Source organism: Syngnathus scovelli, chromosome 19, assembly GCF_024217435.2.
Source record: "Syngnathus scovelli strain Florida chromosome 19, RoL_Ssco_1.2, whole genome shotgun sequence".
Lineage (NCBI taxonomy): Eukaryota > Metazoa > Chordata > Actinopteri > Syngnathiformes > Syngnathidae > Syngnathus > Syngnathus scovelli.
In genome coordinates this window covers 8,705,368-8,843,905 of record NC_090865.1, presented here as the reverse complement: position 1 = coordinate 8,843,905, position 138,538 = coordinate 8,705,368, and the positions used below count along the sequence as shown (strand labels likewise).

Genomic DNA, 138,538 nt, shown 5'->3' with positions numbered 1-138,538 from the left:
GTAGGTGCTTCCATCAATTTGCTGGTAACGTTTGTTTACCAAACTTCAAATTCTTCTAATAACAGCGGTCTCGTTTTTATATCGTAAATCCTGCAACTTATCCTATTTTTGAGCTACATTTTATCTATAGTTCCAATTTAATCGGACAGTATGTTGTCTTCAGTATCATTATTGAAAATCAACTCATCGAGGTCTGCGTTCCACATCAAGCCCTGATCTGTATGTCTTGACCTCTCACATGTTATTGTCATGCTTGCTCAAAAATGTGACTTAGAGTATGGTGCTGTGAATTCTCAATCTCCCCAATGAAATTGGATCCCACCTCGTAGTTCTTATCGTTCTCATGTTCCTGTTAGCCTGCAATTGTCCAAATCAAAAATGTTTTCTTTTAACTGTCTTTCTTTTGAACCTCTAAATCTCTCGTGTTGCTAACCTATCTTCACCAGAACAAAAAAAATTACCACAGTATAACACCAAATGTATTCGAAAATTCATTGTCATAAAGTGTTGTATTATTACTATCTTCCACTATCTGTCCTACTCACTCCCTCCTTTTGAGGCTTGGCAATGCCCATGCCTCACACCTTGACAAACTTTTTGGGAGAATGCGTTCTTTACTACTTACGATTCCATCATCATTTAATTTGACTTTCTGTCCAAAACGCTTCTCAATTTCCCAGTTCACACATCTTCTGCATGTGTTACTGGTTCTCCAGTTTTTTTTCTAGTTAATTATCAATCCAAAAGCTACGTGTTTCTTTCTAACATTCAACCTGCTCAAAATCACTCTTTCATCAAAGTCGCTCTACTAATTTTCCATAGTAGTCGCCAACAACTTCAACCATTCAACCTTTCATTCAGGCAATCATTCATCAATGCTCATCATATGTATCTCACACAGTCTCCAAAAAGGATTCTTCCTATAACATTGGTCCCGATTCAACCAAGCTCACCACACAACATTCAGATATCATTTTCAACTCAGGTTTCCTGGTAGAACAATCCACCAATTCAAAAAAACTTAACTAAAACAAACAATTGGCAAATTAATCTGAATTTTTTCTTTGTTTTTAAATTTGAAGAACTCAATCTCTCAGATTTAGCTTGCATTTAGAATTTTGTATAATCTTATAACACAACCAATCAATTATTCCTATTAAATGTAGCATTGCAAAATCTTAAATTCACAATTTAGCTTCTTCCAATTCCTGAAAGCATGTTCTGTCGTTTTTTTGTTTTTGTTTTTGTTTTTTCCTTCGAATTTCTCATGTGGGCTCGACACTTAACATGCACTAGTGTGGATTAGTTTCTGCTCGCAAACAGATTTCTCTCTTTTTCCTCTCATTTTTATCTTTCAAATTGTTTCTGTTCTGCGGTGTAAATTGAATAGACCACAGTCTAGCAAGTTTTTTTATACTAAAACTTTAGCCAATGTTCATCATTTTAACATATACGCACACACATGCACAGCTCTCGCATGCAAAAGGTAGTTCCCAGCAACAATGATTCGTCACAGGCTGGCCATTTCCTGTGGTCGATCATGAGCTGGTCCCTCCCATGCACACGAGGACAGCACATTCTAATTTTATTTATTTATCTTCTAGAAGCAAGTTGCATTCCTTTACCACTTGATTTGCATATTTTAACTTCAGTGTAACACAATTTGAGCTCTAGTCATTTGTAATTTGGGCATGCAAACAGCATTGTCATACTTCTTGGATGGACAGGACTTCTAATAATCTAAAAAAAAAATTCTAATAATCTGACAATGACATGTTTTGCTGTCATATGGGCATCTATTCTTTCTTTCTCTGTATGAGCATAAGCAGTCAAAGAGGAGGAAGCTTGTCATGCTAAAAATTTGGCTTTTCCTCTGCTCCTTCCTCCGCCCTTTGATTGGTATTGTTTTGCAAAACGACACTCTCGTGCAAAGTGTCCTCGTCTCCCACAGTTCCAACAGTCGTCTGAATCTGATGAGGGTTTTGATTTGAATGGTGGCTTGCGACGTTGTTGGTATCTAACTCTTCCTCTGCCCCTTTGGGAACTTTGGTAGAAGATCGTTGTATCTTCATCTAGATCATTATCATCATCTAGATGAAATACATCAGAACTTTTGCCTTTCTCAATCCCTTTATCAGCGTCTCTGGGCCACTGCATGTTTTTTGTAAACCAAGCAGTGTCCGCTTCCACCAAGTGTTTCCTCGCCCAATTGCCTAAGTCAGGGGGGAAACCAGTGAGGAGCGCAATTTTAAGATGTTGCTGATAAGCACTCTCATCTGCATCATTGAATGGGATGCCACTATGTACCCAGAATTCTTTTTCAAATCTCAATTGAATGGCGGCCTCATCACTTTTCAACTTTCTATCTTTTGTCTTTTGGATTTGTTCTCTTCTTTCTTGTGAAGCTTTCAACCACACTGTAGCACTTCTACCACTTCAGCATGTATTGCATACAATTAAGAAATCTACTTGCCATGAACTTCTCATCTCAAAGAAGAGCAGAGCAAGAGATTTACCGTTCTTATTTCCCATCTTAATTTCAGTAGTTTAAGGTTTTACAATTTTTTTCAATTTTTTTTTTCTTTGAGGATCCTCAATGCAGGTTTAAATTGACCTTTCAACAGATTACTAGCCTGCTTTATTGCCGTGGATCAACGCTAGAACTGCTTTTTAGTCAATTTATCCTACCAGTCACACACTCAATTACACAAACTCCAGCGCTTTTTTTTTTCAGGCCTATCCAGGGATGGGTGTAAAACCCTCCCAAACAGCTTTGGAAAAACGGACAAAAGAAAAAATCTACGCCCTCCTTCAATTAAGAAAAAGAAGCTCTGTTTTTCTTAGCCCGTTTCTTCCACTGGGACTTGCACCCAAGCTATTCTTTGGCTTGGAAAAACATACAAAGAAAAATCTACGCCCTTCTTTGATTAACAAAAAAGAAGCTCTGTGTTTCTTAGCACATTCCTTCCACTGGGACTCTAACCCAAGCCAGATCCCTCAGCTCGGAAAAACAGACAAAGAAGAGTCTACACACTTCTTCGATGAACGAAAAAGAAGCTCTGCCTTTCTTAGCCTGTTTCTTCCACTGGGACTTGAACCCAAGCTGGCTCCCGTGCACCTCTACGTGTTACGCGTTTAACAACACAACACAACACAACACAACACAACTTCAGGCCTTTAACTTACTTGTCCCCTGGTTCGTTGCACTGCCGGGTCCCGTCAATCCACCTCTGTCAGACGAAGGCAGACCTAAGATGCTGGCCCAGCGAAGAATTTCCTTCCCAGGTCTTTCTCCTCCAGGTCCTCTTAATGGACGCTGGCTTGTCGACAATGCAGCACGTCCTCCTTCGTCAGCCAGATAGCGGGTATGAGGGATCCGGGTCATGGCACCAAAATGTTAGAGATTTGCTCACTCCAACTTATTTTGCAAGAACCACACGGGAGACAAGCAAGTCCTTTTAGACACCTGCAGGTGGAGAGTTCACTCGCTCAAGGAATGAAAATCTGAAAGTCTCCTTCCTGCAAGGGCATATTTATTAGGAGGAACAGAGTGGGGGTGAGAGTGGACAGGTTTGGTCGACCCCCGGCCTCTGGTAAGATCAGAGCAGGGGGTGTTTTACGATGTTGTGGGAAACAGAACAACTTTGATTGCTTCCTCTGCAGCTGGTCACTCAAGCAGAGGAAGCAACCACTTTATTTTACTGCGTTGTGAGAGCAAGACAAGATTGGTTAATCATTATAGTCTACATTCCAACATAATCCTATGATAAAGATAACCTGGAAAACCCTAACACCAAGTTCCACACAAGCCTAAATATCTATACAACAACCCTTCCTAAACACAAAGCTGAAATTATTAATTTTGTGTTCCGCTTTCACTCCACAACATTGCTGAACTGGGAGAGAGAAAAAGGTTCCCCCTACCTTTTGTGCTGATCAGACTGCAATATTGTTGAGCAAGAGCGGAGAAGGAAGAATCCTTTCCTGGAGCATGCACTCTTCCCTCTGAAGAAATCACGTCGGATGGTCACCATTTGTTGGATTTTGTCCACAATTTAGGGAGCGCGCTGTTAGGGTTTTCCAGGTTATCTTGATCCTATGATTATGTTGGAATGTAACCTGTAATAATTAAACTCGCCTGTCCTGTCTTAACAAAAGTAGAACAAAGTGCTAAGATCTTTTGAACTGATTGACCAGCTGCAGAGGAAGCAATCAAAGTTGTTCTGTTTCCCACAACATCGTAAAACACCCCCTGCTCTGATCTTACCAGAGGCCGGGGGTTCACCAAACCTGTCCACTCTCACCCCCACTCTGTTCCTCCTAATAAATACGCCCTTGCAGGAAGGAGACTTTTCAGACTTCATTCGATAATCGCTGTTCAGACAGCGACGAATGGACTCTCCACCTGCAGGTGTCTAAAAGAACTTGCTTGTCTCCTGTTTGGTTCTTGCAAAATAAGTTGGAGTGAGCAAATCTCTAACATTTTGGTGCCGAAACCCGGGATCCTCATACCCACCATCTGACCGGCGAAGGAGGACGTGCTGCATTGTCGACAAGCCAGCGTCCATTTGGAGGACCTGGAAAAGAAAGTCCTGGGAAGAGAATTCTTCGCTGGGCCAGCATCTTAGGTCTGCCTTCATCTGACAGAGGTGGATTGACGGGATCCGGCGGTGCAACGAACCAGGGGACAAGTAAGTTAAAGCGCTAAAGATACGGCTTTGGTTTGTCCGAGCTATGAGATTCGGCTTTGGTTTGTCCGAGCTATGAGATTCGGCTTTGGTTTGTCCGAGCTATGAGATTCGGCTTTGGTTTGTCCGAGCTATGAGATTCGGCTTTGGTTTGTCCGAGCTATGAGATTCGGCTTTGGTTTATCCGAGCTATGAGATACGGCTTTGGTTTGTCCGAGCCATGAGGCTTAAAAAAAGCGCTGGAGTTAGTGTGATTGAGTGTGTGACTGGTAGGATAAATTGACTAAGAAGCAGTTCTAGCGTTGATCCATGGCAATAAAACAGGCTAGTAATTTGTTGAAAGGTCAATTTAAACCTGCATTGAGGATCCTCAAAGAAAAAAAAATTGAAAAAAAAAATTGTAAAACCTTAAACTACTAAAATTAAGATGGGAAATAAGAACGGTAAATCTCTTGCTCTGCTCTTCTTTAAAACGAGAAGTTCATGGCAAGTAGATTTCTTAATTGTATGCAATACATACTGAAGTGGAAGAAAATGTATGGAGTACAAGGAAATTTGAAATGTGGAAGAAGTGGTAGAAGTGCTAGAGTGTGGTTGAAAGCTTCACAAGAAAGAAGAGAACAAATCCAAAAGACAAAAGATAGAAAGTTGAAAAGTGATGAGGCCGCCATTCAATTGAGATTTGAAAAAGAATTCTGGGTACATAGTGGCATCCCATTCAATGATACAGCTGAGAGTGCTTATCAACAACAGCTTAAAAATGCGCTCTTAACTACTTTCCGCCCTGAAATAGGCAACTGGGTGAGGAAACATTTGGTGGAAGTGGATGTTGCAAGTGTGACAACAACTATGCAATGGGCCAGACATGCTGAAAAAGTGAGCAAAAAAGGCAAAAGTTCTGATGTATTTCATCTAGATAATGATGATGATGAACTAGATGAAGATACAACAGTCTTCTTCCAAGGGTCCCAGCTAGGCAGAGGGAGAGGTAGAGGCCAACAAGGTCGCAGGCCGCCATATAATTCAAAACCCCCACGAGATTCTGACAACTGTTGGAACTGTGGGAGACGAGGACACTTCGCACGAGAGTGTCGTTTTGCAAAACAATATCAATCAAAGGGTGGAGGAAGGAGCAGAGGAAAAGCCAAATTTTTAGCATGACAAGCTTCCTCCTCTTTGACCGCTTATGCTCATACAGAGAAAGAAAGAATAGATGCCCATATGACAGCAAAACATGTCATTGTCAGATTATTAGAATTTTTTTTTTTAGATTATTAGAAGTCCTGTCCATCCAAGAAGTATGACAATGCTGTTTGCATGCCCAAATTACAAATGACTAGAGCTCAAATTGTGTTACACTGAAGTTAAAATATGCAAATCAAGTGGTAAAGGAATGCAACTTGCTTCTAGAAGATAAATAAATAAAATTAGAATGTGCTGTCCTCGTGTGCATGGGAGGGACCAGCTCATGATCGACCACAGGAAATGGCCAGCCTGTGACGAATCATTGTTGCTGGGAACTACCTTTTGCATGCGAGAGCTGTGCATGTGTGTGCGTATATGTTAAAATGATGAACATTGGCTAAAGTTTTAGTATAAAAAAAAATTTGCTAGACTGTGGTCTATCCAATTTGCACCGCAGAACAGAAATGATTTTGAAAGATAAAAATGAGAGGAAAAAGAGAGAAATCTGTTTGCAAGCAGAAACTAATCCACACTAGTGCATGTTAAGTGTCGAGCCCACATGAGAAATTCGAAGAAAAAAAAAATGACAGAACATGCTTTCAGGAATTGGAAGAAGCTAAATTGTGAATTTAAGATTTTGCAATGCTACATTTAATAGGAATAATTGATTGGTTGTGTTATAAGATTATACAAAATTCTAAATGCAAGCTAAATCTGAGAGATTGAGTTCTTCAAATTTAAAAACAAAGAAAAAAAATTCAGATTAATTTGCCAGTTGTTTGTTTTAGTTAACTTTTTTTTAAATTGGTGGATTGTTCTACCAGGAAACCTGAGTTGAAAATGATATATGAATGTTGTGTGGTAAGCTTGGATGAATTGGGACCAATGTGATAGAAAGACTCCTTTTTGGAGACTGCGTGTGAGATGCAAATGAACATCGATGAATAATAGCCTGAATGAAAAGAAATTACAGGTTGAATGGTTGAAGTTGTTGGCGACTACTATGGAAAATTAGTAGAGCGACTTTGATGAAAGAATGATTTTGAGCAGGTTGAATGTTAGAAAGAAACACGTAGCTTTTGGATTGATAATTAACTAGAAAAAAAAAACAAAAAAAAACTGGAGAACCAGTAACACATGTAGAAGATGTGTGAACTGAGAAATTGAGAAGCGTTTTGGAAAGAAAGTCAAATTAAATGATGATGGAATCGTATGTAGTAAAGAACGCATTCTCCTAAAAAGTTTGTCAAGGTGTGAGGCATGGGCGTTGCCAAGCCTCAAAAGGAGGGAGTGAGTAGGACAGATAGTGGAAGATAGTAATAATACAACACTTTATGACAATGAATTTTCGAATACATTTGGTGTTATATTGTGGTAAATTTTTTGTTCTTGTGTAGATAGGTTAGCAACACGAGAGATTTAGAGGTTCAAAAGAAAGACAGTTAAAAGAAAACATTTTTGATTTGGACAATTGCAGGCTAACAGGAACATGAGAACGATAAGAACTACGAGGTGGGATCCAATTTCATTGGGGAGATTGAGAATTCACAGCACCATACTCTAAGTCACATTTTTGAGCAAGCATGACAATAACATGTGAGAGGTCAAGACATACAGATCAGGACTTGATGTGGAAAGCAGACCTCGATGAGTTGATTTTCAATAATGATACTGAAGACAACATACTGTCCGATTAAATTGGAACTATAGATAAAATGTAGCTCAAAAATAGGATGAGTTGCAGGATTTACGATATAAAAACGAGACCGCTGTTATTAGAAGAATTTGAAGTTTGGTAAACAAACATTACCAGCAAATTGATGGAAGCAGCTACATTTGGAGATAGTCTTACAAGTTAGATGTCCCAGCCTGTCATTCTCAGTGTCAGGGCCCCTGAAACCCAATCCGAGTCTTCGCCTGCAGCCGTGAACAACTACAAAATGGTGCCTGGCTCTGAAGCACCTTTGACCTTTGGCGAAGGACAAGAAAAGACTGCTGTTGTGCTTGGAGGAGGACAAGTACACTCCGGAGGACAGACAACATCCTCGGGGGACGAGAAAAAACAGTGAAAAGCGGAGGAACTCACAATGATGAAAATTGACTCATTTGAACAATGGACTCATTCAAGAGTGATGGATGGGGTCGCTCTGAAGCAACAGCCAAAGAACACCAACGTGAGAGGGTGAAGTGCGGCAAAAAGAAATGGACTTGGAGTGTCCGACAACCAAATCGCACTCCTTGGCGTTACCAAATTTGGTGGAGCTTGGTTCAAAGTGGAAGGGAGGTTCATTGTGCGCTGAGTTTGACAGAATTGAGGAGATTTGATAAATAAATAAATAAGAATTTGAAAAATACGTAGGGGTACAGATTATAATCAGAGATTGAATGGATTTGGATAAAACAAATAGGCTAAAACGGTAGGAAACAAGAGCAAGATCTTATATTTTGGCTCATCAAGCTTAAGACGTAGAGGTCGAGTTATATAAATTTTAGAACAGGACATTTGGCAGTCAGGAGGAAGCTAGGTTGCTCGATGTACCTACTCAATACAATAGTAAGTTTTTTTTATACCACAGTGGAGGTTGGATGGTCAGAAAGTTAGGTACGTTCAATTTTTAACATTCACACAATCATGCATAGGAGTCACAAGGCAACAGTTAACAAGACAATGACTGCAATAGGGGCCACCTACGACTGCACCGACATGGAAAAGTAGAAGTGAGAGAGCAGAGTATGGGATTATATGCTAAAACGTCTGCTATACAGTTACCAATAGGAGATTCTATCAAGAGAAGCTACATGAGAGATGGATTAGAATCTCTTTGTCTGCGTGTGTGCGTGCAGATGTGTGTGTGTGTGTGTGTGTGTGTGTTCACACCCTGTGTGGGTGCGAGCGTGTGAGGAGAAAGAAGGCATGGATAAGACAATCTCTTTTACACCAGGAGGCAATAAATGGGAACGCCCCTGTCATAAATAGTCTTTGGTTAAAGGGAATCATTAGGAAGTGTTCAAACTCTTCCCGCAAACACTCCTATTTGCCAGTTAAATGGGCACTACAATTGACTACGAGAGTTGCAAACAACAGATGAAGAGCAGTCCTTGGCAGATTATATGATCAGGACGCTCAAACTGTGTCAAAGACAAATTTACTGCCGCTTGATCTTTCCTCCTCACAGGTCGACAACCCCATCAATCCAGGAGACTGGGTCTACATCGAGGTCATCAAAGGAAGGAACTGGGCTAGCCACGACGGGAGGGACCATTTCAAGTCTTGCTGACTACACATGTTGCATCCAAGGTTGCAGGACCCACAAATGCATTAACGACGACTGCTCTCCAGGAGGAAACTGAATGGGAGCTTTGGACATCACCGCTGTGTGCCAGGATGAGAGAGCCGTTTTCAAGGTGTAAGGGCTCTACTACCAACATGGCTGCACCATCGGACGGGACCTACTTCATTCAGAAGTTCAGAGGCACTGCCTCACCTGCATCCTATGAGTGCACGTGCCTGTTCAGTACGGATCATGGTTTTGTGGTCACAAGAGTTGTCCGATGCTGCCTGCCAACTGGACACGAGTGTGTGCGCCGGTGTGTGTGACAGACCTCACCTACAGACTAGAACATCATCAGCTGACGAAAACACGGGCACATATACAACTTCTTAGACGTGACAGTTGTGATAATGATAATGAGACGTGGATTGCGTAGATGCTGTTCTGTTGAGCATGTATTACGGAAACTTGTTGATTTGACCATCGAAAATGCTTCACAAGTGATGGATACAATGATGTACTGTTTCTGTGTTTTTCTTTTTATTTTTTATTGATAGCATTCTGGTCGCCTGTGGCAACGGGGCCGTGTAAGAATTTTCCTGCTAATAACATCTGGCCAGCAGGTTTTTCGCTTACACAATAAGTTTGATCTGGGGTGTTGAGGTAATGCCTCAATTTCACTGGAAAGTGTTGCTATCATTGTTTGTTGTTTTTATTTTTACTATTCTTCTTTCTTCATTATACATATATATATGTTTTTCTTTCTTACTTGTCTTTGTTGTTTGGGGTGACAATCATATGATAAAACAGGAGGGAGATGTTAGGGTTTTCCAGGTTATCTTGATCCTATGATTATGTTGGAATGTAACCTGTAATAATTAAACTCGCCTGTCCTGTCTTAACAAAAGTAGTAGAACAAAGTGCTAAGATCTTTTGAACTGATTGACCAGCTGCAGAGGAAGCAATCAAAGTTGTTCTGTTTCCCACAACATCGTAAAACACCCCCTGCTCTGATCTTACCAGAGGCCGGGGGTTCACCAAACCTGTCCACTCTCACCCCCACTCTGTTCCTCCTAATAAATACGCCCTTGTAGGAAGGAGACTTTTCAGACTTCATTCGATAATCGCTGTTCAGACAGCGAAGATTGGACTCTCCACCTGCAGGTGTCTAAAAGAACTTGCTTGTCTCCTGTTTGGTTCTTGCAAAATAAGTTGGAGTGAGCAAATCTCTAACACGCGCTATCTCAAAAGCCATTGCCAATCACCTGTTATCCAGTTTACTCACTGCGTGCTTGTTTGATTTCTTCAGATTTAGGAAAATGCTGAGACACTGAAGCAGAAATTAGACTTACACAGGTTGGTTGAGTTCAATCACAATTCTTGTTCAGAAAGCTCTGTTTTCAGGAAAGTACAATACAGCGCTGGGCCTTTCAAGAGCGGAAAGTCTCCATTCAGAAAAGGCAATGTTCAAGGTTCTTTGGTCAGCTTATATTCAGTTGCACACGCCAGTGTGGGCCGAGTTTGATGGGTGATGAGTCTTTGGGGCGGGGCAAGTTCGCAGGAGAGTCTGATTCCATGGGAGTGGGTGCTGGTTCCGTGAGAGCTGGTTCCGTGGGGTTGGGTGCTGATTATGGGCAATTCGATGTGTGGGGGCTGTTGTTTTCCTTTCCATCTTTCAGCCTTGACGATCATCTTTGGCTGGGCTGTCTCCCTCTGGCACCTGCTGGTTTTATCTCCAAGTGACCTTCCTGTAAACATTCTCCTCCATTCTTGCACATACACTGTTCCACCTCATCCATTCATCATTCTTTCAATTTTGTCATTTTATACGGAATTATGTGAGCTTTTGGCTGTGACATCATCTACGTATTTATTAATGTTCCCTGACTATGCAAAGTTTGTACTCACCACTTACCATGTTTTTGTTTGTTTGTTCTTTTAATCTCCATGTACTTGCTTACGTCATCATATTCTTAGTTTAATCATGCTTTCAACCATATCTTTTCTTTGTTAGGCAAAATATTTCCCTCTGTCCAGAACGTTCACTAGTAATCGAAAACTGGCGTCTAAGCATTAGTCAAAACATAAGATAGAATCAAGTACTGAACATTTTTAGACGACTTTGGCAGTGTCCGTGATTTAAAAAATCATTAGGCATGCATTAAGCAGTTCCTTAAGGGTCATTAAGCTATTTAGGCAATATATCAAAAAACATTTGTTATTTCAAAGTGCTTAGAAATATATATCAGATCATAGTTATAAAAACCTTTCTCATTACCACATCAAAAATGTCTAGTTATGTCTTCTTTATTGATTTGGTGTGTAGGTATAATTATATGCTTAAAATGTGTTTTATTTATTTAATATGTGAATGTACTTGTCTGCTTATGTACTTTATTCAATGAGGTTTGAGCATATCTGTTTTTGTAGCTTGGCAGGACTTTTTGTATTTCGACCCCATTCCTTCAGCGTCTTTGCTCGTGTTTAAATTCAGCTTCCGGTAATTGACACAAAGTCCCTGTTTTTCTTCCTTACCACAGCTATTGGCGAGGAAAACAGTGATTCGGACTCGCAGATTATTCCTGTTTCCGTCAGCTCTTGCAAATGCTGACGTACTGCATCGATGTCTTGTGGTCGTATTGGTCGGGGTCTGTGTTTGAAAGGAGTTTCATCACTTAGTTTGATTTGGTGCTTGACTTTGTCAACCGAAATCTGTGTCATGTAGTGCAAATACTTCTGGCATAGCACTCAGCTTCTGTATGATTCGCTCCTTCCATTCAGCAGAAATTGGAGAATCAGAAAAATTTAGATTTAGCTCTGTGGACTTCAAGTTGGATTTCTGCTTGGTTTGCATCACTTCTTGCACACCATGCATTTCTGCAATGACACTTTTTTGCAGGAATACTTATGTCATGTTCACTTTCATTCCTTAGGACAACTGCAAGCTTTTGTGAGCGGTTTTCAGGAAGGGTAAGTAAACAATTGGTGACTACGACACCACCAGGCAAGGAGATGAGGAAGGTGACTCGACCACTATCCACTTACCTGGCGTTTCAGTGTTCACATGGACTACTCCCTCCAAAACTCGACTTTGACCAGCAGGAAGTAATTCAGGTTCTTTTCCCGACAGTGTGACAAGACCAAGACTGCTGTCATCTTTCATTTTGTGTCTCTGTTGTAACACGCTCAAGACCACTCTGTAACCATGTAGGAGGACACGGAGATCTGTATCAGTCAAGGGAAGGCTTTCAAAAAGAGGGTCAAGCGTGTTAGTGCCAATCAGGAGAGAAGACTGGACACTAGAGCGTGTGTCTGGAACAATTAGTGCAAGGGAGGACACAGTGAGTTCAGTTCCAAAACAGTATTTTGGAAAAGTGATAAACACCAATGTAGCCTGAATATGGAACAATTTCACCATTTGCGGCTTCGATTTCCAACAGATCTTGTATTGGATGGATTGTCAGGTGTGAGAAATAGCTTTTGTAGAAAGACTGGGATACTGTGGTTACTTGCGATCCGGTATCAAGAAGACAATGGCAAGCTTGTCCGTTGATTTGTACTTGAGCAGTGTATTTAGCTCCAATCAGACCTTTGGGAATTTTCACAGTGGCGAAGCTGTTGTGGAAGAATTGTCTTTTGGCTTTTCGTGAATGTTCAGTGGGACTAGTTTCCGTTTCAGCACTCATTTGTCCCGCCATGAGTGCTACTTTCAGTTTAAAGGTTGGGTCTGGTTGTTTTGCTTATCCCAAAGTGACTGTTTCTCTCTCAACTGTTTCTTTTTTTTAGCAACTAATTGGATTTGGCTCAATAGTACATGTCGAGATGGTGACCATCTTCACCGCACTGGAAGCAGTACCAAGGCTTTGGTCTTTTACTTGCAGCTTGAGGTGGCAAGGGAGCTTGTTCGGGTACTTTGTGTTCAGGGTTTGTCTTAGTATCAGCTGACGGTTAAGTCTTTTCTTGCTTCTTTGTGGCTTTAGCTTAGTGATGTGGCTCTGGAGTTCAGCGATTTGTGCTCTTAATTCTTTGAAGATGTCATTTTGTGGAATTTCCGTTGGTTGTCCTTTTTGAGGTTTCAGTCGTGTCAGTTTAGTTTGTAGTTCAGCTATCTGGGTTTGCATTTCAGCAAGGTCAGTTTGCATTGGAGGATCTGAGATGTTCGCGCTAGCAGCAATAGACTGTGCTGTTACTGTTGGTCTGGTTGCACCAAAAAGTTGTTTCATATGGTTGTCTTCTTCTACTCTCAACTGTAGAAGGTATTTTACCTGAAAACTGTCTGAGGCGGAAAGAATAATTTATCTGTGAGACAGAAGCTTCACTTCGCACTATGTGTTCCACAACAACTTTTTGAACCTCTGGATGAGTTAAAAAGCGTGCTGGTATGTGAGATGGTTGATCACTTTGTGGTTGGTTAACTGTTACAGGAGAACTGAAGCTTATATTCGGATTAATTGGTTTCATAGTTTCATCTTGAGATTGGTCAGTGACTTCTGGTGGTCTTTCAACAGTGGTTGTTGGCTCATTTTGGTTCTCTGAGACGGAACTCATATCTTCGGGTGTTTCTGGGTTGCTTACAATTGACTGAGCACATTTGGAAAAGTGTTCATGCAAAACATCTTCGAAAGATTTGCCACTTATTTTGGCAATTTTCTGCAGTTCACTGAAAAAGCTGTGGGTGGCGCTGTTCATAACAGTTGATAGGTACTCAGTTGACAGAGCTCTGATGTTCAAGTGTATGGGGCAGTAAAGGTTCAAGTGCGGTCAAGGCAGCGCTGCTCTCATATTCCACAATGACATTTTTGTGGTAGGAAGACTGGGGTTCATCTCTTTGAATTGTTCTAGCAATCCGCCCGCACCTACTCAGGAAGTCAGTTAATTCTTCATCAACATCAGTGTCAGTGATCCCACTAACTATAACTGAGTTTGGGGTTCTAATATTTTCTTTATCAATGACCTCCGTTTTTTTCCGGCTTGGTCTATTTTAAGGTCTGGGTCAGGTAATAATATTTGAATTAACCACCACTCCTGGCTGGCTCGCCACTTCTGTAACACCTTTTTGTTTTTGACAGTGCTTACAGTAATTTAGATAATGGACCAGTTCTGAGTTCGACTATATTTGTAGTGGTGATAGAATAAGTAAAATAAATGACCACAGACCAAGGTTTGAATTGAACTGCCGGCTTATTTTAGTAGGGAAAATAGTTGACATACAATTTACAAACAATAGAAATACAATTTACATTTAAACTCAACATTACTTGAAGAAAATAATTTCCCTTTCAGTTAAACTTTTCAGTTTAAGGAATTTTAGTTTCAACCCGGGTTGTTTTATTAATTCTAAGGTTCAGTCTGTTTAGTTACCTCACTTTGTGTTGTTTGAATAACATTCAGTACAGGTAAGTAATTCGAAAGTAATAGTAAATCTAATTTGAGTTCAGTTAAAGCCACTTTTAAATTCCCACCATTTCACTGATTTTGTTCAAACCAATCAATATTTCAATAACACCCTTACAGCATCATCACATACGTATATAGTTCACAAAAATAAAAGTGACAAAATGTACAAAACTCAAAACAATTCAGCAAAAGACTGAAAAACTTTCAATATCCAAATGTCTCTATATCCCTTCAGTTGGCTTCTCCTGATTTTCCTGAATAGACAGTCAATCCTTTCCGAATCCACTTCGGTGTAGCACAGGAAAAAAATAGATAGATACGACCAGGTTCGATGAACAACGTCCAGCGAGTGCTCTCCGCTTCTGCGTTTGAGACAATTCAAAGGCCTCTTTGGTGGCTCGCCATCTTGCGACTCGCACAAGAAAATCAGCTTCGTTATTAATTCAGATGTTTCTGAACCAACTCTCGTGAATCAAGTCCCGTTCCGCACTTAGTGCATTACCAAGGTGAAAAGAAAGTTTAAAAACAGGAAAATAAGTCCATCAAATACAAAAAAAACTTTATATAATCTTATTTCACACTCTCTCTTCCCTTTAGTTTAACGTACTTACTCCCGTATTTCGCACACCTTCGTCGTCATCCCGAAAAAGAACGGCGGGAAAAGAAAAAAATAGTTTGCATTTTAGGTCACATGGGTCTTTTCATTACGTCATCATGTCTCCTTCAAAATAAAAATGCATGTTCACACTTTTATCGTTTTAACAAATACAAAACATTAATAAAATAATGAATTTGTATTGTTTTAATAATTTAAATTCTTTTAATCTGTGTTGGTCTGTTTAGAAGATTATTTTTATTAACAGGCTCTTATTTTACAAGGCTATGTTAACCTGGGTTACAGAAGCCTTTTCCAATGGCAACTAGCAGACCTCACTTTCTTGACACGTGTGCATTCAGCACTTTTTTACGCACTGAAGCTAGCAGCTAGCAGCTAGCAACTAGCTCATTTAAAGCCCAAGTATCACGGTAATAAATTCTACTGTTTTACGTTTTAATAATTTAGTTGTGGTCCACATAAAGTTGAACAGTCATGCTTTTGTCTGAATTCCTCGTTTTGATACCATCACAGGTCCCTATTTTCTACTTGAGAGCAAGCTGTTTTGGTGCGGTCTCTTTAAATGCAAATGAGATACTTCACACCACACCCTTTTGGCCGCAAGATCTACGCCTCCCTTTCCGGTCGACATTTGTAGTTTTTTTTAGACGAGGTAGTGTTTACTTTTTAAACGAGGTAGCGTTTACTTGCGCCGCAAATGTGTGTGTGTGTGTGTGTGTGTGTGTGTGTGCGTGTGTGTGTGTGTGTGTGTGTGTGTGTGTGTGTGTGTGTGTGTGTGTGTGTGTGTGTGTGTGTGTGTGTGTGTGTGTGTGCGCGTGTGTGCGTGCGCGTGTGTACGTGCGTGTGCGCGTGCGTGTTTGTGCGTGTCGTGTCCGCCGTCTGTGCCCATGTGTACTGGGAGGCCAAAAAGCTCTGGGTGCTGTATCCGTGTTCTGATTGAACAGTTATGTTTATGTAAAATAATCAGAGGATTTGCACACATATGAACATGAAAAAGTATGAGTTTGTCTTGTTGGATTTTGTCCACAATTTAGGGAGCGCGTTATCTGCGCCTCACAGCAAAAGCCATTGCCAATCACCTGTTATCCAATTTACTCACTGCGTGCTCGTTTGATTTCTTCAGATTTAGGAAAATGCTAAGACACTGAAGCAGAAATTAGACTTACACAGGTTGGTAGAGTTCAATCACAATTCTTGTTCAAAAAGCTCTGTTTTCAGGAAAGTACAATTCAGCGCTGGGCCCTTCAAGAGCGGAAAGTCTCCATTCAGAAAAGGCAACGTTCAAGGTTCTTTGGTTAGCTTATATCAGTTGCACATGCCAGTGTGGGCCGAGTTTGATGGGTGATGAGTCTTTGGGGTGGGGCAAGTTTGCCATGGGAGTGGGTGCTGGTTATGGGCGATTCGGTATGTGTGGGGGCTGTTGTCTTCCATCCCGTCTTTCGGCCTTGGCGATCATCTTTGGCCGAGTCCTCGGCTGGCTCCCTCTGGCACCTGCTGGTTTTATCTCCACGTGACCTTCCTGTGAACATTCTTCTCCAATCTTGGACATACACTGTCGTACCTCATTCTTTCAATTTTGTCATTTTGTACGAAATTATGTTAGCTTTTTGCTGTGACATCATTAATCTATTGCTGTTCTTTTGATACTTCATGTCTTTGCTTATTCTTAGTTTAATCATGCTTCCAACCATATCTTTTCTTTGTTAGGCAAAATATTTCCCTCTGTGCAGAGAGCGTTCAGTAGTAATCAAAAACTGGCGTCTAGCATTAGTCAAAACATAAGATACAATCAAGTACTGAACGGTCAAGACGACTCTGGCCGTGTCCATGATTTAGAGAAAAACATCAGGCATGCATTACACAGTTCCTTAAGGGTCATTAAGCTATTTAGGCAATATATCCAAAAACATTTGTTATTTCAAAGTGCTCAGAAATACATATCAGATCATAAAGTTTATAAAAACCTTTCTCATTACCACTTATCAAAAATGTGTAGTTATGTCTTCTTTATTGATTTGGTGTGTAGGTATAATTATATGCTTAAAATGTTTCTTTTATTGATTTAATATGTGAATATACTTGTCTGCTTATGTACTTTATTCAATGAGGTTTGAGCACATCTGTTTTTGTAGCTAGGCAGGACGTTTTGTATTTTGACCCCATTCCTTCAGTCTAACTTAACAAAATATGTACACGTTGCTGTTTCTCCCACTTTACTACGAAGTAGGGTGGGCTGGCCAGTCTCCACTGAGTGTTTACGAGCAATGCCAAAACGAAAATGCACGTTCACAGAAGAGTTGAATAAAAAAATTCCATGCTTTCGCCAGAGTTGTGATCCTTATGAAGCTGAGTGCTTGACATGCAAGGTAGGCACTTATGTGTCTGTGGCAAGTAAAGGTGCCAACGCACCCCGCAAGAGGAGGACTGAAGAGAAGCCCTTTTTTTTTCTTCAAATGCACCGATGGCCATATTTCTTTTGTCTTTTTTTACTTAGTGTACTACTATAAAACTAAAAGATGTCGATGTACACATATGTTTTTGTTAGTGTAAATATATTTTTGTCATTGTATTTATGTTGTTTTGTGTTATTCGGGCCAATAAATGGAATTGCTATACCATGTCATTTGTGTCATAACATGACACAAATGCCCCCCAAAGAAAAAAAAAAATGACCGCGCCCCCTCCAAAAAATGACCACGTCCCCCTCCAAAAAAAAAAAGGTGTCCTCTTTTTCAGAAACCCAAATCTGGTCACTCTAGAGAAGCTAACGAATGCATTGAACATATTAGTGTTCTCCAAGAATTAGGGTGACCAGATTTGGGTTTCTGAAAAAGAGGACACCTTTTTTTGGGGGGGTGTCATATTTTTGGGAGGGGGGGGTCATTCTTTTGTTTTGTTTTTTGCGGGGGTGTGGGGTCTGTATAGCAATTGCATTTATTGGCCCGAATAACACAAAACAACATACCGTAATTTCCGGACTATAAGCCGCACCGGACTATAAGGCGCACCAGCTAACATTCAGGGATATTTTAGTTTTTTTCTTACATAAGCCGCACTGGACTATAAGCCGCACGTGCACATGAGTTTTTTACAAAGAAAGCCAGTACACAGAAAGCCGTAAAAATCCATAAATACGCCGCGCCGCCATTTAAGCCTCAGGGTTCAAAGTAACCTTCTGAATAAAATGGATTAAAAGTTCACATTCATTACAACTTGTTTTTGGTGAGCAAAATGTCAGAAGAATTGAATTTAAATGCTGATTGATTGGGTTTTAATACAATGCAGATGCTCCAAACAGCGCCACTGCTTTGTGTAATCTCTGAGTCACATGGCAGAGTATGAAAAAGGGTTTAGAGCCCTTTGACGCAGGTCACCTAGCGTGCATTCCTACTAAAGCTCATAATAGTCACAAGCAACACAGCCAGAATAAGCAGCAGCCATAGTAGTGTTTCAAAATAGTATTTTTGTTGTTGTTTTGTTCTTCAAGATACCGCACAACAGTGGTCGACCGCCTTTTTGCGAGTGTATAAAAGTGATCAAGTCATCACAAAAATCACGAAAAAAATCGTATATAAGCCGCACCTGACTATAAGCCGCAGGGTTCAAAATTTTGGAAAAAAGTCGCGGCTTATAGTCCGGAAATTACGGTATATACAGTAACAAAAACATATTCACACTAACTAGTTTTATAGTGGTACACTAAGTAAAAAAAGATATAGAAATACGGCCATCGGTGCACCATTTGAAGAAGAAAAAAGGACTCCTCTTCAGTTCTCTTGCGGGATGCGTTGGCACCTTTATTTGCCACAGACACTAAAGTGCCTGCCTTTCATGTCAAGCACTCAGCTTCATAATGAGCAAATGAGCAAAAATTAGGGGAAATGTTTTATTTTCTTTCATAAATAAGCCGCACCGTACTAAAAGCCGCATGTGCACGCGAGTTATTTACAAAGAAAGACGGTACACAGAGAGCCTTTGTAAAGTTTTAATAACATACCTTAACATTTCTTTCCAAACACTGCCTGTGACGTGGTAGTAATACCGCAGCAACACGGAAGTAACACAGCACTAATAGGGCTGGATACAAAAACAAACATACCAGTAAAAGTCACTGAGACGCAGCGGTAACAAAGCAGCAACACAGTAGCACAGCACTAACAGGGCTGGTTAATAAAATATACCAGCAAAAGTCACTGAGAGCCGTCTTCATCTTCCTCCTGTGCACTGAAACCATTGAAGTCTTCCTCCTCAGTGTCCGATTGGAATAGCGTCAGATATACTTCGCCACACACTTTCTCAGTCTCTCTTTCGTTGTCGCTTTTATGCATTTCTTCTAGCATTTTTCATGATGAGGGTCTGTTCATGTTAATCAAGATGACCGTTCCAATTGCTCATTCGAGACCGCCGATTACCGGCGCTGACGATCATGCAATAGCGCTATCAAATTTTAAAAGTGTGTCCCTTGAAAGGCTTACGCAATTGATTAGTGCGGCTTAACAAACAACATGTTTACTCGACCCGCTTCTATTTAAAGAATTATTTCAAATTTTAGGACTGTCCATCTTAAATATAATTAATATGTCTGTCTCCTCTGGTATAGTGCCAACAGACTTTAAAACCGCTATCATTAAACAGCTACTTGAGCGACCAAATCTCGACCCGGACTGTCTTAGTAATTATAGGCCTGTTTCAAATCGCCTATTCATAGCAAAACTTCTTGAAAAAGTAGTAGCAGCTTATTGATTACATGGTCGCCAATAATCGATTTGAATCTTTTCGGTCTGGTTTTAGAGCTAATCATTCCACCGAGACAGCACTTGCTAAAGTGACTAATGATCTCCTCATAGCTATGGATTCTAACACTTCATCGGTATTATTATTACTCGATCTTAGTGCTGCCTTCGACACTGTAGACTTCGATATTTTATTAGAGCGCCTTAAAAGCTGTGTTGGTATTTCAGGGTCAGCACAACGCTGGTTCTGTTCCTATTTATCAGACAGGACTCACCGAGTAGTCCATGGTAATGTGACCTCTGAGCTCTATAACGTTACGTGTGGTGTCCCGCAGGGATCGGTACTTGGACCAATTTTATTTAATATTTATATGATTCCGCTTGGGGACATAATACGTAAAAATAACATTAGTTTTCAATGTTATGCGGATGACACTCAATTATATATGCCGTTATCGATGAAAAATCCGCGGGACTGTTGTAATCTTGAGCCGTGCCTTGCGGAGATCACGCACTGGATGTCACTCAATTTCCTCCGTCTGAGATGTTAATTGTTCCAGCGCGTTCTCACCACTTATTTAAGGAAACCACTGTAACTATGGATAACTGTACTATCACATATTAAGAACATAACTAGAATTGCATTTTTTCACCTCCGTAATATTGCTAAGATTCATCCGATTCTCTCGACCAGTGATGCGGAAACCTCAGTCAAACCTCGGTTTTCGACCACAATCCGTTCCAGAAGGCGGTTCGAGAAGTGAATCGGTCGAATTCCGAATCTATTTTTCCCATTACAAATAATGGAAAAAAATGTAATCCGTTCCAAAACAAAAAAAAAAACGCCCTTTTTAAGCATTTTTTCATTTGCGTATTTTTGTCCGATCGCGCAACTGCCGCACACCGCCGAACACGCAACCGTAGCGCGCCGCCGACCACGCAACTGCACCGCGCTGGTCGCATTATTGTGACAGAAACGTTGCTGAAATTTAGAAAATATTTTTTAAGTCCTGATGTACTTTCCAAAATTTAAGTGGACCTCAGTGCGCAGGGAGCTTAATTTGGTCCGATTGAGCAACCGCAGCGCGCCGGGCGCTCACTGTCGCATTGCTTTAAGAGCGTCTTTGTGTTTTAGGATGGCTTTACTGCTCCCACTTGCTTTCTTTGGAGGCATGATGAGGGGTTAATACAATCCTCAAAGTAACGAAAATACAATAACGAATGAAGTCAGTCAGCATCCGGGCTGCACGGTCGGGTTTTCTCGGGTCCTTTCTGCTCATCTCGCGAGGTTCGACGTCCGAATTTTGTTTGACAACCGAAGCAAAAAAATCTCGAATTTTTCTTGCGAATTCCGATTTGTTCAAGAACCGAGACGTTTGAAAAGCGAGGTTTGACTGTATTATACATGCGTTTATTACTACGTCGCTCCTGGACTACTGTAACGCATTATTATCTGGTCTTCCTAAGTCCAGTATCAAAAGTCTACAGTTAGTACAAAATGCTGCTGCAAGGCTGCTCTCACGAACAAGAAAATTTGATCACATTACCCCAATATTAGCCAACTTACATTGGCTCTCGGTCCATTTAAGATGTGACTTCAAGGTTCTCCTATTATCCTTTAAATCATTGCATGGCTTAGCACCTTCATATCTCATCAACTTAGTTGTTCCTTACGTTCCGTCCCATAACCTCCGCTCGCAAAACGCTAGTCTTTTAGTGACCCGAGAGCCAAAAAAATGTCTGCAGGGTCTAGAGCATTTTCTATTCGGGCTCCAGAGCTTTGGAATGCCTGACCAATGGATATTAGAACTGCTACCTCAGTAGAAACATTTAAGACACGTTTAAAGACACATTTTTATGATATGGCCTTTAATTAACCTGTAGTGGCTGATTCGGCTGGAGTTTGTGTTTTCGCTCCCTCCTGACAGAGCCATAACAAAATATTGCCATATTCATTTAATCATTAAATAATGTATACTGTGTTAGGTCTTGGTTCAATAGGCTATGTGCAATCATTTCGATATATTTTAATAAACATTGAACCAGTCCGGCCCTCGGCTTGTAGCAAATTTGTTTTTTTGGCCCTCGGTGTGTTTGATTTTGACATCCCTGCTCTATCTTCGGGTTGCATGTTAAGAGCCAAATCGACTGCCTTTGTTTGTTTATTTATTTCGAACATTTAAAGAAATACAAGAAAGAAAGTAACAATACTGAAAATAATAACTCCATAGTACAATAGAGAAGAAAGAAAAGAAAAAAAAACATTGCGTTATAAATTTTCACTTTATCATAAAAAATCTTATTTGTTCAAAAGGGAGTAGAAGGAAGCCTAGGCTTATCTAGCTCTACCCCTTGTAACCACGTTTGCTTGATTCCGTCAAGATTTGTCCATTTTCAGATTTGTTAAAGATATACATATATATATATACATATACACATACATACATACATACATATAGATATTATACATACACACACTTATACATACATACACCTCCTTTAAATAAATACAAAAGCAGTTTAAACACCTCACAGCATGCTACGGTATCCCATCAGTATTTTGCCTTTATACATTTTTTTAAACTGAGGTAATGAACTACAATTCTTTAGTTCGTCACTGCTGGCGTTCCATAATTCCACACCTTTAACTGTTATACAATGCAACTTTAAAGTTGTTCTCACCAAATCTCTTTTAAACATAAGTGTTCCTCTTAAATCATAGGTACTTTCCCTCCACTCAAACAACCTCTGTATACTGTTTGGTAATTGATTATTTTTTATTTTGTACATGAGTTGGATGGTTTTAAAATCGACTAGATCATTGTATTTCAGTGCATTCAGTTTTACAAAAAGAGGGTTAGATGGTTCTCTGTAATCAACATTATTTACAAGTCGTATAGCTTTTTTTTGTAGAATGTAGATTGGATCTGTGTTTGTTTTGTATGTGTTGCCCCACACCTCCACACAGTACATAATGTATGGGAGTATGAAGGAGCAGTACAAGGAATATAATGATGTTTGGTTTATAAGATCTTTTACTTTATACAATACTGCCAGTGATTTTGAGATCTTTGATTTGATATACGTTATATGTGGTTTCCAACTTAATTTTTTATCTATTAGCACTCCAAGAAATTTTACTTCATTCACTCTTTCTATTTCTATATTATTTATTGTAAGAATTTTGTCTGTGTTTGTCGGACGGTTTCCAAATATGATATACCTTGTTTTACTTAAATTCAATGTAAGTTTATTTGTGTCAAACCAACTCTGTAATTTTTCCATTTCAATACCCACAATATCCAGTAGTTGGTCCAGGTCGTCCCCACTACAGAGCAGATTCGTGTCATCTGCAAAAACTACGGCCTTGAGTAATCTGGAGACCTTGCACATATCATTAACATACAAAATAAATAACAAGGGGCCTAATATTGAGCCCTGAGGAACCCCACACTTTCCCTGCTTTAACTTTGATTTGAAGTCCATTAATTGCACATATTGATTCCTGTTTGATAAATAACTGTTTAACCAAGTGAGTGGCATAGCTTGTATGCCATATCTCTCAAGTTTTGTTAACAGTATTTTATGATTTACAGTATCAAAAGCTTTCTTAAGATCTAAGAAGACACCTACAGCATATCGTTTATTTTCAATAGCTGTTGTTATTTCAGCTACGAAATCTAACAAAGCCATTGTGGTGGTTCTATTTTTCCGAAATCCATACTGTTGGTCACACAGAATATTTTGTTTTGTGATGAAATCATCAAGCCTTTTATAAAATATTTTTCTAGTATTTTGGAGAATTGTGGGAGTAAAGATATTGGCCTGTAATTTGAGAATATGTGTTTGTCCCCAGCTTTATATATCGGAATAATTTTAGCTGTTTTCATTTCACTCGGAAAAACACCATTTGTCAGTGATTGGTTGCAAATATGTGTTAGGAGTTTCACCACACTTTCAATAATATTTTTAACAAGCGACATATCTATTCCATTACAATCAGTTGACTTTTTACCTTTAAATCCTCTAACGATTTCTATTATTTCCGTCTCATCCGTTCCCCTTAGAACCATACTTTTGGCTATGGGTACATCCTTAATTAGGTCACTTGTACTCCCTTTTTTTGGTACTTCTTCCGCCAAAGTAGGCCCAATACCAACATAGTAATCATTAAACTCCTCTGCAATCATTGCAAGTTCATTTATAGTTATATTGTTACTGTTTACAAAGTAAGAAGGATATCCTGGCTTTCCAGTTCTGTTTTTAATAATTTCATTTAACACTTTCCATGTTGTTATTGTGTTACTCTTGTTTTCCTCCAGTTTCTTGCTATTGTAGTTCCTTTTACTGTTTCTCATTATTTTGATCAATTTGTTTTTATAGGTCTTATATTTCAATCCATCCATCCATCCATTTTCTGAACCGCTTAGTCCCCACGGGGGTCGCGGGCGTGCTGGAGCCTATCCCAGCCGTCATCGGGCAGTAGGCGGGGGACACCCTGAACCGGTTGCCAACCAATCGCAGGGCACACAGAGACAGACAACCATTCGCACTCACACTCACACCTAGGGACAATTTGGAGTCTTCAATCGGCCTACCAAGCATGTTTTTGGAATGTGGGAGGAAACCGGAGCGCCCGGAGAAAACCCACGCGGGCCCGGGGAGAACATGCAAACTCCACACAGGGAGGGCCGGAGGTGGAATCGAACCCGCACCCTCCTAACTGTGAGGCGGACGTGCTACCCAGTGCGCCACCGAGCCGCTTGTTTTTATAGGTCTTATATTTCAATTCAGCTTCTTTTGTTCTTATCTTTAGGAAATCTTTGTATAACAGGTTTTTTTTCTTGCAGGCGTTTAAGATTCCCTTTGTCAGCCATGGTTTTTCCACTGAGTTGTGTTTGACCGCTTTCCTTACAAGAGGACAGTTTTTATCATAAAGTTCAGATATAATGGCCATGAATGTGTTGTAGGCTTCATTTACATCACCCACATATACCTTTTTCCAGTCTTGTTTTAGAAGATCATTTTTGAATGAGTTAATTGAATTACCAGAGTTCATTCTACACATTTTAAAAGCTATAGCATCCTTTTTTTCCCTTGTACATTTCTGGATCACCGCAAACACTGGCAGATGGTCACTTGAATCATTTATTATCAGTCCAGTTTTTACTTTCTTTTCAATCACATTTGTAAATATATTATCAATTATAGTGGCACTGTGAGATGTGATTCTAGTCGGACGAGTTATTGCAGGGTAAAGACTCATACTGTACATTAAGTTAATGAATTCTGTTATTGGAGTCAGCTGAAGTGGGTTCAGTAGATCTATATTATAATCACCACAGACATAGACCATTTTCGTATTGATTTTTCTTTCATACATTCTTGATAATAGTTCACTAAATGCCTCAATACTTGAACCTGGACATCTGTATACACAGCTTACCAAAATGTTTTTTGATGATTCCATTTCTATTTCAACAGTAATACATTCCATGAGATTATCTATTGCTTGAGACATATTTCTTACTATCTTACACTTACAGTTTTTGTCTATGAATAGAGCAACCCCTCCGCATCTTTTTCCCATCCTATTTAATGTATAACTCTCATACCCCTCTATGTCAATCTTTTCAGCCTGATCTTCCTTTAACCAGGTTTCAGATATTGCAATAACAGTAAACGGATAATTCATATCTTTTAAACATTGTTTGATCTTAGAGATGTTTGCTTTCAAGCTCCTACTATTAAAATGTATAATTGACATTGCCCTATTTGTTGCTACATTCTCGCTAAATTGCTCTACAGTATAGTATTTACAGTTCGTTTGATTGTAGTTGATAAAGAAGTTATTCACAGGATCAATATTGTTCTCTATATCAAATCCCTTATGATCAGTGTAATCAAATGTTTTCAAATCAAGTTCTTCATTTTCAGCTATTAGTGCTTGTTTGTTAAACAGACCAGTTGGAAAGGAAAGGCATTTGTCAGTACTGTTCATGATAGGTTGATAAGTTCACCAGGTTATTTACCTTCCATGATATAAAAGTATCACAACATGAGGTTCTAAGTAATGATGTACAGGTTACTGATCTCCTTCATACCGCTTAAGTTGCTCTATGGCACTAATGCAGAAACCATGAGAACTCTCTGCTGCTCCAACAGGTTTGATGAATACCTTACAACCTGCAGTCCAAGTGGACTGTATTTTACCGTTTTTCTTAAGAGCTCTTGCTTTTTTAGCTATTTCACCATTTTTCTTGGTGAGGTGTTCATTCATGTATATGTTCGTGCCTTTTAATTTCCTACCTTGTTTGAGTAGATTTATCTTACTTTTCCTATTTGTAAAGCGGACAATTATAGGTGGTATCTTGCTATCTAGACTCCTCGTTGGCAGAGTGTGGCATGCCTCAATATTGATAGTGTCAATGATGATGTCTTTAACTTAAAAGTGGCATCATATTCATTTCTTTTGTCCCCCAAAATGAGGGTGGTGTGTATAAAAGCTTCCTTTCGTCAGTAATGTCCGTCTTGATCTCATTCTGTCTCTTCTTTGTGTGAATTATATGGCACTATTTGGCTGGCGGATGGACATGCGATCAACACACCACTCTTCTCCCCAGTGACCGTGTCACATATCCCTCCGCCCAGCAAAGCGGTGATGCATAACAGCGGACAACAGCCTTTTTACGAGGGTATAAGGGATCAAGTCATCACAAAAATCACGGAAAATCCATAGATACGCCGCACCGAACGACAAGCCGCGGGGTTCAAAACTTGAGCAAAAAGTAGCGACTTATAGTCCAGAAATTACGGTATTCAAAATACACCCACAAGAAGTGAAAACATAGACTGCACAGCTCCAAAATCAGCAGAAAGACTGACGCTAATGCTATGAAAACGAGTGCAGACACAATATTATTAAAGCGAAATGCAGTTCATTATTTTTGTGTCATCTCAAACTTACCACTTTATTGTGTCCGTCATTTCCATAGGTTGAAGGAACGGAACCATCAACAAAATGAAGTCTTTCGGCAAACCTTTCTCTATACTGACAAAAGATTTCTGAAACACTCCTTAACAAGCAGGACTTTGCCCACAGACGTGGGAACACTGGTTGAAAAATGAAATTTGACCAGGCACTTCTTTGAGTTTCTGATGTTGTGCAATGATTTGAGTGGATTGATGCATCCAACAACGGAACATTTTGATCTCTCCACTTTGGCATCCTTTAGTTGTTTGGACTTCAAAAGTCTCACAGAGTAATAAACAAAGCAGATTCATCTTAGACATGGCGGATTTGCGAATCCGCCATGTTTATGACTCGGATTTTCGTTTGGCAACACCCATTGCCTTGTTTGGTTTATCCCGCCCCAACGGATTTGATGTAATAGATTAAAAAACATAATAGAAAACTGAGAAATCTGAACAGAGTAAAAAATAGCGCTCAAAATGATCATAACAGTATCTCTGCAGCACCTGGAGGGATATATTACACTTACACTTACACTACACTCCTGGATACTCCAGATACACAAGAGAATGAATTTAAAAGAAAAAAAGTTGATTTTCCATGATATGTGTCCTTTAAATAAGCGCTTGTGAAGATGACTGACAAGAAAAAATGTCACCTTCATCCAAACTGTGGATTTGAGATGATTTTGCGCCTCCCGTCATGATAATGTGTTGGGTGGTTGTCAAGTGAAATCCCTTCAGTGAACCAGTTCAGGTATCTGGTTGACTTTTTCCATCCTTCGTGTGCAACAGCAGGGGTGGGCAACCTACAGCCCTCGAGTGCATTTAATCCGGCCCGCCGCGTAACTGCAAAAACAAAGGGACTGTTATTAAAACACAGCAAAACCGCCGACCCACAAATTCTCAACAGACACTTTTTACTGCACTACTTTTCAGAAAACTACTGCATGTCAATCACTTTTAGTGCAGAATGAAATTTTTTTGGGAACAAAGTGGTCTGGGCAGTGCCGCAAAGCTCTCTCACGTTTCCCTAATAAAGCTTCTCTCTTGGCTGATCAAATAAGAGAGACGGTAGACACAAAAAAAGAGCCTCATGATTGCAGAAGCCACTTCACAGTGTTGCTATTTGTAGAACAACTGAGCTGCAAAATAATCACCCACAGGTGTTCCAGTGGCCTCAAAAGTGGGTCAGTGAAATATCATGTTTTTGTCTCTGCAGCTTACAAGGAGAAGATGAAGGAGATTTCCGTCTTCTCGCTCATCTGCTCCTGTCTGTACCCCGACAGCCACAAGAACCCCCTGGGAGACTTTGAAGGTAACTTGCAACGCCGCCAGTGATGGATGCATGAGTCAGTACAGCGAACACTTACCGACGCGAGCCGTGTTGTTTGCCAGAGCTGAACATCAAGCCGATCAGCAAGCGTGCGTCAGGCCAGGCCTTCGAAGTCTTCCTGAAGCCGACATCGCCCGTGTCCGACGCTGCCTACAGCGTCACCACGCCCCCCAAGAGGGACATCTCCCTGGACGACATCCAGAAGAAGCTGGAGGCCGCTGAGGACCGCAAGAGAGTAAGCTCAAAGGCTCAAATTTGCTTTTGTGACCTGGACTGTTTTGTTGTTAGCACGGCTCCTAGCTTAGCGCCGCTACTTGTGATGGCCGTCAGTCCCAGGGGGCGCAGGTGCTGCGGGCGCTGGCGAAGAAGCGCGAGCATGAGCGCTACGTGCTGCTTAAGGCCATGGAGGAGAACAGCAACTTCAGCCGCATGGCTGAGGAGAAGCTGCAGCTGAAGATGGAGCAGATCCAGGAGAACCGTCAGGCCTACATCGACGCCCTCATGGAGCGCCTGCAACAGAGGGTGAGTGCCCACAGCCAGCAGTCTTCGTCTCTCTCAGCATTTTCATTTTATAACGATTCAAAATGACACGAGGGCAGCTCTGAAAATGCTTCGTGGCCTCAGTTTGGCCCTGACACGGTTGAATCTACTTTGATGCAAATCACTTTGGGCCGGACTAATACGTGCTGACTTGTTTTGTTTTTTTCCCAGGAGAGGCACGCTTAGAGCGCAAATCACTTTGGTTCGTACTAATATGTGCTGACTTGTTTTGGTTTTTCCCAGGAGAGGCACGCTCAGGAGGTGCGCAGGAACAAGGAGTTGAGAGAAGAGGTGACAGCGTGAGGAAATCTCGTCCCAATCCCTTCTCCTCCCCAGGGTCTTGGTGTCCACTCAACTGGGATAAACCGTCACCTGAACGCCTCTTGTTCCCTCCTCCTTTCCATACAACATCTTGAGACAGTGGCACGCACACATGGGAGGGTTTGGGATGGTGTCATAAGAAAAACATAAATCGCCACAATTCTCAACAACAACAGCAAACATGGAATCCGATCGCCAGAAAGCGACAGTGGAGGTGTAAATACTTTTTTTTTTCTTATGACTAGTACAAAAAGTATCGATTGCAGTGTGACATTTGTCATGATCTTTATTTTGGTGGTCGCTTAGTGGCTTTGATGTTTTGGTGGTGCGTTTGCAAGCTCCCCCTTTCCGTCCCACCCATTGGCATTCAATGCGAAGCTAATGCATTGCATCCCTTATCTCTTTCTTGTTCAGCCACACAAGTTTAGCGTAGCACACGGCTAATTAGCTATTAGCGATGCTGCAAAAGACAAAACCCGGAAGTTTCCCACCCATCTTCGTAACCCACTTTTAGCAGGGAGGAGCCACGCCTGAGGTTGAACCCCAAGGTCCCGTGTCATGCCACTCTTTCCATTTGTGTGTGTGTGTCTGAGATCCGCTCTCTCTTTCTGCATTACTGTATACCTTTGTCAACAAGCAAGCTGTAGTTAATAAAGATTTGGGGTTCATGGAAGACATGGCCTCTCTGCGATGATAATGATGTGGGATGCTTTGGATCATTAGCCAGCTATTCATCACAAAATATGACAATTTTTTTTTTCAATTAAATTAGCTCAAATTCATTTTCATGGCGTTTATAATAATCTTCACTTTAAGTTCTTGCAGTACTAAGTTAAGCCACATGAGGACGACAAAAGTGCAGTTTTTCAATATGACCCCTTAACACAACCTACCGTATTTTACACGTCCAGTACTTTAAGTTGTTGCAGTACTACGTTTAGCCAAATGATGACGGCAAAAGTGCTTTTTTTTTCAAGATAAATCGTAAACGACAAGCATGCGGAAAGCTGGAAAGTTGAAGAGTTTGGAGGGAAATGCGCCACCTTTTGGCTACTTGCCCAGTCATACATACACAGTTATGAATAATGCTCAGCATAAGATACAATCCTATCTGCAGGCTTGGCGAACACTGGAAACTGACAGCTGCGAGGACAAAAAAACAAGACTAGAACAGGATAAACCACTTTCGAGATAGAGCCAGACAACAACAGACCAATAATATGTAATTAAAACAATAGTCTAAAAGTCATAATTATATGCTCATTACAGCAGTGTATGTTTTTGTTGTGTAGTTTTCATTATACTGAGCAAATTGGTAAATAACAGAATTGTTGTAGGTGTACCTAATGGGTTGGCTGGTCAGATCTCTTCAACTTGTTCCCACGCGGTGCTCAGGCAGGGAGGCTTGATGGGCCGCCAGGATATCCCCTCCTAGCTAATGGCTTCCTGTGTGCCAAACACACAACAACACACACAAAAACGAGTACACTCCTCAACGGCGTGCGTCTATTCAAAGAAGTTGTCGTGACCTACCGGCAATAACGATGGTGCACCATACGGGGGGTGCCCGAGAAAGCCCATCGTGATATTGAAGGGGGAGTGCGGCAAAAAAGGCTTTCAGAGACGCCACGGGTGATTCATCAGAGCTTATTTATTTTAGGATGCTTGCAATGAGCAACAAGACAAACATCAAGACGGAGGTGTGAACAACCCCAGCGGGTAGGCAAGATATACAATGTGATAGTGGTCTAGATTATTGAATTAGTTTTGACATTTTTTTAGGGACTGTGAGAGGAAGAGGGGTGCGCCATCTCTGTCGGGATGTCGAAGGAGGCGTGTTGGTGAAGACGGGTGAAAGAAGGATGAGCTGAGAAACTTCATCTTAAGGAGAAAAGGAGAGACGGGAAGGCACAGCGATCAATCAACGTGTTGACTCACGCTGGTTGCACACCTCTCCTGATGTGGCCCGACACAAGGATGTGACAAAGTCTTGAAGAGTCCAGCTCATTGCGAGTCTCAAGTGTAGATGGAACGGGTCGAGGGTTTCAGTGTGGATGGGTACTGGGTTTAGGTTACAGATGACAAGTTGGGGGGACAGGTGAAGGTCCGAAAGGATGGCAGACGAGAAGGGAACACGTCACAGGTGAAGAGTGGCACAAGGTACAAATGAAAAACAAAAACATTTTGGACGAGTCCAGCTCATTTGCGAGTCTTTTTGGCCCGTCAAAAAGCTCCAATCTCCATCCCCCAGGGTCTGTACGGTTTGCCCACAGCAGAAAGTATCGGGGTCGGCAGGCAGAGGGCAGCGGCCGCGACGGGAGATATGAGCGGGAAGGCTCCCAAAGGGAAGGGGAATGCTGAGAGGAGGTGCTTGGCCATCGATGAGGACACCAGAGCGGGTTGCAAGATGGGTGTGGCGGTGGCAGAGGGCCCGCACACACCGGGCGGCAACTGTTCCAGGTGAGGGGTGGTGGTGTCACTTCGCCTCTCTGCAGACGGTGGTGACAAAGCGGAAGAGGACGAGGACTGGGGGCTGCCGCTGCGGGGCAACCCGGCCACGAGTGGCGGGCGGGGCATGCGGGGCACCGTTGGCGAGGCGAAAGCAGAACCCCACGCCGCCAGCTGGCCCAGCCCAGTGTGGACCTCGTGCTGGCTGGCGTAGTTGTTAAGGTGCGACACCAGGCGGATCCTCAGGGGGTCGGCGTTGTCCAGACCCTCCACCACGCTGAGGTAGTGCGCCGTCTCCCTCAGGCACTCCCGGAAACCCAGACTTCGGTAGTCCATTGCCAGGGCGTGTGTGTCCAAAAACCCTAAAGGGAGCGGGGAGGTACATCCATTAACCTCCACTGGTGCAGATGAATAGAGGGGCGTCCGCATTCAAAACATGTTCAGCCAGAAGCCGTTTTGGTCTTTGATGCAATGCTACAAGGACCCATTTTTTAATTTTTAAGACACAAATAAAATCTACCTTTGCCACCTGCAGCATGGAGCATCTTCAGATGGTCCACAGTCATCTGCAGAATTTCAGCTTTCTCCAACTTGGCTGAACCCTTCAAAGTGCGCATAGAGCATCAATAAGTACATTCGTTAAGTTGAAAAGCGCAAGCGCGCACACACCTGCTTCTCGAAGGCGCTCGGCACCAGCCTGCGGAGTTCACTCAAGCTGTTGTTGATTCGGTCACGACGACGTTTCTCAATGATCTAGGAACGAGAGAGAAACGCGCTGCTTGAATCAACGGTTGACTTTTGGCTTTGTTTTCAAACAGTGCGTTGCACTCACTCCTCGCCGCCTCTTCCTCGCCTGCACCTGAATAGAAGTGCTTGGAGATGCCAAACAGAGAGGAGAGCGAATGTTGCTGCATCATAACCAATAAAAAAAAGACATGATTGAGTTTTTTTTCTAAAGTGGTCCCCACTCAGTAGAGGATGGCAGAAAGCAACGCACCCGCTCTCATCTGCGCTCTCCTTCTCTACCTCGATGGCTTCGTCCAGCTCGCTGTCCGACGAGCTGAAATCGTGGCTCCTCTTCATCTTGTCCTCTCGTCCAGGGCGAGCGTGCGAGTTGCGTATGGCTGGAGCGGCGTTCTCACAGTGTCATTTGAAGGCGCGGGAGGCGGGGCCGAGCGCGAGGACATGTTTCCCCCTGCGGGCAGCCAATGAGGCATCGACCTGCCGCTTTGACTGACGAAAACACTGTGCACCAGCCTCCGCCATGCAGTCAGAGGCAGGAGATGAATTTGCAAACTTTAGAGGTCTCACTGTGCTGGACAGCGTGAGACTCGCGGGCGCCAAGCCTGACGTCAAGGGGTTTGTGTTGCGCTGCGCTCTTCAGTATCCATTTACAACAGTTCATATTTAGTCTACCATTCGCTTCATGACTTAATTATTTTTTACCTGTAATAAAGAGCCCGGAGTTGTCATCTGGACATTCAGGCAATTTCCCGGTGGGCCAGGCCGCGACAAGTGCTACTCCCAACTGCTATGGGTTACAGGCGGAGAAGAAGATGAGGGTAGCTCGAGGGGGCTCCAACTCAACTCCACATTTGAATATTAAGCAGCTGGAACAAAGGGCCCTGACCAGTGATGCATCATCTCCTAAATAGATAATCTTGGGAGCAACTGAGCGCGGTCCTCCCCTCAGCGTCTGCGTGCTTGCGGGTCCCGGTGGCCGCGACAGCGGTTGGCCGGCTGTCAGCACTCGTTCGGCCGTGGGAAAGTTCCCCCCGGCCGGCGCTGATAACCAATCAGAAGCCGGCGGCCGTCTCCTCTGCTCTGAATGAAGCAATTGGTCGGCGGGGCGACGGGCCGTCTGCGAGAGAGCGTGTGAACGTGTAATCCAATACACACTCACGCACACACGTGCGCGCGCACACGCACACGCAGGCAGAGACGGGAGCGCCGACGCAACCCCACTGGAACCCAATGATGCCTCGTTGTCTAACAGCGACTTTGCGGTGTTTGTACACAAGAGGGGGGCCTCGACGCTTGTCACAATCAACACAGATGTGTGCGTGAGCGAGCGGGACGGGGGAAGAAGTAGCGGAATGTTTTGAGGGAGGGGCTCATTTGTTGTATTTCAAGTTCAGCCAGAGTTCCCACGCTGTTATTTTCTGCCCCGCCACCCTTTGTTCTGGCGCCTCGTCACATATCGTGATTAGTCGGGCTGCCCTTTGAAGGTGAGGGACACCCCCTTCGACCTCGGCCTCCCCATGCCTCTGTCTGCAAATCAGGCCACCAACCCAAATTGCACTCCAAACAATAGCGGTTTCTGTGACGTTTGGGCGTCTGGATCTAATTTTGGCTTTCTTTTGTACGCTTCAAGGCGACCTGAGACACGTGATGAGCTTTTATTATGAAAGGTCGTGAGGTTGCACTTTGAAGGGGTAGCAAACGTCCATATTCAATAAAACAGGCTTACTCAAAGGCAACTACATAGTTTCACAAAAAAACATCCCGACTTTCAATCTTGAGGTGACGTAATACCGCATGACTCCCGCAGTGTTTCACAATAGAGAGTTCAATATTTGTTCTCACTGCTAATTTCCGTTGAACTTTTTACAGCTCTTTAGATGTATGCTAGCAAAATGCTACCAAGCGCAGCTTGTTTGTTTTGCTTCGGACTTCCACGCAAAAAGCAACAGGGTCTTGACGAGGACGACGGATGACAAGTGATGCCGATGACTGACCTTCAGGAAGTCGCCCTAACCTTAAAAACGGCGAATGCTAATTGAAGCGTCTGAGAGGCCAGCACTGACGTTTTCCTGTCGTTTCGCCAGAGGAAATACGATGTCTGACACTTAGTTTGTGCAACTGGTTTCTGTGACGACAGCCCCTTTCACACATCTTACCGCCCATATTGCTATTCTGGAGACGCTTGATTATTCGTCAAAGGCAAGCGAGCATTTTTAGGGCTTCAAAGGTATATACTATATAGCATCAGAGTGGCAACAAAGGCTGGACTCCAACAGTTTAGCATTTACGCATAACCCGAGCATTTTTACCCTGGGTGCTCATCAACCAACAAAAATGTAGTGAAGCAATAAGTGGCTGACAAATGCTAACATGCTAATGCTAAGGTGGCAGCAGCAATGGCGTCTGCAGGCAGATGTTGCTTGGCAGCAAACAATACGTGGAGGTTCCTTATTGTTTTGCAAACTCGCTTGTTCCTCCTAAAGAAAGCGGCGCCTAATTCTGCTCTAGACGTGTGTGACACCACACCGTTGCGCGTCTATGTGACTCGTACTGTCCTTTGTAAGGTTGGGTGCTGAGGGGTCATTGTTCAATTTATCGTTTCCCTACTGGCACTGTTAGCTGGTGGCCTAATATTAACACACCCACGCACGCACACACACACACACATGCACACACTCACAAATGCTGGTATTGAGGAAGTGGCACTTTTTTAAAAATTTTAATTGGTTTTCAAATGGATTATATTCATGATAATTTCTTGGGGGGAAAACTCAAAATGTTTTTTAAGGCTAGTATGGCGGGGTTTTCCCTATGGCACGTGCGTCATGTTGAGTCGCTAATTCAGCCTGAACAGCGGCTGCAGCTTTTAGCGTTTGACACTTGGCCTGCTGGCCTTGGTGGGAACGGCGGCAGAGGGAGGCGGGAGAAGAAGAAGGAGAAAAATGCCACCCCGGGGCAACAGCGGGGGGTCGTCGCTCCTTCTAACCTCGGTAATGGCGGCGGCTCAGGAGTCAGCTGCCGTGATGGCAGACGTTTGCGTGACAAGCGCCCGGGAACCAAAACATTGCCCGTCAAATTCTGTGTCGCGTGTGTTCGATATGAATGCGATTACATGTCACGTCGTGTTATTTATTTATTTTTTATACCAGCCGCAAAAGAAAAGCTCCGCATATGCTGTCTGGAGGCATTCTCAATTCTTCCAGATTTGAGGAGGCCGCAGACCTCGTGAGGACCTGGTATGCTTTTTTTTCTTCTTCTCCTTCTAAACTTTCAAAGCGTCTTCCATCAGTCTTGATTGTCTCCCCCGCCTCATCCACGTTTCTCCCCAGAGGCTTTGCGTAGACATTTCCCAACAATGGCGATGATTAGCGTAGGATTGTGATGTCTGATCCCACCTCGCCGTGTCCCCTCGTCCCCCCGTCCATGGGGGAAAACGCGGGTAAATCCCGTCTGATTCTGATTGGTGTGCGACGTGTCAAACCGCTTTTGGCTTCTCTTGAAATGACATGTGCTCCCCACATGGACAAACATGCCACGCACACACTCATACACTTTCCCACAATCAAGCAGGGGCACACAAGCACGACACTCGAAATAAAGGGAGTCATGTCAGGCGTTGTGTCACCACACAGCAAAAGACAAAAAAAAAAAAAACACACATACACACGCACGCACGCACACGCACGCACGCACACGCGCGCGCACACACACACACACACACACACACACACACACACACACACACACACACACACATACACTGAACAGCGACACGTCCGGAGTGCACTGGTGACAAGAAGACACGACCGGAGTGCATTGGTGACAAGAAGACACCAAACACACACCCAAAGACAGACGCTTGACTGCTTGAGCCTTTGTGCCAACAAGCGTGGAAAGATCAGAACACACACACATACTCGTGAGAATATCGGGGGAGGTGGCATGCTGCATGTACGTGTGTGTGCGTACGGAACAACGGCTGGCAGCTATCGGCACAGCTGTCCGCTACACACACACGCGCGCACGCGCGTGCACACACACACACGCACACACACACACGTGTGCACGCACACACACAAGCACGCACACACACACGCTTGTAGGAGGACAGTGTGCGTCTGTGAGAGAGACCCCCCCCACGACTGTTTCCCATGGAAGGAAAACAAAGCGCAACATACACACATACGCACACGCATGCACACACATCAGCTGACCTTGCACAGATGAAGCTAACTTGTGTCATGTTTGTGTCTGGCAAGGCTGCCAACAAACACAACTCAAACAACAATTTCAAAGTGATACGGTTTTGTTGTGCCAAGATACAAATCAGTTGAATTTAAATCGAATCTTTTACGATTCGCTCCAACCTCGACACATTTTTCAAAAGCAAAAACACGGAGCGGGTCTCGGCCTGGTTTTCCTGGAAGTGTTTGCCGCTATGACGTTATTAGGCCGCATGTGCTGGCCTCGCAGGCTTTCATGTTTGCGATCCCACATTTGAAGCTGCGGCAAATGACAGAAAGTCACGTGACGGCCGTACGAGAAATGCTTTGACGTGACTCGGCCGACGACCACGCATACTTGCTTTGTTCGCGCCGTGCACGCTTGCGGTTATCGATGCGTTCTTGCGATGAGGCACGCCGCTTGCGCAACACACACGTCCCTGTGTGTGTGTGTATGTGTGTGTGTGTGAGGAGTGTGACGGCCCAGAACAAGGAGATCATCAGCCAGTCCAAATGGAAGAACGGCAACAAACATCAGTACAATTTCCGTACTCAAGTGGAAATGGTCAACGACGTTACGTGTCTGTTACGTGTTATTTTCAGTCAAGGTCAGCAAGAACCGAAGTCGTGCGTTTTTGTTGATTGACAGGCCAAGGTCGGGCTCTGGCTCACCCGCCACTTGCTGCAACATGACTCGTCATTGTGAGGACCCTCGCGTGGGGACGCCCTGTCGCCCACCACCCCCTCGCCCAAGTTGCACAGATGTTCCTTCTCGGCACCTCGACGGGTTGCAGTTGGGGTGACCTGGGGCTTTTTCTCGGGGTTTGGAAAGAATTTTTTTTTTTTTTTTTTTTTTTTTTGCGGCGCGGCGGGGCCCCCGAAGCCGGGATGAGGGCTTCCTTTGTGGGACACAAAGCATTGTTTGTGCTGGGAAAGGCCACCACCGATGTTGAAAGTATGGCAAATTCCAATAATGATTCAAGTTCAGTAGTCACGGCATGATTGGAAATGTCACAGTAGCCTGAACTGAACGTGCATTTTCACCTCACGTTACAACATTTTGCGCAGCCCGATGAGGCGTTCGTTGAGTGACCACGATGCAAACTTGCTGATAAGTTGTCAATAAATCAGGGGTGTCCAAACTTTTTGCAAGGAGGGCCAGATTTGATAAAGTGAAGGGGCCCGGGGGCCAATTGTTTTTTCGGACATTGCTTAACTACAAAAATTTCATGCAAATGCACACTGTTATAAAACAAATTTCACTGTCCCAACTGTCTTTATTTTTTGAATGACAAAATAACCAAATACAAGACACTCAGGCAGATGTGAACAACTCTAAAAACACAAATTCTGCCTTTCATTCATATCTGAAGAGTCAGATAACATTGAACAAACTGTATGAAATACCTTAAATTTACATGACTTTAAAATTCTTTTTGCATCATGAACATTTTAAACAAGAGTTATAAGTAATGCAAAGTTGTCTGTTATTATTAAAACTTAAAAGAAGTGAATTTTGCTCTTGTCATTTACAATATCTTTCAGAAAGTAATAGTTTGTGTCACATCTACAGGTTCATAACATCAACAGTACCATGGCCACTTCGAATTATTTAATATTAAGTAATATCCATCCGGCGGCTCGGTGGCACACTGGGTAGCACGTCCGCCTCACAGTTAGGAGGGTGCGGGTTCGATTCCACCTCCGGCCCTCCCTGTGTGGAGTTTGCATGTTCTCCCCGGGCCCGCGTGGGTTTTCTCCGGGCACTCCGGTTTCCTCCCACATTCCAAAAACATGCTTGGAGTCATTTTCCGAACCGCTTAGTCCCCACGGGGGTCGCGGGCGTGCTGGAGCCTATCCCAGCCGTCATCGGGCAGTAGGCAGGGGACACCCTGAACCGGTTGCCAGCCAATCGCAGGGCACACAGAGACAAACAACCATTTGCACTCGCACTCACACCTAGGGACAATTTGGAGTCTCCAATCGGCCTACCAAGCATGTTTTTGGGATGTGGGAGGAAACCAGAGTGCCCGGAGAAAACCCACGCGGGAGGGCCGGAGGTGGAATCGAACCCGCACCCTCCTGTGAGGCGGACGTGCTACCCAGTGCGCCACCGAGCTGCCCATATTAAGTAATATTTACTTTTGATTTATTTTTGACTCACAGCCCCGCATGAAGAATCGCTGTTGTGATGCCAGTTCAGCTTGGAGCTGCTTCACTTTATCAGCTCGGTCACTCCCTGTTAGCTTATCGTATGTGTTAGCATGTTTAGTCTAATATATTAGACTCTAGTGTCTCTTTAGGTTGAAATCCTTAAACAAGACAACTGTCTCTTTACAAATTGCCTTGATTTTCAGTGAAGTATTGTAATTCCCATTTCTCTTGAAAGCGACGGCCTTCAATATCAACTTGACTCATTTTCTTTGCAGTCGCCATGGCAGAAATGAGCGGAGAGGGGTGGTGCTGCCAACTTTTGGTAATAGGATGAATTATAGTTTCAAGTTTCATGATTTTTCGTTTTCGATTTGACAGTGCAGGCGGGCCATAAATAATACATTATAAGACCGTAGCTGCGGGCCGTATGAAATCTGACCGGGGCCAGATTTGGCCCGCGGGCCGGAATTTGGATATGGCTGCAATAGACAAAACATCGCCATCTATTTTCAAGGCTTTGTGAATTGTCTCCTTCGGGGGGAGTGGGTCTTTTTGATTTTCTGTTTTTTTTCATGTCAATCTGGACATTGTGGGCATCTTTGCATTTTTGTGCGTGTGTTCCCGCCAAGCGGCACAGTGGAAATCCCCGCCGCCAGCCGGCCACCGGCTCTCGGAAGGCCGCGATGGCCGCTGCGCAATCTCACAGCTATTTCTGTGCGAGTCTTATTTGGGACGTTGAGAAAAGAAAACGAGGCGGCCCCAAGAGAGACGCAGGTGCCCTGGGAGAGGTCCGCGTTTGCTTTCAATTCTGCCTGCTCACGTTTTCCTAACATTTCCTACAAAATCACAACAAAGTGTCATTATTCATGAATTTGCCAGTGTCTGCAGGCCGGCTCGCAACCCGACTCTTCGATACGTGACAGTCGAGCGCCTTGGGCCTGAACGCCATGCGCGGGTGCCGCCGCCTGCCTCGGAAAGGCCCGCGCCATAAAAGTGTCGCAAACAAACAAACACGGCTAGTATGAACTTGATTTTTTTTTTTTATCTGCAAGAAAAGCAGGAAGCGTTTAAATTTTTAATGCCAACACTTGAAACGTGTGCACACACAAAGATGGCAAATTGGCACAGTGAAACAAACAGGAGGCCTCACAAGGCTATCCAGTCTGACTGAGGCCACCACACACGCACGCACACGCATGTTTGGTCATTGTTGTGTCACACTAACACAACCATGCGCACGGAATTCCCCCTGGTGGCCTCTCCTGTTTCAACACATGCAAGTAGTGCACCGTTGTGGACAACACATACACACACACAGGACAGACTGTGTGTGTGTGTGCGACAACTGCGCCCACAACTTTTGACCTGTGACAGCATAGGAAAGTAGGTGAAGTGTACTCAGCTGTCAGGAGGCAGAGTTAGCCACCAATGCTAACAATTTGGGACTAATGAAGACGTGCTCGTGACAACAAGAGTGATGTCATACTGCATCCGGCACGCTCTGCACACTTCCACATGATTTGGCCGGCGCACCTTGGTAGAATTGAACACACTGAATTTGTGCTGGACAGCTCTAACGTCCATTATTAACTGCAGAGTGCTGCGGGGGACTTTTGAAGACATCTTTCTCACAGTCCCCCAGCCAGCGCAGGAATGTCAAGTATCCTGTTGGCCTCCTGGGCCGCGCTCCCACGTCACGCGCCAGGCGGCGGCTTAACGTTCCCACCGGGCGGTGGTCACGCGGCGCCCCGCCTCGCACTGAATGGCGGACGGCGCAGACAGCGTGTTTGCCTTTGAAGCGGAGCAAACGGACGTCGGACGTAAATCAGAGCGCGCCATCTATTTGATGTTTTGCGTAATCGAGACTAATGGATAGCAACTCAGTAATTAGTTGGCGGGCCTCGGGCTGTGTGATCAAAGTAGGGAGGGGCGGACCTGATAAGCGAGGACAGGAATTGCATAATTGATCTTGAAAAGTTGGTTGGTTTTTAACAGAGCTTTGAGGGTGTCGATGGGGGTGCACAAGATGATCAAAAGCTAACGAAGCTCTGCTATAACACACCTTTAGTTGAACATTTTAATTTTGAACAGATCTCACAAGGGCGTCGACGTACACCTGCAGGAGGATGCGCCGACATTCTAAATCGGCGCACCCCCACTCATTTCTGACTTCTCGTGGCTGAACTAAGTCCCACATTTTAATCATTTTGTTTGACCTCTGAAGGCCAACAAAAATCTTTCCCAGTGTTTGCCTCACGCCAGCTGTCTCCGCATTCGCTGATAAACACGCCTACACATTTGAATACGCAGACACTTGATACATCTACGTGCTTAAACACAGGTACAGGCATGCACACACACACGCACACACACATTCACAAAAACATACACAATAACAGAAAAATACAGATAAACCAAAAGCACATTAATACACAGCACCCCATAACGTCATGTTCTATATATGGTGTCGTGTGTGTGTGTGTGTGTGTGTGCGTGTGCGTGTGCGTGTGCGTGCGTGTGTGTGTGTGTGTGTGTGTGTGTGTGTGTGTGTGTGTGTGTGTGTGTGTGTGTGTGTGTGTGTGTGTGTGTGTGTGCGCGTGTGTGTGCGCACGTGCGGTTGCTGCTGCTGTCCGTCCCCTGGTGTTGACATGGTAAACTGATCCTGAGGGGTCTGTGAGGGGAAATATCGCACACAGTCACACACAACAGAGGGAGCGGAGCGTCACTCACACGGAGATTGGGTTACAGACAAATTATAGCTCAACTGTGGGAACCGCCACCTTCTCCCGACACCACACACACACGCGCACACGCACATACGCACACACACGTGTTGTCACTTGTGGACACGATACTTCCAAGGGGATGCGTGTGCACACCCGTGCACGCACGCACCCACACGCGTTGACATTCTCTCATACAGTCAGTCAGGCACGCAGGCATAAACCCAAAAAGAAACATATAGACATGCACCCAAATATGCAAACACACACTCTTAAATACACAAACAAGAACTGATAAAGGCAAAACTACGAAGAGACACAAACACATAAACACGGGCGAAAGTAATACACGCGTGTAGCAACACGATAAACTCAAAACAAACACGCACACACACAACACATACACGCACACGCACACAACACACGTCCAGAAAACCCGCGTACACAAAAAGCCTCCGCAAAACATGCACTAAAAACACGCACACACAACTGACTTGTATGTGCGGGTGTTGCCACCTGCTGGTAAATGTGACAAACACCATGAAAAAGAAGTAGATAGCAGGGGGCAAGCACTCTGGCGTCAATGCTTCTTTTTTACTAAATGAAATATGCATTATTTATGACATTTGCAAGCAGTGATTCTCAATTATTTTCCGTGGTGCCCCCCCTAGGGAGAAGAAAACCCTAACCTTATTAACATTAAAGAAAACAAAAAAGAACACAAACTCCAGCCGAATCGTCACTAAAAGACTAGCGTGTTGCGAGCGGAGGTTACATGACGGAACGTAAGGCACAACTCGGTCAACGAGATACGACGGCGCTAAGCCATGCAGTGACAAAAGAACCTTGAAGTCGCAACATAATTGGACCGGGAGCCAATGTAAGTTGGCTAATGAAGTGTAATTTGGAATTCCCTCTCTATTCCTGTAGGTGGCCTTAGAATGTCCACCTGGCGTCAGTGACACGGTTCTATTCTATATTTGCTGGTCAGGGAGAATTCAGTTTCAGCAATGTGTGCAATCCTATAATAAGGTAAAGTGGCTGTTGTCGTCCATCACCAACAGCGCTGGTCAAGATCTCCTTTTTAGGACTGAAGTAAACTAGTACCGTAATTTCCGGACTATAAGCCGCGACTTTTTTCCAAAATTTTGAACCCTGCGGCTTATAGTCAGGTGCGGCTTATATACGATTTTTTTCGTGATTTTTGTGATGACTTGATCACTTTTATACACTCGCAAAAAGGCGGTCGACCACTGTTGTGCGGTATCTTGAAGAACAAAACAACAACAAAAATACTATTTTGAAACACTACTATGGCTGCTGCTTATTCTGGCTGTGTTGCTTGTGACTATTATGAGCTTTAGTAGGAATGCACGCTAGGTGACCTGCGTCAAAGGGCTCTAAACCCTTTTTCATACTCTACCATGTGACTCAGAGATTACACAAAGCAGTGGCGCTGTTTGGACCATCTGCATTGTATTAAAACCCAATCAATCAGCATTTAAATTCAATTCTTCTGACATTTTGCTCACCAAAAACAAGTTGTAATGAATGTGAACTTTTAATCCATTTTATTCAGAAGGTTACTTTGAACCCTGAGGCTTAAATGGCGGCGCGGCGTATTTATGGATTTTTACGGCTTTCTGTGTACTGTCTTTCTTTGTAAAAAACTCATGTGCACGTGCGGCTTATAGTCCAGTGCGGCTTATGTAAGAAAAAAACTAAAATATCCCTGAATGTTAGCTGGTGCGCCTTATAGTCCGGTGCGGCTTATAGTCCGGAAATTACGGTAGATTGAAAACCGCAGCTGGTGCACAAAGCCATGACATCAGCTCCTTGCCAGGTCTAAAAGATACGGGCCTGACAGGGGTTGGGGGGCTTTTTTACATCCATGCCTTGGGCCACTCAACTTTTTGGAAAGACTTCACTCTGACATCGGTTGAATAAAATCTTTTCCCAATCAGCCGTGGGTCTCTGAAGTGTTCATTCGTCGGGAAACAGCCACCGATCACCGAGTGTTTTTTGGAGACCAGCGAAGCAGCAAAAACCATATACCACATTTTTGGCGTCACGAACAGGATTCGTGTTCTCCAGGGGACCGTCCCGTCCGCTCTCTCCGCGAGCATCCAGCGGCCGGCCGACGACCTGTATCGAGGTGAGTTGCTTGCACTCAAAGTCGCCGCAGCATGCTCGCTCTTGGAAAGGGGGGGAGGGAGCGTTGTCCCCCACACGGAGGGCAGATAAACGGATCTGATGGGGCCACGGCGGGCTCCAGGGAAAGTTGTCTCTCCTAGTCAAAAGCCGTCATAATGCGACTTTTGAAGGGGGAGTGGCCCCAAATAGAGACAGCGAAAGAAAAGTAAAATAAAAACAGAAAAAATAAATAAAAAACAATAAATAAAAAGGTAACAAAACGTTTAGGGGATTGCACGAGTGAATGGGATGTCTTGTGAGAATGATAAACGAGAAGAAATAAACACCCCAAGGAGGGCGAAAGTGAAACAGGACGGGTTGTCGAGAACAACGCTGGTCGGCTGTCACGAGAAGAAAATAGTAGGAAGTCCCATAAAACGTGGACGTGGAAATTAGTCGTTTCAATGGTCCGGCGGATGATCGAAATTTTAGCTGAGTGATTGTGGCGGAAACACAGGTACGATTGAACTATGTTGTGACAAGAGATAAATCACACCACCTAGCTCCCAGACGGAAAAAAAATTCCTGGGGCAAGCCGGGACACTGCAAGCGCCAAGTGCGATTGTCGAGATGTTCGGTGGCCGTGCTAGTCTCTGCCAAAGTCCAACGAAAAAGGGAGGTTGCGTTGACCGCGTTTGGCCAATAGGAACGAGCGCAACCTTGGCATCCGTGCTGTGAGAGTGGATGAAAGAAGATATCCGGCCAGGTCACGGACCTGTGGGCCGAAGAGAATGATGCGCGCGAAGCCACGTCGTTTGGGCACTGATCGAATTAGAGGTGTATGTGAGTTATAAGGCTTGTCAATTTAAATGCTGGTGTAAAAGGCCCCCAGGTAAAACGAAGGACTGGCGGTTTTTGAATATTGATTAAGCTGATACGATCTGCTTGCGGTTCGATTCCTCTATGGGGACGTATTATAATAGCATGCACGTCTGTCAAAGTTTGATAAATTTGAGCCTGTACAGACCGCGTTTGGGAAATAGGTGCTGGACGGCATTGTGTGTGTAGAGAAAATCTCTCTGTGTGAAAAAGGGAAAACGTGGCAATGAGGCCTCGGAGTGCAAGGATTGGTATACCTTGGGAAAAAGTAATTTGTGTGCACACTTAAGTTAAATTCTGCAGAAAATAAAGGGGAAAATATAAAGCGCTATTAGAAACGAAACAAAACGAAAGTTAAGTAAGACGTGCGTATTTGTCAGTGCATATCTGCACTGTTAAACACCAAACTGCATAGCCGCAGTTGGCAAACAGCAAAACGTGGAATGGATTCGAATCCTGCTCTGTCTTCTTTGTTTGTGAGTGTCTGCGCGTGCAGAGACGTGTGGGATCCCTGTGTGTGTGTGTGTGTGTGTGTGTGTGTGTGTGTGTGTGTGTGTGTGCGTGCGTGCGTGCGTGCGTGCGTGTGTGTGTGTGTGTGTGTGTGTGTGAGTGTACCCATGGATGTGTGTATGTGAGCGTGCGTGTGTGCGCGTGTGCGCGATCGTGAGTAAGTGTGTGTGTGCTCTTGAGTGCGGGTGAGTGAGCGTGCTTGTAGAAGAAACGAATGGAATGGATAGGATAGTGTGCTTCTCGGTGCTCTGGGGCGCGTGCCCGCCTGCGGTTCCCTCTCGGGGAGGGGAATCTGGCTTCGGGGTCGGGACAGGGAGTGGCCAACCTGTACCTGCCCACCGTGTTTCAAGGCTAGGCACTCCCCGTGTGGGTGACGTGGGGGCGGGGCGCGGGGCCAGAGTTGTGCCCATTTTGGGGCCTACCTTGCTGGTAGCGAGAAAATGTGACAGGATGATGGAGGACGGCATGCTGAAGGAGCAAAAGAATGCATGACCAACAGTGGAGGTCCTGAGATAACTGAAACCCAGGAGAATTAATGTGCCACAGCTGTCTAACAAGAAACAAGAAGCACGGGAATGCTACCTAATACGACACTAATATAGATGTGCATGTATGCATCTCAAGAAAGAGTGTGGTCCCTCATGAGGGACCCTACAAGGGTCAGCTGGCGCCCCCTAGACCCTCTGGGAGCAATGAGAAATTGGAGTTGCAGAAAAGCCCGACTTGTTCATTTAAATTAAAGACAGAATGATAAAATTAAAAAAACAATTATTGATATTGCTCTCTGGGGCTCTCCTCAATACTTCTGATTTTCTGTTTACATAAAAAACCTGAGACGGCGGATACATCCGTTTCTCCAGGGGGACAAAGAGACACAGACTGAACTTCCAAGTCGTCCGGAGAAGAGCTTCGTGGAGCGTCGCATTCAAATTCTTAAGGCCAGTGTGATTTTGTCCACAAACTCTTGCATTTCACTCTAACCTGAGAACAGGGATTGCATAGCAGACTGACTACAGACTGATCATTATAAACTTGTGAACAATTGTTTTTCAAACAAGGTGTCATCTCCAACATAAGTTGAGTGCGGGTACAGAAATAGCGCGGACGGAATACACCGGATCGAATATTAATTGAGACAGCCGGTCTTAAGGGGTCCATCTGAGGTTGGCAAATCGTATATGCATTGTTTAATTGATATTGTTACCTGCAATCAAAAAAAAAAAAAAAAAAAAATGGTAGAAAGGAACTATGCTAGTCCAATGGTGACTACCCCCATCGAGGTAGTGCTGAGAAACTACCCGCTTATTAAGGGGGTTAAAGAAATATCCAAAAGATGGAATAAGAGATGGCCTGACATCGAGAGGCCTTGGCCGGTGGAAGGGACTTTTAACAGGGAAGTAGTTGAGACTATACGTGTACTAGTATCAGCATACAAGGCAGGACATAAAAAAGGAAAAAGAGGAGAAAAGAGGAAGGAAAAAAGAGAATGGGAATTGGGATTGTTAAAAATATTTGACGAAGAGGGACTCAAATTGAACCGAGAGTTCCAACAGAGAAAAGAGAAAATTAAAGCTGAAGTGCAGAAAAATATGGAAGAAGCTAAGAACCTAATGGAAAAAGCAAACATGCCTTTTTCACATGTGTCCCCTGTTAAGAATCCCCCACCGTATGATGTGAGTGAAGACCGTGGAAATGTCTATCCACAACTTCCGATAATCAACCAGGAAGGAAGTTATCAGCTGGAGACGGAGGATGAGGACATTGTTGAAACAGGAAGAGCAAAGACCACCATCATCATGCACCCTAGCCCTGCCCGCAAAAGAAATAAAACACGATTTGCGAAGCATGGCACTTTTGACTACACCAGAAAGGAGCTGCAGTATGACAGCCAGAGTGATGCTGAAGGAGCAGCGGGGGGCTATGACCCCACAATCAAAAGCATTTTGAAAAAAGCGGAGGAAAAAGGACGCACTCCGGGGAAAAAGATTAGAACAACAACATATTTTAGTAGTAAAGACAGTGGAAGTGACAGTAGTGATGATGACGGGGGAGACAAGGATCCTACGCCTACCTCATGCTCCACCCCACGGCCATGGAGGATTGGAGAAGAACCGCCTTAAATGAGCATTAAGAACAGGAAAAAGCAATGCCTGGAGGAATTGGACTGGAGTGTGGAACCAAAGGAGCAAGAGGAGCTGGAGGAACAATTGCAAAGGTTGGAGGTCGCTGAACGCAAGCTGAAGAAAGAAGCGTCCAAAATACCAGCGTCCCTTTTGAGCCAGGAGCAAAGATCAAGGCGGGCAAATACAATCCTACCAGTTTTGGTGAGAGGACAACAGCTGGAATACAAACCATGGCAGAATTCTGACATGTCAGCCATCCTTGAGAAGCTGCCCACCATTCAAGACGGAGCACACCCTTGGATATCCAAATTGGAGGAGTGCATGGTGGGAATCCAGTTCGCGGTAGGAGACATTAAGAGGCTTCTGGCTAACGTGGTAGGAGTCCATACCATGAAAGACATTTTGGGAAAAGCAGGGTTACATCGCTTTGCTACAACATCAGCAAATGACTCTGACCTGTTTGCAGCAGTCCGGGGCCAGATGTGGGGAGCACTGAAGGCAGCGTACCCGACCAATGCAAACCCTGATAATATTGTGCTCGAACCCCTGGGACTGACAGAGAACGCACGCTCATACGTGGCAAGAGCATATCAGACTTGGAGACACATCACAGGAAATGATCCAGATACAACCCAAATGGAAAAATCTATCTTGCGGGATAAGATCCAAAAGGGCCTGCCCGTGCAAGTGAGGAGCAAACTGGCTGAAGTGGTGGGACTGGGAAGCATGACGACTAATGTCGACACTGATCACATCGCTCATCAAGTTGATTGGTTCCGCAAGAAGGAGATGGCTCAAAAGGAGCAGGACCAAGAAGTGGTGAGGAGGCTGAACCAAGTGCAGCTCGTGGACAATAAAAAGGAAAAGAAGCAGACAGTCGTGGTGCAAGCTCCACCGCAACAAATCATTCTACAGCCCACGTCCCCGCATGGCCATACTCCCCAGGCAGCCATGGCGGTGCCCTTCAGCCCAGCCCCTCAATGGGGAAACAGACCGGCCCATCTCTGGGGAGCCACGGCCCGTGGAGACAAAGGACGGGCAGGAAGGCCTAATCTCCCGGGGGGCCTACAACAGAGACCTAATGCGTGCTATAATTACGGTCGACCAGGCCACATATCTCGCCAGTGTGATAGGCCCTATAACAACTCCTCTGGAGGTGGCTTCAGAGGGGGAATCAAACCACGAGGCCAAAGGCCTCAGGGCCCGGTAAACCCCTTTGGGGGCCCGGAGCCTGGATTTTAGGGGTGCCCAGAGTGCCCTAAGGGGGTATGTCAGCTGGTAGTGTCAGGTCCGGAACAGGAGCCAACAATAACAGTGAAAGTAAATGATCAGCCTTTGACAGCTATGGTTGACAGCGGAGCGGCTTTCACTTGTATCCGGCCCGAAGACGCTACACATCTCCCCATGTCCGGTCATTTTGTGCGGACAATAGGGTTCGAGGGTATTAAACAGCTGATCCCTTCCACAAGACCAGTAAAGCTCTGCTGGCAAGACCACACAATAAAAATTCCAGTCCTGGTGTCAAACCGTACACCTATTGCCCTCCTCGGCAGAGATGCCCTGTGTGGATTGAACTGTACCATAAAGTGTTCTCCCGATGGGTGTGAGGTTGAAATACCAAACAAAACGTGCCACAGGTGATGATGCAGTCAGGGTCCGGGAAGTCAACGGCCACTGTATTTTGGGTGGGAGATGTCAGCGACAACCTGTTGGAACCATACAAGAAGTAGGAAAAGTTTATCCGCTCCAATAGACCAGGAGCAAGGACCCCAGAGTACCCATTCCACTGCACGCTACAATATCACAAAGTCCTAACGCAGGCACAGGCAGAGGAGTGGTTGCGTCAGCAACCTCAAGAAGTGCAATTGAACGGCACTTGCATTATCCTGGTACCACAGGGAGTGGCCATGAAAATCCAGAGAAACGGATTCATTGACAAGGAATTTAAAGTCAAGAATAGCATCCCACATGTGACTTTGTTGATAGCAGAAGACTGGGAGCAGCAACATGTAGGAGAAATGATGGCGGAGGCGGAAACACTCAAGTTTTCCCCGCTGGCAGGAAACAATGCTCTGTGGGTGAGTGTTGATAAATGTTTCATGAAAATCATGGTTTCAGCGCATGGACATGGACAGCCCCAAACGGTACAGCTGTCACACGACTCCATCCTCAGTATGACGACAGATCAACTCAGTGGCCTAGTAGTAGAGTGTCCGCCCTGAGACTGGAAGGTTGTGGGTTCAAACCCCGGCCGGGTCATACCAAAGACTATAAAAATGGGACCCATTGCCTCCCTGCTTGGCACTCAGCATTAAGGGTTGGAATTGGGGGGTTAGATCACCAAATGATTCCCGAGCGCGGCACCGCTGCTGCTCACTGCTCCCCTCTCCCCCAGGGGATGGATCAAAATCACATGGGGATGGGTTAAATGCAGAGGACAAATTTCACCACACCCAGATGTGTGTGTGACGGTGATCATTGGGACTTTAACTTTAAGACGACATGCTACAACAGGTCCCTGACTACCTGTGGTCTCGCCATAGGACGGATATTGGACTTGTAAAATCAGCACAACCGGTAACAGTGGATCTTCGGCCAGGCTGCAGACCCCCATGGAAAACACAGTACCCCCTGAAACACAGATCGAAGGATTGCTCGTGGCAAATGTGTTAAGAATGACGCAGACCCCTCTTAGTAATACGACAATACTGCCCTTGAAAAAGCCTGACAACACCCACCGGCTAGTAGATGACCTTCGAGCCGTGAACGAAGTGGTGATTGACAATGTAGCCGATGTGCCAGATCCGCACACCCTGCTGGCACAGATTCCGCCGGACGCAGAATGCTTCTCAGTGGTGGACCTTTGTGGCGCCTTTTTCAGTGTCCCACTCAGTAGCGAATCACAAGGACTGTTCGGGTTCACATTCAAAGGACAGTTTTATCAATATCAGAGACTTCCTATGGGTTACAAACATAGCCCTCATGTGTTTAACAAAGTGTTAAAGGATGATCTCGAAGGGCTCGAAAGACAGGTGCAGAGCACTGTTATTCAATATGTGGACGACATTATTGTCTGTGCATCGGATGTCGAGACGTGCCACAAAGACTCGATCAAACTGTTGCAAATTTTGGCAGAAAATGGTCATAAAGTGTCTCATAAGAAATTACAATACTGTCAAAAACAGGTTGACTATCTGGGCCAGAAAATATCGTATGGACAGAGACGTATCTCAAATGGCCATTTGGAGGCGATACAAACGGCTCCAAAACCCAGAACTGTTCGGCAAATGTTAAGCTTTCTGGGAATTGCGGGATATTCGGCCTCCTGGGTCGAAGAATACGCCAAATTGGTAGGGCCGTTAAGAGCTATGATCAAAGACACAGGCAATAATGATCTCCACGCCACGCTGGATTGGACACAGGATGGCCATGTGGCGTTTGAAACAATCAAAGCAAGATTGCAAGAGGCTCCGGCATTGGCTTTACCAGATTACTCCAAAAAGTTTGTGTTATTCGCGTCAACCTCGGCGGGGGGTAGGTTTGCATGTGCAATTCTTTGTCAGCCTACAGGCACAGGGTCTGGACCCCAGCCTGTGGCCTATTATTCGACATCCTACTCCGAGGTGGAGATGGGCCTGCCATCATGCTATAGAGCTGTGGTTGGAGTCTATTTGATGTATGACAAAGCCTCTGCTATCAACATGGGCTATCCTGTGACAATTCTTACTCACCATAGTCTTCGGACTCTGTTGAACCATGGCAAGTACACCTTGACAGAGCCCCGGCTCCGGGACTATTACAGGCTCTTGGAGCAAGAGGATGTCACTCTAGCAAGGTGTACTACTGTAAACCCAGCTGAGTTTTTGCCAACTTCAGAGGATGGGGACCCCCACGATTGTTTGCATGAGTCAGAAAAATACTCTAGACTGCGGTCCAATTTGCAAGCTATCCCTCTGAGGGAAGCAGATCTCGAACTGTGGACAGACGGCTCTTGTTATCGAGTCGGAGAAAATTTATGCGCAGACTATGCGGTCGTGCAAGCGCAGGGACCTGAGTTTGTAACGATCAAAGCCGAAGTGGTGCCACAACCGGCCTCGGCCCAACTTGCTGAACTGGTGGGGTTAACAGAAGCATGCCTGCTCGCAGAAGGGAAAAGAGTGACAATCTATACAGATTCGGCATATGCGCATAGCGTGTGCCACCTGTTCGGTGCTGTGTGGAGGAATCGGGGGTTCAAGAAGACTGACGGTTCCCCCATCCAGCATCATGCGCAGATAATGAAGCTGCTGGTGGCCATGATGAAGTCTAGAGAAATAGCCATTGCAAAATGTGCTGCCCACAAGTCCGCTGCGTCCAGAGTCACGCAGGGAAACAGAGTGGCGGACGAAGCAGCCAGGGCTGTCACGAAAGGCAGCCAGAAAGGGAAAGTTTTGTTGGTTACGCATGAGGTCGACCTCGAAGACAGGGTCACACTCAGAGATGTAATCTTAATGCAGGCAGCCGTTAACCCGATGGATAAACACCTTTGGGAGCAAAGGGGGGCGAGTCAAGACCCTACTGGACTGTGGAGAAATCACGAAGGTCTGGTAGTGGCGCCGCCAGATTTGCTGGGACTATTAATCCAGGAGGCACATGGGTTGGCCCATGTGTCAAGGGGGGAGGTAAAGAGAAAAATAACCGCAGAATACGGGTTTTGGGCGCCATATTTGCTCGAACAAATCGACCAGGTAATTGGAAAATGTGCAATCTGTTTGAAAAACAATGTGAGAAGAGGGGTAGCCACCCCCACGGGTTATATCCCGACTCCTAATGGCCCCATGAGAGGACTAGTGGTGGATTTTGTCGACATGATACAACCTGTCGAAGGGAAAAGATATATGTTGGTGGTCGTAGACCGGTTTTCAAGATGGCCGGAGGCCTGTCCAACTAAACGGAAAGATGCTCAGTCTGTGGCCAAGTTTCTGTGCCGCGAAGTTATCAGCAGATGGGGTCTGCCGGATAGGATTTCTTCAGATAACGGGAGAGAGTTTGTGGATAAAACGGTCAAAATCATAATGCAAAAATTGGGAATTAAACAGCGGCTCGGAGCAGTGTATCATCCACAAAGCCAAGGCATTTGTGAAAAAATGAACGGCGTCATAAAAAAATCGAATTTCCAAAATTTGTCAACATACAGGCTTGAATTGGATAGCTGCCTTACCACTGGCACTGATGGTTTGCCGGTCGAGTGAACTCCGCGATTTGCATTTGACCCCACATGAATTGGTAACCGGTAGACGCATGCCTTCGCCGTGTTTGCGTACCAGTGGGAAAGGCCCAAGCCTGTCAATTTTGGAGGACGAAATGAAAGCCTATGTCAAACATTTAACCACGATACATAGGAATATTTCCACCTATGTTGTTGACAGGCAGAAACAAGAAGAAGCACAAGAGAAACTCGAAGCAAATACTAAAGACACAGTTCAGCCAGGAGACAAGGTGTATGTGAAAGTGTTCCGCCGCAAGTGGTACAACGAAAGACGGCAGGGGCCATTTGAAGTTGTCCGCTATACCGGAACAGCGGTGCAAGTAAAAGGGTCGCCAACTTGGTACCATCTGACACACTGCGTCAAAGTGCCCAAAGATGAAGAACCCCAAAGAGGGAGTTGTGGCTGCGAGAACTCCGAACAACTGCCAGAACAAGAGTTGCCCAGGGGCCCAGATCGGGATAAAGACGGGCAAGGTCGAGCTGTGGTGGATAACGTGTCTGCTGTATCTGTTCCTGAGGACATCGGGGGCGACACAGCCGACGATCGAGGAAGCCAACAGTTCGACAATGTCAATCTCGACGACGCGCCCTCCCCAGATGCAGGTGACTCTCCCCAACACAGCGACACCGAGCCAACTACCACCGGAGATGGTGTCCCCAATGGACACGGTCATCCAACAGGACCCAGTGACGGACGCCCAGTCCGCCACAGAGTCCGGCCGGAGCGTTACATTGAGCAATGTTGAGGGAGTGTTGGGAAGAGCTGTCATACTGCCATGTAATTGCGCAAGGGCAGGAAGGTCCCTGTGCAGACACACCGCCAAATGGGAAGACAACACCGGTAACATCCTTGCCCTGGCTCAGCGAACACATGTGGACAATGTACTGTTACTAAATACATATAGGCGATTTGAGGTGTTAGGAGATTGCGCTCTATTTCTCACAAAAATTGGCATGACTGATTTCGGAAACTATACGTGCACCTGTTTCAAAATGGGAGTGGGAAAGGCAGAACGCATGGGCGACCAAACGACGGTAGACAGTGTTACTTTCGTGACATTGACGGAGAAAAAAGAAATTGATGACGAACAACCAGACAGCCCAGTCACGGAGTATGTTAAGACGGAGAAGGCAGTCACAATCAAAATTGACATTGTACCCATGATAACGATTGGCGACAACATTGAAACGCAGTCGGCCGCGTCGGGGACGCTCATGACAACGGCGGAGGCGGTAAAGCCGACGCCTGACGTTCCAGGACCTGTCCATGAAGCGTTTGCGGACTCGGACTGGTCCCCGGCGGAGGTGCGAACCAATTTGCATGCTATGGCAAGACGGGAAGCTGCTTGGAAGGCTTATGGGTTCGATGCTTTGGCATTACCGGGGGTTGATGAATGGGCAGGAAGAAACATGTGGTATCAACTGATGGTGCATTCGATCAAGTCGTCCAAGGCAGTGAGTGGGCCGTGCTTGGTAAGGGTAAAATCACCAAGTACGCTGAAAGCTGTTTTTCAGACTGTTCCGGTGCCGGTATCCGCCGATTGCCAACTTAGGCTACTGCTTTGGTTGGTGTACGAGCAGTCGTGGAAAGCACCTGAAACTGACGCTCAGGTCAGGAAGATTTTTAAGCCCACAGGGGTGTGCGCGTGGATAAGTGAACTTCCCTATTTGGATATGCTCGCCGTGCATGAGGACATTCAAGTTGCGGTGCCAGAATCCATAGATGTGCCATCTATAAAGGTGCCCGCCTGTTTTTGCTCTAATGTGACTCACGGTGGTCCGGGGGTGCCTATGGGGGTGGCAGATTGCGACTATTACTCGATGCAATTCCCAGGGGAAGCATGGGGGGAAAGGGGAGCCATCCATCCGGTGACCTTTCCTCTACCCGACTCCTATAATGCGATTACGGTGATGGTGGAGAATCGCACGGTGCCTGGAAACACAACCATAGGTAACCTTAGAGACATCTGGTGGGTATGTGGGACTAAAGCGTATTTGTTTTTGCCTTATGGATGGTTGGGTTGCTGCTATTCTGCTACCCTGAAGCTCCCGTTTGAGGTGATGACAATAAAGAGGGGCCACAAGCCAGAGGGGGAGACTTATCAGGCGGTCCCAAGCAGGGCCAAGAGGGAGATGGCGGCGTTTCACACTACGGATGCGTACCATTGGAGAATTAGCTTGGGAGAAAAATGGGGCCTTGGGATCTTTCCCTGGTATGGGGTGACATTTTTGGCAGATCACATTGATAATATTACGTATACCCTCCAGGGATTTGCGAATGAGACGATCAAGGGCTTCCGACAGTTGTCACTTACCCAAAAGAGCCATCGGTTGACCCTGCTTAAACATGACATGGCTTTGGATTATATCTTGGCGAGGCAAGGGGGGTTGTGCATAGCCCTAAACTTGACAGATGACGCTTGCTACACTTTGATCCCTGATAACACCGACAACATTACCAGTATCATCGACGCGCTTAAAGTCATTCGAGATTCTTTTGGGCCGTCTGAGGGCGCTGGTTGGTCAGCAACCAGCTGGATACAGGATAGACTGGGACCTATAGGGACGATAGTGGCGCAGGTGTTGGGGGCGCTCGGGATATCACTATGTGTGATGCTTTGTTTTTGCACTGTGATAATGACTTGCGCAAAGGCCATGATATTACGGTGGATAGGCGTGGTAATGCCAAGGGACCAGACCCAGATGCCGCTGCTCCCGATCGACTGTAAGACTGGTCTGACTTACTCTGGTGAAATGATAGTGACTGACAGGTACTCGGATTAAACATAATAAAATGATAAGGGGAGTGCATGGGAGAGGAGAATTAATATCAGGAAAATACAAAAAATAGAGCTATACACGAAAATGAAAACCCAAAGTTAGGGGATGAAGGAGTGGGAACATCGGCGTAGCACCACTTCCTTGGGTTTTCATTTTCCTTTTTGTGTGATGTGTTGCATGATTCCACTGGAATGTGATCCACCGTATGTTGTTGCCCAGCCCGCGGCCAGTTTACCATCGTTATTGTGTCAAAGTTGCATGTGTTTTGCGTTGAGTGCCATTGTCATCACATGATACTGGCAGGAGTTCTTATTCGTTCCAGAACCTCTGAATGCTGACCGGGGCCGTGTAAGGGACTCTATGGACAGTGACCTGGGCATAAGGACTTTGTATGGACAGCAGGCCCTGGGCAGTGATACCCAGCACGTTCTATCGCTGAAGATTCGGGGAATGGACTCTGCCTCGGCACGCACTTACACATGAAGAAGGGGGGCGACATTTCGGGGGCTTGTTTTGATAGCATGTTTTGATACCTCATTACTATATACCTCATTGTTTATTCCAATATTTTTACCTCATTTTGTTACCTGCTGGCATGCTGATCATGTGACAGTACAATTTCACTGTTTGGTGTTAGGTGGAGATGTCGTTCCATTTCCATACTGTTTGGTGAGCTCATACTGTTTTGTGGATTGTAATGTGCCAGGGCTCCTTACACCTGGGTGACACCAGGTGAGGGGAACCACTGGGGTTAGTAGAAGGGGCCTTCCTCTTTTTCCTTGTCATTAGACGGGCGAGGTTTTTCTAGAGGTAGGGCCGGCAGCTTTTTGGGGCTTCTAACGGGCCACACCAAATTTATTACTTTGCAATTTGTCACCGTTGTAAGGGGGTGGTATCGTCGTTTGAATAATGTGGACTTCAATTTTCTTTGCTTGTGGTTCCTGAGATGCCTCAGATTGTTGTCAAGGAGCAATGGGCTAACTAAACAGGTTGAGCTTTCCTAGTTAAGATAACCTTACGTAGCATGCCTTGAGCGTGATTTAGGCTGAAGATTTTTGGGCCAAATTGTAGACGTGAGCATATATAAAATTTGGTTGGGGGAAGATGTTTGGACCTTTACCGATGTCATCTTTTGTTAGACCGTTTCCGGGACTATTACTTTGTCCCGGAAGGGGGGAATGAAGTGTAATTTGGAATTCCCTCTCTATTCCTGTAGGTGGCCTTAGAATGTCCACCTGGCGTCAGTGACACGGTTCTATTCTATATTTGCTGGTCAGGGAGAATTCAGTTTCAGTAATGTGTGCAATCCTATAATAAGGTAAAGTGGCTGTTGTCGTCCATCACCAACAGCGCTGGTCAAGATCTCCTTTTTAGGACTGAAGTAAACTAGTAGATTGAAAACCGCAGCTGGTGCACAAAGCCATGACATCAGCTCCTTGCCAGGTATAAAAGATACGGGCCTGACAGGGGTTGGGGGGCTTTTTTACATCCATGCCTTGGGCCACTCAACTTTTTGGAAAGACTTCACTCTGACATCGGTTGAATAAAATCTTTTCCCAATCAGCCGTGGGTCTCTGAAGTGTTCATTCGTCGGGAAACAGCCACCGATCACCGAATGTTTTTTGGAGACCAGCGAAGCAGCAAAAACCATATACCACACTAATATTGGGGTAATGTGATCAAAATGTCTACCTCGTCCTAACATTAGAAACTACTGCACCGCCCACTCACAGTGATCGCAAATGACAATGGATTATTATTTTGTTGTTATGAAGTAATTTGTTGTGTATTAAAGGGAAATGTGCTTTCGGCAGTTTGCAAACATATTTTTAAGTGTTAAACGTAAATTATATTAATATAATATCTAGTATTGGAGTGCTCGTGTGGATTGGTGGGTGGCGAAGAATGTGCAGGCAAACTGCATGAACTTGTTTTCTTCGAAGTGTTGTGGAATAGGCCCAGACCGGGAGTACCGGACGAGAACACCTCAAGGTCGGTGAGAAACGAGAACAACAGCACGTCTATGTGGTCGGGCTTCGCGGGGAAAACCCAACCTCCAGACCAGCGACACCTAGACGGGGAGGAGATGGCCATCGACCAATCATCTCACAATATTTTGCATGCTTTAATATTCATATTGTGTTTCTTCAAAACTGGGCAACCCGGAAGAATGTGTCGTCTTTTGGTGGTCACAAAAACGCACGAGTTTTAGTGTGAGGGACCCGGGACCCAGGCCTGTATTAGTGCTCTTTGTCAGGAATAAACAATTGGTAAATTTGGTCTGATTGATCTACTGGTCTTCTCTTTGACAGAACGAACTCGCAAACATTGTTAGGTGCGCCAGTGTGTGGATTAGGACATAGCAATTTATGTGTTAAGTGTTGATCGCAATTTGGAGTCAGATCAATAACTAAAATCCATAACCTAACAATTTGAAATTGAAATAGCGGCTTGGTGGGGCACTGGTTAGCATGTTCGCCTCACAGTTAGGAGGGTGCGGCTTCGATTCCTCCTCCGGCCCTCCCTGTGTGGAGTTTGCAAGTTCTCCCGGTCTCCGCGTGGTTTTTTCCGGGCACTCCGGTTTCCTCCCACATCCCAAAAACATGCTTGGTAGGCCGATTTAGCACTCCAAATTGCCCCTAGGTGCGAGTGCGGGTGGTTGTTCGTCTCTGTGTGCCCTGCGATTGGCTGGCAACCAGTTCAGGGTGTCCCCCGTCTACTGCCCGATGACAGCTGGGATAGACTCCAGCACGCCCGGTACAGAAAATAGATGGATGGATGAAGTTGAAATAAAAAAGATAAAATGGAGAACGATTTTATTTGGATTAAAAATCTGACATGATGCAACCTGGCCTGTTTACTGTAGTCGAAACACCAATATCACCCTTCTCATTAATACAACAATAACAATAATAAAACAAACTTAATAAATCTAATAAAAAATTCAGTCAACTTTCATAAAATTGTTCATTAGTATTTAATTTGTTATCATTTTAATCTTTAACTTTTCTGGTAGTGCAATTGACAACAGACTCTCATTTGCAATATCAAGCTATCTGAAGACAGCAAAGGATATAGTTACATATTTACAAGTTCATTTACAATGGTAATGGTTCGAGGAATGTCGGTGCGAATGGCTCCTATACATTTTCATCGAACCAAATCTGGCCCGCTTTGCAAAAAGTTTGGACACCCCTTGGAGTGTGCGCAATAGTGTAGAGTGTATAGTGTGTAGTGTATAGTGTAGAGTCTACACCAGAAATGGGCAACATCCGGCCCACGGGGCCGTTTAATCGGCCCGCCAAACCTGAATAAATTGTATTATTAAACTTTTTGGGGGGTTATTTTCCTTGCAATTGCAATGTTTCCACAATAGATGGGGAAGCGGCCGCGCGCATTTACTCCCGGAAGCCGTGTCAGAAAACTGGTGCACAGTCATAAGTGCGTGTACGCACTAAGTAGTACAGACCAGGCGCACTCCACGCTCTATTTCCATCAGTGTGGGCTGTGACGTCAGCATTCTCGTAATTCGCGCGCTGAGCTTTCAGATACAGTTTTACGCTAATGCCACCCACAAACCTTCCCCTGGAATCCTTTGTGGTATATGGTTTTTGCTGCTTCGCTGGTCTCCAAAAAACACTCGGTGATCGGTGGCTGTTTCCCGACGAATGAGCACTTCAGAGACCCACGGCTGATTGGGAAAATATTTTATTCAACCGATGTCAGAGTGAAGTCTTTCCAAAAAGTTGAGTGGCCCCAGGCATGGATGTAAAAAGCCCCCCCAACCCCTGTCAGGCCCGTATCTTTTATACCTGGCAAGGAGCTGATGTCATGGCTTTGTGCACCAGCTGCGGTTTTCAATCTACTAGTTTACTTCAGTCCTAAAAAGGAGATTTTGACCAGCGCTGTTGGTGATGGACGACAACAGCCACTTTACCTTATTATAGGATTGCACACATTGCTGAAACTGAATTCTCCCTGACCAGCAAATATAGAATAGAATCATATCACTGACGCCAGGTGGACATTCTAAGGCCACCTACAGGAATAGAGAGGGAATTCCAAATTACACTTCACCTTCCATTAAAATGAGTGGCCCGAGGAAAAGAAAGGTGGACACTGAGTGCCGAGTGTAAAAAAAGAGTGGACAATTTGGCTCGACCTACGTGTGTGACCAGACGTTCAGCCACATGAACGTCAACAAAGCCCGTCACAGATCTAGGTTAACGGACCAACACCTCGGCTCTATCCTAAGAATTACCACAACAAATTTTACTCCAGACCATGATGCACTTGCAAAAATGGGAGACCAATACTATTGATTTCTTTATTACTTTATTTAGATGTATTCTTTCCCTGATTCTTCCAGCTCAGTGGCCTAGTGGTAGAGTGTCCGCCCTGACACTGGAAGGTTGTGGGTTCAAATCACGCCCGGGTCATACCAAAAACAATAAAAATGGGACCCGTTGCCTCTCTGCTTGGCACTCAGCATTAAGTGTTGCAATTGGGGGTTTAGATCACCAAATGATTCCCGCGCGCGGCACTGCTGCTGCTCACTGCTCCCCTCTCCCCCAGGGGATGGATCAGAATTACACGGGGATGGGTTAAATGCAGAGGACAAATTTCACCACACCTGGATGTGTGTGACGATCATTGGGACTTTAACTTTTTTAACTTTAAGATGATGTATTTGGTCAGAATGTTTGCCGTTTGATGTGATTTCGTCTCATTAGTTAAACATATTTCATAAATCTGACCTGCAGGCGCTGAAGTGATGGAAACTATTATTCATAAATCACTGATAGTAGTTTTTTGGTTAAATATTTTTTTTAATGCTGTTTAATGCTACCTCCTAAAAGTACAAACTTTTTATGCAATGACCTTTACATGTCATTTCTATTACTTCACACAAACACTACATCCATCTGCTCCTAGTTCGGCCCCCCCGGTCTAAATTTAGAACCCAATTCAGCCCGCCAGTCAAAAAGTTTGCCCACCCCTTGTCTAACTATAGAGCGAATACTCGTTGCACCACTCCCACCTACTGCAATGGATGTCTAATTAGCCTTTAATCTAGTACAGCCAAGAAAAGCATGTTCCCTGGTGTCACACACACTCCTTGGCATCTCACTGGTGATAGGGCGCAGCCCTCACGGGGCCGCCATGAGGATGTGTTTCCCCCTGTAATTTGGCCTAGGAATGAGGGATTCTGTTCAAATTTGCTACACAACCTGAACAGACCCCCAGGAAGATAGAAAAAAAGCCAGTCGATGTCCAGGACTCACCATTCTCGAAATGGGAGGGGGGCACAAATTCTCACGGCTTGACATTTTTTATAGAGTTCCTGTTACAATTTTTATCCCCCCTCCCCACCACCTGTCACTTTGCTTGGGACAAAAGGAGGCTTCAGAACTGAAATTTCTTCTCGATTATTCATTCAAATCAATTCACTCAAATCATTCTCGTTATGAAAGATTTGATCACAAAACGTGTGCGGCTTTTTCTTAAATGTTTGACATTGCTATAGTGTCAGCTTTTAATTATATTGCGCTGTCATTTAAAGCAAATTAATAGATGCAACAATATTAATTTGCTTTGAAAATACCTGAGTAATAAAATGGATGGATGAATGATGATCACAATTTGTAATATATACTCCTTGTAGCATGTAACGGTACCCAAAAGGAGGAGTTTCTTTGCAACGAGGTTTATGCAAAGAGCTCACGTAATAATATCGTTGCTTTTTGGTGAAGTCAATGAGTATTCCGTCTGTACGACTGGTCTTTGAATGCACCCCGCTTTAATGGCAGAACGCGGATGAACTTAAAGACATCAAATGAGAATAATTCTTTATAAAAATTAAAATTGACTGACGCAAACGTGAGTTCTTCACGTTTTTATTGAAAACAACATAGTGCTGACGCCGTACGCGGCAGGGGGAACAAAATCTCACGGGGGAACCAAATCGAGCACAACACCTGTTAGACATATCGCAACAGGGTGGCGAAAAACAAAGATGCGCATCTTTTTCAAGCGACAAATGCACAACTATCTCCGAAGATTTAATAACAGCGAGTGACAGAAAGTGTCTTTTTCTGGGAAGTGACCATCGACCAATGTAATTAAAATGTGTAAAAAAAAAAAAAAAAAAAAAACCCCAGAGTTCATACAATATAGAATTAAAAACACCCCAGGTAGTCTGAATAGCTAGTTCGCTAACATTGTCATATTAGACGTGTGTAATTTGCAGACCAAGAAAACTACATTTCTAAAGAAAGCATGCTTGATACACTTTGCATCATTTTTCCGTCCATGCATAGCAATTATAATGAACACGCATGTGTAATTTTAATTATTCAAGCAATGAATCCTGATTATATTTATTTGTCCTTCAACTAGATGCCCAAACAACCAGCAGTAGACAATGATTTAATTGTTGCAGTTCTCTGCTCATCAAAAGAGGCCATACTTGAAAATGGTAACGTAGCCACTCCAAGTGCTACTGTGTGGACAGATCTGAGTGACCAGTTGGAGAAGCAGATGTCTGCAAAGGCTCTGTACACCTTTGTAAAAACAAATAGACACAATATCTGGTCAGCTCTGGGATTCAATCATGATGAAACTGACCCTGAAACTAGCAGTGAAGCAAGCTCGGAATCAGGCCCTGAACGGTCATTTCAGCTTCATATTCCTTTTGACAAGTGGATGGAATTTATTCCGGAAAAGGCTGAATACAAAGATAAGAACTGTCGAACCCAAAAGAGAGAATATACAATTTTGAAGCCTGGCACCTGGACCCACATCATAAATGAACAAATCTGGAAATCAGTCAAAATTCCTTGCACATTTGTTTTTAGAAGAGCCAAGGTCTATCCATTGGTCTCAAATAATTATATCGAAATCAGAGGATACTGCAAGGAGTGTCATGGCCTTCTCAACATTAATTGTGGCGAAGAGCCAGAAATGAACAGTCCAATAATATTGAACTGTTTCATTAAGAACAGTGATGACTCCCTGCACACTGGTAGCTCAAAGCGGTTTCTATCTGTACAGTTGCGTGTGCAGGTAGCCAAGGAACTTTGTGAGGGCAGGATGGAACCACATGTATGGTGAGCATCACAAGCAAATAAACTGATGGACTTCGGAGACCCAGAGCCAAGCCACCTGCCAAATTTGGCAACCCCGCGCAAGGCAAAGCAAGAGAAAAATGATTTGGCATTAGGTGACAAAAATACAATTTTATCATTGCAGATGTTGAAATACAATGCACCTCACAGTGACAGCATCAAAGACATTGGACTTGACAAGTTTTTCTGTCACTCTTGGAGTTAAACACAAATGCATGTGTACAAGAGCATAAAGAAATCTCACCCAATATTATGTGTTGATGCAACTGGCTCTATAGTTAAAAAACTGATGAGGCCGAATGGCATGTCTGGCCATATCTTCCTGTATCAGGGTGTTATGACAGGGCATACCAGCTCCAGTGTCCCAGTTGTGCAGATGCTGTCAGAGAAGCATGATGTTAATGCTATCACACAGTGGCTGAAGGAATGGATCCATGCAGGTGCATCTGTTCCTAAAGAAGCAGTGAGTGGCTTTTCTCTGGCGATTCTTGGAGCTCTAGTCAAAGCTTTTACCCCTCATCCTGATCTGAAGAGCTACATCAATGAGTGCTTTAACATTTCACGTGGGAATCAACCTGGACATCTACCCCCATGTTTTGTCAGGGTAGATGTAGCACACTGTATTAAGATGATCTGCCGATGGGACTGCCTGAAAAACAAAAGACCTCGTGTTAAGGATTTTTTTGTCAGGTCAATAGCACAGATTCTTAAGTCACAATGTTTGCAACATGCAAAAGAACTTCTTCGTGCTATTGTTGGATTTTGTCCACAATTTAGGGAGCGCGTTATCTGCGCCTCACGGCAAAAGCCATTGCCAATCACCTGTTATCCAATTTACTCACTGCATGCTCGTTTGATTTCTTCAGATTTAGGAAAATGCTAAGACACTGAAGCAGAAATTAGACTTAGACAGGTTGGTTGAGTTCAATCACAATTCTTGTTCAGACAGCTCTGTTTTCAGGAAAGTACAATACAGCGCTGGGCCCTTCAAGAGCGGAAAGTCTCCATTCAGAAAAGGCAACGTTCAAGGTTCTTTGGTTAGCTTATATCAGTTGCACCTGCCAGTGTGGGCCGAGTTTGATGGGTGATGAGTCTTTGGGGTGGGGCAAGTTCGCCATGGGAGTGGGTGCTGGTTATGGGCGATTCGGTGTGTGTGGGGGCTGTTGTCTTCCATCCCGTCTTTCGGCCTTGGCGATCATCTTTGGCCGAGTCCTTGGCTGGCTCCCTCTGGCACCTGATGGTTTTATCTCCACGTGACCTTCCTGTGAACATTCTTCTCCAATCTTGGACATACACTGTCGTACCTCATTCTTTCAATTTTGTCATTTTGTACGAAATTATGGTAGCTTTTGGCTGTGACATCATTAATCTATTGCTGTTCTTTTGATACTTCATGTCTTTGCTTATTCTTAGTTTAATCATGCTTCCAACCATATCTTTTCTTTGTTAGGCAAAATATTTCCCTCTGTGCAGAGCGTTCAGTAGTAATCAAAAACTGGCTTCTAGCATTAGTCAAAACATAAGATACAATCAAGTACTGAACGGTCAAGACGACTCTGGCCGTGTCCATGATTTAGAGAAAAAACATCAGGCATGGATTACACAGTTCCTTAAGGGTCATTAAGCTATTTAGGCAATATATCAAAAGTCATTTGTTATTTCAAAGTGCTCAGAAATATATATCAGATCATAAAGTTATAAAAACCTTTCTCATTACCATTTATCAAAAATGTCTAGTTATGTCTTCTTTATTGATTTGGTGTGTAGGTATAATTATAAGCTTAAAGTGTTTCTTTTATTGATTTAATATGTGAGTATACTTTTCTGCATATGTACTTTATTCAATGAGGTTTGAGCATATCTGTTATTGTAGCTAGGTAGGACTTTTTGTATTTCGACCCCATTCCTTCACTCCCTCTGTTGACCTCAGTTTAACTGAGGTCACCAAAATCGTTGATGCCACCAGGGTCCCTCTTGTTAGGTTACGGATTTTAGTTATTGATCTGACTCCAAATTGCGATCAACACTTAAATTGCTATGTCCTAATCCACACACTGGCGCACCTAACAATTTTGCGAGTTCGTTCTGTCAAAGAGAAGACCAGTAGATCAATCAGACCAAATTTACCAATTGTTTATTCCTGACAAAGCGCACTAATACAGGCCGGGGTCCCGGGTCCCTCACACTAAAACTCGTGCGTTTTTGTGACCGCCAAAAGACGACACATTCTTCCGGGTTGCCCAGTTTTAAAGAAACACAATATGAATATTAAAGCATGCAAAATATTGTGAGATGATTGGTCGATGGCCATCTCCTCCCCGTGTCGGTGCTATCGCTGAGGTCAGGTGGTTGGATTTTCCCGCGAAGCCCGGGCCACATAGACGTGCTGTTGTTCTCGTTCCTCAACAACCTTGAGGTGTTCTCGTCCGGTACTCCCTGTCTGGGCCTATACACAACACTTCCAAGAAAACAAGTTCATGCAGTTTGCCTGCACATTCTTCACCCCCCACCAATCCACACGAGCACTCCAATACTAGATATTAATATGATTATAAGTTTAACACCACCTTAAAAAATATGTTTGCAAACTCCCAAAAGCACATTTCCCTTTATTCCCTCTCATGACCTCATTTATGAGGTCATCACCCGTTACCCTAGCAAACAGCTACCAGCGCGCTGTCGGTCCTTCCTTCCCCCCGCTGCTCATGTTGAGTCACCAGGGTATATTGGCCCATCGGTGGCAACGGGCCAACGGTTTTCTCGATCAACCGGACAGTGAGTAACCTAATACATGGAATACAACAACAATCGCATAAAATCATAATTGTAGTAAAAATAGCTACAGCAACAAGCACAGACATGATGAGGCCTTTCCAGCTTCCGAACGTTTTCATCCAATCAGACCAAATATCGGTGTGTACGCCTGAATGATCTTTCATCTTTTTGTTCAGTGTCCTTAGTCCTTCCAACGCCCTGGTCAGTCGGCCTCCTGGTGCCATGTTGTTTGGGATGAAAGTACAACATGCATCACCAAACATTCCACACACACCATGTTCCTTAGCCAATAGCATGTCCAACGCAATTCTATTTTGGAACGCCATTAACGACGTTGCAGCCAATTGTTCATGAACTCCGGCAAATGATTCAGCTGTATAATTACCCAGTCGTTGGACATTGTAATGAACGTAATTAATACGGTCTACATTTTTATTGGGGGTGATCCATAGGAAGATACTTTCGAATCCCGAGGACACTTGATTAACGAGTTTATACTTATCTGGCACACCCCGGGGCACGCCTATAGTGTCAATATATGTTGGATCATCGTCGCTCAACCACGGGGGCAAAACGTCTCTTTTGGCTTGCTTCAGGAGCCCCGCCAGTGGGGACTCCAGGTTCCAATTGAGATTCTGTATTTCAATGGGGACAACCACCACAGGCATTATCAATGACACGAGGGCACAGATACCTGATGCATTCTTCGGCAATAATTTGTCATCTCCACACCACAACCAGATGTCACTGGTCTTCCTCTGCTCCTTCCATCACTGCTGGGTGAATTCTGGCATGTCCTGTTAAAGCTTGAAAGCAAGTGAATTTTGAAAAAAACTTTGTATATCACAATTACAAATTGAAACCTACTCACCCATTTCTATTTTACCACTCCCCCCCTTTGACACATTCACCCAATGTGTCGTTACGTATCAAAAGGAACCTGCAAAGCGTCCCCTCTCATCACCACACTCATTGTAGCCAGGCCCGCGGAACCTCTAGTTACCATCTGGGCCCCGGGACCATCACCCCAAGTCCTTGAAACTTGACTGTCCACCACACACACTCGGCAACACAAACAAAAATCATCGCACTCCTGTCAGTGAGCTTATAGCCCGGCTGACAGCGGACATTTGTACACACAAAAACAGACATCAAGTATCAAAATAAAAACAGTCATAAAATGAATCCTGGCGCCCGCAGATCATGTCCTGAAAACCACGTCATCAACAAGTTCATCATAAAAACCAAAAGGGCAAGGGTTAACATATTCTTGTAAATCCAACACAAACTTTCCACGAATGCAATCGACAACCTGCAAGAAGGAAAACAAGTTACGCAAGCAACGCGCAATCCGCTCCTTGGCTGATGGCTGATGCTGCAAAAAAATCAAGTCACACAGAAAAACAAAGCCGAGCGTGCTATTGTCGCAAACACGTTCAAGCGTCAAACAATTGGTCACTGTCCACCTAGTCCGTCACCCCGTCGGGTGAGCTCAAAGTCGTCACACTCAAATCGTCCAAAGTCTTGCTGTTCGATACTAGTTCTGCCTTGTCTGACCATATCACTGAAATGGGCCTTCTCCATCACACCGTTTTGTTGTCGATGGTGCCCCTGATTGATCATTGAGCCATGGTTCCGGTCAGAACCCATCACTTACCAGTTCCAGACCCTCCAGTCTGTACCACCCCTTCAGGTGAGAGGAATTTTATCCTCAATTGCAAACACATCACCCCAACTTCAGACCTCTCTGGCCAATCATACTGCGCACACACAGTCATAGATGATCACATGCGCACGCACCCATCCACACACTCGCAGACACACACATCCGTCTCTATCACTCAGCTCTCCTCCCACACTAAGCAAAGTTAGTATGTTAGTGTGCAGGCAAACATTGACTCCTAATAGTAACTCTTCACATTTGGACATACTTGTCAACATGACCTATTGTAAAATCTCCAATTCAATTTTCCATAAACTCGCCCATCAGATTCATCGCAAATTGTCATATATGTCTATCTGGGGGGGGACAACTGTGGGACCCGCGTGTCAGGGGAGCCTCCATAACCTCAGATTGCTCCTACAAACTCGATCTCTATTAATTATCCCAATTAAATTCAATAAAGATGGGTCCGACTATTCCCTCTGGATTTTTACGTCATCATTTGGCTCTCCCCCTTTTTCCTGTTGTCTAGCTCAAATATGTTTCTCAGTCTGCTTCTCTTTATTGCCCCTCTTGGCGAGTCTAACTCGCCCCTTTTTCTCTTCCTAAAAATCCTGCCTGTCACACCATCCAGCACCTCTCCCTGCTTCCTTAAATCGTCACCTATTTCCACTCCTTTCATCCACTCCCTCGCGCGGTCTGCCCCCCTCTGCAAAGCTGCAGCTCCACACAGGGAGCGCCAAGCCCTCTCCCTAGAATGGGCAGTTTTTAATGTAATTTACGTCATTGCTGTCCAGATCTTCTATCCTCAATCTTCCTTGCTGTCAATTAAAATGCCAAAATGCCCCTGTTCCTCTTGACCGAATCCACTTTAGTCCAAATGTCCTATTCTAAAATGTATCTAACTCGACTTCTACTTCTTAAGCATGACGAGCCAAAATATCAGATCTCGCTCTTGTTTCTTACCGTTTTAGCCTATTTGTTTTATCCAAATCTGTTCAATCTCTGACTATGATGCTTTTCTCTGTAGCTCTACGCATTATTCAATTTTTTATCAAATCTCCTCAGTTCTGTCAAACTCAGTGCACAATGAAGCTCCTGTCCACCTTGACCCAAGCTCCACCCAGTTTGGTAACGCCACAGCAAGGAGTGCGATTTGGCCGTCGGACACTTCCAACACCCCTGCGTCCCAGAGGCCACACAGAGTGTCTTCCATGCCTTGGTCCGCCTCTTTCGGCCAACGATATTGAGGCCGTTTGATAGGCTGCGTCTCATCCGTTTGGAGATCAATAGGGGCCACCGAATGACAAAACCCGACATCAAATGGACCCTGGAACCACAGTGTGTCGGGCAAGGCCGCCAGCATTACTTCAGCGTCCTCATGATCAGTTAACTCCCTACCGTGTGTGCGGGACACCAACATCATCTCCAGCAATCCTGTGTCTGCCATGGGTTGTTTAATTTGGTATGCATTCTGAGACTCAGACCAGTACAAATCAGGAATGTGAGTTTTCCGCCAATCGGTCTGTTGCAACAACTGCTTGACCATTGAGCCCAATTATCTGGCCTCGTGTCCTGGGGCAAGAGCCAGCGAAATGTGTGGCACCCCTTTCTCTGTCATTTTGAACCACTGCATTTGTTCATATGTCAATTCAGTTGCCGCTGCGACTCCCTCTTTACCAATCAAAATGCATGATGAAGTTAAATCCCACATGTGCCCTTCAATTTCTTCAAACAAATCCCGATATACATCATCACTTTTTCGGTCATAATATAGAGTGCAATGCAAAGGATCAACAGGTGGGTGGTATGGCGCCAGTGAGCAGATCCAGGGCTTCCACAGTAGGTAGGTCGAGAACACACCGCCACCAGCAGGGGTCTCTGGCTCCAGCCTGGCCCAGTAGATGGTTGCAGTTTCTGCTTCTGCCGGTAGGGGCGCCATCAACCACTGACCATGTTGTTGTAGCTGCTGTGAGCACTGGATGCTGACGCCATCTGGAAATTGAATAATCACTCCCTCTGGCCCACACAGAATTCTGGCTTGAACGGCTGACAGCAAGTCCCTTCCCATCAAATTGATCGGAGTGTCTGTGGAATGGATGTATTTGTACCACAGTCTACACCCTGTCCGGGTGATCACAGTTTCAAGTGGTTTGGTAAAAGGCCAGGGAGGCGTCCAGGAGGCATCCAGATAAGATGCCCGAGCCACCTCATCTGGCTCCTCTCTACGTGGAGGAGTAGCGACTCTACTCCGAGTCTCTCCCGGATGACCGAGCTTCTCACCCTATCTCTAAGGGAGAGCCTGGACATCCTGCGGAGAAAACTCATTTCGGCCGCTTGTATCCGGGATCTCGTTCTTTCGGTCACGACCCATAGCTCGTGACCATAGGTGAGGGTAGGAGCGTAAATCGACCGGTAAATTGAGAGCTTTGCCTTTTGGCTCAGCTCTCTCTTCACCACAACGGACCGGTACAGGGTCCGCATTACTGCCGACGCTGCACCGATCCGCTTGTCGATCTTGCGCTCCATCTTCCCCTCACTCGTGAACAAGACTCCAAGATACTTGAACTCCTCCACTTGGGGCAGGATCTCATCCCCGATCCGGAGAGGGCATTCCACCCTTTTCCGATCGAGGACCATGGACTCGGATTTGGAGGTGCTGACCCTCATTCCGACCGCTTCACATTCGGCTGCGAACCGTTCCACCGAGAGCTGGAGATCACGGCCTGAAGAAGCCAACAGCACCACGTCATCTGCAAAAAGCAGAGACGCGATGCTGAGGTCCCCAAACCGGACCACCTCAACGCCTCGGCTGCGCCTAGAAATTCTGTCCATAAAAATTATGAACAGAATCAGTGACAAAGGACAGTCTTGGCGGAGTCCAACCCTCACTGGGAACGAATCCGACTTACTGCCGGAAATGCGGCCCAGACTCTGGCATCGGTGATACAGGGACCGAACCGCCCATATCAGTTGGCTCGGCACCCCATACTCCCGAAGGACCCTCCACAGAACCTCCCGAGGGACACGGTTGAACGCCTTCTCCAAGTCCACAAAACACATGTGGACTGGTTGGGCGAACTCCCATGCACCCTCGAGGATCCTGCCGAGGGTGTAGAGCTGGTCCACTGTTCCACGGCCAGGAAGAAAGCCACACTGCTCCTCCTGAATCCGAGGTTCGACCTCCCGACGGACCCTCCTCTCCAGCACCCCTGAATAGACCTTACCGGGGAGGCTGAGGAGTGTGATTCCCCTGTAATTGGAACACACCCTCCGGTCCCCCTTCTTAAAGAGGGGAACCACCACCCCAGTCTGCCAATCCAGAGGCACTGTCCCCGATGTCCACGCAGTGTTGTAGAGGTGTGTCAGCCATGACAACCCCACAACATCCAGAGCCTTTAAGAACTCCGGGCGGAGCTCATCCACTCCCGGGGCCTTGCCACCGAGGAGTTTTTTAACTACCTCAGTGACTTCGACCCCAGAGATTGGAGAATGTAGGTGGAATTGAGGAGGTCTTCAAAGTATTCTCCCCACCGACTCACAACGTCCCGAGTCGAGGTCAGCAGCACGCCACCCCCACTGTAAACAGTGTTGACGTTGCACTGCTTCCCCCTCCTGAGACGCCGGATGGTGGACCAGAATTTCCTCGAAGCCGTCCGGAAGTCATTCTCCATGGCCTCACCAAACTCCTCCCACACCCGGGTTTTTGCCTCAGCAACCGCCGAAGCCGCGTTCCGCTTGGCCATCCGGTACCTGTCAGCTGCCTCCGGAGTCCCGCAGGCCAAAACGGCCCGATAGGACTCCTCCTTCAGCTTGACGGCATCCCTTACCGCCGGTGTCCACCAGCGGGTTCGGGGAGTGCCGCCACGACAGGCACCAACGACCTTACGGCCACAGCCTCGGTCGGCCGCCTCAACAATGGAGGCGCGGAACATAGTCCACTCGGACTCAATGTCCCCCGCCTCCCCCGGGACGTGGGAAAAGCTCTGCCGGAGGTGGGAGTTGAAGCTCTTCCTGACAGGAGATTCTGCCAGACGTTCCCAGCAGACCCTCACAGAGAGTTTGGGTCTGCCAGGTCGGACCGGCATCTTACCCCACCATCGGAGCCAACCCACCACCAGGTGGTGATCAGTTGACAGCTCCGCCCCTCTCTTCACCTGAGTGTCCAAAACATGCGGCCGCAAATCCGATGACACGACTACAAAGTCGATCATCGAATTGCGGCCTAGGGTGTCCTGGTGCCAAGTGCACACATGAACACCCTTATGTTTGAACATGGTGTTCATTATTGAAAATCCGTGTCGAGCACAAAAGTCCAATAATTGAACACCGCTCGGGTTCAGATCGGGGGGGCCGTTCCTCCCAATCACGCCCTTCCAGGTCTCAATGTCATTGCCCACGTGAGCATTGAAGTCACCCAGTAGAACGATGGAGTCCCCAGAAGGAGCGCTCTCCAGCACTTCCTCCAGGGACCCCAAGAAGGGTGGGTACTCTGAGCTGCCGTTTGGTGCATAGACACAAACAACAGCCAGGACCCGTCCCCCCACCCGAAGGCGGAGGGAGGCTACCCTCTCGTTCACCGGGGTGAACCCCAATGTGCAGGCGCCCAGCCGGGGGACAATAAGTATACACACACCTGCTCGACGCCTCTCACCGTGGGCAACTCCAGAGTGGAAGAGAGTGCAGCCCCTCTCGAGAGGGCTTGTACCGGAACCCAAACTGTGCGTGGAGGCTAGTCCGACTATATCTAGTCGGAATTTTTCTGCCTCGCACACCAGTTCGGGCTCCTTTCCAGCCAGAGAGGTAACATTCCATGTCCCAAGAGCCAGCTTGTGCAGCCGGGGATCAGACCGCCAAGGTCCCTGTCTTTGGCCGCCGCCCAGCTCACACTGCACCCGACCCCTTTGGCCCCTCCTACAGGTGGTGAGCCCATGGGAAGGGGGACCCACGTTTCCTTTTCGGGCTGTGCCCGGCCGGGCCCCATGGGCGAAGGCCCGGCCACCAGACGCTCGCCTTCGAGCCCCGCCTCCAGACCTGGCTCCAGAGGGGGGCCCCGGTGACCCGCGTCCGGGCGAGGGAAAACGAAATCCATTTATTTTTCTCATCATAAGGGGCTTCTGTGAGCCGTGCTTTGTCTGGCCCCTCACCTAGGACCCGTTTGCCATGGGTGACCCTACCAGGGGCATGAAGCCCCCAACAACATGGCTCCTAGGATCATAGGGGCACGCAAACCCCTCCACCACGATAAGGTGATGACTCACGGAGGGGCTTTCTCATTACCATTTATCAAAAATGTCTAGTTATGTCTTCTTTATTGATTTGGTGTGTAGGTATAATTATAAGCTTAAAGTGTTTCTTTTATTGATTTAATATGTGAATATACTTTTCTACTTATGTACTTTATTCAATGAGGTTTGAGCATATCTGTTTTTGTAGCTAGGTAGGACTTTTTGTATTTCGACCCCATTCCTTCACCATTGTGGCACTGAGTGAGACAGAGGGTAATGACAATTCTGGAGCCCCTATCCCATCAGAAAAGTGCAAGAAATGCTTGAGAGTGCAAATCGCAGTGGAATTTGTCCCCATTTCAGATGAGGAAGTTGAGGGACAAGAACCAGGTGATCCATTAAATCAGCACATCCTTCCCAGTGTCCGTCTTCATTCAAAACACAGGACAACAATACAGGCAAGGCTCTGTGTTCAGGTAATGTTACTCACAGCTACAATCTGGGAGAGTTTGTGTGGATTGACACTGACCTTGGTAGCAGTTGCAAGGAAGTTGCCTTGCTTGAATTTCCCTCCAGTCTGGAGCTAAAAGAGAAGACTTTTACTTTGAGAGCAGTTATTGGCTTTGAACCAGGACTGACCCAGGATTCTCTTGGGCATTATGTGGCATACTGCTGGAGGACTGCATATGCCTGGAAGATCTATAATGACCTGGGAAGTGGAGTGAAAGCAGCATCAGTAAATACTAAGATCTTCCCACATGCTGTGTTCTACACAGTGCAGTGATGTATTGTTTGAATTGTTGCTAAAAAAAAAATGTTGATAATGTTCTCCTTTGACAAAGAAAGTTATTTTTTCATGTTTTCAAGTTTCTTTTTCTGGCTGTCATCAACTTCTCATACATGTATTAATTGTTGCATTAATTAATGTTTTGGAACAGACATAGACTCATCAGGTATTTAGGTTGCGGTGAACCTTTTTCACGTCAGATGTAATTGGAAAAAAAATTATCATATAGGCTTATTGATAACAAGGAAATTCATCAATGAGCACGATAAAAACATAATTACAGAAATATCCTCGTACTAAAAGCCATTTCCCACAGAGAATGTTTTCTGTAAGCTAAAAAAAAGACTAGGCTAAGAACATATATACCTCTTGTATTCGTCCTGCATCAGGAACATTCCAGGAGCTTGAAATTTGCGACGAAATACGGTGACGTCATCACTAGAAAATAAATTTGTAATATCTGCAAAACCGTGCCAGCACAAACGAAACTTTTTGCAGCACAAACCAGCACAAACGAAGCACAAACGAACGGTACCATTTTGGGTCCATTTGGAGGAAAATGGGGGGCCAGCTTCACGGTGACGTCATTGCTATGAATGAAATGTGTAATATCTACGAAACCGAAGCAGCACAAACGATTTTTTTGCTGCACAAATGAAGCACAAACGAACGGTACCATTTTGGGTCCATGTGGAGCAAAATGGGGGGCCAGCTTCATGGTGACGTCATCGCTAAGAATGAAATGTGTAATATCTACGAAACCGAAGCAGCACAAACGAAAATTTTTGCTGCACAAACCAGCACAAACGAAGCACAAACGAACGGTACCATTTTGGGTCCATTTGGAGGAAAATGGGGGGCCGGCTTCACGGTGACGTCATCGCTATGAATGAAATGTGTAATATCTCCGAAACCGAAGCAGCACAAACGAAACATTTTGCTGCACAAACCAGCACAAATGAAGCACAAACGAACGGTACCATTTTGGGTCCATTTGGTGGAAAATGGGGGGGCTGGGTGACGTCATCGCTATAAAATAAAAGTGTAATATCTACGAAACGGAAGCAGCACAAACGAAATTTTTGCTGCACAAACCAGCACAAACGAAGCACAAACGAACGGTACCATTTTGGGTTCATTTGGAGCAGATGGGGGGGCTGGGTGACGTCATCGCTATAAAATAAAAGTGTAATATCTACGAAACGGAAGCAGCACAAACGAAATTTTTGCTGCACAAACCAGCACAAACGAAGCACAAACGAATGGTACCGTTTTGGGTTCATTTGGAGCAGATGGGGGGCTGGGTGAACTCTGGATGACTTATAAAATAATCTTTTATAACTAAAAAAACCGAAGCAGCACAAACGAAAATTTTTGCTGCACAAATCAGCACAAACGAAGCACAAACGAAACAGACTACTTTCCTTAAATTTTGCGTGGGGTGGGGGGCCAGCTTCACGCAGGTGGGAGGAGCGCATGCACACTCCTCCGCAGTCTCCCCCGCTCAAACCGTAGACAAACTTCCCTCACCTGAGGAAGCGGGGGAGACTGATGAGTGTGCATGCGCTCCTCCCGGGGTGTGTGGCCGCGGGGCGGGGCCTGGTCTCTGCGCGTGGTCGTATGCAGTGCGCGCGTGGGTGGGGGCCGGCGGCATGATCGCTACAGGGGTGGCCAACCTGTGACGTATCGATGTTGCAATGCCGGGCCCTCCCTCGTTCGGGCGGGGAGGGCCCGGTCAGTCGTAACCACGTCCACTTATCACCTCAATCACCTGCACCCGCCTCTGCTCAGCAGCTGACTACTATTTAAACCAGGGACGTGCGGTCAGAGGAGGCAAGGGAGGCTATGCCTACCCTGCCATCGTGAAAAGGGGAAAAACAAATTCTATTGTTTTTATTACAGTCATTTTCCTTTTAATATCAATAGTTTTGTATCATTTTTTCAATAGTTTTGTATCATTTTGGACCAAAATCGCTGAATTTCTATAGTTATTTTAAAACCGAAGACGATTCGCTCGGAGGAGCCAACTCCTAGCAGTGTGCTGCTGCATTTGGTCACCCCTTGATAGTTTGTCAAAGACAGAAAAAAAAAAAAAAAAAACACCACCACCAAAAAAGGCCATGGACTGGCTAATGAAACTAGCGTTTTGGTCGTGCTCACCTTTTCAGGACGACATTTGAAAACAAATGGTGCAGCAACTCATTGACTGACATTACAACACTCAAGCCCATACTTGTCGTCTGTGGGGAAAAAAAACATGATTGGCAATACTAAAGTGTGGAATGACAAACTCATTTCAAGACACAAATTAAAATACTAATCTAAGACTCTCTGAAATATTCTGAATTTATAATGCAAAAGTGAATTAATGCTGCTTTGGATGCATCTCCTGCATCAAATGTTAAGACAATGCTTATTTTTTCTTTCACAATGTCTGAGACACAAAAACAATCCCCCAACAATTTCAGCAATATCAAAGTTTTATTTTTAAAATGTAATATAGAGAGGAACAGTAGTACAATTTGATTTAATACAGAGAGAAGAGCAACAAACCAGGACAATGTTAAGTTCAATCTTTGAAAAGTTCTAGTAAAAACATAAAAAGAGTAACCTGAATTTTGCTTATTTTGTGTTCGGAGGGCACCGGGTTTTGCATCGCTGTCAGAGCAAATAAGTTGAAAAACACAGCTTTTGTCTTTTTTTAATCTTTAAAGTGTAAAAAAATACAGCCGGGAAGTGGATGGATGGGTGTATGTGGGGAAAACAAAATTTGTAGTGTGGTGGCATACTTTTGTTTTGCTTATTGTCCATAAATACAGCATTAAAAATAATTTTAAAAAATCAGTAGGATGGTGCGAATAATAATAATAAAAAAAAGAGGAAGTCAAGGACAAGCAGCGCACGGCAAAGCGGAAGGGAGTTAAATATAAAATTTTCCATATATTTCTATTCATAGACGACTCTCCATATTGTATCTATTACATCACAGGCCCCACCCACAGTGATTTTTGAAAGTGACACGAGGATGATGATGAGGGGTACAAACTGCATATGAACACACACGGGCTATACGTCGATATTTTTAGTTGCGTTTTGCTAAATACTGCCGCCCCGTGCGCCATTCGAAAAACATGTGCTGAAGTTGTGGGAGGGGACAATCATCAAGGGGAGGGGCCAAGGGAATGTCGCCCGGCTCCTCCGTCCCGTACATTAAGATGAAATAATAACAATTTTGGTTGGACAAAATAGAAACAGTCTTGATTGCATTTTTGGAGTCAATATACTTAGATATATATTAAATAACAAACTGCTAAAAAAGACCCACTTTTGGGAAAAAAAAATAAAGATCAAAAGTAAGTGCATGTCTATGATGGCGCCATAGAGCTTCACTCATTTTAGTCTGGCGGAACCACACAAACTACCTGGCAGACAAAATTAAACATTTCAAAACAACTTTGGACGTCCAGTCACCGTTACTTGATTCCAAATATATGTGGCGATATAAACGGCGTTTACAACTCTGTACCAAAAAGAAACAAAAAAGACATCCGCTTTAGGTCCTCGTAACGCATATTTCACACAGAAATGTACTGCCGTATAAAAGCAACAATTTTTAAAAAATGGCAAAGATTACCTGATAGTCCACAGAAACCCCTTGAAAACCGGCATTTTTCCGCCTCTTTTCGTCACGGCCCGGCAATTTACCCGCCTCGGAGGTTGTATCAAAGTCTTTTATACGGCGTCAAGATAGGGGGGAGGGTTTTTGGATGTCACAAGAATTCAAGCTACACTTGAGGTCCAGCGCCTTGCCGGGCCAGGGGAGCCAAATTCGGCCGCACTCCTCGCCCATTTTTGCAGGGTTGCTTATGTTTGGAATGACAATAACCATTAAAGCCATGCTTGGGTTCGGAACTCTGCAATGCGAGACGGGAATGTGGAGTTCAACACTCAAATTCTCTGTTTTTGTGTGAGAGGCCAGCTGGTGTTGTAGGACGAAAGCAAAATGCTAAAAATTAAAGCTCTGCCGTCGGTCCAGTATTTGTTTAAATGTATACTGCGCTGCTACTGTCTATTAACTTTTAACCCTCACTCACTCTTCTACCCCTCCCCTCTTTTTTAATCTCTGTTGGAGTCTTAGGACGACTATGCTACGATTTAAAGGCCGGTTTTTGCTGGGTTTGGCGTGAAAGGCAAAAGCGGACAAATGCCGGGTGTTGGTTTGTTTTTGGGCGGGGTCCCTGCGTGAAAGAGGCGATAGTGTTGTAGAGGAGGTGAAGCATCAGTTGAACAATTGAAGCTTTTTTTTTTCATCACAGACATCATGAAAATTAAAGCCTCGCTTGTTTTGTAGGTCCAGTATTCTGCGACAAAGCATTACAGCACCAAACGTCGTCATTTGGCAAAAATCTTTAAAAAAAAAAAAAAAGAAAAAGGTAACAAAACATCAAATGATTCAAGCTTTAAGTGAAGGTCAAATGCTTTTTTAAAGTGTTAGCGTGACGTAGCGATTGGTATAAAGCTAGATAGAATGGTCCCCCCCCCCCCCCCCCCGCACTTTACTTCTTATACTTTTAAATAATTTGTCTTAAAACTCTAAATGAACAAAATGAAATAAAGGTGTCTTTTCTTTGAAGTATATTCAGTAGTTTTTCCTGCTCCATCTTGGTGTGCACTCTGTTTGGCATGACGTCAGCACAGCGCCATTTTCGTTTCTTTTTTGTCTTTTAAATTAATATAACATATAAATATGGCTGTGAGAACGCTAAAGTCACCAAACAGATTTTTTTGGTTCCAAGACTTGCACAGGGAAACGAAAAAAGGAAAGAAAAATGGAATAATAAAGAATATTTTAGCGCAACTAAATGCCATCTACGCAGCAAGTTAGAAAAAGGAAAAAAACATAATGATAAAAATTAGATCATCTGTGATAAGACCATAAAATCTTCTTAAATTAAATAATTAACATATTTTGTCTCCAATGATTGGTCTAGCTAGCCCTCCCCGCCTATTTCAAAGGAAATATACAACCCCAAAAAAAACAACTTGATTTTATATAATCTTTCTTTGAGCATTAATAATAATAATTACAATAATAATTAAATCTGTACATGGCGGGGATCCCACGCCACCAAAGCTTTCTTTTTTTTGTCAAACTCGCATAATCACGCAACTGCAAGGTTTTGGAGAGCACTTTTGGAGTTGATTGTTTACCAGCTTACAAAGAGTCAAAGCAAAAAGAATTTGGGTGAGGCGAGGCTAGAACTCTTTGTTGTCCTCCAGAGGGGCGGCGCCCCGGCGGGCCCAGGCGGCTCGCTCGTGGTCGTCGGCGTCCAGCAGGTCGTCGGCGTCGTCGGCCTCAAAGTCGTCGTCCCGGGGGAACTCCATGGCCTCCAGGCCCTCCTGGCTGGCCTGGTGCGAGTCGGCGCAGTCCACGCACACGCCGTAGCGCCGCGAGCCGTGGCGGATTCCCACGCTGGCCGCCAGCATGAAGATCTTCTTGCACACCATGCACTTGTATTTCTTGTCTTTCTTGTGCACCTGCATGGGACGGGACGGACACCGTCAGTCCAGTTTTTGTTCTACAATACGGAACTAATTTCTTTCGCTGCCTTTCTATGGAATGGACTGCGCCTCTTCATGAAATGAATTGACAACTATGTTGACAACTGATTCATCATCTCGAGACATTGACTTAAAATTGTCAAACGTCTTGGAAATCCACCCTTTTAAATAGAGATAGCAAAATGAATTGAATGCCAAATAAATGACAACTATTTGGTGATGGACCAACTTATAAATGTGCAACTCCTCCAGCCTTTCAACAGAACGGGTCAAAATAAAGGAACAATTATCAGTTCTCAAATTGATCTCCAACAACATGATAATCGATTAACCTTTCTCAGAATTTCAGCCTCAACTTTTCCAATTTCTGTAACCTTCCATAAACGCGTTTCATCAGACCCACTTTTACTGAACACTTTTTTTGATGATTTTCTGACATACAGACTATAACAGTAAGTAACTAAATAAATAAAGGGGGAGAAATTCACATTTCTTTTCAGATGCCATTCAATCATTAATAAGAAAATATTCAACAGATTATTATTGAGTATGCTTCATTGGGCTGCAACAGACTTACTTTAATATACAGTCGGTGCAACAATCAATTCGTTATTTGAATGAACAATAAATTGTTTAGATCAACTGTCTAATTGCTCTGAATTCCAGCCTCAACGATAATCTCGGGAATTCTGCAGGCAATTTTTTTTTTTTTTGTTCAATCAAAAAGATTTGCAAATCTTCGCTTTGACTTTACCAAACCATCATGGACATTTTTCTCAATTTTCGGCTTTTTGGATTGGCTAATTTAGGATGCTAGGTCAAGTGAATAATTGCACCGTGGCCAGTGGCAAGCCAGCATTGTGATAGAAATAGCGTCTTCCCGGCGACTTGAGCGTACTTACCAGGGAATGTCTCTTGACGTGCTCGCGGCGGGTGAAGAGTTTGCCGCAGATGTCGCAGCTGAAGGAGCGCACGCCCGAGTGGATGACCAGGTGCCTCTTGAGCGTGCGCCGGTGCTTGGCGATGTAGTTGCAGTGCGGACACTTCAGCTTGTTGATGGCCAGCAGCGACGACTCGCCTGGTAGCAAAGGGGAAAATGTCAGCGGGGAACTGGCGTGTTGCTTACTTGCGTCAAGGGCCGTCAATCAAAACGGCAACTTTTAAACTGCATCATGAAGGTTCACAACTAGGCAGAAGCGCTCATCAGATGGTTGCTGGCTGGTTCCCCGCGATGCACTTTGACATCGCGAGGGTTCTGCATGGCCAACTGCAGCTAGCAAGCTATGTTGTGCCCGCTTGGACAAGAGGCACCAAGAGGACCATGCCAGCTGCTCTCCCCGCGCCCGCCCACCTGCCACCCTCGGATGATAACGAGTCACCTATTGATTGTTAAGGCGCTTGAAAACGGAGCACGCCGGGGCGAAGTGAAGAGTCACGGCGTTTTGTTTGAACTCACAACGGTGCAGTCGACAAGGCAGTTTGCTAAGGGGGAAGGAAGTGATGGCTTGGGAAGGAGTTGAATCCCAGCTTACCTGTGCTGAGTGTGCGTGTGCGTGTGTGTGTGTGTGTGTTGGGGCAAGCACACTTCTTGTCCAGCACGCTCATTTCAAGTAACAAAGGGGTGGTGCATCTTTTCCCTAATTTAGCAATCACTTAGCATGCAACCACACTGTTGCCATGGTTCCACCTTAACCTCCAATCAGTTGACTTGCAATGGGAGGGCATACATTTGTTTGTTTGTTCACCTGCAACACATTTGGGGAGCCCGACACCAAGAAGCAATTTAACAGACAAGTACAACAAAAACTTCTTGTATTGCGTACAACCACATTGTTGTCACGGTGATGTCACGCTTTCAGCCCAACCTTCTATTCATCATTTGAATTGAAATGACAAGCATAAACTTAAGCATGACAGAATTGGCACGTCTTAATTTGAGTGAAACACATTTGCGGATTTAGTAGATAATAATAAAACATTCAAATTTGCACCCAAAGAAAAGCCCACCTCAATGCTGTTTTACCAAAACAAGAAAATTAAAAAAATACAAAACCATTATTACTCTTTAGAACATTTTTCTTTCTGTAACAACCCTCTTCTTTTGTAACAACTTGTACTACATTTTACAAACAAGCTGGTTGGTGTGTTGGCTTATAAATGTTAACACTGTGGTTGAATGACCAATTTCCTCTGAAAAAATCTGCGACATTGTGCGTTTGTGGTTTTGTTGATATTGCAAGGTGGCCTCGATGAAAATGTTTGAGGATGCATGTGGCCGCTTACCATTCTCCCAGGACTCCCCTGGCTGGATGATGCTATACTGGATCTGATTGGCCAGCTCTGGGAAAAGGAGGGCAGGGTTTAGGATAAAGGAGGGAGGGAACCAATGACAGGGACACAAAAAACATTACAAGGGAGAGGTGGGAGGTTTGTCGGAGGGGAGACGGGCGCGGCATTTTTGTGTACACAACTAACCACGCCACACACATCCACGCACATATATATGCCTTATTGTATGTAAAGTAGATGGTGGTGGGGGGGGGGGGGGGGGGGGGGGGCGGTACACCTGCGAGTGCATGTAACCGGTTCCGCCATGTTGTGTTCCTACATCCCACTGAGAACATGGCCGCCATGGACCCTTGCTCAATATTTACAAACGGGCCTGGCTGCAGAGGTGGCCACACCCACTAATACCAAGGTTGGAGGTATTAAAAAAACAAAACAAAACAAAAAAAAACCTCATTTACAAAATTTTTCAGCCACTGTAAAACCTCAACCTGTACAACCCGATAGAGTAAAACAGGTGAGTTGTAAAAGTGTGCACACCCTCTTACTAAACAATACTCAGAACAAAACAATCACATTCAAACTCCGACTAAATCAAACAACTGTCATTATTGATTCTAAAGTTCAAATGTTGGAGTAGCTCACACATTGTCTCACCAGCTGTACGATATTTTCTTCAACTGAAGTTGTACAGGTTCAGATCGTGAATAGCAGCACGTTGGCACCCTCGTGCATTCGGCGCTCGATTGTGAAAGTGCAAGCGAGGTTGATTAACGTGGCCAACTTGCCCCAAAATCAATTGCAATCCACTCTCAGCTTTCTGTGCGGAAGCCATGTGACGCGTGCAACAAAACACGCCACTGTGCGGCGCCTAATCGGACACGGACATGCGGGGAGAAGTCGATCCATTTTGCTGATAAGGATGATCTGCAGCGTGCATATTTTCTTCTCACAATACTGCAAGAGACGCAGCCAATGTATAAGCGCACCCTTGGGCGCAAACCATTAGCGCCACATCCCCCAAACCCCACAAGGCATCACTTGTGGAGCGCATTAGATGGAGCTGCAGGCACTAAGAGCATTGCAATGCATTTAGAGGGGAGGCCTGAGGGAGAAGAGCCGACCCCTACACCTCCCACCCCACCCCACAGCGCTTTCTTCATTATCCTGCATTAGGGAGGGAAGCAAATGTTGGAAAAAGCACGTCCCTCTCTTCAGTCACGGTGGAGGAGCGTCACTTTAATGGCCGAAGGAGAGATTTACTATGGCGAAAGGGCGGCGGGTAGATTAAAAGGTTATTCAAGGATCCCAGCGGGTGGAATCAACATGTATGGAAGGACACAAAGAGGATTTCCAAATGGAATCACACACATTTTATTTTATTGTGGAAGGCCAAGAGTGTGCGGCGAGGACTCGTGCGGCGTTGGCGAAGCAGCGGCCGCAAAGTAGGCGTTAACGTGGCGATAAGCCTCCGTGCCCTCCTCCCGCCCGGCTCCAGAGCGATTAGCGGGGGATCATCAGGAGGGAACACCACGCCAGATTGAGCCTGCTTGATCATCGCACGCACATACGGGGAGCCCGCTCCAGTCGCTCTAGAGCGCTTGACGTGCATCTGTATCAGTGATGTCAAAATGAAAAATCTAATCGATTATCAACTTAACCGTTTGGAGCCGGTGTTTGACTTCAAACTGTCCAAATCCTCTGATTTCAGCCCCTCAATGGAAATTATTTGTTGCATGGCGTCAACATGTCAGCAAACATTTTTTTAAATTTGGGCAGAGGGAGGATGCAGGAAGAGTGCAAATGTGCGTCCTACCGGCATTTTCTGAGAGCGCCGAGAAATCCTCTCGGGGGTAGGAGGCGGACGGCTGGATGAACATGCCCTCGTCAAAACCCTCCTCAGGTTCGGGCGGGAAGTTGTAGACAAAGCGGCGTGTGGTGGCCTGCTTTTTCCGGCGCCCGCTGCCAGCAGCAGCGTCGGGGGTCTCGCGTTTGATGGTGGCAGCCGCGCCCGGCTCGTTCCAGACGAAAACCCGAGAGTGGGCCTCGTTGTCTGCCGAGTCGGACGAGTTATCGTGGTGGTGTTGGGTCCAGGCTCCCGTGGGGGCGCCGGGGGGACCGGCCCCGACCGGCGTCACCTCCACGTCGCTGGACTCCTCCTTGAGCCGGACGCCGCCGTTGTCGGCCTCCCCCGCCGCCTCCTTGACTCGGCTGTTGCCGCTGGCTTTGATGGACAACTTGGAGAGGATGGTGGTGGCCCAGAAGTTGCTGGGCTTGCGGTCGGGGCGCCCCCGCTGGCCCTCCTTGGCCAGCGTCTGCCGCTTGTTGTAGTCCACCAGCACCGAGTCGGGTGCCTCCTGCTTGATGCTGATGTTGAGCGCGTCCTTGATGAAGGCCCGGCACGACTGCACCACCTCGGTCATCTGCAGGTAGCTGGCCACCGACATGACCTCGATGGCGTTCTGGCTGGTGAGCAGCAGGTTACCAGAGTAGAGAAAGTCCAGGATGACCGAGAAGCCCTGCACGGCGGCCATGTCCAGGTGCGTGACGGTGGCCTGGTCCTGCACCTCGCTCTGAGTCAGGCAGTAGAGGGTCTTGAAGTAGCGGCTGCCCGCCACCAGGATGTTCTTGTGGGCGCGGAACACCTGGCCCGACACCACAATGTTGACGTCGCACAGGATGCCGCTCTTGCGCTGCTTGTCCAGCTCCTGCAGCAGCTGGTAGCAGTAGGAGTTCTCGTTGGGCTTGTTGCGGTAGTCCTCCTCCGAGGAGTTGGTGGAGGGGCTGGCGTTGTCCGAGGGCCTCCCCGACTCCTGGGTCATAGCAAAACCACACGGTTAGGTGATGGACGGCGCCAAATTAGCAGATTGAGGTTTCTGAATGTTGTCAGTCGCAATATTGTTCTGAATCAGTCCATTTGCAAGAAGGACATGTATGTATATATGTATTTTTTGTTCTAGAACAACTGGCAACAAGCTGGACACATTTGCAAAAAGTCACCTTTTAGGCTCTCCATATACTTTGAGCAGTCTTCTATTTTGTTGCCCTGAAGACACAAATGTAAGTTTAAGGGGACGAACGGCTTGGAAAGTTTGCTGAAGGACAATTTGAGCACACCGTGTACGGGTTGTGCGTTTATACAAATCGAACAGTATTTCCCTGGCGCTGGCCTCATCTTTACTCAACACTCTGACGTGGGCAAACACCCCCAGGGCTCCCGACACGCCTGCTCAAGGGGGACAAACCGGTCTGACGGGCTTCCAAAAGGGGAGTGGGGATACAAATGAGCTTGCTACAATGGAGGGACGGGCTGCCTGGACCGGGAGCCGCCGGCACCTCCCGCTTTCCAAGTTGAGTGGAATTGTTTGGAAAACCTTCTGGCTTGCTTGCTTGAGGAGTAGGTGAATCAAATCTCATGGTGGACTTTTTGCACACTGGAACAAAGAGAGACCTGGCGGAGGATGGATGACAGGGAGGGGAGTTGGCAGAAGAGCTGAACTATCCCCCCACCCGTCCTCCTCACAAGCCAAAGAGCCAGCCTGGTACCGAGCAAGTAAGATGGGGGAGTACACAAAACAATGCACGCACACACCGTGAGCTTCATCGTACATACAAACCGCACCGACAACATATACAGGACGCCTACTTTGACAGTTGTTTTTTTTTGCAACAAAATTGCACAGCAGATGTCCTAATCCAGAATAATTCACATTCCTCTGGCATTTTTCCCCCCTCCCACCACCCTCGCCAACACACAGAAAGCAAGCTGCACTCACACACACACACGCACGCACGCACACACACACACACACACACGCACGCACGCACGCACGCACGCACACACACACACACACACACACACACACACACACAGCTGGGGTTTCAGCCGATTAAATTCATTTCGCGGAGGTCCCCACCCAGCCCCCACTGTCCGCGCAGCAGCCCGGGCACACGAGATGGCATACAAAGACGAGAGAAGAGCGGGTGGGATGAGGTGGGTGTGTTATCATACATCCTCGGCCACACAGCTGGAGGGAGAGAGTGATGGGTTGTGAGGGATTGCCAGAGAGTGAATGGGAACACGCTCGCCGTAACGGCTGAAAGGAGGCTTAGAATGGAGGAAACATTACAATGGCAAGATAAGAGATGGCTGATAGTCGGCAGACCTTGAGAGAAAACGTGGAGCTGGAGGGAGGAGGGGGGGGCACGTTAGGCAAAGGAACGCGAGCAAGCGCCAAAGTCAACAAGGCCACCCCATTTTTGAGTGGCCTTCACAATGGCCCGCGTTCTCCCCGAGGCTCATTGTCCACTCACTGTGGGCCTTTTGAGAACTCACTCTTTTTCCTTTCCTTCTGCATGTGTAATACGCTGGCGTGTGGGCAAGGAGAGCCACAGTCGCTGACACAAGAAGGAAAAGCTCAACCGCAAATCGGATGGCAGGCGGACGACAACAATCGACGACAGAGGGGTTGAGCGAGCCATCAAAACAAGCCACGACACAAATAAAGCTCAAACCTAAACAAACTGTGGAGCTCTGCCCCCTCAAGGGACGGCAGATCCGTGCCAAACACGACACACCTTGAACAGTAAACCAGCAGAAATTAAAGCCCCCCTAAAGAACCCCACCCAGAACTCACAACCCCCTCCCCACAACTCAAGTCAACCCGACCGGCCGGTCCCCAGTTAGCAGAACAATACAGCTGTGTGAGTTTGGCCCAAGGTATAGGAGGGCCGAGCCAACATTGTCGTGCCACAGAAGAAGAAACTGACGAGAAAGGTGTGTGTGTGTGTGTGTGTGTGTGTGTGTGTGTGTGTGTGTGTGTGTGTGTGTGGAAGAGTTGCTAATTCAACAAGAATTCTCCCTGTCCCGTCCCCCTGACCTGCAGCCCCCAATAAACATCATGTCCACGGGAGATGGCAGATCGTAAACACTCCGCAAACACTTTGTCAGAGCTACAATCAAGGGGTGAAATGACCCCCCAATTTTCCACCCATGGGGATCACTTGAGCTAGCCGATCTTTGACCCAACCGCGGGGGCTGGGCTTCAACAACTCACATGAAGCGCAAGGGTGCGATGACGTCTTTTGCCCCTCTGAAGGCCAGACTAAACTTTGGTTTGGCTACATTTGGTTGCCAGGCAGAATCAGAAGCATTGAGCGCCCTAATCCACTAGTGGCGCTCTCCTTCCCAATTAGACACGTGTACAAGTTAGTGGACCACTAAGTCATTCCGATTAGCAAGTGCCAGTGGCAAGCAAAGAGACTAAATGCGGCAGTCCAATCCTCTTGCGAGCGAACTGGGCCTCGCAAGTCAGCTGCGATAGCTCACTCAGCGGCACAAACGCTCTTTGACACCCGATTGGAAAGGTCCGCAACGTTGACCGAACACTCCCTGCTTTTATGGCATCTGAGAATGCCGTGCAAATGTCTGCACCATTAAAAAAAAGGTTATTTTATCACACACACACATCCACTCTTTACAGTCACGTAGCCCTCAAATATTCGAGCGGAGATTTCAACAAGCCTGAATCACAAGATACACCCCAAAGGGACGACCGTCAACAACAAAAAACAATATTAGGAAATTGTCCTTGATTTAATCCATGTCGCTGCACCATGAAATGAGTTAATTCCTCGAAGACCAATTGCACAGAATTATTTTCCTTTTTCTTTTAGTACAGGGTTACCAATTTTTGGCAACTAAACTCTGACCTTAAAATCATGACTGCGATGTGGCTCACCGTTTGACATCTCTGGATTAGGGACATCCATTTCACCCTGCTCTCAATAGACTTTTTTTTTTTTTTTGCTCTTGTCCACTATGGATTTTCCGGGGGTCGTTCTGGCACAACGCCTCTAATTTAGCTCCCCAAGGGGAGGAGGGGGAAGGTTGTGTAAAAGCAACAGAGGTCACCAGGGAGCACGAGCCTTGAGAGGAGGGCAAAAAGGGGGAGGGGGGGGGCATGCAGCTCCCTTGTCACTGTGACCTCTGGCGAGATAGTAATCAAGATAGGGGGCATGCAGCTCCCCTTGTCACTGTGACCTCTGGCGAGATAGTAATCAAGTTAGATGCCGAGGCAACGGTAAACATGGAAAAAGGAAGGGGCATATGTACAGTACCAACTGAATGAAACTGCTTCAAAGGGGTGTGCAAACAAATGTACTTAAGGGTCAATTAGAATTGTTTTTAGGAAGCCAGGTCATTAAACGCATTTGTAAGATATTAATCAGTTATTTATAGTCAAATGCAATTAAATTGTTAACGATAAATAAAACGATAAGTGCATATGTAAAATGTTTTAGTAAAATTATATACATGTCAAATGATTCCTATGAATTATGAAATACTTTACATTATGGTTATACTTTGTTATGAACAGATTCAGGGTCGGATTAAAGAGCTGAGCCAAGAGCTTTGATGGACCCGCGGGCTATATTTTGCTTACAACTGGCCTTGAACAAATACTTTTCTGCTGTTTACTGCCAAAAAAAAAACACGAGTAGGAAGCATTGAGGGGATCACAAAAACTCACGGTTGTACTCGATAGCCAGCTACCTTGCACGATGTTCAGCGTTTGCATCGAGAATTTCACTCCAGACTCGAGCGTCTCATTCCGGATACACGGCCAAAAGCTACCAGTTAGCTTAGCCCTAAGCTAATTAGCTTCAAAGCGGACAGCGGGGATCTCCGACAAGTTGGTTCTCGACTGCAAATGTCTGATAAAGTTACTCAAATATCAAGCATAAGATGTGGTGTTAAAAGTCGATAAAATGTGTTTGGGTGGTTTGAAAGTGTATTTTATGTCAAGGTTTGATAGCGGTTCAGGAGTGTGGGGTGCGAGTTACCTGTTTGCTGGGGTCATTCCTGCCGTGCTCGGCCGACAGGTGATGTCGGAGGAGCAGGGCCCGCTTGTAGCTCCTGCTACCCTTGGTGAGCTCGTCGCCGCTCCGGGTGGCGGCGTCGCGGCACCACCAGCACGACATGAGCCCCGTCTGCTGGCAGAAGCGCAGCCATGGGAACTCGTGGAGCCACGACGCGTGGAAAAGCGAGTGCTTCTGGAGTAGCGTCTGCGGTCTCATCCCCACGCCGCATTTCCTGGGTCCCGCCTCGGCGCTCCCGGACTCCGCCAGGTCTTTGGTGCACGCTTCCTTGTAGCCGTTGGCGACTGCGTCACCTTCGGTGTCGGCGTCGCCGCGACTGCGGCCCCCGGCCGCCCCCTCCGTGTCCTCTTCCTCCTCCGCGTCCGGCTCCGTGCTGTCGCTCACCGAGCCGGCGCCCTCCAGTCGCTTCCGCGTTGGTCCCGTCGCCCCCAGGTCCCCGTCGTCGTCTTGGTCCGGCCGGTTGCCGTTAAAATGTCGGTCCTGACAGGCTGGGGCCTCCCAGCTGCTACCGTTCCCCCCGCCGCAGCCTGCGGAGCCCGTTAGCCCGGCAAGTCCACCGCCTCGGAACGCCAGCGACCTGCGGTTTCTCTCGCCGGACATTTTCTTGCGCTTATGACAAATGTCTCACCAGGATCCCCCCCGCCACGGCAAATGCTCCTTTTCCCCTTCCGTCTTCTCTCTGTCACCCACGCCGTCGTTAATCGTCGTCTTTCGGTCGCGAGGTGCCCGGCCGGTACGAGTGTTTCAGTTATGCGGAAAACAATCGCTCTTTTAGGCGCATACTGACATTTTCAGGGTTCTGGCTGCGTCCGCGCAGGCCCCGCAGAGGTCGAATGGCAACGACTTTCCTCCCCACAATGCACCTCGACTGGTGCTGGAGGAGGAGCGGGGGGGGGGGGGGGGGTGCTGGAAGAGGGGGAGCTGGGGTGCCGTGGCTTGCCAATGGGGGCTTTTGTGTGTGCAAGGCTGCACCCATTTTCCGCATGCTTCTCATATCTCTCAGTCCCTCGCGCTCGCCTTTTTTCATTTAGTTATCTCCTTAACGCTTTCCGACTCTGCTCAAAGCACAGAAATTCACTTTTTGAAGACCTTTCAATCTCTTTTGTACGTCGTAGTATGTTCACGTGACGTAATACGAGTCTGCCGTTATATTATTCTGATAATAAATAAAATCCTCAATGAGATGCCACAAAATTCTGCTATGGTTATGTTACATTTTAGTACTTTTTTGTTTATTGTGAGTTAATACTTTTATATACTATGTACAAATATTTTAAATACAACTGCAATAGTATAAAATAATCCATTGTTTAAGAATAAATTATAACATAAAATATTTAATGTAATAATAAATACACCTTATGATAGGAGATTTTTCATATCATTCACGTTTAGAATATTTGTTCTCAGAACCGGGCTGTGGACTCGGTCGGATTTTTGCACCGAGTCCGAGTCGGGCCTCTTGACCACCGAGTCCGAGTCCGGCTGTCCATTTTTTCTGTTAATTCATGTGACTGCTTAGTCTTTATTCAAGGCTAGTTCAGATCAAAATCTACCAGAACGAACGCAACTGCTTTCACATTGGCTGGTTCGGCTTATATAGGATCCCTTGCTGAGAACGCGGACGTAAAAGTGAGGCGACGTTCCAATCGGACGTCGGATCGATAACATTTTCCCTGCCCTACCGGAGTTGTGCTAGTTCATAACGTAGATCACTCATGGCGTAGTCATAAATGTACGGTTGACAATTTAACCGATAGAAGTGGATACATTGGAACATAACCTACACTCTAATATATTATTTGACATGGTATTAAATGCGTGGCTTTACAAAAATAGTCATTGAAGCCCACCCTTAGCCCTGAGTGCCATTGGCATTAGGCAAAACGCTTGAAAACACACACTCTCGCCCAATTAAATAACCATTCTGAAACACAGGACATGTAAGCTAATATTTTTTAATCATTAATTACACCATTATAGCTCAGACATTTATCTAAACACAAATAATTAGTGACGACCTCACAACTATCGAAACACATCAATGATATAAGCTGGGTGACATAATTGTCCTTGACATTGGTACATAATGTAAACATTAGCCTAAGTGCAACTCAACGTGGCCGCATTGATCGTAAGCAGGGCTGTGGACAGTATTCCTACGCGCATTCTCAGCAGCATGATGAAAATAAAATTGAACGTATTTTTTTTATTGTCGGACTCGGTCAAAATCAACACCTAGTCCGAGTCCGGCAAAAATGACCGAGTCCGACCGAGTCCCCGAGTCCAAGTCCACAGCCCTGCTCAGAACTGTACGGCATGTCCATTAACCCCCCCCCCCCCCCCCCCCCCTTTCAAGCAGGGCCTGTGAAACTATAAAGTATTTTCTTGTGGTTTGAGCTTAATTGAAGTCTGTGAACAAGACAATAGAGTACAGGTACAGCAAGCACCTGTCCCACAATGCTGTTGTCCTCTACAGTGAACAGTACAGAATGTCCACTTCAGCTTCCTTGCACTTGGATGCAGGCTGGGCATGCTGTATTCATGAGAACCTCCCTCTTTGTGAACATGTGTGACCTGCTTTGTGCATTTGTGATAGTTTGCATAGCCGGGTGTAAAGTTTCACTGGCGTCCAATTAAGGGCTTTGCAGACAGCGTGTGAACAGCAACGGGGGCATAAGCCGCCCTTAGTTAACATTGAGGTGGCTATGTGGGGATGTGTCACACTCGCGTAGTGGCTGAGTGGCGGCTCTGCAGGCGCATCTTGTTCTCGCACTGTTGGCTCACTCTTACCACTCCCATTAAAATATGCAGCGCGTGTTAAAATGATTTTAGAAGCGCAACGTGTGACGAGGAAGTGGTTCTTGAAACCTAGTAGGAAAGAGGTCCGTCAGTCATGCAGGCCTACTGGGTGAGAGGCCTGGTCCTAAGATCCGCCACAATAATATACTGCACCTACACAGAATCATTTTATTTACAAATTTTTCTAAAAGTGACATTTATTTATTATAATTTTTTAATATCAATAAAGTTGGTTTTATAACTTATATTTTATATCCCTAATATAGTAAATTTGTGTTTTTAGGTGCCTTTCTGAATGTTCCAATACACAAAGCATGAAAACATGTATTTAAATGTACGAAATACGTGTCAATATGGCTTCGTGTACATTTGATGTTACATTCATCACCTGGTCACCATTAAATGCTTCAGTTAAGAATTCTGCCGTTATTTTTGACAGAAACACTTCAGCCGAAATGGGTTGTTTATTGCGCATGCGTGGTGTTAGCGGCGTCGCTTTGACACCCACGTGCTCACCTCTGTTTACACTTGTACGTGATGACGTAAAGGATACGCGCCCCGCCCCCACGGAATGAATGGCACCCAGCCAGAGACAAGAAGGCAGAGACCAGGAAAAGAAGACGACGAAGAAAAAGAACTTCAGTTTCAACACAGAAAAAGCGCGTGTCCGTGATTGGATCTAAGAGCACCACACACACACGCACACGCACACATACACACACATACACACACGTACACGATAGCATCCACCAAGACGCATTTATGGACAACAACGAGAAAGGTAATCAATTTCTTTTCAATGTCTCGCTCATACTTTGGGTTTCTGTCGAGTTTAAAAAACGCCCCAAGATGTTCATTTGTGGATTTTAAATGACAAGAAAATTTAACGCGGAAGTGGACTTGTCCGTGTGTGAACGAGGAACTCACTTGGCCCAATTAACCAAAAAAAAAAAAAAAAAAAGAGCTCCAATAATGGTTTTAAACGCCACGTGTACAGCGTGCTTATAACATACATATATTGTAAATGTGTTTTTCTTGACTGGGTATATAATCTTTGAAAGGCCAATCAGTGTCGAGTGCGCATGTCAGTAAATACAAGCAGGAAGTCAAGTGGCACAAGCATGCCAAATGTATTTTGTCATACACATAACAGAAATAAAGTTGCCTTACCTTACAGCGCTATGCATAATGAATAGTTTGCGTTTCAGCACACAAAGTATTGAGTCGATTATGCACGAATAAACTTTATGTTGAGCATTTTGTTAGTACCATGTGCTGTCAGTTTTAAATACAACTAATCAAACCTCAGATTAAGTGCTGTAAAAGGCGCAAAATGTTCATAATAATGATTAAGTGTACTGACCTTTTTCTGGATCATAGTTCAGAATGGACCTTTAGAGGTCTAACACCACTTCCAACAGAAATTTTAAATTCTTTTTGCAGCTAAATGTTTGTAGCTAATGTAAATGATGCTGCAATCCATCTGTTTTGTAGCCTCGCAAGCTGACAATTTAATGAGCTACCTTATATTGGTAGGCGAACGCAACATTATCGGGCCGAAGGTGTACATTAATCCTTTTATAGGCGTTTTGTTGTCATGATTTGTCAACAGATTTCCCATCCAGCCTCAGCCTGGAGATGCTGGCCGGCATTCTTTTTCTTCTTTTAGCATCCTTTGTATGCGATCGATCATTAACAGCGTGGTGGATTGCATGTGAATTGATTTGCATCAGCATACTTCCACAAGGCCTGAGATGTCATCATATCTAACCAATTTAGCAAGTTTTTCATGTGAGCAAAGATATCTCCTTGCTTGTCCAGGGACCCCGCAGCCACTTTTCGTAGGACAAGAGTTTGGCACGGTGGGCAATCCCCTTCGCCACCCCGTGATTTTGGTTTTCAGAGGCCATCATGTGACACGCTATGCGGCAAAAATTACGCTAATTGATTTGATGCTGCGACCCATCAAGCCGCGCAAATGGACGCTTGTTCTCATTTGGTAGAAGGGGACATAAGCAACGGGGTCTGGTTTTCATAAAAGCATTAACCATGTACGTGATGAGTTAGTGTCTTTTGCATGTTTTTTCTTAACAGTGAATTGTTTTGGAATCAAACTAAAATAAAGTAAAACTATTCAGCCTTCCCCCAGTTACCTGATGCATGTTATTTATAAACATTCACCGCCGTACAAATATTGACAATTATGAGAAAATAAATCAAATTTACATAGATTTGACTACCCTTGGAAGATCTGATCAAAACTTTACTGAACAGGCAAATTTATATACATTTGACTACCCTTGGAAGATCCGATAAAAAACTTAACTGAACAGACAAACACACAATGTCTTGATGCTTTTAGAAAACATTTTAACAGTCATACATATAATAACAAAATGGATCTTAGAAAAAAAATATCTTGACTCCTACGCTGATGCTCTTCTAGAGGATCTTGTCATATTATTCAAGCCGCCTCTCACACACACACACATGCACACATTCATTGTGAGCACACACAATTCCCGCCGCAACCCCTCGGGCCTCCATCGCGGCCCCCAACCCAAGACAGGCCCCTGCTCGGATTAAACGCCGGCCGGGCTGTAATCTGGGACACGGCGGATTATGCTTTCGCTTGTCTCACGTGACGCATGAAGGGGAGCACCAGGATGGGCGGTGTGTGTGTGTGTGGGGGGGGGGGGTCACGCAACAACCCCGCAGTGCTTTCTGACGAGCGCAAAGGACGACATCCCTAATGTGAAAGAGGAACGCGCCGGGTCACGTGCACGCGATGGTGGCGGGCTGGGACGACACGGACGAGTACTGCTCACCCTTTGACTTTGAGCAAGGCGTCAATGCCAGCTACCTGTGGTGGCGCCCGCCTTCTGCAACACGCCGCCCGGCTCGCCGGCGCTCCGTAGCCAAGGTAAACATGGGAAAGCGTCCGTTTTTGGTTGGGTGAGCGCTCGCCAGAGCCATCAGCGCAAGTTTCGGTCCAATTACGAGATGACGCCTTGAAATTCTTGTCATCCTAACTGTCTCTTCTTTTTGTGTTTTCTCCCAATGGACAGAACTTCTAGAAACTGAGTCAACCTTGTCTTTGTGGAAACAGTTTGGGGGAGGTTCAATGTCTTCTGCTTGCTGTCTTCTTAGTGTCCCAAATCTTTTGCCCACACTCAGCTGTCTCCTTGCCACTCCTCCTTTTGATGGAGTGGCCACTTCTCCACGTGGAAGGCTTTTTGTATTATTGATGTGCTGCTGCTCCCATTGCTATCAGAGTGCTGGAACGCTTGGCTTCCATTACGCTGGTCGATACTCACCGCCACGATTGCCCTCGGTCGCCACCCGATGGCCACCCAAACTGTCAAGCAAAAGCAAATGAGCATTTGCGGACCTTTCAGGCTCGCAGCAGCATCTGGATCCAGCGGCCGAGGTGGGTCAGGAAGCAGCTGAGGTGGGTCAGGACGCGGCAGTGAGCGTGGAAGCCCCACCGCCCACCATGACGGAGGAGGAACGCCAGGAGCTACAAGTGGAGCTGTTGAGGGTTAGTGCTGTCCTCATTTGGTGCTCCTGTTCGAGTCTCGCAATGTTCCAAGTGAGGTTGCGCCTGCAGGTGGAGGACGAGATCCTGACACTGTCTCAGGTTCTGGCGGCGAAAGAGAGGCAGCTGGCCGACATCAAGCGGAAGCTGGGGGTGACGCCGCTCAACGAGCTCAAGCAGAACTTCACCAGAACCTGGCAGGAGGTCACCACCTCTTCGGCGTATGTCCTGCACTTCCTCTTTCCTTTGGTCCGCTGAACCGGACGAGACTGTAAGGTCACCAACAAACAAACTCACTGACTGACCAGCCTTTTGCTGCTCTTCTCAGGTACAAGAGGACATCAGAGACGCTGTCACACGCTGGCCTGAAGGCCACATCGGCCTTCTCCAACATGAGTCTGACCATCAGCCGTAAACTGGATGACATCAGGTGAGCCACGAGCGCACGCAACTGCATGTGGCAGGAGACCTTGAAACAAAATGTGACGACTGGCATAACCTAAATGGACAAGCAACTCATCTAATAACAACTAACTAATAACAAGCATGTATGAACTGAGATGGTTATGGTTGCTAAACCCTTTACTCGTCTTGAGCCAATGGTGGCTGATGGACGACGTCTGTTAATTAGCGCAATGGCCGCTATTGGTCGTCATTTATTAAACCAAAGCTCCTGGACTCTCGCTAATTGTTTCCGGCTTAATCCAACAGTCGGAACCCACTAACCCAGAGACCCCCACGGCCCCAATCAACATCACCTTCCCAAACGAGAATGCTAATCCAACCTCTCCGCTGTCATCCTTGCTCCGTGGATTATTAGCAAACCGCAAACAAGATTGATGGGCTCCTCAACCTTGTGCAAGTGCCTGACAAGTTGTGTGTGTTTTTCATGGTGGACACAAAAACCCCGGGCCCCCAAAACACAAAGCAACAAGACTACGTGTTGACTATGTGTCAACAAGCTCACCCTCAATCAGGCTTAACGGGTCATAGCGAGATGGGTGTGTACACGTGTGCCGACTGCTATTCTGAAACGACCTCTAACTGACTCCCACCCCTTCTTCTTCTTAACGCTGCTGACTAGCAAGCGCTCTTTGCAGCGCTCGGCTAGCATGCCTGTCATGAGGTAAGAAGGACGCCGTTGTGTCCGCCGCACTTTTTAGGCAAGTTTGTCTACCAAGTTGCATCAAACTTTACATTTGAATTAGTCATGTCAAGTAGAAAGTTGTACACAAACTGTTTTAACTTTTTTTAACTACTGGGACAAATTGTTGAGGATATACTAACGCAGTGTTTCCCAACCACTGTGCCGCGGCACACTGGTGTGCCGTGAGAGACGTTCAGCTGTGCCAATATTAATTACGGAGCGCATTGTAAACAGGATCGCCAAACCACTGGTCAGTTCGCGCAAGGCCTGGTCAGCCACTTGCTAATCGTGCATGTGTGGAGAATCGGACAATCTTGAGATTTCATATTGTGTCGATATGATTGTATTGCATCGGCACATATTCAGTTTATGTGTGTGTTGCTGTGTGCTTTTGCTAACAGTGACAGACACTATGACGGTTGTGGTGCGTATGTGGTCTGATGGAAATCAGAGAATGCAGTTCAACCGGTTATTTTTCACATACGTAAAATAAGCAGTCAAGTCGAGACTCCTCAACTGTGATAGCCACTCAGCTGCTGTCAGAACAGCAGAGCGTCTTTAAAAGTGACTTTGTTCTTATTGTTGCAATATTTATAGACCTAGTCTAAAACAGTAAACAAAATCACGTTGATTCTTTTATTTTAATCACAATCACTTTAAATAGTTTATTTCTTACACCGTCTAAAACCTTTTTAAAAAACTGTCACTTTTATTTAAAAAAAGGAATACAATTTAAAGAATATTTAGTATTTCTATTAAATTATTCAACTCTCCATACATATATAGGAATAGGACTCTACGTGTTTCGTTGTAATATATCGTATTTGCCGGTGTATAAGTCGACTCGGTGTATAAGTCGACCCCCTAAAATTCGACGTAAATTTACGATTTTATGATATATCCTTTGTATAAGTCGAGCTCAATTGTTGCATTATATTAAACTTCAAAATTCAATCAGAAATATGCGAAATTTATTGACGAAATGTGTTCAAATTTGCGAGTTTGTAGCGAGCGATCTATACGCCATTTTAAATATTATTTACTTCATGACCCTGTGATATTACGCGCCGAGAGAGACTAACAACAATGAACACTCTTAGAAACTGGTTTATTTTTAGTTAAGAAACAACAAATTATAATTATAAAGTGATTGCCGGTACATAGAGTTCAAAATTCGTCTTCATCGTCGCTATTTCCGAAAAGCTCGTTCCATTCGTTTTCGTTTAGTTTGTCGTCATAAAGGGCATCTTCTTGGTCTTCTCTATCCTGAGAGCGTTTGGCAAATATTTTCTAAGTGCCAACGGCTCTTGCGCCGTAAAGTGTCCGCCTTGGCTGGTTCCTCCGGTCGGCCAGAACAAGTGAAAATTCGGCCTCTTCCCCTGGAAGTCTGGCCAAGTTTGGCGAATATTTTCTAAGTGCCAACGACATTCATTTAGACATGGCGATTGAATGTTTACGTACCGGTAGTTATTGTCGTTGCTTGACGCGCGATGACTCGCACATTCGCTCAATACCCAGTACTTCGTCGCTGCCTGGCTTTCGATGTCCGATTATTGAGGTGAGAATATTTGAAATTGTTGCTGAGGATGCGTGTTAATGCGACGAACGCTTTATAATGATTCAGTTTCTCGCTGTTTGATGAGCCTGACGGACGCACACCCACGCACAATGAGATGCATGAGAAACGGCCTTGGTTACCATCACATTTGAAGCGATGAATACGAAGTTAAATTTTATGACTCGGTGTATAAGTCGAGATAGATTTTTTTCGGTTGATTTTGGATCGAAAAAGGTCGATGGTTGGCAAATACGGTAACTGATTTTAATATAGGAGCTTAACAGATTTTTGTTGGCGGTGTGCCGCGAGATTTTTTCCAATGAAAAGGTGTGCCATGAATGAAAAAAGGTTGGGAAACACTGTACTAACGTACTGCATCTGCTAATATTTTAAGCAATAACCAGTTTTTAAAGTTGTTAAAGGAAAATAATTTCAACAGAAACAGTTACAATTAGCAGTTTTTTTTAACCAAAATGTCATAATTTGTCTTAATAAATAACTAATAATCAATATCAATTTTTTTTCCATAAAAATTCCAAGTGTGAACTGCATTTTTGCAAATGCAATGTTTATTTTACTATGCTATATTGTTTTAATAAATGTGCATGTGATTTTCTTTTACATCAAACATAAAACCTTACGAATTCCGGAATTTCTATTCCCAGGAACGCTCCTACATTCAAGTCATTTGAGGAGAAAATGGGAACATGGAAGGTATATATTAAACAAAACAAAAAAATCCTGAAAAAAAAGAGCAATGACATTAAAGAATCTCCAAATCCATTTCCTGCTTCAGAACAAGATGAGTCCGGAAATGGACGGCAGCGAGCAGATGAATGTTCCCGACGCAGAGGCTCAGCACCAGGACACGCCCACCAACCTAGACGCACCCTTGCACTGACAACCAACCTTTGACCCTCCCATAATGTCCCTCTACATGTCTTTAAACATATTGGCAACCTGACCATTAGAACTGTGCAACCTCTTGACATCACATTTTGTGTCACGCGCCCACTCACCTTAACAACACACACACACACACACACACACACACACACACACACACACACACACACACACACACGCACGCACACACACACACACACACACACACACACACACACACACACACACACACACACATATAGCATTTTTGTTTTGTAAATTTTTGGGGCCAAATCAGCTTTGTAGCATGCACGCATACACAGCCAAGGTAGTAAAGCTAACGTGAACATTTATACAATTTGTTGGTTCAGGTTGGCATGTTACTAACCACACAGTGTAAAAATATATATGTAGAAAATAAAATACACTCTTTCCTCAGTGCACTTAAAGATATTTTTAAGTCTCTCGCATCATCATGGCTTTTGTCAAACAAAATAAAGAAAAATTGAACTGCAACAACTGTTTTAATTAACTTTAAAGCAGAAAAATGCTACAAAACTCAGTCGATTATAAAATGTATACAAATTATTCATTCCAACAAACTGTTTTACTTGTTTAATTCTAAAGTAGTTTTTTTTTTTTTTATAGCGTCTGTCTTTAACGTAAACAAAACAAGTACCAGAATAAAAAAACGACTGGTGAATTTGGTGATCATGAGAAAATGCATATTAACTGCAGTTCACGATTTGAGCACGAGACGGTACTAGATGTGGAACATTACATTTGACATGAGGAACGTTACATACGCACAGCTATGACTGTTTTATCCCCATAATGGACATTTGTGATCCCTTGACTTTCTATAATAAGCAATCTAATCTATGTTTAGGAAATGATTTTTCCCAGGGTTAAGGGACTTTTTTGCCGAAAGAACGTGCACTCTTACGTGCTGATGGAAATTGCTCGCTTTCACACTACGAAAAGAGGGCGGAGTTTATGCCTTCTCGGTCATTTTGTCATGCTGTTATCGTCTGTTGAAATGGGATCATACTGCGTGACAAAACAAAAGTAGATCAGGTTGAGGGAAAATAGGCTCCCAATGAGTGAGAAAACGTGCAGTCTTCTGCCTGTGGCGTCGGGAGATTCACGCAAATGTCAACCTCACTGCTATGCGATAAGTGGGTCGGAAAATATTCAAATTAGTCACGATATGTTTAACCACTGAAGAGGGAGCAACAGCAATGTCTAAATACTCATTAATTCATGCATACAGTTATTCAATCAGAACACTGACAGCACACACAGCTTGGTAACCTTTCCATTACACATAAGGCAGAGCTCATTAACGTCATGACACATTCAGTAGATAAGACATGAGGATATGTTTTTCCTTCTTTTCCCCTCCCATTTCTTCCCTTCCGTATTCCTGTTTGTGCACAGTATAAAATCTGGAGTCTGACGTGGTTGTTTTTCATTTGTTGAAGTGCATTGTGTACAGACTGCCGTGAGACAACCCAAGATCTTGCAAATAAAGAACCAACTATTACTCCACATCTGTTTTCCTTGCTCAACGACGGACATCTTGAAGAAAACGCAACACCACTGTGAATTAAGCCCGGTTTTTGCTCAGTTTCATGTTTGGAAAATAATTGCTCAAACACAAGATGCTAGCGTGCAAGTATTAGTGTCGTGTCATGTCAAACTGCCACCATACGACAGCAGCAAACAATCCAAACCACTGTCAAAAACTTGACTTTTGCAGATGTGTAGAACATGACATTAGACGGTGTGTAAAACATTTATTTAAAAATACAGCATGTACATCAAAACATTCAAGTGCCTCCCAGCAAATGAAAAAAAAAAAGAAAGTCATTTGCTCTCGGAACACTGACAGGGCCACATGTGTTGGAGGACGCCACGCCTACAGATTTCCAACAACTTTAAAATATATTTCAAGTGGAGGAAACAATTTATTTGGAGCCATTTTGGACATGCCTCTCATATCCCTTGGGTAGAGTTAATGCTGCTGCTGCTCTTCATCCACATCATCTGAAGTTTGTTCCTCTGCCTCACTATAACTGTAATCTTCATGTTCCTCACCATCATCTTCTGCCACATCACGTTGCCCTTGTTCTTCATTCATTGCAAGGCCCTTCAGTTCCTCCAGGTTGTCTGGTCCCTTCCCAGTCAGCCTCTGAACAGAAACTAGCGGCTTTAGTTGCGACCCCGACAAGGAAGCACTCATAAACATTCAGCAGAGAGCATCGTGTCGCGTCGAGCGCATACCTCGATCATGTCGGCCATGCGCTGGACGTGATCGGAGAGCTCGCGAAGCTCCTCATTGTCGCTCTTCAGCTGAGCAATTTGCTCATCTTTGGCCTCAATGTCTTTGTGCAGCTGGTTGGTTTTCAAAGCGGTTGATTAAAAAATGCGGGCGAGAATGGGCAGGTCGGGCTCAACTTGATTTATGAGAAAAGGACTTCCTTAAGCGTCATTCAAGAGCTGACTTGCGTTTACAAAAAAAAAGTCATTAAAAACATACATGTACAACAAAATTTAAAAACGGGCAGAAAATCAATGTAAAAAAAGTAAACTTTAAATTGGCGGGGGGGGGGTAAAAGTGGGTAAATAATCCCAACCTGAAACTGAATTATTCCCCCATAAATGTGCATGTAATAGTTACTCGGCTCCACTGGCCAACTAAACCTTAACTCACCTTCTCATTCTCCTGTAGAACATCAAACAAAGCCTTGCGACGCTCTTCTGCCATTTCCTTCCAGTAAGCAGGAGGCGGCATTTCTACAAAAACAACAAAGAGTTAGCTCAAGTAGAGGTAATATTAGCAGACAAAATGTCATCTTGCCTTTGATCATAAGCTCGTAGGCATCATCGTTCAAAGAAGAAACATCTTCAGTCTGTGTTGACTTCACTTCCACCTTCACCCTTTTCAAGCCTCTGCTTTGCAGGTCAAGCCACTGTTTGCGTTTGGGGATGGCACCCTTTGCCGCCTGGAACCACAGAAAAGCCCAAATTCACTTTTTGTCTTAAAGAAAAAAAAACAACTTCAAACTAATTTACTAAAAAAACAGTCACCTGAGTCGACTTTACCAAATCACTGTTGACTGACAAGGGCTGGAAGACTTGCAACTTCGTCCTGGAAGAACTCGAGGACTCAGGGGCTTGTGAGAAAAAGCTCTGAAAGAGCAATGTAACGTAAAATATGACAAAGATGACTAGTTAATTTGTACAAACTGTCATTTTAAACCTATTCCAATTGGGGTGAAAGTAACTTATAAAGTTATTTAGAAAATTGCCTATTACCTTCCTAAGAATTTTTTATTTTAAGTCTAATGATTGAAAAAAGCCAATGAATGTTTGTTTTGAGGCCTAACATGGCAACCTTTAAGTTGGTTATTCAATATACCGTATTTTCTGCACCATAAGGCGCTACGGGTTAAAAGGCGCACTCAGTTGCGGGGTCTATTTTGTGTTTAATCCAAACATGGGGCGCACCATGCGTGCCATGACTTACGGTAAAAAAACAAAAAAGTCACGTAAGCAAGACAGTGAGTTTGGTTGTACTTTATTCTGCTGCTCTACTGTACTCACATTATTGTTACCATATTTTCACGACCATAAGGCGCACATAAAAGCCTTTAATTTTCTCAAAAAACGAAGGTGCGCCTTTTGTGCGGACCAAATTCAAAAATCTGTAAAGTTGTTTTGTGTAGCTTCCGTAATATACAGGTGTAATATGAAGACCCGATGAACCAATCAGAGGACATACGTTTTACGTACGTAGATCAGGATTAAAAAAAAAAACAACAACAGAGGACTAGGCGTAACACGTAGGAGTACGTACCTTTGCTGCCATTGGTAAATAAATACTATCGTTTGTGCAAATCTGTAAAGTTGTTTTGTGTGGCTTCCGCCACACAGAGACGTAATATACAGGCACCCGATGAACCAATCAGAGGACATTACGTTTTACGTCGATCAAGGCGGTAAACCAATCAGATGACTGGATGTAACACGTAGAGGAGAACGTACCTCCGCCGCCATTGATAAATAAATACAATCGTTTGTGCAAAGAAAACAGCATTAGGACCCCAAATAAAACAATCTACGTAAAACGTAATCTACTCTGATTGGTTCATCGGGTCTACATGTTACACCTGTATATTACGTCTCTGTGTGGCGAAATACCATCGTTTGAGCAAAGTACGTACCTTCGCCGCCATTGATAGATAAATAAATACTACCGTTTGTGCAAAACTGTAAAGTTGTTTTGTGTGGCTTCCGCCACACAGAGGCGTAATAAACATGCATAATATGTAGACCAGATGAACCAATCAGAGGACATTACGTTTTACGTAGATCGGGGCGGTAAACCAATCAGAGGACTTCAGGTAACACGTAGAGTACGTACCTCCGCCGCCATTGATAAATAAATACAATCGTTTGTGCAAAGAAAACAGCATTAGGACCCCAAATAAAACAATCTACGTAAAACGTAATCTACTCTGATTGGTTCATCGGGTCTACATGTTACACCTGTATATTACGTCTCTGTGTGGCGAAAGCCACACAAAACAACTTTACAGATTTGCACAAACGATAGTATTTATCAATGGTGGCGGAGGTACGTACTCTATGTGCTATGTACAGTCCTGATTGTCTTTTGTCCCGATCTATGTAAAACATAATGTCCTCTGATTGGTTCATAGGGTCTTCATATTACACCTATATAACATGGAAGCCACACAAAACAAGTGTACAGATTTTGGAATTTGGTCCACACAAAAGTGTGATTTTTGAGAAAACTAAAGGCTTTTAAGTGCACCTTAAGGTGCGGAAAATAAAATTTAAACGCCAATATGTTGCCCTTAAACGCACACAGGTGTCAAACTCAAGTTTTGTAGCTTTTACTGTACATAATATGAGGTGCTCATACATTTATTTGGGTTGACAGTCATAATGGCCCTCCGAAAGAAGCTATGACTACAATGCGGCCCGCGAAAAAAATGAGTTTGACACCCCTGCTTTAACAGCTTCTGCACGCCCCCCCCCCCCCCCCCCCCCACAAAAAAACCCCCCCAAAAAAAAACAGAATATCTAGCTTTTTTTTCCTCACCTTGACGCCCACTTTTGCGTTCTCGTTGTTCTTGGCTCGGCCACGTCTCACTTTGGCACCGAAACTCATCCTGCAGTCCTTAAATCCGCCGTGAAAGTGACACAGCAGATTTAAAACGGAGAACAAAACAAACAAAATGTCGGCAGCATGGTATGCTAGCAAAGGCAGCGCCAATTTAAACCAACTTTAGGCCGTCTAGCAAGACTACGGTCTGCTAACGAGCGGTAAGTGACAATTAGCCACTGCATAGTGCTGTAAATATGATTTAAATTGAGTCACGTAATTGTCAGCTTACCGTTAAAAGGCGCAGAAGTTTACAAAGGAAATGCTTCGTGCGCAGAAAGACTCGCGCAACTGGTTTAAGGTCGCTTGCAAGGGGTCACGTGACAAACTCGCCCACAATTGGTCCCGCCCTGTCGTTCAACGTCACGTCACGTCACGTTGTGTGCGTGACGCGTCAAATAAACGTCACGTGTTTGTCCGGCAGCCATTTTGGAGAAGCTTTCCGTCACAGGAGGGCTTCGCGAAGCTTGTTTTTTTTTTTTTTGTGGCCGTCATTAATCCGACCGAAAAAGGGCGACGTACCGAGTGTGTGCGAAAAAAACAAAACCGCTGGACGCGAAATAATGGGCCCGCCGCCGGGAGACAGACCGCTTCGCACGTCGACTGAAAGAACTAGGGACTTCAGCTGGACCGTCGATTTATCTTGACATGGCATGCGGCAGCATATAGGGCAACGACGGACGGAGGAAAAGATCTACAAGCTTTAAAAGACGCGACATAAAACGTGGGGTTATTTTAGTTTACAGATTAAAATAAGCAATCCCTACCGAGTTGTTGACGTCGCGATCTTAACTTGACTAGGGAGACGAAATGTCGAGCTCACGCGCTAGCTGCCTGTTAGCTTTTTAGCATCGCGCAATACTGGCGAGGACATGTAAAGAAAGATGACCGAGTCGTAATCGAGAAGCTTTCCCCTTCCTGAAAAAAAAAAAAAGAAAAAGTAACTCGGACCCGTTAGGAGATAAAATGTAGCTTTGATCGCTGTTAAGTCAACGGTTAGCCTGCTAGCTCGATTTAGCTAGAGTGCTAAAAATACAGCATGAGCAGCAGCAGCACGAGGACTTGCAGGAGCAAGTAGGCCGCAAGCCATAAAGCGGCAAGGAAAATGTCAGACAGCCTTAGACGTCTTGTTCCTCTTCCATGTGTGCCAACGTCTCCCTGCCATGCTCGTCCGTATTTCCGGTCCAGTACACTCAGCCATGGATGAAGCACTTTGAACCTACCCCGAATCTTAGTCCGCTAGTCCTCCATTTCACCGAGCGCCGCTATGGGGCTCTACTCTAGGAAGTAGTACTTCTAATAACCAGCCACATTTTTTACTCTTGTTTTATTTTAAAATCTGCTGAGAAAACCTATAGGCAGCTGTCTAAGCGTCTTAAAATGATGGATTTATGAATAACCAACAAGGTGATGTAGTCTTACCGAAAATCTCGCGCCAGAAGCCTTGTTCCCCTCAAAACGCACAGGAAAATGACTTGATATGGTGTTGTTTGATTAGAAGACCTGTTTCAGTTTTTAGTCCTCGAGTGGCAAGTGTACAGACGCGGTTAGCGCTCCATCAACTAGAAGCGCATCCCTAAATATTAGTAGTCAAAAAGGGTCAAAAAGCAGACACCATCGCAACTGACCATGGGGGATCCAACCACGCGACGAAACCAAACCAGAAATCGTCTCCGCGCCCAACTGCGGAAGAAACGGGAATCGTTGGCCGATCAGTTCGATTTCAAGATTTACATCGCCTTTGTTTTCAAGGACAAGGTTGTTGTGCAGACCAACCAAAACTGACCAAATGTTTGACCATCACCTCATATGCTCATTTGGCTGTCTCGGCAGAAAAAGAAGTCGGCGCTCTTCGAGGTTGCCGAAGTGGTGCCGGTGATGACCAACAACTATGAGGAGGACATCCTGCGAGGCGTGCGGGATTCTCGCTACTCGCTGGAGAGTTCCATAGAGCTCCTACACAAGGATGTGGTGCAGCTCCACGCCCCCCGATACCAGTCCATGCGAAGGGTATGCTCATGAATGCGTGACGCTGATTTTCATTCCGTGAAAGGGCGCCTTACCGCTTTACCATTGGCCGTTCGATTTTTATCTTATTGAAACGAGACAATTTAAAAAAACTGTTAGCCTACAAGCACGCGGCGCTGTGGTGGAATACATGCCTTAATGACGGCATTTTCTCTACATCAGGACGTGATTGGCTGCACGCAGGAGATGGACTTCATTCTTTGGCCGCGCAACGACATTGACAAGATCGTCTGTCTGCTTTTCTCCAGGTGGAAGGGAGCCGATGACGAGCCCTTCAGGCCCATTCAGGTCAGAACCAGTGGCGGGAAAATACACTTTACATTTATAAAAGTATTTTGAACGAGTATGGAAATAACACATTGACATCTATGCTAAGTGTAGAATTTAGATCCAGCTTGTCATGTCAGCGGGGCACTGTTAAATTCCCATCATTGTTTCAGGCCAAGTTTGAGTTCCAGCACGGCGACTACGAGAAGCAGTGCTTGCACGCGCTCACTCGCAAGGACAAAGCTGGAATGATCATGAACAACCCTGCGCAGTCGGTCTTTCTCTTCATGGATAGACACCACCTACAGGTCAGACTCAGCTGCCTGCATCAACAGTGCGATTGAACTTGTTTTTCAAGGCGATATTTTTTTTTTTTCCCCCGTGCATGTTTTTGCAGACCGTTCAGAGCAGGGCGACGGTGCTGAAGCTGTGCAGCCTGTGTTTGCACCTCCCCCAGGACCAGCTGACCTGCTGGGGCGTGGGCGACGTCGAGGACCACCTCAGACCTTACATGCCTGACTAGGCTACTTCCCAAGGGCGGACGCGCCCTCAAAAAAAAAAAAAAACTCCACCTCTCGATCCTCCATCCCTCTGTCTTGCCTTCAGGAGCCATTTTGACCCCTTCTCCTCCCTCCTCTCTCCCCCTCTCATTCCCACTCAGTCATCTATTTTGTTTTCCGGCAACCTGCACGAACATTGATTTGGAGCGATGGGTCGCTGTGGCAGTCACAGCGGCAGGCAGGAACTCTTCTTTTATGTTGGAAGAGAAACACGGACATGATATTTAACCCTTGTTGTCACAGGAAAAAGTGTTTTTTTGTTTTATTTGTCGTTTCCAGGAAAACCAACTTTGGGGTGTAACACAATTGTAATAACATCGCGAACAATATGACGTTCAATCATATGTGCCGATTGCTTCTTTTCTGGACTGGAGATTTCACTTTTGTGCGAGATTGTGTTATGCTGGAATCACTACTGATGTCTGATTTGGGATACACGCTCTTTCAATGATGAGGATAACTATGCAGCTAACTAAAGCAAACTAACATTTTCTGTTTTGATTTGATCAAATTGCTTCTCAATTGTTTTTTCATGTTCATGACAAGTGTGTTCTGTTGAAAGTTTGAGGCTTTTTTTCCCTTTTTGTTCTGTTGATCAATACTGCTGAGCATATATCAATAAAAATTGTCAATTCAAAGTCAAGTCAAAGTCAGCTTTATTGTCAATTTCTCCACATGCCAAAGACACACAAAGAAACCGAAATTTCGTTTCCCCCTATCCCACGGTGACAAGACATGGCTCACAACAGACAAACAAGTAAACAAGTATAACAGCGTGCTGAATAAATAATGAATAAATAACACAATAAATAAATAAGAGGAGCAAAAAAGGAGCAAGTGCGCGTACAGCAGACATTCCAGAAAATAGCACAACAGTGCCGCACGCTACGCAGAAGTTCAGGGTCCTAACAGCCTTATGAAAAAAGCTGTTGGCGAGTCTGGTGGTGCGGGAGCGCAGGCTCCTGTACCTCTTCCCAGAGGGCAGAAGGTGAAACAAAGAGTGAGCCGGGTGACTCACATCTCTCGCAATCGAGGTTGCCTTGCGGGCGAGATGGGAAGTGTAAATGTCCTTCAGGGAGGGGAGCGAAGCACCAATAATCTTACCAGCCGTATTCACTATGCGCTGCAGGGCCTTCATGTTCTGTTCAGTGCAGCTACCACCCCAGACAGCGATGCAACTGGTGAGGACGCTCTCAATGGTGCCACCGTAGAATGTAGACAGGACTGCCTGAGGAGCTTTTTTTGCCAGTGACGAGGTGTTTGCGGACCAGGACAGGTCCTCACTGATGTGCACCCCCAGGAACTTGGTGCAGCTCACCCTCTCCACCACAGCACCGTCGATGATCAGCGGCAGGTGTTTTGTGTGACCCGGAAGTCAACAACGATTTCCTTGGTCATGTTTACGTTCAGCAGGAGGTTGTTGTCCCTGCATCACATGGTCAGAAGGTCAACTTCCGACCTGTACCGAGTCTCGTCGCCCTTCGTGATGAGACCCACCAGAGTCGTGTCGTCAGCAAACTTCACTATGCGGTTGTCGCTGTAGGTCGCAGTGCAATCATGCGTCAGCAGGGTGAAGAGCAATGGACTGAGCACGCAGCCCTGGGGGGCCTCCGTGCTCAGCGTGATGCTGGGGGAGATTTTGTCGCCAACACGCACCACCTGAGGCCTCTGACAGAGGAAGTCCAGTAGCCAGTTGCAGAGGGAGGTACTGAGGCCCAGCTCGTCCAGTTTGCAGATTCAAAATTGTCTATTTTTTTATTATAAATAATAATATTTATTACGTTACCGTACCAACACCTTTACTTGTATTACTGACTTTATTTACAACTTAAAGCCTGTTAGGCAAAAATCTCAAAGGAGCCATAAATCAAATAAAAGTCTTTTTGTATGACTATTGGAGAACTTTACAAACTAACAATTTGAGACAAAATGAAAGTGTAACCAAAGTCACATTTTTAAAAAGGTGAAAAATAAAACCTGATAATATTTGGCAAAAATAATTTATGGAGTAAAAACAAAACTGACAATATGAAATATTTTAAAATGTTAGAATTATATTGGAGAATAAAATAGTTTTGCAATTTGTTTTAATTGTCAAGTGAATGAAGTGTTCATACAAAAATGAAGGCAAAATGATACAAGGATAACATGTATAACATATATAACAATAACATGTCATACTTGTTTGACATGTTACCTCCCCTGGAAGCATGTGTTTAGCTGCTGCCGAGGTGTTTGGTGTGCCGTCCCTGCGCGATCAACTTTCCTGTGGCCTTGCTGGTCAAGTCCACGGTAGAAAACGCCAACGTTCGTCCCTCCTTCAGCACCTGAGCCGTGATAAGCACGTCCTCGCCCAGCTTGGCTGCGTTCATGTACCTGCACAATTATACAAGGAAAGATCAGAACCTTTCATGACGAAGAAAAAAAAGGAACATTTTACAGGGGAAGGGGGTGAGAGATAAAGATGTGTCAAGAAGCAACTGACGTGATATTCATGTCGACGCTCACTCCGGGCGCTCCTCTGTCGCTGTACATGATAGCCATGGTGGAGATGACGTCCACCAGGGTGGCCGTGAGGCCGCCGTGCAGCGTCCCGAAGCCGTTGGTGTGTTCCTCGGCCACTTGCATCTCGCACACCACCTTGCCCACCGACGCCGAGACCACTTCTACCTGGACACATGGGACAATGTACATACGGAAAGACAGGACCGCCTCAACATCTGAACACTCGACTGAAATAATTCCATTGTTGTTGAAACGGCTAAATACCTACCTTGTTTAGGACTCGGTCAAAGCCTGGCTTGTCTTTCATAACCCGCATTATTTGTTGGACTGTTTTTAAAGACGCCGATGCCATTTGAATAATTGATACCTTAACGTACCAACACCTTTACTTGCAATGTCAAACTAAATCCGGAAGTTGGTTGATTTTTACGGGGCGAAACATGACTAGAAAGGCAAATGAAATTATAAAATATATCAGATATGATAAATGACCATAATTAAACGTTGAAAAATCATGAATTCCGTAAAATAATTTAAAACGCATTCATCTAAAATTTTAAAAGCTTTAGTACTTCTGACATTCGTGCTCGGAAACAAAAGGTAAAAACACCCGGAAGTGTTCAATAACGGACACGTGCTTGCTAACATAAACAGGAATGCATATGTCAACTACGTCGTGTTATTTTGTCTTGTAATCGCATTACCCTTTCGAACGTCTCCTTATGAAAGTGCATTTTATAAGCGGTTAGTTAAGTTTTTTACAGTATGGCTTCAACGTCCGACGCCGGGGATGAAGAAGAGAGGCGAACTCGACTATGCGAGGAGTTTGCCGGGTTAACGAGCACTGACAACATCGTGGCGCAGTGCTACTTGGCGGAGACCGACTGGGACATGGAGGTACACGTTTTGATTTTCCGAAATGTGTAGTTAGTAAAGATGACTTGGTGGACACCCGCTCTTCGCTCCTTGTCCAGAGAGCGTTGAACCGTTTCTTCGATGCTGACATGGAGAAAGTGTTTGAGGAGTCGTTTTCACACCAGGAGCCTCCAACCAAGAACCAAAAAGTGGAGGAGGCAAAAGCTCCTGCAGCAGTAAGGTCAATACTGCACAATGCTCAACATAAACAACAGTTAACTGTGGAGGAGTGCTAATACCGATGAGCAGCTGGACTACATCATGTGCATTATGCTTTATGTGATGAGCTCCTCCCTGTCTTACCACGTGTTCCCATTGAATTAATTGCAGCATCGATTTAATGGCAGACAGTCCCGGCTCGTCGCCTCAACCCCTCAAGGACATCGACAGCGGCTCAAGACTGACGCTCATCTCATGGAACGTGGACGGTCTGGACACAGAGAACCTGGCGGAGCGTGCCAGAGGCTTGTGCTCCTACTTGGTGTTGTAAGACCCCTTTAACATCACCTTTTTTGTTGCAATATAGTTTAAGATTTTTTTTTCCCCCTCCACTCCCACATAGATACACTCCTGATGTGGTGTTCCTGCAGGAACTCATTCCGCCTTACGTAGAGTATTTGAAGAAACGCGCTGTCAGCTACTTGATCATTGAAGGTGAACTGCTTTATGGGAATTCTTGAGGTGGTCATATTTTGGTTAAGTTAGCCCACTCTTGTTGTCAGTGGCTTGTTTTTGAGCAGGTGGCGAGGGCGGCTACTTTACCGGCATGATGCTGAAGAAGACGAGTGTCAAGTTGCTGGAAAGCCAAATCGTGCCTTACCCCACCACTCGGATGGGACGGAATCTGCTCATGGCGCAGGTACACCAAAACTGACAGAAATATTAAAAAGAAAAGTTATTGACAATTTTTCTTCTTATAAAATTATTCAAAGTAACATCGCGTATCACTTTTTATCCTGTGATTGAAAAAAGTTTCTCATGAATGAACAACTTTGGGCTGTTGGCTTTTGCCCAAAATGCCGTCAGGTGACGTTGAGGGGCGCAAAGGTATGGCTGATGACGTCCCACCTGGAGAGCTGCAAGGAGCATTCGGGTGAGCGTATGAAGCAGCTGCGCGAGGTGACGCGGCAAATGCAGGAGGCGCCCGATGACGTCAGCGTGCTGTTCGCTGGCGACACCAACCTGCGTGACGCCGAGGTGGTGAAGGTGGGCCTGCCCACCGACGTGTGTGACGTTTGGGAGCGCCTCGGGCGCCAGGAGCATTGCCGCTACACGTGGGACACCCATGCCAACTCCAACAAGAACCTGCCCTACACCTCCCGCTGCCGCTTCGACCGCGTGCTCCTGCGGCCGGCCGCCCACCCTCGAGCGATCCGCCTGGATCCCGACCGTATGGTCCTGGTGGGCTTGGAGAAGCTATCCTGCGGCCGCTTCACCAGCGACCACTGGGGCATCTACTGCAGCTTGAGCACCACCGTCAACCACACATCTTAAGGGCAGCAGTGCCTTTGTTTCAGCCGCTCTTTCCTCACGTCGTCACCTGGTAAATATTTGTACTATTAAACGTGACAACAAATTTTGTTTTTTGTCCAACATAGAAAATGTAGTGCTGACGTGCGGCCACCAGAGGGCGACACTGCATCAAATTTAATTTAATGTTTAATGATTACACAATGCGCACTGGGTAGCACGTCCGCCTCACAGTTAGGAGGGTGCGGGTTCGATTCCACCTCCGGCCCTCCCTGTGTGGAGTTTGCATGTTCTCCCCGGGCCCGCGTGGGTTTTCTCCGGGCACTCCGGTTTCCTCCCACATTCCAAAAACATGCTTGGTAGGCCGATTGAAGACTCCAAATTGTCCCTAGGTGTGAGTGTGAGTGCGATTGGTTGTCTGTCTCTGTGTGCCCTGCGATTGGCTGGCAACCAGTTCAGGGTGTCCCCCGCCTACTGCCCGATGACGGCTGGGATAGGCTCCAGCACGCCCGCGACCCCCGTGGGGACTAAGCGGTTCAGAAAATGGATGGATGGATGATTACACAATGCTCTTTTTTTTAACTGATATGTTGAATTCTATTATAAAATTATTAGACCGTTTGTTCTTGAAAACCTTAAAAGTTAAATTCTTTACGTTTTATGTGTGAAAACCTTTCAAATTCACCCTTTGACAAAATAAACCCTTATTAGTTGAGCTTTTTTTTTCTTTTACAAGTTAGTTCCAACATAGACACTAACTTTTTTTGGGTAAATTATCTGATCATGTAAATTAAGAATTTACAACTACAGGACTGTCTCAGAAAATTAGAATATGGTGATAAAGTTCTTTATTTTCTGTAATGCAATTAAAAAAACAAATGTCATACATTCTGGATTCATTACAAATCAACTGAAATATTGCAAGCCTTTTATTATTTTAATATTGCTGATTATGGCATACAGCTTAAATAAAACTCAAATACCGTATCTCAAAATATTACAATATCATGAAAAAGTAAACTAGTAGTTTACTTTTTCACTTGAATCCTCTAATTAACTCGAAACACCTGCAAGGGTTTCCTGAACCTTGAAAAACACTCAGCTCGGTTCAGTAAACTAAATCACAAGTATGGGGAAAACTGCTGATCTGATTGCTGTCCAGAGGACCATCATTGACACCCTCCATCAGGAGGGTAAGACACAAAAAGAAATTTGTCAAAGAGCAAGCTGTTCAGAGTGCAGTTTCAAAGCACAACCACAAAAAGTGTTGAAAGGGGGAAATGTGGCAGAAAACGCTGCACAACCAAGAGAGATGACTGCAGCCTTAACAACATTGTGAAGAAGAGTCGCTTCCAGAATTTGGGGGAGCTTCAAAGACAGTGAACTGAAGCTGGAGTCCAGGTATCAAAAGCCACTGTTCACAGACGTGTCGGGGAAATGGCCTACAATAGCCGTATTCCCATGGTCAAGCCACTTCTGAACTCGAGACAACGGAAGAAACGTCTGAATAGGGCTATGGAAAAGAAGCACTGGACAGTTGCAGAGTGGTCCAAAGTCCTCTTTTCAGACGAAAGCAAGTTTTGTATTTCATTTGGAAGTCAAGGCGCCAGAGTCTGGAGAAAGGCTGGAGAGGAGCAAATTCCAAGTTGCTTGAAATCCAGTGTGAAGTTCCCACAGTCAGCGATGGTTTGGGGAGCCATGTCAGCTGCTGGTGTTGGCCCACTGTGTTTCATAAAGTCCAGCGTAAATTTAGCTGTGTACCAAGAGATTTTAGAGCACTACATGCTTCCATCTGCTGAAAAGCTCTATGGAGATGATTTCATTTTCCAGCATGATCTGGCACCTGCCCACAGTGCCAAAACCACCAGTAAATGGTGTACTGACCATGGCATTACTGTCCTCGATTGGCCTGCCAATTCCCTTGACCTGAACCCCATAGATAATTTGTGGGGTATTGTGAAGAAGCTGAAAGACACTAGACCCAACAATGCAAATGAGCTAAAGGCCGCTATTGAAGCATCCTGGGCATCCATAACACCTCAGCAATGCCACAGGCTGATTGCCTCCATGCCAAGCCGCATTGGTGCAGTAATCCGTGAAAAAAGATTCCCAACCAAGTACTGAGTGCATTAATGGACATTTTCAAATGTTTGATTTTGTTTTGCTGTTATAAATCTTTTTTTTACTTGGTCCGAGGAAATATTCTAATATTTTGAGATAGGATATTTGAGTTTTCTTAAGATGTATGCCATAATCAGCAATATTAAAATAAAAGGCTTGCAATATTTCAGTTGATTTGAAATGAATCCAGAATGTATGACATTTGTTTTTTAAATTGCATTACAGAAAATAAAGAACTTAATCACAATATTCTAATTTTCTGAAATAGTCCTGTATATACTTTGTTGTAGGTGAATTATTGAATAAAAGTAATAAAAAAGTCAAACAGGATGTAGTAAAAGCCATTTTAATCAGTTTCTCTCATAAATAACATTGAACAAAGGTGTCACACTGTGCATAAATATCCACGTCTACGCACTCTCAAAGTGTGTTTTTTAAGAAAATACAGCATGTGTGTACAGTAATGCACTTAATACCGACCGGGGAAGCGTTATCTTCCCTTTGAGTTACTTGTTGCATAACCAACACTAATTTCATATAGAACCTCTTCCTTTTTTTTTGCATTGATTAATACGACCCAAAATCAAATACTCTGCACGTATAAATTAAAAAAAAAAGGCAAATGTTTTTTTTTTTTTTTTGCGTGCATGCCAATCACAAGGTGTCACGCGGCTCATTAATTATTCACGAGGCAACGAGATGCAAACTCTGGAATGTGGGTACCCCGACTCGTTCGCTTTACAAAATCAATCATGTTTTGCATGAGGCCATGCAAATATTATTGCTGAGGTCAAAACCGGAGGGGGCCCCTTTAACCAGCAAGCCACCAAATAAAAGCAGAAAACCAAAAACGACGGATGGAGGAGCCCTTGTGTGTATTCCACAACACTTTGCGAATTGTTGAAAAACTTAAAAAGCTTATTTGCACATTCATTGTTTATTGTTTAAGTGCCTTTGTTGATTGTCAGCTTGCTGTCAGAAAAATACCCCAAATAAAAGTAAAGACAAAGACGTGAGGCTTTGAGGTAAACACAAAGATATTTCCAGTTTTTTCCCCCCCAAAGAAACAACATTGAGATGAAATTGAAGGAAATCTTGAGATTCAAGTTGCATCTTTTGTTGTTAAAAAAGTAATTTTACATTTTCAAATTTACTAAGACTTTTTTTTTTCTATTCCGCAACTTTTTTTCATTGTAAGTATTGGACTTGCATCTTGACGTTTGTCACAATCTAAGCGCAGCTTGGCCTGTACGTTTACTTGCGGGGCTGCAACTTTGCTTGAACGATTTTTTAAAAACTTTAATGTCCGACTTTATTGTCACAATATTGCTAAGATGGTACTTGTAAAGCTACAATTTTGTTCTTGTAATATTCTCAATATTCACATGACTTTGTAAATGGAAACATGTGGCTACGCCTGCAACTTTTGTCTTCAAGCTACGACTTGCAATCTTGTCAACTTCATTTACAAAATTTTGACTTACCGTATTTTTCGGACTATAAGTTGTTGTTTTTTCCGTAGTTTGGGTGGGGGGGGCCACTTATATGTGAATTTTTTCACAAATTTTCAAAATAAAAAAAAAAGTGGAACTGCGATGTAGCAAGGGATTATTGTAATTTGAACTGCAAGTTACGGCGATTGTTTACATAAAGGACAAAGGATTTGATCACGGGATGACAAAGGGCCCCACGTACTACCGGCATCATTAGCGGCTTTGTTTGTAAGTGACACGGAGGACAAAGAGTTTGAAGGATTTAATGATTTGGAGTGACACAGAAGGTTTGAAAAACTATTATGGCTTTTACGCACGCCCGGTCCTACTCTACGGAGCTCTCTTTCACCTCTGTGGATGGAAGTCGGGGGCCGGCGCCCGGCCGGGTGGCTGTCTGGGGATGGCGGATTGGGCTCGGACATGGCTTTTACGCACGCCCGGTCCTATTCTACGGAGCTCTCTTCCACCTCCGTGGCTGGAAGTCGGGGGCTGGCGCTTGGCAGATGGCTGTCCGGGGACGGTGGATGGGGGTCGGACACTGCTCCTACGTCCTATTCTACGGAGGTCCCAGCCACCTCCGTGGCTGGAAGTGCCACCTCCGGGGATGGAAGTCCACGCCGCCACACGCCTGGAAGTCGACGCCGGTGCTTGGGGCCGTGTGGCGGTGAACTATTTATGTTATAGTTATTTGACATATTTTATTTCGTGTAGCAACTTATATACGTTTTTATCGTTACAGTTCAGTAGTTGTTGGCTCAATGAACTCTTGTTTTGTTAAATAAAGAGCCGTTTACCAAACCCACGTCTTTCCTGGTACTTTGTTAACGCTACAATAGTTATATACTAGATCTGTGGAATAACATCGAGGCTGATGTCAGCGGCGCACGCGCGGCGTTGTTGACAAAGGACGAGGAATTTGATTGATGGATTTAATGATTTGGAGTGACACAGATGGTTTGATAATATTGTTGTTTATATGATAGTTATTTGATATATACTTTATATATCGTTATATGGGTCTGTGGAATATTTAGAACTGCAACTCAAGACGAGTCCGACATCAGCGGCGCAGCGCATACGCGGCATCGTTTACATAAAGGACGATCGATGGATTTAATGAATTGTAGTGACACAGATGGTTTGATTAACGTGTTATTTATGTAATCGTTATTTGAATAACACTGAATGTTACGTCAGGCCCGTTCTCAGGTCCTTGTTTGTATATGTTACGTTAGCATACCGTATTGTTTAGCCTGTTGTTGCTGGTTCATGTCTGTTCTTGTTGTTGGATTTTGACAAATAAATTTGCCCCATAAGTGCGATTTATAATCCGGTGCGATTTATATATGTTTTTTTTCACTTTATTGTGCATTTTATGACTGGTTCGACTTATACTCCGGAGCGACTTTTAGTCCGAAAAATACGGTACTCATGAAGCTACTAGCGTTGTCATCACAACTGCCTTCTTTGAGTCTTAATTTCACTCAAAGCTCCTTCATAGTTTTCAGTTGCAAGGTGGTATTAAAAAAATATGAAAAGAAATGATAGACGTAAAAGAAAAAAATCTCGTCATAATATATCTTTTAGCTTAGTTTCCAACATTCTGGAATAAACTACACTCTTAAAAAAAAAAATCTCATAAATATTTTTTTTTCTCACGTTAATAATCGACGGGAAAGGCTTCTCTCAGCGTACTTCAAACATTCCTGAGTTTTACGTCTCAACCGATCGGAGTGAGTCACCGTCCCAAAAGTAAGACACTGAACTCAAAAGCACTCAAAGTCACAAAAGATGAACAATGCCCTTATCAATACCATTTAGTCCCGTTATGATTATTGTTGTTATGCTTTGTTTTCAGTTGCTGACACACTTAACGTGTTAGGAAAGAAGGTGCATAGGTGGCCATTCGTCCAAACAAATCAAGTTGACATTCAAAGTGTTATTTCACTGACATCTCTTGAGGTCCCTTCACCGCTCGGTCCAAAAACAAAACAAAGCAAAACACATACCGGGCATTCCAGAGTCCAACGCGATCGCTTTATGGTCACACCACGTTAACGATGGCCGCTGTGCGTTTGCCACAGTACGTGAATCCTGCGTGGTTGCCGGCGGCGGTAACGGAGGGTGACGAAGACATGCCGTTTATGTGCGAAGATCGAAACTCTATCTGGCAGGCGGCGATTGCGGCGTTGAGCTCCACCTGAGCGCGGTGAACCACGTAGAACATCAGCCCGATGCTGACCACGATCTGAAACCAGCGAATGTAAAAAAAATACTCATACTATGATTATTTTGGAATATATAATTTTGGAATATAGATTTCATATCAATATTTTTACCAGGAGGTATTCAGAAAATTTAGAAAGGCCTGTTTGCCACGACGTCCTAAAGCAACAAACCTTCCGGTCAGACCTGTCACTCTTTCGGCATTTTTAACTGCGTGTGCAGTAAATGTTTTCATAATGAGCTAGCGGATGGAACGGAACATTTGGTTTCTCGAGCCGCACTCGCGCTGTGACATCCCGCTCATTGGCGACAGTGAGCTACCTGTAGAGCGAAGACAAAGTAGCCGCTGATGCTCTGCTGGGCAATGACGTCCTCCATGGTGCGCAGCGTGCTGCCCAGGTAGGAGTTGAGCAGCTGGGTGGGCAGCAGGCCCACCGACGACGCCACGAGATAGTTGGGCAAGGACACGTCCGTCACCTGGCACCAACGTACAAACTTGTCAGCAAACGCTTGCCGCATCACAATTTCGCGCAATATCAAAAAGGTGCTGCCTGATCACATGTCGGAAAAAGTCCAGCTCTTATCAGGGATGAATTCCGTCCGGGAGCTTAGCTTGATGAATTGTGTTTGTGACCTTGGACTGCAGTGTGGCTGATAGCAGTGAGCAGAGCGCATTTATGTTCACAGCGCGATTGTGCAATGGGGGGGGGGGGGGGGGGTTTGTCCATGAAAACTGGTGTCAGGGACAATTTTGTCGCCTTTCAAAATCCTTGCAATGATCTAATTCATATTCAATGCAGCGGGGCCAAGACACCTTTGACCCCGGAGCTACAACCTGCGACAAGCAGAAGGCTGAATGCAAAAGCACTTGCCTATTCCAAGCGGCATGTCGGAGAGTGAACGAACGAGACGAGCAGACATACGAGTCTTCCTTGTTTGTCCACTACGAGTCTTCCTTGTTTGTCCATGTCAAGCAGCTGGCAACGCAAGCAATGACTAAAGAAGCGTGAGTCGGCCCGAGCCGGCTCCGAATGCCTTTCATTCTCTCTGCGATGTTACTGCCCGAGATTCATTTGCTACAAGCTACAACAAAGGGTTTTTTGGAAAGCTAATGGTTGAACTAATTACAACCCTCTCTAATTGATGACAAAAAACTGAGGATGGAAATGCTAATTAAGTGAAGAACTGGAATTGTGGCTTGTGAGGGGCTTCTGCTTGAGATGGCCAATCATGCTTATCGACACAAAGGGCACATGAAAGACAACCCCATCGTACGAGTGAACCGCTGCACGCCGCGCTGAAATCTGAGACGTGTTTAAAAGTGCCACTGGCGATAATTTCGCCATCAAGTTGGAATGTTTCAATAGTCAGAAAATTTAGCAACGTGTGTTGCGCTCTTCTGAAAATGAAGTTTGGTTACAAAGTCAAGGTTGCGTAATTTGACAGGAATGATGTGAGGTCATAATGTTTCCAGAAGCAATCACAAGAGGAATGCAGTCATTCTGGTGCCTCTCTCCAAATATTAATACACAGCTCGAGTAGAACTGCTTTTAGTCATATTTCAAGAAGCGACTTTTAAAACCTCTCATTTTCCAGTCGTGTTGTGTTTTGTCTTTAAATGTTGATGGTGCGCTACTTGGTGTATGAGATGCGTTCTTTGGAACGTGAAGTGTGTTGCTGGGGCTACTCACTGAGAAAACTGCATTTTGGAGTCCAAAGGGGATGGGGGTGAGTCTCGCTAAGGCCACGACTTTGAGTCCGCTGCCACCCTCCACCACGCGGATGATGGCGCTCAGCCGCTCGCTGGCGCCCACCTTGCGCAGCGCCCAGTCCGTCAGCAGTCGTTTACAGGCCAGGTGCGCCACAAAGGTGCCGATCAGCACGCCCACCATGACCAGCCCCACGCCCAGCACGAACCCGTACAGGTATCCGGCCGCCACGTTGAGCACAATGTAGCCCCAGCCGCACGGGAAGGACACGCCGATAAAGCCTACCACAAAGAGTAGGGCCCCCGCCAGGCTGTCCAGGCCTTCCACCCAGAGCAGGAGGTCCTTCAGGTGCTGGCGGACCAGCGCCACCGAGGAGAAGCACAGCCCTGTGAGGACGCAAGCCAGCAGGGTGCTTTTCAGGCAGAAGGAGGTGACTGAGCACGGGTGCCGGGATTCCACGCCAACCTCTCCTGCCGCCGCCTCGGGGTCACCGTCCGCGTCCCCGCCGCACGCCAGCAGGTCCATCTTGTTGCACTCGTCACCTGCGCCGCTCTTGTGCAGCCATCGGCTGAGCTGGTTGTGTGCCCTGCCGGCAACGTGTTTGGCGAGTTTGGCGAGCAGCTGCGCGCCAGGGGTTGATCCCGTCAGCGACATTGTTCAACCGGAAGGGGGCGGATGCCAGCTGGGGCTGCACCTGTCACCTTTCAACAGTTGCCTTCTTGTTCCTTCATAGTGGATGCAAACTAGAATTCACAGACATTCTTTGTGGCCGACCGGAGACACAAATTGTCCTGCTGTTTTACAAATCGTTTAACTCGTGGTGGTGGACGTGACGTCATCACGTCTCCTCGCTTTGTGGCCCGGACACTTTCTTGGGATCATGTTACGGTCATTGGACGGAAGAAGCTAAGTGAGGGGGTGCTAAGTAGAGAAAGTTGTTTGTTGAGACTCACCCTGTCCAGCTGAATGGCTTTAAATAACTGCACGGCTAGCTACTAGCTGCCTCGCTGCAGGGCTAAATCCACCCGCCACCGTTTCAAAGCCATTTTGTCAGACTGCATTGCGACACCGCAAAGCACGCTCTTCAACCTTCATTTTTATTTCTGTCGCCGACAAGTCGTTTCCTGCAAGGGCTCCTTCTCCTCCTTCTACTCCTACTTTCCGCTGATGTCCCAGATGCCAAGCAAGTGGCAACTGCCCCGCACGTGACCACGAAGCCGCCCCTTCTTGGTGCGTTAGACCAATCACAGAGCTCTTCTTTGATATCGCGAGAATTGGTCACCAGTGACGTTTAGTTTTCCCCGTGATCTCGTTAAATGTCAACAACGTAGCCACATCAATGAACACGCTCGTTATTTATTTTTCGCTCGTATTGTTACAGTTTGCCCACTTATATCAATATAAATATTTGTTGATTTAAACAAACTGACGTGCTGTAATATCCCAGAATGCTCGTGGCCTCTCGAACACACTAAATAAATATAATTGTATTATGTAACTCTTTAGATTTACGTTATCTAGAAACCACACTGCAACGTTGTCATTCCGTGAGCTGTTACTGTTAATTATTATTCACGCTCACATGCACTCTGACCCATTTTGTGTACATAAGACACATTCGGGGGCAAAAAACACGTACGGTTAAGGACGTAAGGCGATGGACTGCGGTTGAATTGATGATGGGCGCACGTTTTGACTGCTCTGGCGCCTTCTCGTGGTAATTGTCTGAAGCACAACGACGTGTGCCATCGGCTATATTTATGTTCATATTTATATATAAATAGCATCAAACGACACATAAATGTTATATCAAGCTAACTGTCGAATCTACGAAATAAAGAAAATAAGAGATGAATTAATCAATATTGACTTGGATTTTAGAGGTTGTACTCACGCTAATGCGTCAAATTAACTTGACAAAAACGGATGCTAGCATGTATTGCAATCAAAATAAAAGCATATTTTACCTGTACTGTTGTCAATGGAAACACTTCGCTTGAAGTCACACAGCTAATGGTGATTTAGATGCTACATCCTGAATAATCTTGTTTAACTGACAAAACAACATCGAAAGTGTTCCATTTTATAAAAAACGGAAACGGTGTGGGAGTATTTCTAACAACTTGACAGCTTGCAGACCAGCAACAGAAAACAAGACGCAGAGCGCAGCTTAAGTCAGTCTTTCACATTCCTGCGCACTTTACCAGACAGGAAAAAACACAATATTTGATATTTTTGACGATGGATTTCTCAGAGGAATTGAAACCTGTGTGCGAGGAGCCAGGCGCCCAGACTGAGCTGAAAAAGGGAATGTCCATTTTCAGTGATGTAAGTATCGTATTGTATTTTTCCCATTTAATTTCCTTGTAAACAACTATTCAACAAACCAATTAAAAATATATTAAAACATAAGAACATTAGTTTTAGATACAGTATGTTATGATTGCGTTGACTTTCTCTCCTTTGGATTCCTCCAGTAAAAAAATATGCTACCTTACAATAAAGAAATGCATTATTATGTCAGACGTTTTGTGTGTGTGTGTGTGTGTGTGGGGGGGAATATTCAAACAAATTCCCGAGTTGGCCTTTGTCAACTTCCAAGCATTTGTTCAAAATAGCCAATTCGTCCAACTTCCTGTTCAATTTCAGACATGGGTCCTTGAAACCTTTGCATCCGTCTTGTCTTGATGGACATGTCAGATCTGTGAAACTGGTGGTGTGGGCTGATCTATTTGTTTTCCTTGAGGTGGCGTGAACCGTTACACTTTAGAGTGGGAATTGATCCCAAACCAGATGCATGCGGACCTACACAGACAACAATCGTTGTAGGACTAACAAGTTTGTGGGGGTTTGTTGCATCATTGAGCAAGTGAAGGGAGCGGGCATTGTTGTTTTCCCCGTGGAAGCAACAAGCCAGCGAGTGACCCATGTGTTCAAAGGCGATGTGGTCAGCCTACTTTCACGTCCAATGTGGGAGATCCACACCAATAATTGAACAACATGTCGTCGCTTTGACAGAGTCATCAATCACATACACACACCTGCACAGCTTTAAAGATTTGTCACCAGTTTTTTTGTCTCTCTTGCAGATTTTGCGGCGAGCGGATAAAAACGGTGAATCTCCCGACACGTCTTGCGTGGTGGTGTTGTCGTTCTCATGGCGACATTCAGATTGTGATTCCCCACTGATGGCCGGTTTCCATGGAGACAACCGAGTGACCAGACCCATCGCCATCAGAGTTTTTCATCAAGAAAGATTGCCAAATAGTTCACAGCTGCATGAGCGACCTTTGGAAGAGAGAAAAATATATCGTTGAAATCACCTAAAAAATACAGCCAAGTCAAAATGGAATGCTTGCAATGTCTCCACGGACACCTGCGCGTCACATGACACAGTGGCAGACAGAGTGGCACTTTTGATCATTTGGTTCTCTGTCCCCAGACGACGGCAAGCTGTCCTTTGACGAGTTCAAGGCCTACTTTTCCGATGGTGTCCTTACGTCGGAGGAACTGAAGGAGCTCTTCCACGCTATCGACAGCCACCACACTGAGTGAGTCGCCGTCCTTTCATCTTCCGCACCTTCTGGATTGAACGCAGTCTTTCAGTCACAAGTAAGCCAGGGCACATGAAATATTCAGAGGTATCAGCGCGCAAAAGAATTATGACCTCTGCCAAGAAGGGATGCTGCTTTTCTAGGAACATGCGCCTCACTGTGTGTGTGTGTATGTGTGTGTGTGTTTGCACCGCAGCAACGTGGACACAGATGAACTGTGTGGTAAGTGAACTAGATTTTGTGTTGTACCATTTTATCAGGTCCAAACATGACCTGACAACGTGGCGCAGGAAGTACGGGCTAGCGCCGCGTGCATTGGGCTGCACTCCCTGCGGGCCGCGCTACTGATGCGTTTCGTAAGCGACACCTGCGGCCACCGCGTCACTTTTGCACATGGCTTCCCTTTTTTTTTTTTTTTTCCTCTTTGCAGAGTACTTCTCGCAGCACCTGGGGGAGTACGAGAATGTTCTGGCCGCCCTGGAAGCCCTCAACATGTCTATCCTGAAGGCCATGGACAAGACCAAGAAGGTGAGAACTGGGCCAGTCATAAATGTGATGACCCATATTTGTTCATCAAGCGAGAGCGTGTTCCAATACGGTGCTGCTTTTCCGCTTTGTGCATTGACAAGTGAGTGAGCGAGCGAGCGTGTGGGTGCTGCAAGAAAATGTAAAGAGCCAATATGTTTCAAGCAGACACGACGACGCTATTTACATGAGTGAACAGACACACTTAGGTCTTCTTCAAAAAAAGTAACACCGCTATACAGAACTTAGTAATATGAGCCATCCAAATATAGTTGCCACTGAAGTGATTTTTGCCTAATGTAGTCCTCGTTTTGTTTTTCCCATGAAGGTAACCATATACGGTTGCCACTCAAGTGACGAATGATAAGCGTGTTTATTTTGATACGACAAGCATCGTTTGCCACTTGAGTTCCCACAAACGGTTCCCAAACCGCGGCGGTGCTCGTTCAAACACCAACTGCTATCCGTTGTTTTCATCCCGGCGTCTACAATCTAATGAATTCCGATCCTGCTGGCCGGACTTTAATTAGACGTTGAACGACGGTGATTCGGCGTGTCGGGCAGCCCATCCTCCCTCGTGCAGCCGCGCTTGTGATTGTTTTGTTCATTATTTTATTCTCCTCCTGCTTGACAGTATTATCAAGAGTCCACCCACCTGGAGCAGTTTGTGACCCGTTTCCTGCTGAAGGAGACGACCAATCAGCTGCACTCACTCCAGGGCTCACTGGAATGCGCCGCCGAAACCACCGCCGACCAGACTCGCAGAGAAAAGTGAGTGGATGGGACGTGGCATCACATTGCTGGCCGGCTTTCCTTGGGGGAGAAAGCGCGAGCTCCTTTGAAATGGCGAGAAGTAAAAGATGAAGGTCAGCACGCGACTGCGGCACACGCACGCCTGTTGCCATGGCGGCGCCATCCCAGTTGGTCTGTTTGGGGGATTGTCGATAAGACGAACATTGAATGTGGATCTCCACGTGACTGAACCACACCAAATATTCTGAACACAGCTCCCAAATGTTGTTCCCTGTTGGCCGTCACACCATAAAGTTGGCAAATACTTCAGATCAAATATTATCTTAAAATGGCTGCGTACTTGCCAGAGGACCCGCATGCTTCCAAATTGCTTTTCACTTTGAGACGTGTGAAAATGCGTTGTTGAAAGCCTCTTGTTTGCTTTTAGATTGAAGTCTGAGGGGGTCTAAGCGTCGCAATTAAAGCTCGTCGCTCGGAATAAGAGGATGTAAGCGGCCAAACGGGCCCATTAGCACCTGCACCCACACTCGAGCGCCGCTGAGACTTTCTCGTCGCTGGCCGGTTAATGATTTCAGCGCAGGGATTCTGTCATGAAAGAAGAGGAGACACGCCGATATATTCTTTGTTCCCGCAGACACGGTCTGGCTAAACCCGAGGTTCTGTCCATCCAGTTGTCGGGTCGCAGGTCCAACCGGAGGCTCCAGAGGAACAATAGCCTCTCCCCCAACAACCCCATCATGGGCCTCATTAACTCGGGTAAGACCAAGTCGAAGGGCTGCTAGCACAAGAACCAGAAGAGATCATACAGAAGCTTGATCATTTGGAAACTACATGCACCAACCCAGCCAGAAGATTTACAAACTTGGACACCATCCGCACCAAAATGTTTCAGAGGCAGAATCATTTGATCCCGTCTCATTTCTGTGTTGTTTTTTTTTTTCTTGCAGGTGCGTACGACGAGGACAGCCACTGGACAGTTCAAGTGAACAGGCTACAGAAGCTCATCGACCGCCTGGAACAGAAGGTTCGTCCTCATGTTTGCAGTTTTTTTTAACATTCCCGATCTGCGTGTCTGTAAGCCCCCAATGAGGGCATGTGTGCTTGTCCAATAATGGCCACAAATGACGCACCGCCCCCGTCAACAATAGCCGTGTTCGGCGTGTTAGCGTTGGCACGCGCCATCACACGTCTGTCTCATGTCGGCAGGAGATCCGCCTGGAACCCGTCGAAGACGACGTACCAGAGAGCAAGCTGGTGCGTTCTTACAACATTTTTACCTAGGTGTTATTTCCCCAAGTGGTGATGATGATGATGACATGCGGTTGGCATGGCAACGGTACTTTCTTTAACACGTTTTCTTGATGGCGGGCGTGTGTGTGTGCACGTGGACAGCACATCCTGATCGTGCAGAGACAGCTGTCTGTGCTGGAGGACGAGCTGGAGGAGTTTCGCCTGGCGCTCAGACACTACATGGATTCTGCCAGCGCCCAGACCGGATGTCTACAGTCAGTGCACACAAACTTACATTGTCCAGTGGATGGATAAGTGGATGAGGAGGGAGGTGGCTGCCGTAAGTAGGTCGGGTTCTGGATGCACGATGGCTGGTCGGAAGCAAAGTGGAGCGGTCCAGGAGGTTGACTGAACGCATCCGTCCTTGGTTTGACAGTGTGAAAACACATCACACGGCAATCACACACAATTGATGGCAGTGAGGTGCAACCATCAGCATGTTTGCACTTGTTCAGCCAACGTCACCCGTCTCCTTCCATCCTTGTGTGTGCGCTGTCACTTTGAGTTTGGATGAGAGGCTGCGGCCTCGAGCGGCTTCTGACATTTAACATGTGACTCGCAGCCAGTGCAACGGGTTTGGCCTTGAGAAAACCCTTACAATCTCCGGGGGTGTGACGTAATTTGTGACGACGATAACGTTGAATAACCTTTGTGCAGCGTGGCGCTTCAGCGGCTGGCTAACGAGTCGCGCTTCATCCTCTACGAATTCTGGGAGCACAACAACGTGTGGAAGAAGTAAGTGTCCTCGCCCTCCTGCATTCATGCACTCAAATCAACTTGCACAAATGTTGTGAATGTCGCTGGCGCTATCTAGTGGCAGAGTGACTGAAGCTCATGCAAGTCAAAATTTTCGCTTGCAACACAGCAAAATAAAATGGACCGAGGAATTGAAAAGCTTTGAAGCATTTCTTGTGTTTTGCGTAGTCACCTGCAGAGCAACTCCAGCAAGACTTTCCAGAGGGCCAACGTGGACTTCCTGGAGACCCCCGAGACCGTCACCACCATGCTGCTCCCTGGTACCGCCTCAAAACATCAAAACGATTCTCACGTCAAAACCTCTTCCTTATGAAGCAATATTTTTGTATTCTGTGTATGTTGCTATATTTTAAATCTTACATTTGTATTTCTAATGACATTTCTGTGTGTTTCAGCTTCATGGTGGGTCCTCAACAACAACTGAGGACAGCATGTTGCCCATACTTGGTGCACAAACACATGCGCACACGCACGCACGCACACACACACGCACGCACGCACACACACGCACACGCGCACACACACACACGCACACACACACACACACACACACACACACACACGCACACACACACACACACACACACACACACACACACACGCACACACACACACACACACACACACACACACATTTTTGACGTCATAACCCTTAATAGAGCTGATTACTTCCATGTTTCTTCTTTGTATCAATACAAAGTACAAAATACACACACAAACGAGCAGGTTGCCAGTGTGTGTGCGTATTCATCAATGTGATGTCATCGTTGCGCTTGCATTTCAGAGATTGTAGCAACAGCACATGCTTCTTTAAATGTAGGAAATGAATTAATTCCTACACACGAGTCGTTTGTGCATAGTCAATGTTACTAAAAGCTTCAAACACGTGAAATAAAAGAAATGTTGTGTAGCTCATTGTTTTTTACCTTGCAACGTGGGGCTTCTTTGTCTCTCTCTGGCGGCGGGCAGGTCTCAAAGGTTTTTTCTTTTTTTTTTTGTCACTCACGCACATTCACACCGTCACTCACACACCCACACCCACATTCACACCGTCATATGCGAGAATCAAACTCACGGTGTCAGCACACAAGACAGGTAAGTCTGCCCTGTCAATGTCCCGAAAGTTGTCCCGAAAGTTGTTATCACCATCAATGAAAACATGATTTGATTAGAAATGTGAAAAAAAATCTGATATAACAGACTTCACCATCCATCCATGGAAGCCCACACTTGAAGATTCCAACAAAACCACATAAGTCCACGTTTGTTTATCTTTTTATTGATAAATAATCACTTATTAAAAGAACCAAACTTAGCCCTCCACAATATGTACATCCTTTCATGTTTCGCTCATCAGGTCACAGTCAAAACAAATGCCACCTCGTGGGCAGGATGCGCCACAGGATGCTGAGCGCTACTTTAGGCTTCTACATTCTTGAAAAAACAGTTCACTGGCGTGAGGCGAATTCTTGTAATGGACAACGCAAACCGGTTGAAAACATGCAAACAGTGGGAGGTAAAAAAAAAATAAAAAGAAATAACTTAAGTATTGCTTCATTAGCTTCATTAAAAGCAAACAGATGACAATAAAGTAACAGAACGACACTCGAGTAATACTGCGGGGCAAACGTTGGCACACATGGGAGTTTCAGAGCAGACACGCGAGACTGCCCGTATACGTTAGTGTCTGAACATTTCATCTGCATACCAAAGTACATATGGGAGCAACATTTGTAGTTAACCACGATGGGCAGCAGAGGGCGACAATTGCTATGCATAGGTGCCACCAATGCATGAAAATGGTCATCTGATTTATTGTTATCCCACAAACACCACATGAATAAAAACTGGATGAGCTGCGCAGCTTCCTTCAGCTGGTCACTAACTGGCAGAAAAACGACCTCAAATTCACATTTGATTAAAAAAAAAAAAACTGTAGTGCAGCAAGCAAAATGTTATTCTTTGCAATTTGTCTCCATTTGGTCATTCACAGAGAGGAAAAAAAATGTGGGGACAAAAAAGGCAAGAGGGGCGGTCCCGGGAACCTTCTAAGGCTTAGAATCTAAGCAAAGCTGTTCTCCGGGTAGCTGACCTTGATAGCGCCCCAGTAGCACGCCCGCACCAAACAGATGACGCCCACTAGGTAGGCCAGTGCCCATGACACGTACGTGGCGTTGTAGCGGCGGGCAAAGTCACGAGTGCCCACCTGTTGGAAGCAAGCACAGAGAAATTACAAACCAAAAAAACAAAAAAACTAATTTTGTCCTACAGGACAGGACGGTGGGGACATTTACTGTTAATCCCACGCCGATGAAGATGCAGATCACCCCGACAGTGATGTATGCACAACAGCGCCGCCTCGGGAGGGCGCTACCCACAGACGAGCTGAAAAAAAAAAAGTCACCCGAGGCAGCTCAAACATGACTCTCGCTTGCTCACTCGGTCACATGATCGGCATTCAGGGGATGCTCGACTTTCTTTTCAGCTCTCACATGCCTCCCATGTGACGCAGCGGGAGGTGGGGTGGGGGCCGAGTGGCTTCATCATCACCTGATTTCTCGTCCTCACAGATCAGTCTTTGCGAATTAGCAGTCGAGCCGCAAGTGTACCACCAAAAATGTGTGCTTGTGTACTTACATCTTTTTGCAGTGGGGACATTTGGCTAGCGTGTTGAAGCGCACCTCCAGCCACTGAGACAAAAGACAAGAGAGGACGATGACGTATTGTGCGTGCAGTCTTACCTAATCAAGTGTCCACTATGTGAATATCATGAGAATAATGAGATCTCATGGACATGAGATGCCCTCGCTAAAATGGTTCCTTTGCTGTTTATTTGGCATCCAAAATTTTGGAGATACCAGGAAGGTGTTGCCGCAGTGACCGCAGACCACCCGCATGCCCTCGGGCTGAACGGGGAGGGCAGGCTGGGCCGGCTGGTCCTCAGGGATCACCATCACCGGGCTCAGGTTGATGATGCGTCTACTGTTGAGGAACAGCCAGAAAAAAAAAAAAATAGATCAGGGGTCTGGTTTTAGGGTGGAGTCTCCTTCCAGCGGAAGGCTGCGTACCAGTTGGGTCGCGGGCATCCTATCCTCCTGGAAGTGTCTTTGCAGATGAGCAGGCAGTTGCAGGGGCACCTGACGTATTTCTTCCCGGTGGGCGGATTCTTGATGGGCTGCAAAAAAGAGAAGTGAACGATGGCGGCGGCAGCAACGTTGGGGGGGGCAGCAACGTCGCGTTGGCAGCAACGTCGCGGCGGGAACGTACGGTGGCCTCGTTGCAGAGTGTGCACTTGACCACATGCTGATGCAGCTTGCCGTCAAGGTGGATGAGTGACTGGCACACGCGGCAGTTGATGACAGGGACGCCGCCTGCGTCCGGGCTGGCGATCGCCGTGTACGGCGGAGGCAGTTCCGCTTTCGGGGAAAGCGACAATCGTTAGTTTGTGTCACAAATTGATCATTCCTTTGATACGTTCCGGTTGTTTGAAAATGTCAAATGAAGCAAAATCGTGAATTCGGTTGCAAGAAAACGGCGCCGCACGGGCCTCAATTCCTGCCCACCTTATGACGCATGTGATTGCTTGCCATGTGAGCGCCGGCCTGGTTGGCGTAGCGACGATGACCCCCTTTACACACCATAGGTGTCGTACGTTGCTGAACATGCAGTTAGTGAATTAGCATGACATTTTGTGCCTTGAAATGGCAATGTAGTCGCAGGACAGTGAGTGAGCACTTGCGTAAAAGCAAACAAACAAACAAACAAAACAAACAAACAAACAAACAAACAAAAACATATGATGGGCCACATTTGACTAAGCTCATCTTACTTTGATGATTCCACTCAATGATCGTGACGACCATGTGAGTGATGACGACACCAAACGCACTTTACAGCGCAACTGACCCATAAAAACACATTCTTATTATCTTGCCAGGCCTAGCCTGAGTGGTGATGTAGCATTTCTTGAGACAGGCCTCCGGTCCGTAACCCACTGCTCCACTTCTCACAGAACAACCCCCCCCCCCCCCCCCTCTCACCCGCGTCCTTGCTTGCTGCAAAAAGCTCAATTACATACGTCCACACACTTTTACCTCGGTGGCTGGGATCGTGCAGGTAGGGCGGCGCGTTGGGGGTGACGTTCTCCGAGTTGGGAGTGGACAGCAGCGGCGAGCGCTCGTCCGTGCCGTCAGAGGCCATGGTCGGTGCAAGGCCGGAGGAGGCGAGCCCGTTGCCGTCGGTGGCTTGCGGGGTGGCTCGGCTATTTTCTCCGCAGGTCCGTCCGACAACAGCCAGCAATAGCGGCGGGGCCGGAGTGACGTCACGCCACGGCCTGCCAGACAGGGGGAGGTGCGGAAGTGAGGCGCATGCGCAGACGCACGAAAATATGGTGAATGCAGTTACAGAACGCTCCCAACAGATGTCACTATATCTTCGAATTATTTTAATAATTCTGCACAGAAAGTATTTTTTACAAACCTTTCGAGTTTTTAATTTTATGTTTTGATTACAACGAAACAAATTTGAGAGCGATTATCCGGCTGACTGCTGGGCGTTCCTAATCAAGTGACCACGGTGTGTATTTCTGCATTGATTTGAAGGATTGTGCAGAAATGTATTGCACTCACTTCCCATTCCAAAGTGCTTATGTCAAGTTTCTGGCTTGGGGCTTTATAAAGACATGTGGTACGTTCATATACAACCAAAAACACACACAAAAGAAAATGTTGCTTGAACACATTTTCAAACTGTTGTTTCGGAGCTCAAATAATTTTTTGTCTATTTTTCCATCAAAACAACAACATACTTCCTGTCCGTGTGTGCAGTCTGCTCTCGACAAGTTAACGTTTTCGCGGTGTTGCTGGTGGCGGTGGGCAGTAAAGGGTGAGCGCGCGTTATGGGCCAGCACTCATTCTTTCCGATGACTTCAGCCAGCTGGAGCGGACGAGCTCGGTAGGACTATTTCGCACATCTTTCAGTCGCTCACACTGTCTTTGGAAGGTTTACGTGCAAGCAAGGACGGATATTTCGTTTCAATAATAAGGCAAGTATTTGTGTGTGATGACGTAACAGCATTCACTGTACATGACAGGATGTGTCTCAGTTTTTCAAGTCCTAATTACCTGCCAGTCTTGTTACATATTGTCTCAAACAGGGCTTGGGAACCTTTGCAGTTTTCATACTCTACGTATGTGAAGAAATTCCAAAAGATGTTTATTGGGACTTATGAAATACGTTTTGAGTGGGCCTATTATGCCACGTCCTGTGAGGTTGCAAGAATTAACACAAGTTTGTCATGCAAGGAAAGGCTTTTAAAATATTTTTGGGGGGATTTTGCTTTTAATGTGTGATTCAAATTTAATTTAATAAATTGTATGACAAAGAAAAAAAAATCCAACGTGTCTACAGTATTTGCATAAACCAATTCAAAACTGTATTAAAAATATTTTACAAATGTCCCAATCTACAAGAAATTATTTTTTCTAGAGTTTGGAGATGTTCTGCGGATTAATGTGGAGTTGGACCTGGCTCTTGCTGGGCTTCTGTGCGTGCGCCTCCCGTGAAGACGTCTCTGTAGATGAGGACTACTGGCCCAATGACGAGTGGGGTTCCGGTTTCTCCCCTGTATACCGCTTCTTCGCTGACAGCCCCCCTGAAGCAGCAGCAGTGGGGCAGAGCCCCCTGGGGTCCATGAACTGCACTCAGCGCTTCTGGTTGCCTTCGTCCACGCCGGGAATCTGTTGGGAGAACGTAGCCAGGCCCGAGGAGCTGGCCCGCTCCCGCCTGCTGGCACTGCAGAACCGGGCTGCCCTAGAGGGTGTGATGATCTCCTGCCGCGTGGAAGGGGGACTCTCCTACCAGCGGCAGGCTAGAGACGAGGTGGAGGGGGTGCTCTCGGACCACCGCAGTGTGGCGGAGGCCCTGGACACCATGGAGAAGGTCTTCGTCTCCCTGGAGGAGAAGAGGAAAGACGGCAAAGACGGAGGACTCCTCACCAGGTGATTCACTGTCTTTGTATGAGTCTGGACAGCAACTCTTTTGAAGGCATTAGAGCCCCTTTTTATGATATTACAACTACATTCTGTGATTAGCTACCATTTAGTGGAAGGCCTTCATCTTGACAAAGGGCAAATCATTTTGGGAATGTTGTAGCAAAGTGGGACTACGTTAAAATTGAGCTTTACACGCACACACACACACACACACACACACACACACACACACACACACACACACACACACACACACACACATTAGAAGGCAACACTGCCATCTGGTGGCATGTATTTGTCAATACTGAACTTAAAATCTCAATTGTAATTTTTAGATTGACATCTGGCTCATTTGTGCTCCAGCCATTGTCATCCCCCATCTTGTGCTACGTGTAATTTATGTTCCACACCGTGCACAGTGTCAAGGAGCACCTGGCCCAGGCGAGGGAATTGGCGTTCGCCCTCCAGTTCCTAGCATCCTCCCTGGAGAGGCACTTGTCCAGCCTGGAGGAGAATCTCATGCACATGCAGCTCAGACTCCACAAGCTCATCCGCCAGTGACCACGAGAACAAGATTGGGCTTGCACTTTTTCAGAGACATCAACTGGGTTCATGAAAGGATGCTCAAGGGTGGTTCAGAATTTGAAAAGATGTATTTCATGGTAAACTGTGCAAGGATGATGGGTTGCTATTAAATAAAATGTCTTAACCACCAAACAGAACGAAATTAAATTGACGCATGATTTAGGCTCTCACATGCTGATCTAAAACCATTTAATAAAATGATTCAGAGATAATTCAGCAACAGCCCTTTTTGTTTACTAACTACATGTGGAAAAATAGTCTTAAACAACAAATGTCAAGTATTTCAGCTCTCGCGTGACACGATTTAAAAAAAAAAATTAACACGACAGGCCAGCTATGTTTGCTTTTACGATCATGCTGCAATGCAGTATCCGCTCCAGTTTGAAAGGTCACAGCCATGATAGTTATTGAATTTCCCAACTGCATACATTTCAAACCGTTGACCAGATGATCAGTGTCCAGCGGTAGCTTCCTGTGAGCATCCATGTACAAAGTTCACATGATACGGAATCGCCTTTGAAGGCACCATCGCCAAGTCAACATGACTCCTATCACTCTTTTGGGGGATTAAAAGTTCAGCAATCACATCTGCCCCAAACGCCCATTTCGTTTTACAAGTCAGCTAGCTGCTTCTTCTTCCTCTTCTCGCACTTGCTCCAAAGACTTGAGGTAGTCACCAGCCAAGATCTTCTTAGGGAGGATATCTGCAGAGGGGAGAACATCGGTCTTGCTACAAGAGATTGACACGAACAAGTACAATTCTTTTGAGAGGCTTCATGTGAGCCGAGAGTGTCACCTGTTAGAAACTGGAAAGTTTCTATCTCCTCTGCGGCATTGGCGAGGTCACTGTAGGACAAACTCTTGCTTTCCTTCCCTTGGCCGTTGCTGAATGACGATAGCGCCAAATGTTGGACAAACATCTCCTTTGAGAAAAACACGACAAACGCACTGTACAACAGTTCCAACCAGTGTGTCTGAGAGATCGTCAGGTGTGCCAGGGGAAATTTTACCTAATTAATCAGAAAACTAGCATTTTACCACAGATATTTCTGTTTATGTCACCAACTTATAGTAACACACAATTATGTCACCAACCTATAGTAACACACAATTAATTGCTCTTCATTTCGATGGCAGAAAGTAACAGGTAACGTGTATTTATAAACATATTTGAACCTGTTGCCATTTATACAACAGAATCATAACTGTGTTCCACTAGATTTCAGAAACGACATGAATATTTCATTGTGTTTATATGCTGTGGGATTTGATTTACGTAAAACAAGTTTCTTGGTTCAATATAACATAGAAAAGTGTGTTGAAGATCACGAATCAGAATGGGCACTTTGGATTAGCCGAAAATCGAACGTCAGTTAGCATTTCTTTACCGTTGCCTTGGTGGTGAGGAAAAGGGCTTCCTGGTTAATACTGGACACCTCCGGGGAGCTCTTCATGATCAATCGCACTCGGGAAATGGGCAGGGAAAGGCCCCTTTTGCTACCCGGCGCCTGGTCACCTTTGTCGGGGTTAATTTGAGACATCTTCCGTCGTACGAATGAGGCAACGGATTCAACTGCTTCTATTGTTTTGAATGGCAACGCTCTTCTTCGCCCCCTTTCAGCGCTGGGCTCCTTTCTTCAGCGCTCCCTGTTGAAGCGGATCCTCCCGGTAAGCTATACCGTATTGGCCCGAATATAAGACGATGTTTTTTGCATTGAAATAAGACTGAAAAAGTGGGTGTCGTCTTACATTCGGGGTCTAGACATTATACCCATTCACTTGTGCGCAGCGGTAAGTTAAAGGTTGCTGGTATCGACTGAGTATGTTGCTGTGATCGTGTGCGTCTTTGACACAAAGCGAGTATATACATTTCATTGTTACTACTGTCCACTGTTGTGCTGTTTGTTGGATCGCGGCTTGCTTTGTGTGCGCGCCATTTGATTGACAGCTTCAGCACGCTCCTTTAAATTTGCCTCGCATCGTATGAGTAGCCGTTATGCAGCGGCACGGCGACTAACGGTCGCCAGCAAATGTATTTTGTTGTCTCGATGACTTATGTTTGACACAAAGTGAATATATACATTTCACTGTTACTACTGTCCACTGTTGTGCCATTTGTCGGCTCGCGGTTTGCTTTGTGTGCCAAAAGATTTTAGAGCACTACATGCTTCCGTCTGCTGAAAAGCTCTATGGAGATGATGATTTCATTTTCCAGTATGATCTGGCACCTACCCACAGTGCCAAAACCACCAGTAAATGATGTACTGACCTTGGCATTACTGTCTTCAATTGGCCTGCCAATTTCCCTGACCTGAACCCCATAGAGAATTTGTGGGGTATTGTGAAGAAGAAGTTGAAAGACACCAGACCCAACTATGCAAATGAGCTAAAGGCCGCTATTGAAGCATCCTGGGCATCCATAACACCTCAGCAATGCCACATGCTGATTGCCTCCATGCCACTCCGTATTGATGCAGTAATCCGTGCAAAAGGATTCCTAACCAAGTACTGATTGCTTTAATGGACATTTTCAAATGTTTGATTTTGTTTTGCTGTTATAAATCTGTTTTTTTTTACTTGGTCTGAGGAAATCTTCTAATATTTTGAGATAGGATATTTGAGTTTTCTTAAGCTGTAAGCCATAACCAGTAATATTAAAATAATAAAAGGCTTGCAATATTTCAGTTGATTTGTAATGAATCCAGAATGTATGACATTTTTGTTATTTTAATTGCATTACAGAAAATAAAGAACTTTATCACAATATTCAAATTTTCTGAGACAGTCCTGTATATAGAATGTGTGTTGCGTCTGCGTGCATAGCAGGGTTATTAGGGGAGCCTGGGGGAAGTTCATGTTGGCGGCACGGCCTGGGGAATGTCATGGATCAGAATGGAGCAGGGCGACCAAATGCAGCTTGGACCAGGGTTTATTGGAAAACTCAAAGACAGACTATAAGAAGCTCGACTAGGGACAAGACTAACTGAACAAAAAGACAAGAAAAAGACAGGAACGATGATGACAGACGAGACGAGAGACGAGAACAATCCGACGGGTGTGACACGCAGACAGTACTTACAGTACTGCCGTGACAGGCAGCGAGGTGGCAACTCTGGGGACATGAACCTCAATCGGCGGCTACTCGGGGACATGAACTGTAATCGGCGGCTACTCGGGAACATGAACCGCAATCGGCGGCTACTCGGGGGACACGAACCGCAATTGGCGGCAACTCTGGAACACGAACCACAATCGGTGGCAACGGACTGATCACACCCACGCCCTGTACAAAAAGGGCCAGAGTCGCCTCCAGGACGACTGAGTAAGCCAGTTGTCGAGTTACATGGTAGATAGGATGGTAAAAGATGGTGCGTGAATGTGTATTGGATTTGGCCCAGACGAATTGGCTAAGATGAAATTTCAAATTTCAAAGCTTGACATGAAAATTAGTTCTTCAAAATTAACTATTGTTAAATTGGCAAACGGGAATTTGTTGGTTGAACCAGTAAACCTCCATTCCCGTTCCAAATTGCACCAGAAGATGGTGCCAAAGTCAGATTGACCTAACAGTAAATTAATAGTTTAAAAAGTCATCGATTAGATGAAGACTTGTTCTGAAGCACAGCAACACACAATTTGGGATTATGTTATATTATTTTGTTTTGCTATAATATACTTTGAAACTGCTTGAATATTTTAATTTGCTCACTAGGGAAGCTCATGCTCATTGTTAGGTAATGAGAATGAGACATGTTAATCGCAGTTAGAGTAAGCTGCAATATACTTTATTTTATTCTGCTTTGAAATATTGTATAGTTAGTAGCAATTTGAGCAGCATCATAGCACTGATGTTTCATTTACACATGAATGTATTAAGAGTTGAGTAAGGACAAGGGGTTGACAGTGATACCGTGGGTGGACGACTGCAATCCCACGCTTGAGCTTGACCTAGAGGTCACCAGTTTATCAAAATATATTTTGAAGATGCTTGAGTGTTTTAATCTGCTAACTAGGAGAGTCCACGATCATACATATGATTATGTGTTAAATTGACTATTGTGAAAGTATGTGTTATTATTGTCACGATGTTTAATCAGTATCAAACGTGTATGTAATATTGATGTTCCATTTACACATGAATGTATAAATGTGAGCGAAGACAAGGAGGCGGAAAGGGTTAATGGTGATACTAAGTGGTGGAGGACTGAGATCCCACACATGAGCGTGACCCGAGGTCACGTTCATCCAGTTGAGGCCTAAACAAAATGCTGTTTGACAGCGGCGGACCAGGCGGGTGTGGACCAGCGCCTGGCTGCATGGACAACGGACTTCCTCACCAACCGGCCACAGTATGTGAGGTTACATCACTCTGAGTTCGACGTGGTGCGCTGCAGCACAGGTGTCCCCCAGGGTACGGTGCTCTCTCCTTTCCTTTTCACCCTGTTCACTTCAGACTTTACCCACGACACCACTCACTGCCACATCCAGAAGTTCTCCGACGACACGGCAATTTTTGGATATGTCACGGAGGGGAACGATCTGGAATATAGGACGGTCATCAAGGACTGGTGTGAGCTCAACCAGCTTCAGCTGAACACCAGCAAGACGAAGGAGTTGACTGTGAGCTTCAGGAGGACAGCACCCATCTTCACTCCGGTGAACATCCAGGGATCGGACATTGAGGTAGTGGAGAACTACAAATTCCTGGGTGTTCGCCTTAACAACAAAGTGGACTGGACTGATCACACCCACGCCCTGTACAAAAAGGGCCAGAGTCGCCTCCACCTGCTGAGGAGACTGAGGTCCTTCGGTGCGTGCTGGGCTCTCCTCCGGACCTTCTATGACTCTGTGGTGGCCTCAGCCATCCTCTACGGCAGGGGTGCCCAACATGTCGATCGCAATCGACCGGTCGATCGCCTAGCCACTACTGGTTGATCGCGTGACATTAAAATGTTTTTTTTTTTTCGCACTTGACGCGTGCGCAAACAACGGCGCTAACAAAACAACACTAACGCTCGCGAGTTCCCTCCAATTGTCAGATCCCTGTTGTTTTCTTAAACTTAAGAAAGGGTATAAAAAGGGCAGCTGGACATAGTAAAAAGCTAAAAAATTTTTTTTATCACTTTCATAGGGAGTGGGAGGACTTTTTTTCACGATGACATATATATATATATATATATATATATATATATATATATATATATATATATATATATATATATATATATATATATATACGTATATACGTCATCGTGAAAAAAAAAAAAATATATATATATATAGTTCCATGTGTGATCATTTGGACTTCCGAAAATTACGTCAGACATATATATATATATATATATATATATATATATATATATATATATATATATATATATATATATATATATATATATAATATATAAATAATTAATTATTGTTTTAGTGGGTAGATCTTTGTGACTTGGTCATTTCAAAAGTAGCTCGCGAGCTGAAAATGTTCTTGTGTTTCAAGTACATGGGCCAGCCGTGGCCGTCAAAGATATGAGCCCTCCGGTTCAGGCCGACCAGCGCTTCTGCAAAACCAATTATTCTAACAGGGCCCTTCGTCATCTTCGTCATCCCGTGATTAATCTTTGTCCTTTTTGTAAACAACCGCCACGCCGCGCGGCCGCGCTGCTGCGCTACCGCGCTGCCGCGCTGCTGACGTCGCTGCTGACGTCGCTGCTGACGTCGCTGCTGACGTCGCTGCTGACGTCGCTGCTGACGTCGCTGCTGACGTCGCTTGAAATTCAAATTACAGTAATCCCTTGCTACATCGCGGTTCATTTATCGCGGTTTGACTTTTTTTTTTAACATTTTTGAAAAGATTCACATATAAGTCGCTCCTCAGTATAAGTCGCCCCCCCCCACCCAACTTTTGCAAAACCAATTATTCTAACAGGGCCCTTCGTCATCTTCGTCATCCCGTGATTAATCTTTGTCCTTTTTGTAAACAACCGCCACGCCGCGCGGCCGCACTGTTGCGCTGCCGCGCTGCCGCGCGGCCGCGCTGCTAACATCGCTTGAAATTCAAATTACAGTAATCCCTTGCTACATCGCGGTTCGTTTATCGCGGTTTGACTTTTTTTTTTTAACATTTTTGAAAAAATTCACATATAAGTCGCTCCTCAGTATAAGTCGCCCCCCAACCCAAACTATGAAAAAAACGCGACTTATAGTCCGAAAATTACGGTAGATGTTATTGATGCCGACACACCAGCATTTCAACACATGCCTCACCAGCCTAACAACGGCTCTGTAATAACTGATGACATTGCACCAGCGTTTCAGCACATTCCTCAGCCTAACAACTGCTGTATTCATCATGAAATAGATGTTATTGATGACAGCACATCAACATACAGCACACGCTCTTCAGGTATGCGTGTGAACAATGTTAACTTGCGACCACTGAGAATTGTTCAGCAGGGTGGTTCTGTTGTAGTTAACAGACCATATTTAAAAAATGTCGAGGTAAGGAGCCAGTTAAATATACCACCACAAGCGAACATCAATGATTTTGCAACCTTTTACCTACAGATTTAAGATAAGATAGATGATGGTGGAGAGGTGGATAGGCTAGCACAACCAGGTGATGTGATTCAGGCTGAGTTAGTGGGTGGTAATGATAGGGCTCATATCTATCAGCAAATGAGTGACATAAACTCTATCAGAGATAGTGTAACAGACATGCTTGAGCATTTAGCTCAATCAAATACAGAGCTTCTGGCTGATGAGAGCTTAGAACTTATTGTACAATTAGTCACTCCACTGCGTGGTGGAATGTGCCGCAGGCTGGTAAACAGTACCAACAAAGAAATTTTGAGGTTGAAAAACCGGCACTTACACATACCTCGTAACAAAGACAACAATCTGTGTTTTGCTCTCTCACTAATTTATCTGCTACATGACACACTAACAGCGAAATAAGACACACGATAGGCACGACTTGTACGTGAGAGTGTGGGTTTGAATTGTCAAACACCTGTGAGTCTGGGGGATGTCCATAAATTTGAAAAAGTCCTCAAACGGAAAATAACTATCATGTACCGAAAAGAGGACTGTCGCCCCTTGACTTTTTTCGACAGGCAATACCCCAAAACAGACGAAGACACTTTATTTGTCTTACACCTCGAGGGTCATTACGATGGCGTGAAAGCTATAGAGGCATTCGTTGGTCACGCGTTCTTTTGCAGGCATTGCTATATGGGGCATGAGAACTGGCAACACCACCATTGTGAAGGACACTAACATTTGTCTCGATCCGCGTTGTAAACAACGGCGGTTTAAACATGTTATCT

The 138,538-nt window shown here is 45.2% G+C and overlaps 13 protein-coding genes and 1 long non-coding RNA gene across 28 annotated transcripts in view; 7 read left to right on the top strand and 7 right to left on the bottom strand.

Annotated features, from left to right (window-relative positions):
- The window catches only part of stmn2b (stathmin 2b), a 51,403-nt gene extending 21,646 nt beyond the window's left edge, over window positions 1-29,757 (top strand). For all 3 annotated transcript variants that reach the window (XM_049751158.1, XM_049751159.1, XM_068649045.1), the window contains exons 2-5: window positions 28,086-28,181; window positions 28,262-28,434; window positions 28,530-28,721; window positions 28,983-29,757. In XM_049751158.1, the coding sequence (XP_049607115.1) occupies window positions 28,086-28,181; window positions 28,262-28,434; window positions 28,530-28,721; window positions 28,983-29,042 (521 nt within the window). In that variant the 3' untranslated portion in view covers window positions 29,043-29,757. The remainder of the gene's footprint in view (window positions 1-28,085; window positions 28,182-28,261; window positions 28,435-28,529; window positions 28,722-28,982) is intronic.
- LOC137839723 (uncharacterized) lies at window positions 18,930-24,949 on the top strand. Its single transcript, XR_011085847.1, has 2 exons — window positions 18,930-24,274; window positions 24,667-24,949. It is a non-coding gene; the product is annotated as an uncharacterized lncRNA (long non-coding RNA).
- A 936-nt stretch (window positions 29,758-30,693) lies between the features above and the next one.
- On the bottom strand, window positions 30,694-33,362 carry hey1 (hes-related family bHLH transcription factor with YRPW motif 1). Of its 3 annotated transcripts, XM_049751131.2 has the most exons (6): window positions 32,955-33,354; window positions 32,506-32,703; window positions 32,341-32,416; window positions 32,178-32,261; window positions 32,029-32,110; window positions 30,694-31,870 (listed from the first exon to the last, which is right to left on the bottom strand). In XM_049751131.2, exons 2-6 carry the CDS (start codon window positions 32,589-32,591, stop codon window positions 31,284-31,286), a joined length of 915 nt encoding a protein of 304 aa, XP_049607088.1. In that variant the 5' UTR covers window positions 32,592-32,703; window positions 32,955-33,354; the 3' UTR covers window positions 30,694-31,283. The 3 variants fall into 3 exon arrangements, with proteins under 3 accessions (XP_049607088.1, XP_049607089.1, XP_049607087.1); XM_049751132.2 differs by having other exon boundaries at window positions 32,341-32,380; window positions 32,506-33,362; XM_049751130.2 differs by having other exon boundaries at window positions 32,506-33,354.
- Window positions 33,363-75,068: 41,706 nt separating this feature from the next.
- Window positions 75,069-88,215, bottom strand: zbtb10 (zinc finger and BTB domain containing 10). Of its 2 annotated transcripts, XM_049751059.1 has the most exons (5): window positions 87,301-88,215; window positions 82,271-83,267; window positions 80,452-80,508; window positions 79,071-79,246; window positions 75,069-78,144 (listed from the first exon to the last, which is right to left on the bottom strand). In XM_049751059.1, exons 1-5 carry the CDS (start codon window positions 87,934-87,936, stop codon window positions 77,863-77,865), a joined length of 2,148 nt encoding a protein of 715 aa, XP_049607016.1. In that variant the 5' UTR covers window positions 87,937-88,215; the 3' UTR covers window positions 75,069-77,862. The 2 variants fall into 2 exon arrangements, with proteins under 2 accessions (XP_049607016.1, XP_049607017.1); XM_049751060.1 differs by lacking the exon at window positions 80,452-80,508.
- Window positions 88,216-90,687: 2,472 nt separating this feature from the next.
- tpd52 (tumor protein D52) lies at window positions 90,688-98,817 on the top strand. 3 transcript variants are annotated; one of them, XM_049751154.2, is made up of 7 exons: window positions 90,688-90,919; window positions 93,537-93,679; window positions 93,749-93,897; window positions 94,005-94,106; window positions 94,761-94,802; window positions 97,047-97,095; window positions 97,178-98,817. In XM_049751154.2, the coding sequence occupies exons 1-7, from the start codon at window positions 90,901-90,903 to the stop codon at window positions 97,280-97,282; spliced, it is 609 nt and encodes a 202-aa protein (XP_049607111.1). In that variant the 5' UTR covers window positions 90,688-90,900; the 3' UTR covers window positions 97,283-98,817. The 3 variants fall into 3 exon arrangements, with proteins under 3 accessions (XP_049607111.1, XP_049607113.1, XP_049607112.1); XM_049751155.2 differs by lacking the exon at window positions 94,761-94,802 and having other exon boundaries at window positions 90,691-90,919; XM_049751156.2 differs by lacking the exons at window positions 94,761-94,802; window positions 97,047-97,095; window positions 97,178-98,817 and having other exon boundaries at window positions 90,690-90,919; window positions 94,005-94,110.
- A 233-nt stretch (window positions 98,818-99,050) lies between these two features.
- Window positions 99,051-102,831, bottom strand: gmnn (geminin DNA replication inhibitor). The gene is made up of 7 exons (XM_049751146.1): window positions 102,696-102,831; window positions 102,401-102,478; window positions 100,360-100,461; window positions 100,130-100,274; window positions 99,983-100,065; window positions 99,553-99,663; window positions 99,051-99,460 (listed from the first exon to the last, which is right to left on the bottom strand). Exons 2-7 carry the CDS (start codon window positions 102,467-102,469, stop codon window positions 99,284-99,286), a joined length of 687 nt encoding a protein of 228 aa, XP_049607103.1. The 5' UTR covers window positions 102,470-102,478; window positions 102,696-102,831; the 3' UTR covers window positions 99,051-99,283.
- A 72-nt stretch (window positions 102,832-102,903) lies between these two features.
- Window positions 102,904-105,961, top strand: c19h6orf62 (chromosome 19 C6orf62 homolog). Its single transcript, XM_049751145.2, has 5 exons — window positions 102,904-104,221; window positions 104,297-104,473; window positions 104,654-104,779; window positions 104,932-105,066; window positions 105,156-105,961. Exons 1-5 carry the CDS (start codon window positions 104,093-104,095, stop codon window positions 105,279-105,281), a joined length of 693 nt encoding a protein of 230 aa, XP_049607102.1. The 5' UTR covers window positions 102,904-104,092; the 3' UTR covers window positions 105,282-105,961.
- A 1,427-nt stretch (window positions 105,962-107,388) lies between these two features.
- Window positions 107,389-108,407, bottom strand: acot13 (acyl-CoA thioesterase 13). The gene is made up of 3 exons (XM_049751183.2): window positions 108,092-108,407; window positions 107,804-107,988; window positions 107,389-107,694 (listed from the first exon to the last, which is right to left on the bottom strand). Exons 1-3 carry the CDS (start codon window positions 108,173-108,175, stop codon window positions 107,535-107,537), a joined length of 429 nt encoding a protein of 142 aa, XP_049607140.1. The 5' UTR covers window positions 108,176-108,407; the 3' UTR covers window positions 107,389-107,534.
- Window positions 108,408-108,442: 35 nt separating this feature from the next.
- tdp2b (tyrosyl-DNA phosphodiesterase 2b) lies at window positions 108,443-114,593 on the top strand. Of its 2 annotated transcripts, none has more exons than XM_049751109.2 (6): window positions 108,443-108,720; window positions 108,798-108,919; window positions 109,069-109,224; window positions 109,301-109,392; window positions 109,479-109,597; window positions 109,765-114,593. In XM_049751109.2, exons 1-6 carry the CDS (start codon window positions 108,589-108,591, stop codon window positions 110,230-110,232), a joined length of 1,089 nt encoding a protein of 362 aa, XP_049607066.1. In that variant the 5' UTR covers window positions 108,443-108,588; the 3' UTR covers window positions 110,233-114,593. The 2 variants fall into 2 exon arrangements, with proteins under 2 accessions (XP_049607066.1, XP_049607067.1); XM_049751110.2 differs by having other exon boundaries at window positions 108,553-108,720; window positions 108,798-108,914.
- Window positions 112,660-118,411, bottom strand: tmem64 (transmembrane protein 64). The gene is made up of 3 exons (XM_049751116.1): window positions 117,740-118,411; window positions 116,370-116,525; window positions 112,660-116,070 (listed from the first exon to the last, which is right to left on the bottom strand). The coding sequence occupies exons 1-3, from the start codon at window positions 118,409-118,411 to the stop codon at window positions 115,867-115,869; spliced, it is 1,032 nt and encodes a 343-aa protein (XP_049607073.1). The 3' UTR covers window positions 112,660-115,866.
- A 435-nt stretch (window positions 118,412-118,846) lies between these two features.
- On the top strand, window positions 118,847-125,545 carry necab1 (N-terminal EF-hand calcium binding protein 1). Of its 4 annotated transcripts, none has more exons than XM_049751114.1 (13): window positions 118,847-118,987; window positions 120,012-120,085; window positions 120,847-120,871; window positions 121,200-121,308; window positions 121,508-121,533; window positions 121,742-121,839; window positions 122,471-122,607; window positions 123,224-123,345; window positions 123,537-123,613; window positions 123,796-123,843; window positions 123,982-124,094; window positions 124,537-124,614; window positions 124,804-125,024. In XM_049751114.1, exons 2-13 carry the CDS (start codon window positions 120,068-120,070, stop codon window positions 124,946-124,948), a joined length of 996 nt encoding a protein of 331 aa, XP_049607071.1. In that variant the 5' UTR covers window positions 118,847-118,987; window positions 120,012-120,067; the 3' UTR covers window positions 124,949-125,024. The 4 variants fall into 4 exon arrangements, with proteins under 4 accessions (XP_049607071.1, XP_049607070.1, XP_049607068.1 ...); XM_049751113.2 differs by lacking the exon at window positions 118,847-118,987 and adding an exon at window positions 119,709-119,931; XM_049751112.2 differs by lacking the exon at window positions 118,847-118,987 and adding an exon at window positions 125,031-125,545 and having other exon boundaries at window positions 119,714-120,085; window positions 124,804-124,895.
- A 353-nt stretch (window positions 125,546-125,898) lies between these two features.
- pip4p2 (phosphatidylinositol-4,5-bisphosphate 4-phosphatase 2) lies at window positions 125,899-128,968 on the bottom strand. Its single transcript, XM_049751140.2, has 7 exons — window positions 128,730-128,968; window positions 127,903-128,051; window positions 127,704-127,810; window positions 127,494-127,617; window positions 127,273-127,325; window positions 126,930-127,020; window positions 125,899-126,841 (listed from the first exon to the last, which is right to left on the bottom strand). The coding sequence occupies exons 1-7, from the start codon at window positions 128,833-128,835 to the stop codon at window positions 126,698-126,700; spliced, it is 774 nt and encodes a 257-aa protein (XP_049607097.1). The 5' UTR covers window positions 128,836-128,968; the 3' UTR covers window positions 125,899-126,697.
- Window positions 128,969-129,223: 255 nt separating this feature from the next.
- si:ch211-57n23.1 (uncharacterized) lies at window positions 129,224-131,425 on the top strand. 4 transcript variants are annotated; one of them, XM_049751153.2, is made up of 3 exons: window positions 129,224-129,588; window positions 130,107-130,634; window positions 131,048-131,425. In XM_049751153.2, the coding sequence occupies exons 2-3, from the start codon at window positions 130,132-130,134 to the stop codon at window positions 131,187-131,189; spliced, it is 645 nt and encodes a 214-aa protein (XP_049607110.1). In that variant the 5' UTR covers window positions 129,224-129,588; window positions 130,107-130,131; the 3' UTR covers window positions 131,190-131,425. The 4 variants fall into 4 exon arrangements, with proteins under 4 accessions (XP_049607110.1, XP_049607108.1, XP_049607109.1 ...); XM_049751151.2 differs by having other exon boundaries at window positions 129,224-129,679; XM_049751152.2 differs by having other exon boundaries at window positions 129,229-129,588; window positions 130,123-130,634.
- chrac1 (chromatin accessibility complex subunit 1) lies at window positions 131,372-132,853 on the bottom strand. The gene is made up of 3 exons (XM_049751186.2): window positions 132,602-132,853; window positions 132,010-132,136; window positions 131,372-131,917 (listed from the first exon to the last, which is right to left on the bottom strand). Exons 1-3 carry the CDS (start codon window positions 132,752-132,754, stop codon window positions 131,832-131,834), a joined length of 366 nt encoding a protein of 121 aa, XP_049607143.1. The 5' UTR covers window positions 132,755-132,853; the 3' UTR covers window positions 131,372-131,831.
- Window positions 132,854-138,538: the final 5,685 nt, after the last annotated feature.

What these genes read in the sequence shown, in the direction of transcription:
- hey1 (XM_049751130.2), bottom strand. Translation starts at nt 32,591, where the DNA reads ATGAAGAGGAGCCACGATTTCAGCTCGTCGGACAGCGAGCTGGACGAA. An exon ending in GAGAGCGCAGATGAGAGCGG is followed by an intron (nt 32,417 to 32,505) that starts GTGCGTTGCTTT and finishes GTTATGATGCAG; the next exon opens with CAACATTCGCTCTCCTCTCT. An exon ending in CCATGCTGCAGGTGGCAAAG is followed by an intron (nt 31,871 to 32,028) that starts GTAGATTTTATT and finishes CGCTCCCTTTAG; the next exon opens with GGTTTTTGGACACACACGCC.
- zbtb10 (XM_049751059.1), bottom strand. Translation starts at nt 87,936, where the DNA reads ATGTCCGGCGAGAGAAACCGCAGGTCGCTGGCGTTCCGAGGCGGTGGA. An exon ending in GGAATGACCCCAGCAAACAG is followed by an intron (nt 83,268 to 87,300) that starts GTAACTCGCACC and finishes GCTATGACCCAG; the next exon opens with GAGTCGGGGAGGCCCTCGGA. An exon ending in GGCGCTCTCAGAAAATGCCG is followed by an intron (nt 80,509 to 82,270) that starts GTAGGACGCACA and finishes TCCTTTTCCCAG; the next exon opens with AGCTGGCCAATCAGATCCAG.
- tpd52 (XM_049751154.2), top strand. An exon ending in TACAAGTGGAGCTGTTGAGG is followed by an intron (nt 93,680 to 93,748) that starts GTTAGTGCTGTC and finishes TTGCGCCTGCAG; the next exon opens with GTGGAGGACGAGATCCTGAC. An exon ending in GAGGTCACCACCTCTTCGGC is followed by an intron (nt 93,898 to 94,004) that starts GTATGTCCTGCA and finishes TGCTCTTCTCAG; the next exon opens with GTACAAGAGGACATCAGAGA.
- gmnn (XM_049751146.1), bottom strand. Translation starts at nt 102,469, where the DNA reads ATGAGTTTCGGTGCCAAAGTGAGACGTGGCCGAGCCAAGAACAACGAG. An exon ending in ACGCAAAAGTGGGCGTCAAG is followed by an intron (nt 100,462 to 102,400) that starts GTGAGGAAAAAA and finishes TTGCTCTTTCAG; the next exon opens with AGCTTTTTCTCACAAGCCCC. An exon ending in GCATGGCCGACATGATCGAG is followed by an intron (nt 99,461 to 99,552) that starts GTATGCGCTCGA and finishes GTTTCTGTTCAG; the next exon opens with AGGCTGACTGGGAAGGGACC.
- c19h6orf62 (XM_049751145.2), top strand. Translation starts at nt 104,093, where the DNA reads ATGGGGGATCCAACCACGCGACGAAACCAAACCAGAAATCGTCTCCGC. An exon ending in CCTTTGTTTTCAAGGACAAG is followed by an intron (nt 104,222 to 104,296) that starts GTTGTTGTGCAG and finishes CTGTCTCGGCAG; the next exon opens with AAAAAGAAGTCGGCGCTCTT. An exon ending in GATACCAGTCCATGCGAAGG is followed by an intron (nt 104,474 to 104,653) that starts GTATGCTCATGA and finishes TCTCTACATCAG; the next exon opens with GACGTGATTGGCTGCACGCA.
- acot13 (XM_049751183.2), bottom strand. Translation starts at nt 108,175, where the DNA reads ATGGCATCGGCGTCTTTAAAAACAGTCCAACAAATAATGCGGGTTATG. An exon ending in TTGACCGAGTCCTAAACAAG is followed by an intron (nt 107,989 to 108,091) that starts GTAGGTATTTAG and finishes CCATGTGTCCAG; the next exon opens with GTAGAAGTGGTCTCGGCGTC. An exon ending in AGCGTCGACATGAATATCAC is followed by an intron (nt 107,695 to 107,803) that starts GTCAGTTGCTTC and finishes ATAATTGTGCAG; the next exon opens with GTACATGAACGCAGCCAAGC.
- tdp2b (XM_049751109.2), top strand. Translation starts at nt 108,589, where the DNA reads ATGGCTTCAACGTCCGACGCCGGGGATGAAGAAGAGAGGCGAACTCGA. An exon ending in AGACCGACTGGGACATGGAG is followed by an intron (nt 108,721 to 108,797) that starts GTACACGTTTTG and finishes CTCCTTGTCCAG; the next exon opens with AGAGCGTTGAACCGTTTCTT. An exon ending in GGAATCTGCTCATGGCGCAG is followed by an intron (nt 109,598 to 109,764) that starts GTACACCAAAAC and finishes AAATGCCGTCAG; the next exon opens with GTGACGTTGAGGGGCGCAAA.
- tmem64 (XM_049751116.1), bottom strand. Translation starts at nt 118,411, where the DNA reads ATGTCGCTGACGGGATCAACCCCTGGCGCGCAGCTGCTCGCCAAACTC. An exon ending in TCCAAAATGCAGTTTTCTCA is followed by an intron (nt 116,526 to 117,739) that starts GTGAGTAGCCCC and finishes CGTTGGTGCCAG; the next exon opens with GTGACGGACGTGTCCTTGCC. An exon ending in ACTTTGTCTTCGCTCTACAG is followed by an intron (nt 116,071 to 116,369) that starts GTAGCTCACTGT and finishes CGCTGGTTTCAG; the next exon opens with ATCGTGGTCAGCATCGGGCT.
- necab1 (XM_049751111.2), top strand. Translation starts at nt 119,999, where the DNA reads ATGGATTTCTCAGAGGAATTGAAACCTGTGTGCGAGGAGCCAGGCGCC. An exon ending in CCATGGACAAGACCAAGAAG is followed by an intron (nt 121,840 to 122,470) that starts GTGAGAACTGGG and finishes CCTGCTTGACAG; the next exon opens with TATTATCAAGAGTCCACCCA. An exon ending in CACAACAACGTGTGGAAGAA is followed by an intron (nt 124,615 to 124,803) that starts GTAAGTGTCCTC and finishes TGTTTTGCGTAG; the next exon opens with TCACCTGCAGAGCAACTCCA.
- pip4p2 (XM_049751140.2), bottom strand. Translation starts at nt 128,835, where the DNA reads ATGGCCTCTGACGGCACGGACGAGCGCTCGCCGCTGCTGTCCACTCCC. An exon ending in GGATGCCCGCGACCCAACTG is followed by an intron (nt 127,618 to 127,703) that starts GTACGCAGCCTT and finishes GTTCCTCAACAG; the next exon opens with TAGACGCATCATCAACCTGA. An exon ending in TGTCCCCACTGCAAAAAGAT is followed by an intron (nt 127,021 to 127,272) that starts GTAAGTACACAA and finishes TTTTTTTTTCAG; the next exon opens with CTCGTCTGTGGGTAGCGCCC.
- si:ch211-57n23.1 (XM_049751153.2), top strand. Translation starts at nt 130,132, where the DNA reads ATGTTCTGCGGATTAATGTGGAGTTGGACCTGGCTCTTGCTGGGCTTC. An exon ending in GACGGAGGACTCCTCACCAG is followed by an intron (nt 130,635 to 131,047) that starts GTGATTCACTGT and finishes CACCGTGCACAG; the next exon opens with TGTCAAGGAGCACCTGGCCC.
- chrac1 (XM_049751186.2), bottom strand. Translation starts at nt 132,754, where the DNA reads ATGTCTCAAATTAACCCCGACAAAGGTGACCAGGCGCCGGGTAGCAAA. An exon ending in TCCTCACCACCAAGGCAACG is followed by an intron (nt 132,137 to 132,601) that starts GTAAAGAAATGC and finishes TTTTTCTCAAAG; the next exon opens with GAGATGTTTGTCCAACATTT. An exon ending in AACTTTCCAGTTTCTAACAG is followed by an intron (nt 131,918 to 132,009) that starts GTGACACTCTCG and finishes TCCCCTCTGCAG; the next exon opens with ATATCCTCCCTAAGAAGATC.